Genomic DNA, 102,181 nt, shown 5'->3' on the forward strand with positions numbered 1-102,181 from the left:
AGGGGATGACATAGCAGAATTTTGTATTTTAGGAATCCTAGTCTGAGAGCAGTAGGCGAGAGGTGGGAGAGGCTGGTCCCGGGAAATCTAGCTAGGAGGTTGTTGCAATTGTCTGGGAAAGATGTGACAAGGATTTGAATGAATATCAAGAATGGGAAAGCAGGAAAAGACCTATATTTGAGAAACATTTCTCAAGGTAGAGTCAGCAGGATCTGATACCTGCTTGGATGTGTGACATAGAGAAAGGAAAGAATCTAGGATAATGCCAAGATTTCTGTAATGGGAGACAAGTGCTGCTCTTAATGAGATAAGCGTATATATTGGAAGACAAGATTTGTTGGGGAAGATTCTCGAGACATACTGTGCCTGAAATGCCCTTGAGACTTGTAGGTGGGAGTCTCCGAGGCAGTTAGAAATGCAGGATTGAATTGTAACAGTTATATACACTGTCAGAGGGGTAGTAGATTGGGGGAGGAGGGTTATCACTTTGTGAGGGGTACAACTGTCTATTACATTGTTTTGTACACCTGAAACTAAAAAATAATCTCTAAAACAAAACAAGCAAAAAGAAATGCAGGAGTAAGGCTACAGGCATGGTCAGGGCTACAGATACTTTTTCGGGAGTTACCGAGAGAAATGTTACAGTATACAGGGGATGAAATACATATTTATTGAGTGTCTGCAACATGCCAGACACTCTGGTAACAATGTGCTTGGCTGTGGGACTCTGAACTGAGGGCCTGAATTTTCTCCCAAAGGGAAACCATATGTGAGGGAATTGGGGTGGCACGTGGACTCGGGAAGAACGTGGGACTGCTCCTTTGGGACTCGAACCACTCTTACCAGCTCGCAGAGAAAGTTCCTGTTTTTGCTGAGGCTCTCTCCTTCCGATGACATGGAAAATTCACTGGGATGGAATGGAAATTCCTTTCTGCTTTACCTTAAAACTTAGCTATATTCACAAAGAGCACAGGCTTTGATGTCAGAATGGCGAGAGAGCAATACATTCCGGTAAGGACTGCAAATCGGCCATTGTATTTGGCAATTAGGTTGGTTTTGAGAACAGATTTCGCAAATTAACGAGGGCAAAAGCTGAATTTCACTGGGTTAAAGAGTAAACAGGAGTTGAAAATTCGTTTTTCAAGAAATTTGAGAGAGATGAGAAAGCAGAGGACGGTTGGATTGAAGAAAGCTTTTTTTTTTTTTTGGAATGAGGGATTCAAACATATTTGTAGGTTAAGGAGAATGATCTTGTGGAATGAAAGCAATTATAAAGGAGAAAGAAGGGACGATTGCTAGGTACTCCAGGAGAGACAGATGGGAGGGCAAAGGCTGGAGTTAGAGCCTGTGAGGAGATCATCCTCTCCAGCTGGGCAGGAAGCTACAGACGGGCGCCCTCACAGGTCAGGTTAGAGGGGAGGGGTGCTGGGCACCGGTTTGTCTGCTTTCCTTTGAGGTAGACTGCAAGGCGGGCTGCAAAAGCAGAGGCTGGGGCTAGAGAGAGGTGCTTGAGGGCAGCAGCTGTGGGAAATTCTCAAGACATCTGGCTCCCTGTGAGGAGAGCCAAGTTAAGGCTGGAAGCCACACGTTAGTACCAGTTCTGACTGGTGGTCAACTGGTGCTGTCCCATAAAGCAGCAGCCAACAACCGGAAGTAGAGAAAACACACCTGTACCCCTACCTAGAACAACTCGTGGCACATCAACAGGCGCTCGACAAATATTTCTTGAGTGAATAAATAAAGATTAGAGTGATCTAGAACTGGGGAGTGGTGAGGTAGCTGGGAGCAAAGAACAGGAGATAAAGGCGGTGGAGGGTGTGGTAACAGAGTGTTGAGATCACTGTCCACGGAGCCCAAGGTGGACAGGGAAAGAAGTGAAGCCGCAAAGGATGTGGCAGACTGGAGCTGTAGTTGGCCCAAACCAAGCGATACAAGACAGAAGAATGAACGTCAAGTTACACATTTTTACAAAAATCTGTGCGTTCTAAAATGGAAGAGAGCCTTCGAGTAGCTGACTCATGACAGAAGCCCAGGAAAGGGGTAGTAAACTTGGTTTTCTACTTGGTTTCAATTTTTATCCTTTTGGCCTGGGCCATGGAACTCTGACCTCTCGTGTGAGGTCTGACAATGAGGCCTGAGCTGTAGGTTCCAGCTGAACCAAGCTCCTAATTGCTGGTGGCTGAAAAGGCAGCACGAGCAGAGCCCAGACTCCAACGGACTGATACCGGATTGACACCAAACGAGAGGCCCCTAGTTTGTACCACCGGGCTCCGACCTGAGAGCTGTCATGTTTGACTTTTGTACAAATGGTTTAGTTAAGAACATGAAGACAAATGATCACATTTGCAGATCAAGACTAGGCAGGGATAATAAGTGTGTTGGAGAACAGAATGAGAATGCAGAGATCTTGGCAGGCTAGATCAAATCTAACAAGATTTCGTTGGAATGGATTAAATGTAAAGTCTAGCACAAAGGTTTTATATATATATATATACATATATATATATATGAATGATATGGCATATGTTTTTAAAATTACTTAGGAGACACAACAGAAAAAATATGGACAAAGTAATTGAAATAGAAGACTTACAAATTGCATGTATATACACATACCTATATATACATACATATATATGTATCTGTACGAGTATGTTATATATGAGACAACTTTTGTTCACCTTTCATATTGGCAAAAATTTAAAAGACTAATACCAAATATTAGCAAAGGTATGGGGCAATGGCTAGGGTATTCTCACAAGGGTGGTGGGAATATAAATGATTTTAGGGCAATTTTAAGGTATGTGTTAAAATTTTAAATGTGCGTACTCTGTGACTCAGCAATTGAATCTGTGACCCAGCAATTTGTCCGTATTTATCCCAGAGAGATACTCCCATGTAGCACTAATGAATTTTCAGTGAAACATTGTAATAGCAAAAAATTGGAAACTATCTGTCCAACAACAGAACGGTTAAATGACCTGTGATATATCCATACCATGGGATACTATGTAGTAGTTATAAAGAGTGAGACAGTTTTATATGTACTAATATGAAAAGTTCTCTGAAACATGTTAAGTGAAAAGAGGAAATGTAGAATAACACAAACCATCTGATACCATTTATGTTTTTAAAATCCTATACAACATATTCCTACATGTAAATATACATCCATGGAAATACATAGCAAAAAGTCTCAAAGGATACATAACCAAAATGAAATAGTGTTTATCTCTGGAAGGAAATGACCAGGACTTGGGACAATGGTCCAAGAAAACTTTGACCTTGTCTGTAGTTTTTTGTTGTTTTTTTTTTTAATGCAGATTTTAATCTCTATTTTTTTAGAGGTTTTATAAACTAAATGCATTTGTGTATTATTTCTAAAATCAAAACAAATCCAAACAACCCTACCTCACCCCCCAAATTACACCTGTAGATTTTAGCTACTGTCAGTTTTAATGAGTCAGCAGTGGGATAAGGTGGGTAGTGAAAAACATCTAGGGTCACCTAAGGTGTCCTCCGGTCCAAGTTCACAGCCAAGCAGGTGATGCTTTAGTTCTACTCGGCTGTCTGGTCATCTCTGGACCACACTCAGGCCCATTTGCACACACCCAGAAAGAAGCCAGGGTGAGGCCAGGAGTCCACAGTACGTCCAGGAGCAATGATTGGAGGAAAGGAGAATGGTTAGGACAAGTGGAATGAGACAGAGAGAGCCTCCAACACCTGAAGAGTTTTAATGAGGGTGAAGATAGGAGTCAATTCCAAGGCGTTGGAGTTATTCAGGAAGAGACTAAAGGATCCCTCGCCAGGGATGCTGTGGAAAAGATTGAATCAGGAAGAATGACTTGTAACTGTTCTTCAAGGTTCCAACAAACTTTAATTAAAACTCCCTTGGCTTCAGCCAGATTTACCAGGCCCCAGACCCCTACAAGTCTTTTCTTTGGAGTTGTGTTATTATGGAGAGGATGTTAATCTTTCAAAGGTTCTTCGGCACACTACAAACTGGAAGAAACAGTGTCAAGTCCATGAGTGCCAAATATATGCCTCAGAATACAGAGATGATTATAGCTGAAATGCTTACCAAGTACCAGCTGAGGGGATATAATAAAAATCAGAGTTTAATTTTGTCTCCCCTTGCCTCTGCAAACTTTATTTCAGTGGGAGAGGGTTTTACTCTGACTTGGATGAAAATTTCAGCACTCCTCCTAACATTTCATCACCCTTAGGTAACAGCCTTGCAATCATTTTAAGTAGCAAAACACACTTGATTCAGAAATATATTAAGAAGCTCATCAGTTTTTGTCACACGTGAGAATAGCTCCAGCACCCCAGCTAGGGTCAGTATAACTTGCCAGCTTGCTGTTGTGGGCGAGGGGTAGTTGGTTTCTCTCCTTCGGCTCCACGTCCTCCTCCCCTTGCTAGATGCTGACACTGATGCCTTCAAGAATGGAAAAGGAAGAAGGAGGGACGTTCTTAGTGGCTTCGTGCTGTCTAGGCCTGGCTGAGGCTGACAGCTGACTGTCTCATGGGTGTTTGTGTGGACTTATCACAGGCTTCCCTGCTGAGCCTTTCCAACGGCAAATGTCAGCTTCCCCAAAGTGAAATGATGCATTGTATTTCTATGGCCACCCCTCCACTTCTCACCCTTTGGTTTTCCAGAGGTCCATTCTACATGGAACCCTTTGTGAAAAGTCCCACTATGCTTCCAGGAAGTTCTCAAGTAGAATTTAAACTGGCTCCATGGTTGGTCCCCAGGATTCATGTATATTTGACCCTTTGTCAGAAGGGAGTGCAGCTACTTCCAAGATGTAGCTTCTTTGTTACCTCAGACTCCATTGTTAGCCGACCTTAGCTTTGAAATTCCTCTGCCATGAGTCATACAGTCTCATGTTCACCCCCTACCCAGGGACAAATGCTTCAGTGGCCCCTCGAGGCCCCTCTTTCTTAAATGAACAAGTAAACTAAAGGTTGGATTGATCTAGAACTGGGGAGTGGTGAGGTAGCTGGGAGCAAAGAACAAAAGATAAAGTGAGCAAGGGTGTGGAACTCTCTCTTGAGATCCCCGTCCATGGAGCCCAAGGTAGACAGGGAAAGAGCTGAAGCCGGGAGGAGGTGGGAGACAGGAGCTGTATTTGGCCCAAAGTAATGGCTACTTCTCTTGAGGAGTGGGAGGTACTCCCCCCTCTCCTTGAAATGGGATCAGGCTCGTGATGCCAGGTGGGAGTAGCTTTCTCCACAGAAATCTTGTGTGTAAACCCCATCTCCTACTCTTGAAACAGGGGAGGGGGTTTCAGAATCGTAGAACTGGTCCTTGGTCATTTCTTTTCAATGTCTGCCTGATGTCTCCCTTTGGAATTTCATATCTATCATATCTTGGTACCCCAGCTGAACTATCTAATTTAAAATCTGAAGTGTAAAATGTAGTAATCTCCTTTATCAATCTTGCTTTCCCTCCTTTCCCATTGCCTCCCTACAGTCTATGTATATGATTTAGTCACACTTCACTGGCCAAGTCATAGCATCGTCAGCAAGTCGCTCTACCATAATCTGGCCACACCTCCCTTTAGTGATAAAAAAGCACAGCCAACGCCTAGGCAACATGGTAACGACCCACTGCCCAGACACCCTCCCTCTTGGCTCCAAACCCATTTCTCCGTGAGGTTGTACACAGGTCATATGGTTTGGTGGGGCCGCCATGGACTCCAGAACCTGTCAATTACCAAGTGACCTTAGATAAATTACCTTTTCTGAGCCTCACTAAAATTCTGCAAAATAGTCTTACCTTTTAATTCAGAATTTAATGTTGAATTACACAATTAATGCATAGGTATGCTCTTTATAAAAAAGCAAAACATTTCAGATGAGATTAAATTTCCTTTAATTACCACTTCCCCTAACTCCCCTCCCGATGACAGCACAATTCTCAGTATTTTATCTTTCAGTCTGTTTTCACTCAAATCTGTTTTTGTTTTTTACGTGTAAAAAATAGGATAGTGATATCTATTCTGTGAGACATAACAGAGGTGAAAATGTAAGGTGTATCGTATTTTCTTCTATTTCCTCAGTGTGTTGGGAGGAGCTGAGACCCCTTGCAGGATCATAGCTCTACACTAAGTTCAAGGTGAAGAGAAATCTTACCTATTCCCAGGGGTGGAACTACCTGCCCTCTATCTGGTATTAGAAAATACCAATGTTTTTTGTTTATTTTCCTCCCCCCAAATTCAACAGAGGTCATGCACAGAATCTACAGTAGGAACAGAGCAGGGTCTTCTCTACACAGCACAGCCAGTCTCTGCCTGCACAGGAGGAGGGCAGCTGGAGCCCAGGGCCCAGAGGGCATTCTGCTTCCTCTGCACTCTTCCATTTCAGCCAGGCAAGGAAGACTTTGTCTTGTGGCTTCTCTTCCCTGTGGCTTTCACTTCAAATTGCAGAAAGAAAGAGATCATATGCCCAGATCCCTGCCCCCAAAATAAAACAGCTTTCTAGCTGAGTACAACAAAGACAAAATACAAAGCAACTGTCCCTCCCCCCAGTTCTGCCCTCCATCACTCCACAGGACAAGGGACACTCCCACAACGGCGTTTTCCTACTGTCAGAGAAGAAGCACAAGCAGAGGTTTCCAAAGGCACTCGTGGCTGGTTCTCAGGTGCCCGAGCAGGATTTTATTATAGCGTAAAGAACAAATTCCATTTATTGAGCACCTATTCTGCCAGCCATGACACAAGTTTCTTTACAAATAATATCTAATTTAACAAAAGCCATAAGATGTTTGTATTATAATTATCCTCATAGTACAGATGAAGTGACATATTATGACTGAGGAAGGCTCACAAATGTTAATTCTATTCTTAAGCTGTGACTTCCCGAGAGCATTCTGGAAGCTCTGAGAGCATTCAGAGGAGATATTTAAGAACAGTACTGGTCAGTGGGTAGTGGCATCGGGGAGCAGGAATGAGAAGCAAGGAAATGTGGGGAGAATAGAAAAGGTGGGGTAGTAGCAAATGAAGAGGAAGAAAAACGCATGCCAATCACTCCTACCACTCAGGCTGGGCCATGGGTGTGTGTGTGTGTGTGTGTGTGTGAATAAATCTCCATAGCAACCATCTGGTTTCTGTCTTTCTAAGACAACACAGGCTTGCAGTGACTAAATATGGGTAGGCACTTGTGAGGATGAGTGAGGGCTGGGGAAGGGAAGTGGGACAGCTGAGTCAAGGGGAAACTATGCAGAAAAGGCAGATTCCTCATCTATCCCACCGAGCCCACTAAGGTAGGAAAGGGGCTTCAGGCCCTGCTCGCCCCTTGATGCACAACAGTCACAGTTAGGAGCTTAGCCTGCATACGTGCTGTCTTATTTTAACCAATTATGTAAATTCCTATCCCGTCAGGGGGATCCCCTTGGTGCAAGAGGCAAGGATAGAAACTTCTGCTTCCCATTTTCACCCCAGGTGCCACTTTCGGGTAGAGAGAGGTCAGAGGATCCCCTCTGATGTAGGCGTGGTGGCCCCAGAGGGGAAGGTGAGGGACAGAAGGCAGGCACCAGGGTGCAGGAGGAAGGGTGGGCACTGCCGTGAGGATTAAATGGGCCCAGGCCTGAGTTACGAGAGCCCGCAAATTGAACTGAGAACCAGCACACTGGTTCTCAACCAGGGGACTCCCGGGGACATTTGGCCACGTCTGGGGACTTTCTGATAGCTCTGACTGAGCATCTAGTGGGTAGAGGACAGAGATGCTGCTAACATCCTAAAATACCAGGACAGCCCTCACAACAAAGGAGTCTCTGGTCCAAAACGTCCACAGTCCCAGGGCTGAGACCCTGAGTTTGAAGACGCTGGTCCCACATGAGTCCCTTTCCTGCTCCATTGCAGGAATCCCAGTGACAGGTCAAATTACTTGAAGAGGGGACCACAGATGCCAGCTTGCTCCCTGGGGCCCGGAGTTCCTCCCAAACTTCCAACCCAAGCGTTTATTTAGTTTGTTTACTTCTAACAAAAATAAATCTAAGCTAGAGTCCGAAATTCACTGTGAAATCAGCTTCTTGGAGAAGAGGGCCCTGGGTACAGGAAAAGCTGCCTGACAGAGGCTGTGTAACTAATGGGGCAGAAAGTATCTCTTGGCCTCAGTTTCACCATGTGTAAAGTGAGTACAATGAACTCAATGATTTCTAATGTTCCTTTTGTTCCCAAACTCTGTACTTTTGGGGTGTTTCTCGTACTAGTTGTACCCAGTTTGGCTCAATGGAAAAGGATATGAGTCAGAAACACAACGGAGGAAAGTCTGAGGGTGACTCATGTTCCTCGTTACAAAAGGCTTCAGACCTTGAGCTTAATCTCTAACCAGGACTCATGGTCATTGAAACATGCCAGGGCTTTCCCTTTGTATCTCTGAGGAAGGAGTATGCACGTGGGGTGATTTCAGCAACAGTTCAGTTGCCTTTGCCAAAAATAAATCCCCCCATAGATCTTCTGATGTTTGAATTTCTACCATGAGAGTTTTACCTCCAGTGAAAAACATAAATATTCCAGCACAGTATCAATTTGATGTCACTCTTGGGTTTGGGCCGTGAGGGTAGGCGGCTGGTCCTAGGTCAAGAATAATGCTGGTTGATGTAGTCCTAGCAGTTAACAGGAATAATTTGAGAAACGTACATGCTCACTGTCAAAATCTTGAAAAGTACAGAAAGTAGACACACACACCCCCTAAGCCATAATCCTGACAAATAAATTTACGCACTATGTTGGCACATTTCTTTCCTGAACATTTTGGGCATTTTTTTTTTCTTTTTGCTAGTCCACTGAAAGGAGTGTTTATTCAGGAAAAATAGGAAAGCAAAAGCCACCACAGCAGTGAGAGGGCGCGTACACCCAGCTGCCCACGCAGAAAACAACAACAAAAGGCCTCTTTGGGCACTTTTCATCATCCAGGGGACACGGTCTTATTTCTTATTTCATTTCCTCTCCAACAGCAGTTTCTGCTATTGACTGATGCAGTTGCTCCCTGAGGCTCTGCCCTCGGCATCCCATCTTCCAGTTCTCCTATTCTGCTCTCTATTCCCGTCAGAGGTTAGCCTTCATAGGGACAGCGCGCCAATCTTTCTGCTCTATGTGCTTTCAGTCCCGTGGCTTCACTAGATTATCTTGAAGTCCACACAGTCTATTATCTGGACTTCTCCTCCAACCTCTAGACTCATAAACCCAATAGCTTACTGGTCAGCTACTCCTGGGTGTCCTACAGGCACCTCCAATCAACCCTTGTGCCAAAGAGAACTCATTATCTTCCTGGCTAACCATGTTCTTTCAGGTGCCTTCTCAATCTGGGTTACAGATCATCATTTACACGGAAGCCTATTAGCGTCCTGTCTCTTCCCAAATCCCGTATCCCACAAGTTCTGTTGATAGTACTTTCCCTCTGTCTCTTGTATCTGCCCACTCTTCTTCATCCCATTGTCAGTCCTCAGTTCCTACTCAGATCTAACCTCTGGTACTGTCGGCAATGTAATCGTCTCCCTGATAACGCTACTGGCCCACGGTAAGAACTTACTACGTGGAGTGCAGCACAGAATTGTCCACCCAGGGGTTTCCTTGTTACTTCCAACTTGTTATGCCACAAACTGAACTCATCGTCTTCCTCTTCACACTAGCCATATCGCTTCTCAACTGTCCCATCCCAGTAACGGCACTGCTAACATCAACTTGACCCTCTCCAATCTCTTCCGCACACAGCAGTCAGAAAGATTATTCTAAAGAGCCAATGTCATTCCCTTGGTCAGCATCTTTAGAAAACATCTTTCGTTGCCTCCAGGATGAAGTCCAAAGGGCTTTGTGCTCCGGCTCTTGCTTCCCTCCACCCGTGTCTGGCCGCGTCCCTTGCAGGCTATGCTGCAGGTACTCTGTTATTTCGTTTCCAGAATGGAACACCTCTGAATCTTTTACGCACCGTTCCTTCCCCCTGGGAGACCCCTTTTCTCAGCCTCACACTTTTACCTGACTAAGTCCTACTACTCCATCAGATTTCAGTTTAGCAGCTATTTTCTGTGAAAGGATTTTCCTGACTGTTCCCCCACCTCCCTGAATTAGGTGATTGCACACGCTCTGCCAGAGCATTTTGTGCTGACCCCCTTCTGAGCCCCAAATCCCTATATTCTAATTGTCTACCTATCTGTATTAGGTCCCCTATAGTCTGTAAGCTCCTTGAGGGCAGGAACCATACCTTAGGTGCTGTTGTAGCCTCCGAAGTAAGGGCTTTACCTGCTTCATTTTGTTTCACCATCACGACCACCCTTTGTGGTAGGTACCAATCATTCCTAGTTTACAAATAAGTAAATGAAAGCAAAGAGAGTTTAAGAAACTTGTCCCGAGTTATCAAAAATGTATCAAAACAGGGTTTGATACCAGGCAGCTTGCCACCAGAACCAGCCAGTCCATCACTAACTCCATCACTTGAAGTCCCTTCTCCACATGATTTGACAGGGACTTGTCTAAGACAGATCTGGCCTGGCCTCTTCTTTGTCATCCCCTCCGTGGTTCTGGGCCTGCTCCACGCCCTACCCTTTGACCTGGCTCCTGTCCCTTCCTGGCCTGCTCTCCAGCCACTGCCCAGGATTACTGCTACTGCAGAAATATTAGGTTGGTGCAAAAGTCACTGCGGTTTAAAAGGTTAAAAATAATTGCAAAAACCGCAATGACTTTTACAGCAACCTAATACCACAGGTTTTCATCCTTCTCCAAGTGTTGGTCCCTCTACCAAAATGCCCCTTTCCCTTTCCCTTTCCAGAGAAATCCTGTTCATCCTTCAGAACTTACTCCATGAAATGAAACTGTTCCTGACCTCCATCTTCACTCGCAGGAGCTGTGAGACTTGGGCAAGTTACTGTTTTAGATTTCACATTTATATAAAGGCAATGGAAAGACAACCTACTTCACAGAACCTTTAAGGTTAAACCTTAAAACCTTTAGCAATTATTGATTACGTGTCCCTATTCCTCTGTGCAGCGAGGCCTCTCCCCATGCACGTGTAACACTAATTCTTCATGTGCAGTTTCTCCACCAGAGTATAATCGCCTTGAAAGAAGCTCCCACATATCACACATCTCACATTTTAGCACAGTGTCTGGCATATAGTGGCAACTTACTCAATGATAATCGAACTGGACTTTTTAAATACTACCCATCTTTCAAGGCCCAATTCAGTTTCCATTTCCTCCACTAATACTTCCCTAATGACTAAGCCCTCTGGATGTTCCCTTCTCAGAATTTTCACCACTGCCTGACGAAGCGTCTGCTATCTTGCATTATATTCTATGTAGAGGTGTTGTCTCAATGAGGCTTCAAGTTCTTCCAGAGCATACACTGCCCCTTACATTGCTTCTCTTCCCAAGAACAGCTAATTTGTCCAGTTGCAGAGTGAATATTCAGGACTTGTGAATTACAATATTTCTGGGGAAGCACGGGAGCCACCACCCTTATCAGTAAGTCACCCGCTTTTAAGAAAGTTCAGCTAACAACTCATTTCCTTACTCTCCCTTAGTTCTTGAAATTCTGCTCAAAACTACATGAATTTGCTTTTATTTGTATGCCATTGTCCTGTCTTCACTTCCCCCTGGGAAGAAATCTTCCCTTTTCCTTGTTAAGCTCCGTCGAGGACCGGTAGAGGGCGCGACACACACACACACACACACACACACACACACACACACACACACACACACGAGGGTGCTGTGCGACTGCTGTGGGCTCACTGTATTTACTGAAGTCAATGGCAACTCTGAGTTACTTTTCTTTTGCCTGCATTTTCCATGCCCAGGCCACACCGGCTTAAAATTCATGCTGCTGGACAGTAACAACGGCCACTTCATCCCTGAAACCCTGTGTATCTGATGGCTGAGAGGCTTGTCAGCACAATCGTCACTCAGCCAAGTCGGAGGCGTGGAAGAACCGATGACGATTTTAGAAAGCACCGAGCTCAGCCACCCGGCAGGAAGAGCTAGCACGTGAAGCCCTGCACAGCGCTCTGCCCTGGCGGCCTAGCCCTGCGGTATGGGGACTGAAGGAGAAGAAACTGGCCAGCTTGAAAAACTGAAAGAAAGTCAGCCACAAACATTTCTTGGCTTCCCAGGATTCCTAAGGCTGCAGCTTAAAACTAAGAAGCAGGGAAGCCAGGAATAATGGGAAAGTCACATAAAAGCCTAGATATTTACTCCAGCTCTTCAGTAAACTAGCTTTGCCTGTTTCTTGTACGTTACTTTATGAGTAACTTATTTCCATGCCTCAGCTTCCTCACCTGTATTAAAATGAAACGGCACTGAATGGCCCCACACTAGTCTCCCAGATCTCATTCCCCAGCTGTGACTATGTGGCAAACACACTAGGGACAACAGGCTCAGAGAAGCCAAAGGATCGGATTCAGGGGCACAAGGCTAAGAACGCTCACTAGCCCCACCTCAGTGAAGTCTACGCGTTTCTATTTGTGTGTGAACCCTAGCTTTAATACGGGTTTGTACTTTTTGAAATACATGAACTTTTCCATATTTTCTTCCAGCTACACAATACACCCCACAAAGGTAGCGAATGCCTTTCTTGAACGTATCTCCAGACCACCTTGGCGTCTATGCTGTTCAGAAAGGCCAATGCTTAGGAGGCATCCCAGACCCCCGGCTAAATCAGGAGAGCAAGTCACCCACATGCCCAGTAGTTGAAAACGTCTTTGGAGAGCATCTGATTAAGGAGAAAGAATGAGTCAGATACTGAGAAGCTTCCTTCTCCAGTTTAGAAGCACCCCTCCCCCTCTCTAAGATGGAGAGTTCTCTGGAACATGTCTCCTGGACCTTGTTTATCTTCCTGGATGTGTACTCACTTGAGAAGCCAATCCATTTGGGAAAAGACCACGATACACTCTCCCAAGCAAACCTGGGCAAAATGGGCAGGCGGTTTCAGTCTACCAGTGTGAGTGTTGGTGGGGCCGGGGACAGGCAGGTGTGAGTTTGCTTCCCCTCTGGTGACATTTCTTTTGCATATAATATATTCACAACTTGTTTTTAACTTCAGTGGCAGGATTCCAGGATGGTCTGGACATGGTGAGGTAAGAAGTCACTCTGCCTCCTGCTGGCCACACGCAGTAAGGCTTGAGTTCCCTCTCATTGCTAGAGGTCACATTTCTCCTTCAGACCATGTGGACTTGTGAAGGAAGGTAAGACAAAGGGAAAAGAGAGGGCTTCCTTTTTTGCTGAGGCTGGACTACGCTTTTGGTGTGAATAAACCATTTACATCAAACATCCTCACCTCCCTCATTTTGAGCCCAAACCTGCATTTGCTATGGGAACCAAAGGATGGACAGGCGTCAGGAAAACCCTGCTCTGTATGACAATATCCCTCTCGAGTGATGGAAGTGGGGAGCCCAGCCACCTCCCCTATTAAGGGACCCTGTTCTTTAGATACTCAGGGCCCCACACCAGCTTCTCCCGATTGGAGTCTTCAGTCTTTTCTTCCCTTTCCCCAAACCCCAATAAACACACCAACTGCTTCAGAGAATTTCTGGGTTGGTTTTTTTGTGGGTTTTTTTCTTTTTTCTTTTTTATTTCAAATACTGAAAAAGTCCCCTGGGCTCTGTGGGGCTCCCCACACTCACTGCCCTTCTCCCCACAGCAGATCTGTTTCAAGGACTTTTTTTTTTTTAAATAAACAATTAACATTGCGTTCTCAGCTTGCTCTGCAGAACCAGAGGAGCTGTTTGCATCTGTAATATTTAGATGGACAGCTGCTTTTCTCCGACACCGGGTCCCCAGCCACATTCAAGCAAACATGGCATTTTCCTACAGAGCTAAATGGGAACCCCTCATCTTTAGTTTTTTCCACTTCCTCCCCCTCACTCCCACCCCACACTAGCCACATGGTTAAGGGGGAGGACAGTCAGGAATGTTTTGTTCAGTTCCAAGCCCTAATTCATATTCCCCCAAATCTCCCACCCCACACTCTCAAACAACCCTCCCCCACCCGGCTCCCCCGGGATTTCACTGAGACTTCTCCCAACGGTTATTTGGGAAAAAAGGTAAAACAAAAAAGGTTCAAGGTCTTGGTGCTCAGCCCAAGGGGCTCCATGCGCTGGGACACCGACGGGCAGGGGCTTCCGCCTCTGCAGCCCGCGCCCGCCCGAGCCACCTCCTGACCCCTGGCTGCCAAAGCAGGGAGGGGCAGGAGCCAGCACAGGACCGGGGGCAGCGTCTCAGGATCTGGCGGAGCCCCGGGCAGCATCATTCAACTTGGCCACTGCGGACGAACACAGAAGAAGAAAAAGAAAACACTGTCAAGTAATAAGGGAAGACCCCTAAATTCCATCCCAGTCTCTATCCCAAGACTTGTCCACACGTAACAATCGTTAGGCTGCCCGGCATAGGCTTCAATCCTATCCAGAGAGAATTACTGAGAGAGAGAGAGTTTCAGTCTTATCCATGAAACAAAATGTTCTCTGCCTTTTTGGAGATACCCATGAAAACAAAGACAGAGAAACAATTCGTTAGACGCGAACAAAATAACCGGAGGCTTGCAGGGGTGCAAGCTGCCTCCTGGCTTGGAGCAGGCTCGGTTTCACAGGCATGGCCACAGCTGCGTACAGCAGCAGAGACGGCCAGGGCACAGTGAGGTGGGGGCTGCGTGAGGCCAGGGCTGGATGACACACTTGTTGTTCTGAGTGCATTTAATAATCTAGGTTTAATCAAAGCAATTGTGATTTGGGCTTGGAAATGACCCTTCTTGGCTGTGGGACTTAGATACTTCATGCAGTGGAAACGTGGTAGATACAGAATAGAGCTTCTTTGTTTCTTAGCCTTGACGATGACCAGGTGGAGAGAGAGTGGGACCAACAGTTTTCTGGTTTCCCTATTTCTTCTATTCCTTCCTAAAACCAGACTCATTGTAACCTGTTTTGAAGATTCAAACGGACCAATAGAGAAAGCGGCTCAGACAGAAAAGAAAAAAGTACAAAATTCGAGAAGATCGGAGATGAAGAAAACGTACAAAATTATATATATATTTATATATATAATAACATGACATATCTATGTACAACATGGCTGGGACAGTTGAGGAACCTATACAAGGATGCTTGTCATCTTCCCCTCCCCACATGGACTTTCGACTAAGGAAGACAGCATGAGGAAATGGAGCAAGAAACACAAAAATTATATACAATTACAAGTGACAGTCAAGGGGCTTGGGGGCAGGGAACCCAGGGATCCTGCTCTCTCCATTCCTTCCTCACCAACCTTTTCCTACCCCATCTGAATGACAGCCTGAAAAGTGAATGGCCAGTCAGGAGAGAGGCATATACACACCCTCTCCTCCCCCCACACACATTGGCAAGTTCATCAGTCACTCGCTGTGGGCCAAATGTCCGGCCTATCAGAACCTGCGAGGTGAGAGGGCACAGGAGGATTACAGTTCTCACCCCGACCCTCTCTGTGGAAATGAGCGAGCTGCGGTCAGTAAGCTTCAGGCCAAGCTGGGGATCACTGGCCACCACAACCCCTTTCCTCCGCCCGTTCATGAATCATGAATCAGCGTTGCTCCTTCTCATCACACAGGAGCTGGCTGCTGAGCTCGCGGAAGGTGGAGATGGCTCAGTGTTCTCTCTCGCTCCCCACCCCCCTCCCTCCCAGGTGAATCATTTCCTAAGAACCTGCCCCAGAGGCCAGCTCAGTTCTTTCCTTTTCTTCTTGTCTCCCTAACAACACACCTGGCGTCTGATTACATCTGAACGGTGGGACTCCATGTGCGTGACCGAGCATGCCTCCTCAGGCCCACAGCGCAGCTGCCACAGCAGCCTTTGAGCAGCGAAGGCCCAGATGATAGGCCAGGAAAGCGGGTCAGGGCAGAGGCAAGAGGCTTCCAGGTTAGCTTCTTACAAGTTTTCTCTTGCTCCTACGACCATACGTATGAGGCCCTCTTGTCTGAATTTATAACCCCCGAAATGCCCGCTTCCTCTCTACTCATCTAGTCTTCAAACGGTTCCCGTCTGTAGGCTCACCCATGGGCCTGCCTCACTTCTATTTTTACAGTGAATAGCAGAGTTCAGGTGGCGGTTAAAGGATTTTAAAATCAGAATCTTCTCCATATTCAACTCTATTTCACAGACTAGGAAATAAGAAATCCTGAGAGGTTAAACGACTTGACCAGGGTTATACAACGCGTCTGCCGAGACTGAGTGGAACTAGAACCCACGGATCTTGATTCCTAAACCAGTGCTCTTTCCACTAATTCACGACACTCTCCAAGTGCTGGGAAAGAGAGAGAAGGCGCCCATTTTGTGTGACTAATGTTCCCAATCAGGGCAAACTGTAAGAGACACAGACTAAGGGAGGTGAAGTGGGCACTGTAGTTTTAGGCAAGCAAATCGGTTTTTCTTTGGGAGGATTCTCTAAACCTGCCATAAAGGAAACACGAAGCAAGAGCAGCCTGCGGGACACAACACTTAGAAGCACAGAAAACAGACCTCATTCCATCTACCTTTCCCAGTGACATCAGGTTAGCCTGGGGATGTGACACCTGCCACAAAGCTTAGCCTGACCTGTGTGGGGATAGTCTCTTCCAAACGGAGGAATCACTTCGCCCCCATTTCTCATATGGAAGTAAAGAGTCTGCAGTACGACCCAATCCTAGTCACCTGCTTCCGGGCCCCTAGCTGGGCTACAGCGACGGTATGGAAATCTCAATCTAAGCAAAGACATGAACTCAGAGCCCCTCTTCAACACACACCCCTTCGCAGCAGCCCCCCACAGAATCAGTCTTTTCTGGCTAGCAAGCTGACAAGGTCTCACTAGGTGCCCGTGCCATCCCTGCCTATGATATATCAATGTCCAGTGGGTGAGGAAGGGGAGGAGAAGGGGGGCCCAGGTTACCCCGCAAGCTTGCTGGTGACGAGCGAGGACTTTCTCTGGGGCAGATCCTGTGGGGTGGGGATGTGGTCGCCAGTCACCAGGTTCTTGTCTGGTCCTGCACTTGGCAGCTGCTTATTCTTCATCTTGGCTTTGGCCATGTTGTAGTCTCCTGAGTCAAAGTACTTTTGCTAAGAGACAAGAGGGAGGTGTAGGTGAGTGAAGCGCGCTGGCCTTCCGCAAAAGTAAGGAGACCCACATCCATTATAAACCCTCCTCCGTGCTGAGATCTTTCAAGCCTTCCTTGAGTGACCACATGCATACATAGCTTTGCATTCGTTACATATATTTACGTCTCCTCTACACGTGTGTTCTGACCTTTTCAGGTATGTACAGTTTCCCAGCTACAGTACCGATGTTTGGAGTTAAGAGCCCCTACATCCTTTGTGGCCTCATCGTTACATGACGATTCAACAAAATTACTAACTTCATTTATAAAGGCTTACTGAGGACCTGTTAGTCTCCAGTGGGCTTGGTGCTGGGCAAACAGAAAGCAGTAAGTAGAAAGGTCACCTGGGGCCACCCAGCAACCAGCAGGAGATCAACCTCCAGCCAACAACCTCAAAAATGGTAACTGTTCTCCCAGACCATGAATAGAAACTGGGCTTGTTCATGAAGATAAAGGGCTTTCCCTCTGACTCCCACTGCTCCCACACATGTCCCATGGCTGTGACAGCCTGCCCACGCCTGCCTCGCCTACAGCAAGGTAAACTGCAAATCAGCATCACATCACCATCTGTGACTAAGCCTCAATAACCAGGGTTGTCCACAGGGGCTGTATCACTCTCCGTTTCATCCACACAGAGGAACACACTCGAGTTCAATGACTTATCGTCCCTCGGTCAGCTTTAGGAACCTCTGGGGGCTGGTAAACCGGAACAGGAGCTAGATGGCTATGAAGGCAGATTCTCCCTGGGGGAGGAGAACCACTCTGGACAGGAAAGACAAGCCTCTTGAAGGAGGAAATGGCTAGTGCTCACTTCAAGAGTCTGAAGAAATCTATTCATTTCCAGTTGAGGAAACCTGTAGGACACCCGGTTTGATCTTCTTCTGAAATGATGCACCCCCAAATGTAGCTCCAATCCTAAAAAGTGCAATGCTAAAATTCCCACCATCCAAACAGGCATCTGCCTGGGGACGTCAGCAAGCCAGGCTCTAACATCCTCCCCTCCGTCCCCCAAGCTCCCACACCCCAATGCCCCTACCTTAAGCCTTAACATCCCACACGGGATATCAGAAGATAACTGGTACCGTATCCGAGATTTACAATACTTTGCCTTGCTCTTTACACATTTCTAACTCCTCTCCACTGCTGCCCGATGACAATCTTCCAGGTCAGCATTCAGTAGAGCCTCTACAGGTCCCATCCCCTTTGGCCCCAAAGTAAGAGGGTATGAGATTGTGCCCCGTACCCCTTTCTGGAGTCTCTTCATGAGGAAGTCGGAGCCTCCAGGCTTTTGTCCTAGGCTTGGATATTTGGCCTTTAGCTTTGCCTCCTCGGCTCTCTCAGGGAGAATACCTTCTTTCTCCTGTGTGTCCTGGAGGGAACAAATGGGCCAATAAAATTAAAGACTGAGCAGACACTGCTTCTAATATTTGATAACCTTTATACTATCAACTTTCCTGGCGATTCACCTAGGTGTGAACACGCTAGGTCCACCCTATTCTTAAATAAAGCTAGACCTTTGTTCAAATCCCTAAAGCTCAAGATGACTGTATTGAGAGGAGAAAAAGACAGGTGCTTTTCATACTACGCCCAGAGAACGACCTACCTCGGTGACCTGTGAGAATTGGGTTAAAGGGAATAACTAAACACAATACTTCAATCACAGAGCGAGCCATAGTGTACTCAGGCCAGGAAAGACAAAGAGAAAAGAGCTTCTGGCGATGCATGACGAGTAGGAAAAGTTCCCAGGCTGTCCCCAACAGGCAGTACAAGTCAAATGGGAAAGCAAACGGGATGATTCCGCTGAGATGTTGCTTTCTTATTCAGAGTCTAAGATAGTCATCTGAGCAGTCTCTCTGTGGAGGAGGCTAGAGCTATGGGGCCCTCTCCAAAGATCTCCACCTTAGTAATGGGACAACAGTGCTTCAGCATTTCCATAAACATGTGGTAGGAAGGTGGTAAAGCGAGATGAAAATGACACTATTTTTAAGCTCAGGAAAATGAAGATACAGTAGGTTCACTAGTATTTACCCACAATTTTTGCCAAAAAGTCAACACCTTCCCTAGTGGGGCAAGTGATGGAAGTTTGGGGAACATGCCAAGAGCTGAACTGACTTGCAGGGGCTCCCGCTGTTACCCTCCTCTTGCTTTTAGTGGGTCCTGCTGCCCTTTTTTTTTTAGGTGACTTTTTAAATGGACCTCAAGCCAATCTGTGGCTCTTTTTAGTGGAATTACATTCCCTTCTCTTGGAAATCCGGCACAAATATAACACCAGGTGTATTTCATGAACCCCCGAGCCCAATACTAAATCTTGTAAGTCAAATACAAACCCCAAGAAGAGGTTTATTTGGCGTGTTTTCATCACAGAATTGCGGGTGAACTAAGTCCCACTGCCTTGGAAGTCTGAGGGAGGAGGGAATAGGGTGGCGTCTTTCTTGTCACGACTCGCTCGCTGTCTTTTCTAGGATTAACCTCCATTATTCTGTATGGAACTCTAGCCCTCTTCAGTCTTGTTCGGTCCTCACTGAAGGTGGGCAACAGACCATCCCTAACCGTTAAAATAGGTTTCTTGGGAAAGTTGCCGCCTTTGGCTAGCCATAATAATTATTACTCTTCTCCCTTCCCCCAATGCCAGTCCTTTTTAAACGTCTTTATCTAGACCTGTATCTTTCGGAGGATTTAGCTTGCCGGAGTCAGCCTGGTGGATGCGTTGTTTGTTTACCCCTAATAACCAATAACACACAACGCATCCCGGGACCACCAGCCCCCTTTCATTCACCCAGTCTTTCCAAACACCCACCCCGCACCCAAACTCAGCCAATTACAGCACAGCTTCAAGGAGTTGAGCGGTAGGCCTACTGGCCAATCAGGAAGGCTACGGCACTGACTGACACTGGACTCAACTAACCAGCACCAAAGCAGCAAGCCGTGGTGAAGCTCACCCTGCGTGACGCAAAAAGTGGCCAACCTCTGCAGAGCCTGAGACCATGGCGACCAATCCGCACTTGTGGGAGACCGTCTCCCGCCCCATCACAGTCGCCCCCGGCTCGCCCGCCCGCACCCCCACCATTTCACCTGCTTCTCCTCGCCGGTCTCCTCCGCAGGGTTCTCCTCTTCTTGTTTCTGGGACATGGCGGGACCGGGGCTGTGGAGTGTAGGGGGCCCGGGAAGTCAACCGGAGAAGGGAAGGGGGAGGGGAAACGGGGACAACCTGAGCTGCTCCTTCGGCTCCTGTCACTAGGGTTGCTCAGTCAAAATGGCGGCCCGAGCCTGTGACGTTGCGACCGCCCCTTCCTATGGGAGCCAATAGGAGTGGGGTAGCTGGGGCAATGACGTAACGATCTGCCAATAGTCGATGGCAAAAGGTGGGTTCTATGGAGGTGACGGGCAAGCTGGAACACCAATTCGGAAAGAGAGTGAGACGCAAAGACCAATTGGAAGCCCGTGGAGGACGTTAGGGGGCGGTGCTGCGAGCTTTGGCATTTTTTGCTCCGTTGGTGGGATCAAGTGACTTCTTTCAGCTCCCACCGCCCGGTGCCCAGGGGGCTTTTCTGGCGAGCGAAAGAATGTAAACCTTTCATTTTCAGGTGGAGAGGATTAAGCTTTGCGCAGTATTAGCAGAAAATTATCGACCTCCAGAAAATTATTTGGAGGTCAGAGTGGACTGTAAAGTGGTACTCAACACGATTCCGGTGTGTATCTTGGTGTGTGGAACCGAGAGCCTGAGTCCCCAACCTGAGTTGTCTGGAGGAACATAAATGGCTTACGTTCCATGGTTTAACTCTTATGTATAGTTTTAGGATTGTTCATGGTCATCCCATGGACTAAGCTCCTTGAAACAGCACAGTTCTAGGTACATGGGAAACGTTTAGTAAATAGTTACCACTAATTAACCTATCCTATCGTTGGTCACAGTCCAACGATATTTCTTGAGCATCTGTAGATGGTACTGGATTAGTTTTACAGGGGTCACATGTATAGTAAGGCAGCCTCTGCCCTTAGAAAGTTTAGTGGGCGTATGGGGAGAGTTTTCACAGTGTGCCAGGTGGACCCCAAATCCTCACGATTAAATAGAACCACCTTCCTGGAGTGTTAGTCATGTTCTTTTTATATTAACAACGAACATTAGTCTCATACTAATAACACTGCAAAATTTAGATTAAATTTTAACTTTCCAGGCAGATTTTGTAACCAGATAGCCTTGGCTACCTGTTTATTTTTCTATATAATTAGGTGCACTTCTAATGGAAAAGTTTGAGAAGCACTGGAATACACATGTTATCATACAAGGCAAAATCCAGTGAGCATTGAAATAAAAGTGTTAATAAAGTGCTATCAGGGTTCAAAGGAAGGATCATAGTTTAGGATAAAAAACAAAGGCTTCGTGATGGAAATGGTATTTATTTCAAATACCTTTATTTATTTGAAATAGCTTTAAAGAACTTAGGAGTTTGCCAGGTAAAGATGAAGGAAGGAAGGGTATTCCAGGAAATTAGCACAGTATGAAGGCTACAAAAATAGAACCGAGTCTAGGACATGGAGACCTTTGAATGCCAGGATAAGGGACTTGTGAATAATTTAATAATCCATGAGAGACATTTAAGGTTTTTAGGTCAGAGAGTGGCAGATCAAAACTGCTCTTTAGGAAGATTAATTTGGTGGTAATGAACAAAAATAATTCAGAATTCCAAGCAGAAAGATGCTCGACGAGAGGTGGGCAGTCTGCCCAGGAGTCCACTGCAATACTCTAGGTGGGAGATAATTAGGATTTAGACTAGAAATGTGGTAGTTTAGAAAAACAGTGAACCTAATTGAGAGAGTCTGTGGCAGTGGAATCTACTAGATTAGCAACTGACAATATAGGCACTGAGGAGGCCATGTGCCTCAGGGTGACTATTGGAGAAACCATAAATTCAGGAAGAGGAGTTGTTTTGGGAATGGAACTGGATGCAGACGGAAAATGAGGTGTTCCTTTTTGGAAATATTGCCTTTTTAAAAGCCAGTCAGCCATTTGGTAGCCATACCTAGGCAATGAAGGCTTAGGATAAATGACCTCTGAGTTCTCCTCCATATCTGAAATTTTAGGGTTCTAGGAAATGTAGATCTGCAATTTGGGAGAAAAGTGTTAGCTAAATATAAATAAAATTTGAAGTTTATCTAAATATTAGTGAAGTTGTGGAAGTATGTGGCATGAGCAAAGGAGAAAGGAGGAAAAAGAGGTCCCAAAACAGAAACTTGGGGGAAAGTTGGCAAGGAACACAGAGACAAATGATCAGAGTGGGAAGGAGAGAAGGGACAGAGAAGGTAAAGATGGAGGGCAAAGAAGTTAATTGCAGGTGGTTAAAGAGTGAAGAGGTGGTAGCAATAGTTAATGGTAAAGAAAGAAACTAGGGCAATGAATTGAAGAGGAAGCAGGAAAGGATTTTCTTTTTTGGATGGTAGGCAAGGCTCAAGTATGTTTTCAGAAAAGGGGAAGCGGTTAATGGAGAGAGAAACTAAAAAACATAATTATCTACTTTAAAGAGGAGATAATGAAAAAAAGTCTCAGGAGATCATTAGATCAAGAGGGAGAGAGGCAGACAGGTTGGTTTTGGCAAGTGAAAGAGTGGGAGGGAGGGGAACGTACAGAGAGATTCTGAAGGGGCTAAACATTTAGGAAAGGCACATTGAATGACCTTTCCTCCTTCTCTCCTTTCCTTTCCTTCCTTCCTTCCTTCCTTCCTTCCTTCCTTCCTTCCTTCCTTCCTTCCTTCCCCTTCTTTCCTTCATTCCTTCCTCCTTCCCTTCCTTCCTTCCTTCCTTGCTTCCTTATTTCTCTTTATCTCTCTTTTTTTCTTTCTTTTTTGGCCTTGCTTTTCTGAGGTTTATCTTTTGAGAACATAGGAAAAATGAGGGTAGAAACAGCAGTATAAAAATAGCAATAATTCAAAACAGCAAGGAAGATCTATGTGAGATTAGATAAGTATGAGTTTGTGGTAGTCCCAATCAGCATGGCTTTGTGACTTTGGTCAGTAATTCCTGGCCGCCTTGGAGTAGAGACAACAAACAGACGGCCAGAGTTCACGGCGACTCAGGACTGGTAAAGAAAGAACAAAGGAGGGAGGAGAATGAGGAAGTCTAGATTGGTTTGCCGGTGTGTTGAAATGGCTGACCTGGGCATCCAGGCTCTTTAGGAAAGACAGAATGCGATTGATGAACTGGGAGAATAGAAAGGAGTTGACAAAGTGGTCATGAGACAGATGACGCTGAGATTTGGTGGGAATGACAGAGGCAGGAGAGTAGGAGGTTGCCGTGAGAGGGAGATTTCAGTCTGTATCTAGGAAGGTGGAGAAATTATAGGTTCTGATGAGCTCCCTGGGATAATTACAATTGGTGGCAGATATGGCCTGGCCATAAAAAATCACAGGCGGTGATGTAATCAAGTGACTGTGAAGTCACAGATGTTGAAGTTCCAGAGCATAATAACAGGGAAGGAGGTTAGGACAGGGTAGCTGTGACCCATATATTGGGAGTGAGCTGTAGGTTGCTAACACATTCGAGCCTGACGTTGTGTCGGAATAACTACAATATTAGGTACTGTATGAGACCAAGTGAGTTGTGTGTGCAAGTATTGAAAAGCTCATTTCTGGCTGAGCCGGTCAAGGAATATTTCAGGCAAGGTGGAACCTGTGCTGGGGCCATGGGGGTAAATAGGAAGGTTGGAAATTGGCAGGGGGAGGGAGGAAAGGAACATAATTTCGAGGACCATGTTGCCTTATGAGAGCTTAGAGGGTAGCTGACCCCTGACTGAGGACAGTGGCAAAAGGAGAGAGAAACTATAACAAGAGACCTTCCCCGAGGGTGTGAGATCCTGCTAACCTAGCAAGGCTCCTCTTTCATCCAACAAACTTGACTGAGCACTCGTTATGTACTAGGTATTGTGCCGGGGACCTCGGATGTGAAGATAAAGTACAGGGTCTGTCTTTAAGTCATTCCGAGATGAGTGAGGAGATGAGACATAAACACAATTTACACCGGAACTGGGAGTTAAGGGCAGCTTCCTGGAGGAAATGAAGGAAGTGTAGGAACATGCAAGGTAAAAAAAGAAGGTGGAGGAACCCTGTTCAGGCAGAAGGAGCCTCGTGTGAAAAGACAAGAGAACTGTAAGACTCTGTGTACCAGATCCTTGTTTGAAAACTTGGTTGATTAGTAGTTCCCCAGGGAACTTTATAAAAATACAGATTTCCTTAGCCCTATTTTGCCCCAATTAAATCACCATCTCTAGGCTGGGGACTGGAACTCTGTATTTTTGAAAAGGCTCCCTAAGGAGAGACATAGGCTGACCTGGGAACCCGTGTGGGGGCAGCAAGACATGACGCTGTTGGGGTGGCTGGGGTCCCGAGGAGAACTGTCAGTCATGCTGAAGAGTTGGGGTTTCATGAAGACAAACGGGGGAACCTCGGATTTCAAGCAGGGGAATGGTATTGTTAGATTTGGGATTTGGAAAGATCTTACTGTGGTAGCCGTGTGGAGATTGGACTGGAGTGGAGAGGGAGACCAGCTGGAGCTCTGCACCTGGTCATCCAGGGGACACTCGGGAGGCCTGCTCAAAGGCAGAGGCCGTGAATGGGGGAAGCAAGGATGAACCCCCAGATCCTGAGTGAAGGGTGGTGCCATTTGCAGAAAAGCAAATACAGGGAGAAGAGCAGACTGGAGGGGAGAAAGGAAGGAGAGAAGAGGACCTGAACTTCTTACGTGTTTAGTCCTAGTCTTTCAGTCTCTTCTCTTGCTTAGGTCTGAATTTTCCAGGGCAGGAATGAAATCTTTTGAATATGAGATGAGATATCTTGGAATAACAATGTACAATGTGTTGGTGCTTAAGCAACATTCTACAGAAGAATGGCCGTTTTTTAAAAAAAAAAAAAAAGAGACTGGAGAACTATGTGGGTTTAAGACACATGCCATGAGCACCCTCTGATGGGCCAGACTGAAAATACCAGGAAATTAACCAAGTTTTGTCCTCTCCTCGCCTCCCTTTACAAATTTATACTCTTAGGACTGGCCGTAAGTGTAGCCCAGAGAAAGTAGCTAAGTGACCAGAATAATACAGTGTTAAAAGACAATTTTCAAGAGTAAAATCATAATTCATACAAATGAGGGAACTAGTAAGAGGTTAAACTGGTTCAAAAGAGAATCTGAAGACAGACACATATGCAGGCATTTAAGAATGCTGAAATGAATTTGCTGATAGATGTATATAGTTGGTCAATATCCACAGGGCATAAAATATAATGTTAGATTATTTTTCCACAGGGTGGACATCAATTACATTTCACTGGACAGAATTCATTTGTCTCTTGTATAAGAATCATTTACATTGCCACCAGTTTTCTCAACTTACAAACTGTAAGCTAGTTCAAAGCCTCTCTTTTTCATAAATATCTCACGTCTGCCTTCCATTGCATTGAAGTTCTGGTTAAAGTGTAACTATATTACCAGACGATACCAAGGCAGTATTATCAGTTGCCGTTTTAAACTTGGATTAAGTAATCAGATCAACCTTAATTAACTGCTGCACTGTGAAGTATTGGCTCAGGGAAGGCCTTTGGAAAATCACGGAAAGGAAGAAAATTCACATAGCGTCTGTTTTGTGTCAGCCACTGAAAGCAGCTTACTCTTTGTTGTAGTATTTGTATTTTAAGAGTATTCAGCCAAAAGGGGGAAATCGTAACCCCAAAGCCTGGATCATTAATGAAATGTAGTGTGCCACCTAAAGACGTGTGAGGGAGAGCTGGAGCCGAGGGCTTTCAATTTAAGAATCATGTCAGTGTGGGTGGGGGTGGGGGGCTGGAGCAAGGAGAAAAGGGGTAGACAAGCTTTAGAACAGTATCTGAGCTGGGTTCCTCAGGAAGCCAACCAGGGGACATGGTTCTCTCTCTTCATATTTCTACTTTGTCTCCCTCCCCTCCTCATTCCCTCTTCCTCCCTTCTCCTCTTCCTTTTTCTTTTTAGATTGTCTACTTGTCTCCTTCCCAACTTCTTTTCATTTCAGACGTGTAAGATGGGCTTCTCCCCAAATATGCCCCCATCTAAGCTTTTCCCATCCACCTGAAATATCCTGTTAAGGTGAAACTGGTCAGTATTGATGGGAGCCAGGAAAGCTGTCACCCTTGGAGGTGACGGCTGGAAAGAGGCACGAGGGGGTCTGAAGAACTTGTAATGTTTTGTTTCTTAATCTTGGTGCTGGTTACGTGGGTGTGTTCCATCTGGGAAAACAGCTGTACACTTACCGTATGTACATTCTGCATGTGTTTCAGTAAAAGGCTTAAGCTAAAGCAAACACCCCACCCCGTTTAAGTTTTACCTGTTTCAGGGAAGCGAGTGGACAATACAAGGGGGTATAAAGGAGGGTCGAAAATCATCTTCATATTTTTTGTCCAGAATCACCAACCGCCACTAATTTTCCAAGATCCAATGACTCCTGTTTTGGTTTATTGACAAGGGGGAGTGGCAGTAGGAATGGAAGGACCCAGAAGGATGAGACATATTAAGAACTGAGACTGACAGAACTTGATAACCGGTTGAATGTATGGCTCAGTTGGACAGAATAAGGGATAGTTGAAGTAGGTTAAGTTTAAGCTAGGTCATGTGTGGAAAGAAAATGGAAACTATTGGTCAAATCAGGGTTTGGGCAATGACGATAAAAATGTATTATGCATGTGTTGAATAGGAGATTAAATATCTAAAAGATGGACAAGTTCTCTGGGAAAACATTTTCTGATATAAGCTAAGATATTTCTACCTCCAAGCTCTGCTAATGTATGTATTTTTTCTCTCTCTCCTCCCACACACCATAGTGGTGCACGAGTGGGCGGGCAGGCGGCTGACTTTTCCAAGAAATAATGTCCGGTGACCGGCAACGGTCCGAAGATGAGAGCCCTGGCACCAGTGGCCGTCATTCAGATGCAGACCAGCGAGACTCAGCCGCTCCTGAGCCTGGAGAACAAGACAGAAAACCTTCTGCCACCCAGCAGAAGAGAAACACCAAACTCTCCAGCAAAACCATTGCTAAGTTATCCACGAGTGCGCAAAGGCTTCAGAGGGAGCTGGCTGAAATGACCCTGGATGGGCTTCCTAACTGCAGTGCTGGGCCTAAAGCACATAACATCTACGAATGGAGGTCGACTATCCTTGGTCCCCCAGGGTCCGTGTACGAAGGCGGTGTGTTTCTTCTGGACATCACATTTCCGCCCAACTACCCCTTTAAGCCGCCGAAGGTTACTTTCCTCACCAGAATCTATCACTGCAACATCAACAGCCAGGGTGTCATTTGCCTGGACATCCTGAAAGACAACTGGAGCCCGGCTCTGACGGTTTCAAAGGTTCTGCTGTCCATTTGTTCTCTCTTGACAGATTGCAACCCCGAGGACCCTCTGGTGAGAAGCATAGCTACTCAGTATTTGACCAACAGAGAAGAACATGACAGGATAGCCAGGCTGTGGACCAAGAGATACGCCACAGGATCACGCCATTTGTAAGCCGGGTAAAGGCACGGCGGGAGGCGGCTTCTCATTGTGCTACACTTCTACCATCCGGACGTCTGGGCCTACGTTATACTGATTCCACCCTGCTTTTATCCTTGGGGGAATGGGAGACTCCCCCAAAAGCTCAGGGAGCACCTGGTGTATCATCTCTAACACAATAAACATGCTCCTGCAGGCGTTTTAAAAAAAAAGTAATGTAGAAAACCGATGATTGCTAAGGGGGTGGTTTAAATTACCCTTCACATAGTGGCACTGCTGGCATGAGGGAGGGTGGAACTTAGACTGAGAGGAAAGCCGATAAAAAAGGGGGGGGGGTTTCACTAAAACTAGCCCAGTGTCTGGGGTATAAGAGGTGCTCAGTGATTATTCTATTAGGGACTGGGTGGGGGGAGGTGACACCTTAGCGTGACAAGGGAGGGTCGAGATGTGTGAGCTGAGGTCTGGATGAGGTGCGGGGCGAGCCAGGCAGCTGTCTGCAGGAAAAGTGGTCCAGGCAGAGGGAGGGGCAGATGCAAAGCTCCCGAAGCAGGGACATGTCGTAAGTGTATTTGAGCAGCAGCAAGAAGGTCAGTGTAGCTAGAGCCAGAATAAGGGGGGAGGTGTAGGCAAGTCAGATCGCTTCTGGCTTTTCAAGGCCATGGTGAAGACTTTGGATTTTATTTTTTATTTTTTTATTTTTTAAAGACACAGCTACTTTTTTTCTTTTCTTTTTTTAAACTTTTATTTATTTAAGTGTGTTTTTCCAGGACCCATCAGTTCCAAGTCACATAGTTGTTTCAATCTAGTTGTGGAGGGTGCAGCTCACAGTGGCCCATGTGGGGATTGAACCGCTAACCTTGGTGTTAAGAGCACCGTGCTCTAACCGACGGAGCTAACCGGCTGCCCCTGGATTTTATTCTGTGTGTGATGGGCGGCTGTGAGATGGTGTTGAGCAGGGGAGAAACACAAGCTGATTTCAAGTACGAAACTGATCACTCCGGCCGCTCTGTGGGGCCACGAGTGGAAGCAGCAGCTGGAAACCCATCAGGTTTCTGTAACAGTTCAAGGAAGAGACGCTGGTGGCTGGATTAGGGGGTAGTTGCTACAGAGAAAGTTAAAAACGGTGGAGGTAGAATCTATTTTGAAGGTACAAGCAAGAGAATCTGCTGTTGTGAGAATCAGGGATAACGGCCAAGTTTTTGGCCTGAACAATGAGGTGAGAGATGGCATCATTTACTGACAGGGAAACCTCTGAAGGAGGAGGTTTAGGAGAGGAAACGTAGACTTCGTTTCAGACACATTCTAGTCTCTCCAGGCATCGTTTAAAATGGTTATCAAGTCCATCAGCTGGTAGATACATACAGTGGAATATTATCTGGCAATAAAAATAATTGAAGCCCTGGTACGTACTACAATGTGGATGAACCTTGAAAACATTACGCCAAGTGAAAGCAGCAGTGACAACAGTCACATGTTGTATGATTCCATTTATGTGACATGTTCAGAACAGGCAAATCTAGAGAGACAGAAGGTACGTGTGTGCTTGGGACTGGGGGTGTCGCGTCCAGCGCAACACAGGCAGTGAGGGTGCGAGAAGGGGCGGCTTGGGTTAAGTTTTTAAGAAAGAAACAAACAGAGACTTCATGCAGTTAAATCTCTCCGAAGGCCAGGGGTCTCTCAGTCTCAGAGGACTGGAGCTCAGAATAAGGCCCACTGAAGGTTTTTATTGATAGACATACAAATACAAGAAAGTAACATTGTTTCTTACACGGTCTGTGAGACTCATACATCATAGCAGAAAAATGTTTATTCCAATCACCCTTTGTCTGTCAACAGCCGAAGCACAAGGTCCCATGATGTCTTAATTACGGTATGTACCCTCTCAGGGTCAAGTCTCTCATATTGTAACAGCTCCGTTAAGATAAATGGAGAGAACTGACCTTTATTGTCCTCATTACTTCTCTCACAAACATGTGCCAGGGAAAAGCCAGAGCTGGCAACAGCTTTTCCCAGGCAGGGGGAAGGGGAGGCAAGGCCCCTTCCCATATTTTTCTAAGGCAGCTCATTGGGGGTCCCCACTCGGTTCTGCCTGCCTTAGGTTGTATCTCCCGTGAGAATCTTACCCGTCTTTGGCTGCAAACCATCTTTTGGGGACCAGACAGAGAGACGTAAGGTGTAAACACAAGGATGGAACAGAGTCCCAGAAAGGCACAGTCTCACAGACTCTTCTTTCCTTAAGGAAAGACGGTGGGGGGGGACAGTTGGCTAGATTGTTGTGTGACTACATGGGGGAAATGGGGAATGACCGCTAACGGGTGTGGGGTCTTTTTCTGGAGTGAAGAAATGTTCTAAACTGGACTGTGATCGCACCATGCTGTAAATATACAAAACAACCCCAAAACCATCTAATTATTCAATTAGACACATGATATGGCATGGGAATTATATCTCACTCAACAAAGCTGTTATAAAATTATAGTTATCAAAACATTATGAAGCTATTTTAATAAAGGGTTTTAAACCTACTAAAAATAAAAGGAAAATTAAATGGCCAAAGGTGCTAATCCTTCTGTTAATTAACCGCAGGAAAGTTGGCTATTCAGACTATGTCAACACACCACCACCCACCTAGAAAGTGTTTGCTAATAATAAGCAAAGTAATTCTGAGGAATAACAGCTGCTTGACTGCTGACCTCCCACAAAGCTGTCATTCTTCATTTGTGTGTGTGTGTGTGTGTGTGTGTGTGTGTCAAGGACTGGATTATATTTAGTTTACCTTTAGTATATATTGCCACCAGTTTTCCAAAGTGTGGAAATTTGATCTTGGAGAATCCGGTGCAAGCTATGTTTCTTCTCTCCCAAATGCATACATGCACATCTGTATACATACAAAAATATTGTATATGTTTTCAGATGTACAGAGACTCTCGGAAGCCTACCCAAGAAGTCCAGTTTCTAAAAATTCAAGCACTGTCACAAGAATGAACAGTGGCCTTCGTTTATTCAGATTTGTGCTCAGCACACTCGTGTCCAAAATTTATGACTTGACCATTTAATGGCGGGTGGGGTTATAAATCGGTACAACCCCACGTGGGAAAACTGGTGGTACTACGTATATACTAAAGCTGAACATAATCCAAACCCCTCCTAGGAGCAATTCCACTCCTAGGTACATACGTATATCCAACTGAAATGCATTATGCTCACCAAAACACGTGTACCCAAGCAGCTCTATTTATAATTGCCCAAACTAGAACCCAAACATTCAAAGTGCAACAAATGATTACAAAAAAGACATATCGTAGAATTTCATTTCTATAATGTTCAAAAGCAAAACCAATCTATTGTATTAGAAATCAGGATTGTGGTTACTTCTAATGGGGAAGATAGTGATTGGGAGAGGGTATGAAGGGGTTTTTGGGGAGCGGATAATGTTTCTTGAGCTGGGTGCTGGTGACACACGTCGGCTCACTATTCATTGAGTTGTACATTTTCATTTATTTTGATTTATGCACTTTTTCTATTTGTGTTATGGTTCCATAAAAAGTTTACAAAGAAAAGGTATCTAATATGAAGAATAAGATGGGGCAGAGGAGTAAAAGACTGAATTAAAAGGAGTCATCTAATTTTTAAAACATGCCTCATATTACCTTGAACATTTTAAAATAAAAAGTCTTTTAAAACTTAATTTTTAAAGGTTCATTAAGAATCCAGTCCGCTTTTCCGTTACCTTCTCCAATCTTCCCTTTTTGATCATAACCATCTCTTCCTCTCTGCTCCCAAATAGAAAGAAATCTAATTTAGTTTAATATGTCAGTTTAACGTAAGTTACCTAAGACCTTTTTTGGCCTCCACCTGAGAGTACAAGAAAAGCGGCAGTGATGGAGCTTGGGGGTGGGGGAAGCTTTATTATTATTAACCTACAAATATTTTGAGCTATTATGGCTTTAAATATTTAGAAATCTTTGAAGAAGTCTTCATCTTTAGATAGGGGCAGGTGGTGGTGGTGGAATTTTAACATCTCTGCAATGTGAAAACAACTTTGGCTTTGAATTTTTTCCCCACCAAATCAGGAAAATAATGTATATCTACTAGGCTTACTTATGTGGCAGAAAAATGTGGATTTGGTCAAGAAGCCCTTCTGAAGAAGCCTCTAGATTCCTAGCTGACTTTCTAAAGTAAGTTCAGATAAAACATGCTGTTATATTTATGGAGGTTCAATTTGGTTGAGAAAACATGAGTCAGATTATTGATACTCAGAGGAAAATATTCCTACACAAAACATGTCTATTTGTGGAGCTCTTAGGGAATATTTGATCCCCCCACCCCCAGTTGAACCTACTTTTTTACGATCTGGAATGTAGAGGAAAACTAATAGCAGTGAGTTGGGCTGCTAGAAAAAGGTGATTTCTGCCAGGGAGTGACCCTTACTTTGACCTGCATTCCATGAGAATTTTACTGCTTTCTGGGAGAGATGGTTCCCTTTGTCATTTATCAATAAGAAGTCATGTCTGGTCTGTCTCTCAAATTACGTAGACATCTCAAACTCACAGAGGAGAAAGGAAGACAGACCAAGGCCTTGAGAAGCATTGGAGATATAGGAACGAAGATTCATGCACAGGTGTAAAAGATAATAGGAAAATACAGAAAAACCTAGTTCTACCTTACTTATTTCAGCATTAAAGCAATTGTTTTTATTCTTTAGGGAGTAAGACATTTTTAGAAATCATATGAATACATATCTGTGGACATTTTAGCTATGTGGAAAAGTGGAAGTACAAATAAAAAAATTAGAATCTTCTTTACAGTTTTGTTAAAATTTGATGACAGAAAACATGAATGCAAGAAGAGAGTAGTGTGACATATTTAAAGTGTTGTTAAAATATCCCCAAAACAAAAATAACCCATCAATCCAGAATTCTATATCCACTGAAATTATCCTTCAAAAGTGAAGGGTAAGTAAAGACTTTCTCAGACAAAAACTGAGGGAATTTTTGTCCAGCAGACTTGTTCTGTAAGAAATGTTAAACTATTAAGGGAGAATAAAAATGGAATGTCAGAAACTCAGTTTTAAATAAAGAAAAGCATCCAAAAAGGAACAATGGAAGGCAAACAAAAACAATTTGATTCGAAAACCTTAGTTTACAACTTGACTATACATATTCTCTTCGAATGATATCTTTTAAAAATCTAGAGATAGGTGATAAGCACACATATTCATGAAACACGCAACAAATTATTTTGTACATATTGGTTCCTCTGCCTAGAACAGCCTCTGCTCTTCCTTCTCAATCTGAAAAGATTCTTCAAGAATGAATTTAAATGGAGGCGAGAGTAGTGATTAAAAGTATGTTTCTGAACTCTGCACTGTCCTTAGGCAGGCCTCATTACCCGAGTTTTCTTTAAAAAATCCTTATAGGATTTTGAGAGTTGTGAAGAATACATGAGATACAGTAGTACCTCAGTTTTCGAACATCTCCGTTGACAAACATTTCGGTTTATGAAAGCCATAAACCCAGAAGTAAATGCTTCCGTTTTCGAACATGCCTTGGAAGTCGAACATGTCACGTGGCTTCCACTGAGTGCAAGATCCTGAGGCCTAGCTGTTGGCTGTTTTCGAACGTTTCAGAACTCGAACGGTTTTCCGGAACGGATTACGTTCGAAAACCGAGGTACCATTGTAATATAGAAAGCAATTAGCATGGTACTTTACCTAATGTCCCCAGGAAGAATGTTACTTTTCTTTGTGCTTCCACATGCTACGTTTATACTTCTATTTGAACACAAATACTTGATCACAATGTATCTTATTTGTCCACTTCAGTGTGATCTTAGGAGCTGAAACTGTATCTTCTGCAACTTTTTATTGTTAGCACCTAGCAAGTGCCAGTTACTTTGTACGTATTCAATATTTTTTGGATGAATGAATTATAGGCAATAAAACACAAAGCTGTGTTCTCGAATTTTAACATGCAAGCCTTTCAAGACTGTGTTTAAAATGCAGGTTCCTAAGCCCCCAACCCCAGAGGCTTATTTCCTGGGAACCTGCATTTTTGCAAGTATGTTCCTCTCCTCCTCCAAGTTATTTTGGTGCAGTGGTTTTCGCACCACATTTATAGAAACATTGTATAAAGGATGAATTAAGGGAACACTGCTTTGTCTGAAGTAAAAATAACAGGGAAGTATAAATCATTCTAACTACATTTCCTATTGTCCCTTGTGCAGGAAACATAAAGAGGGGAAGAATAAGCTAATTACAAACACAGTTATCTTTTCACATTAACTGTTAGTTAGGTGTTACCAACATTTGGAACTGAAAACTTTTAGCTCTTAGATAAGTTCCGGGTGCCACTTGCAAGTAGGTGTTAATAGGACAGAATGTACACTCACTCTCTTCATGGTAATAATGGTATAATTGGGTAACTTATTTTGATTCAGATGGAGACGTTATTTGGACCTTACAACATTAGCTGGTGTCCACGTCGATGTGCCCTGCCCCACCCTCAGTCTATGTCTGTGATAATTATAATATTTGTATATTCTAATTTTCTTACACAGTATGAAACAGAGGCTGGTATCCTAGTGTAATGAGGGTGCCTTACTGGCCTTTTGTGGAAAGTTCTTGTTTTCCGTTAAAATAACTGATATTGTAAAACTGCACAGAGACCAGAGAGCCAATAATTATCTTTATTATACAGAAACGTGAAGGTCATATGCGTTAAACGAGAAGGTGTTTTGAAATGAACATTATGCAGATTCAAACTGAAGACATCCTCATCTTAACAATATAAACATGATCCAAAGTTGCAAGAAAGAACTCAACTTTCACACCCTCAATCAAGCTAAAACTTTCCACAGGAAATCCTGGTTTCAATTCCTGCCAAATTGTTCAAATGGAAAGAAAAACTAAATCAGGCAGAGATGACACATGGACTGGTTTTTGTATTTTCAGAGCCCGACTAAAGCTCTACTCAACCTCACATTGAGAATTTGTTTCATGTTAAAATTTGTATCTCTAGCTACCTAAGTGGTACCTGAAGTGAAAAATAAAAACAACAAAAAGTTAATTGAGGAATTTTGTGGCCCTAGACAGGTTTGGGAAGGAGATGAAAGTTATAATCATTCAATTATCTCTGATCAGGAAGATTTAATTTCAGGGCCAGTCACTTGCATTAACTCTTTGACAACCGATTTCTCTCTAATGGTCGAGAGGCAGGATGCATTTCTAGTATCGGTATCATAAACGCTTGACGTTAGCTCAACTTGGTGCCTTTCCTCTAGTCCAAACACTAACCTTCGTATCAGCATGCTTTAGATACCAAACTGACGTTCCAACTAGGGTTTTTCTTAATAAGCTTCTCTTTGCATGACCTCAACTGAAAAACATTTTAGAGATTTGGCTAGAAGGATGGTTGTGTTGACACAAGACGAAGGACTAGGAGGGTATGTGTGAATTAAATATAGACAAAACTACTTCCAGAACGCTTACAGGTAGACAACATCTATCAATTTATGTAGGAAGCCAAAAACAGGGAACAAGAAGGTCTGGAGTATAGAGATACTATCTAGACTCAGGACGCTGCTATTCAGCAATTGAAATTTATAACTCTCTTGATTCGGTCAGAGTAGAGAGATTAAAGTAGTCTGGAGGAATCAGGATAGTCATGTGCAAGTTCTGATGCCACTTCCTGCATGAAGGAGGTGGCTGAGAGATATATTTTTTTCATTTCGACTTCTGTCCTAATGAATAATGGAGTAGGATAATACTAAGAAAGAGTAGAGAATATACTTCTGCTTCTACGGCTGTGAGAACCAGATACTCAAGTTTGGAATATTCTCATTAGGCTAGGATAGGAACGTGAGAAAAATCACTAGTGGGATATACAATCCCAGAGACCACCTGCTCCAAAAACTAGTTTTGTTTCCATTGACCTTTATTCGAAGAGACAGTTATTTCCGTAAGCTACATGAGTCTATAGCAGAGTCTGAGAGACAAAGACTGAAAACATGTATTTAAGATAGAAGGCAAGACTTTAAACAATGCAATCAATGGTTTGTTTTACGTCTCATTCACCTTCTGTGGCCAGAGAACACCACATCCCACTTAGAGAATCTTGCTTGTCCAAAAGCACACTGGATGGGAAGTAAATCAGGAAATGAGAGAAAATGTTTATTGGGCGTGTGTGGGCTCACCTAGTTTATTCACCCCTGGAGTGGAAGTCTAGGGAGAAATACAGTCTGCTTGTAACAGGCAAGGTCTATGGAGAAGCCCTCAAGTCGCTCTCCCCAAATTACAAGTCTGATTCAAGAGAAGGAAAGAAAGATGATGAACATCTCATCGCACAAAACTCAGTGACGGTGTCTCTTGACAGTCACCAAGCCAGCAGGGGAAGAAGGAAAAAACCCACCTGCTGGCCTTAGGATTTATTGAAAGCTGCCAGCACCGCCCAGATCATCTCTGTGGCACTGTGCTTTGTCCCCTCCACTTCAGGGTCCAGTTCTACTAGGTCCTTGGCTCGATTCATTGCCACATCATACTTGTCATCTGCCAGAGAGGAGAAGACATTCTCCAGCACGTCGGAGGAGTGGGCTAGCACCAAGAGTGCTAGAGTTCGTCTGTCCATACGCTGAGGGTCATTTACCCACCGCTCTAGGACACTATCTTGAAGTTTTTTCATTAGTCGCTGTTTCTCTGTTGTATTGGTCACTGGATGAGTAGTCATGTCAAATAGGAGGAAATTCTGCTTCTCAGTGGTTAGAATACCCTTCTCTACTAGGTTCTTTGCAATTCGCTCTCTTACATTTCTCAGCTGGTACTGTAATTTGAAGGGGTTCCAGGTCTCGCCTATAGGGAAAAGAAACAGAAAACTTGGAACAGCACTATGAACCAACTAGATCTAATGAGACATCTATAGAACATTCTACCCTATGACAGCAGAATGTACATTCTTCTCAAGTGTACATGGAACATTCTCCAGGACAGACCATATGCTAGGCCACAAAACAAGCCTTAATAAATTTAAAAGGACTGAAAACATACAAAGTACGAGGTGTGATCAAGAAATATGGTGAATGCTGCTACCAAGTGCCATCCAACGGAAAGGCAGGGATCTTCAGTACTAGAAGTGGTGCGTCAAACCTTAGTAACAGTGTGTGACAAGTTTCAACTTGTTCAGTGCAGTCGGGTGTGAGCTACGGTTGAGAGAAGGTGTGTTTTAAAGTGTGCCATAAATCATGGATCACGAACAATGCACTAACATGAAATGGGCAAATGGTTTCATCCTCCATCATGACAATGCTCCGTGTCACACACTGCTTCTGATATATGGCAATTTCTGTCAAATAAAAATATTACGGTGTGTCCTCATCCACCTCATTCACTGGATCTGGCACTGTGTGACTTCTGGCTCTTCCCCAAAGTCAGAATGATTCAGGACATTGAGGCAGCCAGTTTTATGAGCAACTAAAGACACTCACAAAAGAGTACTTGTGCTTCAGAAAGTGGCAAGAATGATGGGATAAGTGTGTTCGAAGCGAGGGGGAATATTTTGAAGGGAATTAATGGCAATGTGTCTTCTACTGTAATAATTAAAAAAAAAAAACTTAAACATTCACCATATTTTTTATCACACCTATGTTATATCCAAGCACAATGGAATTAAATTAGAAATTAGTAACAGAAGGAAATTAAGAAAATTTTAAAAATGTGGAAATAAAACAATACATTCCTAAATAGCTAGTAGGTCAAAGAAATCACAAGGGAAATTTAAAAACTACTTTGAGTTTAATAAAAATGAAAACAACATACCAAAACCTATGGTTGCAGCTTAAAGCAGTGCCAAGAGGGAAATTTGTGACTCCAACTGCTATGTAGAAAAGGGCATGTCAAATCAATAACCTAACCTAACCTACCTTAAAAAACTAGGGGGTAAAAAAAAAGGGCATGCTAAACCCAAAGCAAGCAGAAGAAATAATAAAAATTAGAGTGGAAATCAAGAAAATAAAAAAAATAGAGAAAATCAGTAAAAGTTGGCTCATTGAAAAGATCAATAAAATTGATAAGCCTAGACCAAGAGAAAAAGAGAAGACTCAAATTACTAAAATTATGACCTTGAAGAAATAAGAAGGGTAATAAGGGCATGATACGATAAATAACACTATGCCAACAAATTAGGTAACCTAGAAGAAACAGATAAATTCCTTGAAACACAAAAATTATCTAAATTGACTCAAGAAGAAAGAGAAAATTTGAATAGATCTACAACAAGTAAACAGATTGAATAAATAATTTTAAAACTCCCCACAATGAAAAGTGTGGCCAACATGACTTTACTGGTAACTCTACCAAACATTTAAAGAGGAATTAATACCAATCCTTCACAAACTCTTTCAAATCAAATCAAACAAAACCACAGAAAAACAAAAACAAACAAACAAAAACAGAGGAATACTTCCATAATCCATACAGTAAATATTACTCTGATGCCAAAACCAGACAGACATCCCAAGAAAACTACAGACCAATATTCCTTATGAATATAGGTACAAAAATATTCAACAAAATACTAGCAAAACAAATATAATGAAGACTATATAACATGATCAGGTGGCTTATACCAGAAATGCTAGTTTGTTTTAACATCCAAAAATTCAATTCTGTAATACAAAAGCAAAACCAAATGATCAATTCAATATACACAGAAAAAGTATTTGACAAAATCCAACATCCTTATATGATAATAACACTCAACACACTACAAATAGGTGGAACTTCCTCAACTTGAAGAGGGCATTTACGAAAAACCCACAGCTAGCATCATACTTAATGGTGAAAGACTGAAGACTGAACTGCTAAGATCAGGAACAGGACAGGATGTCCATGTTCATCACTTCTATTTAGAAATGTCCTGGAGGTACTAGCCAGGGCAATTAGGCAAGAATAAGAAATAAAGGTACCCAGATTAGACAGAAAGAAGTTAAACTATTTTTATTTTCAGGTGACATGATCTTGCAGATAGAAAAATCTAAGGAATACACTTAAAAACTATTACAGCTAATAATCAAGTTCAGCAAGGTTGCAGGACACACAATTAACATATTAAGTCAACCAAGACCTGGAAACAACCAAAATGCCCATCAGTAGATGACTGGATTAAGAAACTGTGGTACATTTATACAATGGAGTATTACGCAGCCATAAAGAAGAAAGAAATCTTACCATTTGCAACAACATGGATGGACCTAGAGAACATTATGTTAAGTGAAATAAGTCAGAAAGAGAAAGACAAATACCATATGATCTCACTTATATGCGGAATCTAAAGAAAAGAATAAGTGAATGAACTAATCAGAGACAGTTTTGGAAACATGGAGGAAAAACAGAGGGTTGCTAGAGGGGCGGGGGGGTGGGGATAAGGGGAAGGTGAGAGGTTTTGAAAAATAGTCAGTAACCACAAGATGGTCATGGGGGTTTGAAAATTAATTTGGGGAACGTACAGAGGGATAGTGGATGGGGGGAGGGGGGTTCACACAGTGTGAGGGATATAAATGATAAACGTCTAAGTTTTGCTTTGTCTTGTGCACCTGAAACTAATTAAAATAAATAAATAAATTAAAAAAAAAAAAAAAAGTCAACTGAATTTCTGTACATTCGTAATGAACCTGAAAACAAAATTAAGAAAACAATTACATTTACAACAGCATCAAAAAGAGCAAAATACTTAGGAATAAATTTGACAAAAGAAGTTCAAGACTTATGCACTGAAAATTACAAAATATTGGTGAAAATTTAAAAAGATCTAAATAAATGGGGAGACATCCCATGTTCATGGATTGGAAGACGTATTATTATTGAGACAGCAATATTCCCCAAATTCATCTACAGTCAACATAATCCCTATTAAAATCCTAAGTTGCTCTGTTGCAGAAATTGACAAGCTGATCCCATAATTTATGTGGAAATGCAAAGGACCCAGAATAGCCAAAATAATCGTGAGAAAGAACAAAGTTGGAGGACTCACACTTGCTGATTTCAAAATCACTAAAAAACTGCAATAATCAAGATAGTGTCTATAAGACACTTAGAGTGTCTATAAGAATAGACATATAGATCAATGTAAGAGTCCAGAAATAAACCCATACATTTATGGTCAAATGATTTTTGACAATGGTACCAAGTTAATTCATGGAAGAAAGAACAGTCTTTTCAACAAATAGTGCTAGGACAACTAGGTCACAGTATGTATAGCCTCATGTGAAAGAATGAAGTTGGAGCCCTACCTCACACCATATATAACAAGAGCTAAAGTTATAAAACTCTTAGAAGAAAACACAGAAAAAATCTTCATGCTGTTGCGTCAGTAATGGTTTCTTAGATATTACATCAAAAGCACAAGCAATGAAAGAAAAAAAAATGGAAATGTACCCAAATTGAAGACTTTTGTGCTTCAAAGAATATCATCAAGGAAATAAAAAGACAACTCACAGAATGGAAGAAAAATTTTGCAATTCATGTATCAGATAGAGATCTATATCCAGAATATATATAAAGTACAACTCAATAGCAAAAGATAAAATCAATTTAAAAAATGGGTAAAGAATTTGAGTAGACAATTCTCCAAAGAAGATATACAAATGGCCAATAAGCATATGCACAGAAGTTCAACATCATTAGTCATTAGAGAAATGCAAATAAAAATCACAGTAAAATACTACCACATACTAGGATGGCAAAAAAAAAAAAAAAGAGAAAATAGTAAGTGTTGATGAGGACGTGGAGGAACTAAAACTCACACACATTGGTGGTAGAAGTGAGTGCAAAATGGTGCTGCCACTGTGAAAAACTATTCATGTCCCCCAGAAGTTTAAAATCTAGTATGGAATGATAGTGGGGAGACAAAAATAATATCTGAAGTGGATCCTAATGACAAACTGGATATGATTCTTTAAAATGTAAATCATTGAGGTATGACGCCAGGAACGATGGCAGAGTAGGAAGCGCCAGAAATCCATCTCTCCACCTAGACAACAGCTGTACGAGTAGAATCTATTTTTTAAATAATTATTTTGGAACTCTGCAGTCTATTTGAATGTTTGTAGGTTCCAGGGCAAGGTTTGGCTGGCAGATTGTGGTTAACATCGGTCAATTTCAGCCTTTAGCTCCCATCCATGACAGGCAGCTGTGGGGACAGCAATCTGTGGTTTTGGTGCCACTTGCTGGAGGCAGGGTGGGCAATAAAGACCTTGTCTTTGAAGTATCAAGATCTCTGTTCTGATTATGGATTGCAGCTTCTGATGGCCGACATGCAGGTAAAGGTTGGCTGCCATTGTTCCAGTCCCCACCAGCTGAAGCAGCTTCCAGGGAGATTTAGAGAATATGCATTGTTGTTGTTCTTTTATATTAAAAACAACTGGATATACATTGTATATTAGAAAGCCACAGTGCTTGCTCAGGGAAAGAAGAAACCTCAGAAAAGACGTGAGTCTGAAGCTTTCACCTCATCTGATCCATGGCACAGAGACACCATACAACAATAATAAAAATGAAACAAAACAAACAAAACACCCCAGCAAATCCTGAGTAACGGGGAGAATCTGATTTCCGGGGTTGCCATATTGTAAGATTCAAATGTCCAATTTTCAACAACAACAACAAAAATCACAAGACATACAAAGAAACAGGACAGCATCGCCCACTCATTGGAACAAAAGCTACTGACATAATAAGCACCTGAGAAAGTACAGATGTCAGATTTACTAGACAAAGACTTGAAAACAACTATCTTAAAGTTGCTCAAAGAGCTAAAGGAAGACGTGGACAAAGACAGGAAAACAAAGCATGAACAAAATGAGGATATTAATAAAAAGACAGAAATTCTAAAAAGGAACCAAAATGAAAACCTGGAGCTTAAATACTCATACAATAACTGAAATGAAAAATACACTATACAGCTCAAAAACAGATTTAAAGAGGCAGAAGAATGAATTAGCAAACTTGAAAATAGGACAATCCCAAGAGAAAGACTAGAAGAATGGATTAAAAATATGATCCAATTACATGCTGTCTTATAAGAGACTCTCTTTAGATCAAATTACACACCAAAAACCCTTATGAATATAGATGCAAAAATACTTAATAAAATATTAGCAAATTGAATCTAACAGCATGATCAAGTGAAATTTATCCCAAGAATGTAACATAAGAAAATCAAATGGGGCAAGAACCTGAATAGACATTTTTCCAAAGAAGACATACAGATAGCCCATAGGTACATGCTGTGTATATTTTACCACAACAAAAAGTTTACTAAATACCCAAAAGTAATTAAAACATGTCCACATGAAAACTTGCCCATGAATGTTCATAACAGCAGTCTTTGTAATACCCAAAAAGTGGAAATTACCCAAATGTCCATCAAATGGAGAGTGGATAAACAAATGTGGTACATCCGTACAATGAAATATTATCCAGCAACATAATTTCCATATGATACTATGGTTTTATAAAATGTTACCAGTGGGGGATTCTGGGCAAAGCATAGAAGAGATCTCTCTGTATTATTTCTGACAACCGCATGTGTATCTACAAACATGTCAATAAAAACTTTAATTAAAAAAAAAAAAAAAGGTCCCAGCAGGTGACAGTAGCTATGACCTCAGAGTGTCCTGTGGAAGATTTTCCTAAAATGTTATGCCATAGATCTTGTGACTCACATTCAAGTTTTTGAACACCTGAAAACATTTATCCATAAAGACACGTGTGCTCCAATGTTCATTGCAGCTTTATTGGTGGCCAAGACAACCAAAATGTCCTTCGATAGATGAATGGATAAAGAAGTTGTGGTATATATACACAATGGAATACCATTCGGTGGTAAGAATAGATGAAATAGGACCATTTGTGACAACATGGATGGATCTTGAGATTATAATGCTAAACGAAATAAGTCAGACAGAAAAAGCAGAGAACCATATGATTTTACTGATATGTGGTATATAAATGAAAAACAACAAAAAAACAAGGCAAACAAATGAGAAACAAAAACTCATAGACACAGACAATAGTTTAGTGGTTACCAGAGGGTAAGGGGGTAGGGGGTGGTAAATGAGGGTAAAAGGAATCAAATATATGGTGATGGAAGGAGAACTGACTCTGGGTGGTGAACACACAATGCGATTTATATATGATATAATACAGAATTGTATACCTGAAATCTATGTAACTTTACTAACAATCGTCACCCCAATAAACTTTAATAAAAAAACACAAAGGTTTTGAACTTGCTCTTAAAAAAAAAGAAGGGGGGGATGGTGGCCGGTTAGCTCAGTTGGTTAGAGCGTGGCGCTAATAACACACAATAACACAAGGATGCTGGTTTGATCCCCACATGAGCCACTGTGAGCTGCGCCCTTCTTAAAAAAAAAAAAAAGAAAAAAGGAAGTATTGAAACATGGATGAACCTTGAAAACATTATCTTGAGAAACCAGTCACAAAACCCACAAGTTGTATGATTTCATTTATACAAAATATCTGGAATAAGCAAATCTATAGAGACAAAATGTAATTCAGTGGTTGCCTAGAGCTGGGCAGGAGGGTGGGGGGAAATTAGGGAAAATTGCTACTGAGTATGGGGTTTATCTTGGCGGTGACGAAAATGTTCTAAACTGAAGATTGTGACGGATGGTTTCACGATTGTGTGAATATACTAAAATCCATTTAACCGTATGCTTTAAATGGGTCAATGTGTACGTGAATTATATACCAATAAAGATGTCAGAAGTTTTCTTGTGAAGAATACTACTAAAGAACTTACAGGATAGGGTGGCAGAGGCAAGGCGAGGCTTTGGAAAACTTCCGGTCTTGATCAGCCACACCTTCTCTGTCCCTCATTCATACAGTTAAACAGTGAAGAACGGTATGTATGTTACCTGGCACCTTGAATTTCTGTACTTCTTTTCAAGTAAGGGATTTCTGACTCATTTTGAGCCATCTTACCGGTGAGCAGCTCTATCCATGTCTGGACAGTTTCTGTGGGTTCTGTGGCTCTGATGTGTTTGAGAGTTTCATCCAGTAAGACGTCCCCCGTTGGGCTGTCTGACTTCAGCAGTACCTTTTAGGAAAGGAGAAACAGCGGCGCTGGTTTATTCAAATTAAAATCTCTCATTATACCATATATACATTATTGGTAAAGGGTTATAGGAAATGCAGGGCAGCATAATACGCTTATCCTTGTTTTCAAGAAGTTTAAACATCTAGGATGGGGTGACAGTGGGGAGACCAAAATAACATGTGAAGTGGGCGTTAGTGACAAACCAGATATATATAATAATAGGTAAAAGGCTCAATAGTAATTCTTTGAGTCTGGAAAACCTGCTTGTAAAACAATTAATAAAGGTAGGGAAGTCAGGGGAAAAAGACAGTTTTGGGGGAGAATGGGCAAGTTTGGTTTTAACTGATATGGGACAGCCAAGTTGAACTGTCTAGCCAACAGTTAAATGTGTTCCTGAGGCAGAAAAAGAAGACAGGCCCAGGATTTGTGAGTTCATATCACGGAGACGAAGCTGTAAAGGTCAATGCTCCCTCCTAAAGGACAGACGTTATGCAAAGGGATACACACTGAGACTTAGATGGTAAGGGATGGAGAAGCAAAAGAAACAGGGTGCAGCCAGAAGAGCAAGAGCATGTAATTGCAACGCGGGCCAAGAACGAAGGAAGTTTCCAGTAGGAGGTCACAAGTGTCAAATGCCACATGTAGGTTAAAAGACAAAACTAAAGACTGAAATGGAGCTGGTGACACCCAAGAATGTAGTTTCAGTAGAGTGCCGAGTCTGGCAGTGAAGGTGTCGGTGGAACCGAGGAGTGAGAACATGGAGGCCGGAGTGTAGCTCCTGTGTTGGAGAGAACAGTAAGTGGGAGGTGAGACATTGCACGGTTATCTGAGGACGACCAGAGTTAAGCAAAGACTGCACAGTGACCCACGTGTTTGCATCCGCCCATATAATACTCTATCGCAGAATGTTCTAGCTGTAGCGATAGAGGGAGGGCATCCTAACTGGGATTTTTCTGCAAACAGAAGAAAAAAGCCAGAAATTCTTACAACTCGTTAGACTATGGATACTTGGATTTCTCCCTTTGGTGCAGGGTAATTAAACCTGTTAGCCAATGGGACACCTGAGTCAGTCACTACTCGAGCCTTCCTCTTCCTCCACCACGGGCCACTGGACCTGCCCTTTCCTAAGCTAAGAGCATGTTCACAGAAGATGCTGTACCTTTCTGTCTAGGAGTCGCTTCTTACGCATGGTCGGGGGTTCCAGATAGATTCGACCCCGCATGGCCAGCTCTATCAGGATGCCCCCTCGCAGGCCAGATGATATGCAGTCATTCCAGAAAGATGTGTAACCCTAGAAAACGGGAAAAGAGAAAGAACGTTCTGAAAGGGATATGGACTTGCAGCGAGCCCCCTAAGAATGGTTCACTTCGTCATGATTTGTTTCGCATCATATTACATGAACTCAAAGCACAGAGTAAAAGACTCTCTCCTTAATTCCCTTAACCCACCCCTCACCCCATATGATTTTGTCTGACTTAAAGCTCTTTGTGTATGACTATGGTTCGGCTGTTGGTTAGTAATTGGAAGGTCAAATTTTAATTTTTGAGAAGAATTTGGGCTTCTCTGTAATCTGTTTCCATGACACACTAAATTTCAGAGTGGGACACAAATAAGTAGAAAAACGTATAAACCTCTTGAACCTTTTACACCTCCAAGATATGGACTATTTGCAGGCTATTTTGATGGGTGGTATAGGAGAAACCCAGCTCCGCCACTGACTACTTAAGAGCCTCAAGTGCAATGTCCTCATCTGTAAAATGGGGACATGGATATCTAGCTTTCCTTTTGCTGTGAGGAACAAATAAGATGTTATACAGAAGAAAGCATTTATCACAGTGCCTGGCATACAGCAGGCAGTTAAATATTATTTTACCTTCTCTAGGTGCTACAGAGGATACAAAGACATGTAAGAAAATAGCCACTGTCTTCAAGAGCTGAACATCTGGCTGGATAAACCATGAAAATTTGAGGAAAGTTCAGTGATAATACAACATTTAAATAAAAGCTCAATTGAAAAAGCAGTAGAAGAGACAGGGATAAATAACTGCTGGAAGTTTGGTTTAGATGATAGTTTTTCAAACTATAAATCACTTTTGCTCTAGAGTAGACAGGCACTCTTTGGGGACCTGAGCTGGTTTTTGAAGAATAGTTTGAATCAGCAGAGAGGAAGGGTTTTCCAGATGAAGGCAATCACCCGAATTCCACCTATTCTTCAAAATGGCATTTTAAACTAAAGTGTTAAGGAAGGACACCTCAAATATGTTTAGAGATCTAACTCAAGGATTTAAAGAGAAACCATGAGATCAAGTTGATTGGAGCCAGCCCTAAGGTTTTGAACTTTTTACTGAAAGGCAATGTTGAATCCTGAAGGTTCTGAGCAAGGAGTTAGGACCAACACAAGGGAGACCCATCAGAGTTATCAGAACCGTTCAACACTCCCCAGCTATCTTTGGGTGTAGAATCCCCTCTCGCTGGAGAGAAGCTGGGTGAAATATTGGCAGGGAGGATCTACCATGGCTTTAAAACATTATCACAAATAGATCACCGATAAGAGCAGTGATGTCTTATATTTACTGAACACCTACTATGTATAGAGTTGGGCTAAGCTTTTCGCACATTATTATCTGATTACATCTTCACAACAACCCTGTAAGGGAGGATCCACATTTTAAAGATGAAAATCTAAGGTTTATGGAGGCTATGTAACATGACAGAGGTCACAAAGCTAAATAGAGGCAAGTCATTTTTTATTAAACATTTTTTAAAATTGTATTTTTTTTTTCCTCTGTTGCTTTGGAAATTATACACTCCCTTTTCTTTAGGAAAGTTACCCTTGACATTTTAACATGCATGACAATTAACTTAAAATTAACAAAAGATCTATTTTTAAAATGAATCAATATATTAACCACTCTCCTAGTTGACCGATATTTTGTTTTTCTAACCTCACAAGTTAGACAATATTATTAGCATCATCATTATTTCACACCGGTAGCACTTGTTTAGATTTACTCAGATGCTTACCAAGTTCCTTGCTCACCATTCCTTCTTGCATCTCAGACCTCCTTTCTGGGACCATTTTCCTTCTTCCTAAAGCAGAATTTCCTTAAGTAAAAGTCTGTTGGAGGCAAACTCTATTTTGCTTATCTGAAATGGCTTTATTTTACCATCATTCTTGAAAGAGAGTTTCTCGGGACATAAAATTCTAGGTTGATAGTTTTCTCTTATCACACTGAAGATATTATGCCCTCCTCTTCTAGCTTCCACTGTTGCAAGTGAGAAATTATCATTCTTATTGATTGTGGTTTCTTTGTAGGTGATTTGCCTTTTTTCTTTGGTCCTTTAACATCTTCTCTTGGTGTTTTGCAGTTTGCCTACAACATGATTGTGAATTTACTTATCCTGTTTGGTACAAGTTTCCTGTTTCTGTAGGTGCATTTCTTAGTTCTTAAAAATACTGTTCTTATCTCGAAAAATTTTGGCTTTCCTTTATGTTCTTTTTTCTTTCCTTCTGGGACTCCAATCTTTCTTATTCTAACCTCATGTCTTTTAACCTCTTTTATATTTTCTATTTCCTTTGTCTCTATATTGCTTTCTCAAGTTATTTCATATCTGGCTTCCAAGTTACTCTCTCCATCTACATCTGTTAAACTGACCCTGAGATTTAGATTTCAACTATTTTTTCATTTCTAAAAGTTCTATGTAGTTATTTTTCACATTTGCCTGGTCATTTGTGATCATTTCTTTTTGTTCATTCTGTGATTCTTTTTATTTCTTAAAATGTCATAGATATTTTATATTGCCTGATCTGAGGTCCTTGAAAGACCTATTATTTGTTATTCCTGATGATTCTTTCTCATGGATGTTTGTTTCTTTGTATGTTTGGTGTTTGATTAAGAGGTCCATATTTTGTGCATATGTGTGATTCTGGAGGCCTAAACTGAGGATGTTTTTCTCCAGAGAGGAAGATCTGTATTTGTTTCTCTTGAAAGGTAGCCATGGAGAAATGCCACACAACTGGGACCACATTTAATAGCTTCCCCATTTTATCTCAATCCTGAAGTTTATTCTTGACCACCCAATTCCTGAATCTCTGGACTGATTTGGCAGTTTGCTCCAGAGCAATCTGGGTTTCATGTCTGTTTATTGCTCACCTTCAGGATTTTGATTTTGGTGCTTGTTTGGGGGGGGGGGTGGGGGGCTGAAGATTTCCTTTACTTTCCAAAGGCCCAACGATACGTTAAAAATAAGTTTACTCATGACTTAATATCTGACCACTATACTGCCAGAGGTAGAGGTCTTCCAATCCATTTTTCCCATAGCCAGGATGATCTTTTAAGCTCCAATCTAATTATGTAACCCTCTTCCCCTCTGCTTAAAAATCTTCAAATGCTCCTTTCAGTCAAGTCCAAATTCCTCAGTGTAGGACTCACACCAGGACGCTGCTTGCTAGTCTCTCTCTGGCCTCCTTCCCCTAGAACACTGTGCTTTACCTGTCCGGAACTATGTTAAGTACTCTTAATGCATCCTTTTTGCCTACTGGCCCTGGCACACAGTTCTGTCTAAAAGAACCAGTACTCTTTCTCCTCCCAAACCCTTCTTGTTCTTGAGGATTAAGTACAGGGCTCACATCTTCCGCGTCACCTTCTCTAACTTGTCATTCTCTCCACTCCACCCACTGGGTTAGGCTCCTCACCTGGGTGTGCCTGTGTATATATACGTTTCCCGTCATTTTTCACATCCCATTGCAATAAACTGTTTACCATCAGTAGACTATAAATTCCTTAAGAAGAGAGTATCTGACTGATACATAGTGTTTCTCATTAAATGTTTCTTGAAAGCATAAATTTATTATGAAATATGATAACCTGGCAAAAGCTCAGCTCGAACCATAAATATACACAGACATAGCCAAATTTCGTGAGGGCCTGATCTTAGACTCAAAGCTGGGATTAGTTCCCTTCACTGCCTGCCTCATGGTTACTTCGAGTCATATTTGTAACTTTAAGGAGGGAGTAAGCTTTTTTTTTTTTTGATTAATACTTAGTTTTATACAACTTAACTGCCTAATTAAGATTAAACTATAACTTACTTCAGAATACATAATTTACTTAGGCATAACTACTTTTATATAATCTTGGTGACTTTATGAATCTCAACAGGTGTGCAAACATTTCAGCTAGTATTAAAGCAATTACAGGAAAGTTTTCTTTGTTTTCTCATCTCTTCCTGATCATATAGTTTCTGTTTCAGTGATAGAGATGTCAGATTGTCAAAGGAAAAACTAAACCAACAGAAACTGTCTCGGAGAAAGACCAGATGGTATACCTAGCAAACAAAGACTTTAAAACTATCTTCAAGATTCTCAAAGAACTAAGAAAAGGTGTGGGGAGAAAGATCAAGAAAGTGATGTCTGAACAAAATGGGCATATCAATAAAGACGCAGAAAACTTAAATTCTAGAACTAAAGGTATAACTGAAATACAAAATTCATTAGAGGGATTCAAAGGCAGAGTTGAGAAAAAAGAATGAACAGACTTGAAGATAGTACAATGGAAATTATTGAGATTGAGGAACAGAAAGAAAAAAGATTAAAGAATGAAGAGAGCCCAGGGACCTGTGGGACATCAATAACAGTGAACCCACACACACACTGTGGGACTCCCAGAAGGAGAAGAGAGCGTAAAAGGGGCAGAGAGATTATGTGAAGAAACAATGGTTAAAACCTTCCCATTTGACGAAAGACATGAATATAAACATCCAAAATTCAATGAACTCAAAGAGGTGCCCACTGAATCCATTAAAATCAAACTGCTGAAAGACAAAGACAAAGAGAATCTTGAAAACCAGCAAGAGAGAAGCCACTCGTCACATACAAGAGCTCCTCAATAAGATTATCCACAGTTTTCTCACCAGAAACTTTGGAGACTACAGGGCAGTAGGCTGATATAGTCAAAGTGCTAAAAGAAAAATAAACCTGTCAACCAAGAATCCTATATTCAGCAAAACTGTCTTTCAAAAGTGAAAAAAATTAAGACATTCCTAGAGAAACAAAAGCTGAGGGAGTTCCTTACGACTAGACTTGCCCTGTACAAAAGAAATGCTAAAGGGAGTCCTACAGGTTGAAATGAAAGGACAGTAGACAGTAACCCAAAGCAGTATGAAAAAATAAAGATGTCAGTAAAAATAAATACATGGGCAATTATAAAAGCTACTATCATAGTACAAATGGTTTGTACCTCTTTTTGTTTTCTACATGATTTAAGAGACTAAGACATTAAAAAATTATTAGTCTAAAAGCTAGTATTTGTGTGACTTTGGTTTGTTACTCTATATTCTGTTTTGTACATAATTTAAGAGATTAATGCATTATAAAAACAATTATTTATGTTTTTGGACACACATTATATAAAGATATGTTTGAAACATCAAAAACTGAAAGCAGTGGGATGAAGCTGTATAGAAGCAGAGTTTTTGTACATTATTGAAGTTAAATTGGTATAAATTCATATTAAAGTGTTATAACTTTAGGATGTTAAATGTAATCCTCATGGTGATAACAGAGAAAATATTATAGAACAAACAGAAAAGGAAATGAGAATTAAAATGTTTTACTACAAAAAAATTAGCGAAACACAAAATAAGGGACAGAAAAGTTTTAAGACAATACAGAAAACAAAGAGCAAATGATAGAAGTTCCCCCTTCTGAGTAAATATACTTTAAATGTTAATGGATTAAACTCTCCAATCAAAAGACAGAGATTGGCAAAAAAACGTGTTCAAACTATGTGCTGTTTACAAAAGACTCACTTTAAATCCAAAGATATAGAGAGGTTAAAAGTGCAAGGATGGAAAAAGATATTCCACGCAAATGGTAACCAAAAAAGAGCAGGGATACTAACATCACACAAAATATATTTTAAATCAAATAAGGTTACAAGAGACAAAGAAACGCAATGTATATTAATAACAGTTTCAATACAGCAAGATTATAACAATTCAACCTTAAAAAGGAAGGAAATACTGGGGCGACCAGATGGCTCAGTTGGTTAGAGCACGTGCTCTGAACAACAGGGTTGCTGGTTCAATTCCCACATGGGATGATGGGCTGCACCCCCTGCAACTAAAGATTGAAAACGGCAACTGGACTTGGAGCTGAGCTGCGCCCTCCACAGCTAGATTAAAAAGACAACGACTTGGAGCTGATGGGCCCTGGAGAAACACACTGTTCCCCAATATTCCCCAATAAAATTTACTTAAAAAAATTTTTTAAAAAAAAGGAAATTCTGACATTTGCTATAACATGAGAACATTACGCTTCCTAAATGAAACGTCAATCATAAAAAGACAAATATTGTATGATTCCACTTATATGAGGTACCTTCCTACACTAGTCAAAATTAGACAGAAAGTAGAATGGTGGTCACCAGGAGTTGGAAAGAGTGGGGAATGGGGAATTATTGGATAATGGGTATAAAACTTCAGTTCCACAGAGGAATGGTAGTGATGGTTGCAAAAAAATATGAATGTATGTGAATACCACTGAAATGTACACCTAAAAATGGTTAAAATGGTAACTTTTATAATAAACTTTTTACGTTTATTTATCACAATAAAAAAATTGGAAGAAAAAAGATAAATAGAACTGGAATGGCATGGTGACTGAGCAATGAGAAATAAGGGCAAACAGATAAGGTGGGGCTAGAAAGCCACTTACTTAGGAAAACACTGTCCCACCCTCTGGGAAGTTGCAGACAAGCTTTAAAAGTTAATAATATACATTTAGTCAATGGAATCCTATGAAGCCATTAAAATGATAGGGTATGTTTTTATTTATTTACATGAAAGATGGCCACTTTATATTAAATTAAAAAAAGGCTATAAAATAACTTATCTGATGTGGTCAATTTTTGTTGTAATTATGTATGTGTAGAAATATGCATAGAAAAAATTTTAATAGTAGTTATCGTTCAGTGGTGAGATTAAGAGTGACTTTTATGTTCTTCTTTAAACCTTTTTTTTTTTTTTTTTTTTTAAACCGGAGGTATAATTTATATAGAGTGAAATGAACAAGTGTTAAGTTACTTAGTTTTGACAAATGCATATAAGCATTATCAAGATGCAGAACATGTTTATCATACCAGTAAGATCTCTCATGTAGATCTTTTTCTGAATTTCTTAGTATAAAAACATTTTATTCTAAAAATAATAAAAGGTAATGAAGCTATTTTTATATCTTACACAAAGTAAAAAAAAAGATATCAATGATACCCAAAAAGCGTTACCACAATCTACCAAGAAACACATGGAAAGCTCAAAAACCTTGATTCAGTATCTTTTTCCATTTGCCATTCCCACCTTAAACCTTCTGGATAACTGAATAGGTGAGGGCCAACAGAGAAAGTCAAGAATAACCTCCAAGGCATTTCTTCCTCTTCCAGGTTCTTCTAGCACTTTCTGTACCTTTCTCATAGCATTTGCATATTGTGTCTAGTAGTATGGTTATTATCTACACATCTTTTCTCCCACCTCAGAGTCATACGCTCCTTGAGGGAAGATAAACACATCTGAAGTTATTTCTGTTTTCCTTATTTTCCTCAGTGCCTTGCATAGAGCAGGTGTTCAATAAATGTTGGCTGATTTGAACTGAAGGAAAAATATCACTACACAATTTTAATGACACTTGCTGAGGTTGAACTGCCCTCCAGGTGAACATAAGTAAATGTTACATGATTATCTCTAAAACCTTTCTAAATCATTGTTATGGGCTAAATTGTGTCCCCCCTCCAAATTCCTATGTTGAAGCCCTAACCTCAGATTGTGGCTGCATTTGGAGATAGGACCTTCAAAGAGGTAAGTTAAGATGAGGCTAAGGTGGGCCCTATCCCAATTTGATTGGCTGGACACACAGAGACACCAGGGATGGGAACACAGAGGAAAAACCACGTGAGGACAGTGTGAGAAGATGGCCATCTGCAAGCCAGGAGAGAGGCCTCAGGAGAAACCAAATCTTGGACTTCTGGCCTCTAAAATTGTGAGAAAATGAATTTCTGTTGTTTAAGCCACCAGTCTGGGATCTTGTCATGGCAGCTCTAGCAAGCTTAATATAATCATACTCTCACAGAAAAATCTAGGAGACTTGTCTACTTATTTTCCTAAGCTTTAAGATTCAAGAAGAATACTACCTACTCAAATTTATCTCTTTTTAGTATAATAATAGTCTCCTCCTCCTATAAGGAGGATATATGACAGGGGTTCTAATTGATGGCTGCCAGAGTAAACTGAGGAGAAAAATATAATGCCTATTTATTTATACACCAGAATCTAAAGATATGGTTATAATAAATTAAATATTACTTATTGCGTCTTTAAATATTTTTCGTTTTGCCAACTGGGTTAAACTTCTTATTTACTTGATGTATTGTTCCTTATGACCAGAATATCATATTTGAGGGAAGAAAGAGAAAAAAAAAAGTTAAGAACTTTCATAGCTCTTCATTAAAATCTGAGGTAATGGGATGAAACATACAACTAACAAAATTATATCATTCGGAATTGCTTACAGTGGTACTTTCCCTTATTCTGATATTACTGATGTCAACTTACTAGTTTTTATGGGATCCCAAAATCTTTAGGAGTGAGCTTTGTTAGGGTATTAAACACTAGAATAAGAAAATCATAGATAAGACTTGAAAAAAATAACTTGTGTCAAATATTACCACAGAAAATAATAATCTTTTATCTTAAAAGGGGGTTTTATGTTAAACTCCACATAAAGCTATCCTAGGAGATGAAATTCTTGGGGTCACACTAAGCAATTAATAATCCTGAAGAATAGTCAGCAAGAAATGAAGAAAAATATGTGATACCCATTTTGTGAGCAGGTCTTTTTCTAACCTCAGAGTCACCTTGAACGTAAATTCTACAACTTATTGGCCATTTAACCATTTAGCTTTGACTCCCATAAAGAGAGGATGATATTTGCTTTGAAGGTCAAGAAGAGAACAGCGCAAAACGTTCTGAAAACTACAAACACAACATATGAAGGAAACAAGAGATGAAATGGCTCCCATCAAGTTTATAGCCTCAGTGGTTACAGCCAAAAGTCCAAATTGAAGTGGGTCCTTTTGGACTTAGTATCAATATCAGATCATTCAGATGAGAACAGTGTGCTACTTTAGGGGGGAAGGAGGGTCCCGGGAAAGGCAGGTTCTCAATGAAGTAGCTTCAACTCTCTTTTCTGACTACTAAAACAGGACTTTGGTCTCTCAGTTTATTTCCTTTTGTACTAATAGTAAATAATTATCTGGGGTTATATGACCAGATATAATAAGAACAAGTTTTGTTTTTTAACAGTCTGTTAATAAAAACCACAAAACCTGACAAACGAGTCCCTCTGATACACTTGCCCTATTCACTTGCCATAACTACTGACAAGTGATTTATTGTTCATTTTGTGCAATCAGGAAACTAAAAGGCCAGGTAGTGACCTAAATTGAACTTTCAGTTTTTTAATTTTAAAATGCTTTAGGACTGAGCAACTTTCAAAGAGGAGCACATTTTCCCTTTCTATAGCCATTCACTGAATGACTGGTTCGTAAAAATGTATTGATTAGTTCACTGCAATTTTTTCCCCCAGCTTTAAAAAAGCTTGCACTTGCAATCTCCCATTGCTAATAAATTATAAGGAGTGAATTATACCCGATGGAAAATCATTAGCAGCTTGAAAAAGCTTAGCTAATGCTTTCTAATTTAACATATTTTATAATTTAAAATTTTTATCCAGTCTGCTTCATCATTTTTCCTGATGTATGAATAGCGGCATTATTTGAAAGACCATAACTGATAAGTACTAGAATATTCCAGCAGCACTGATCATAATGGACTCCTGAATGTCCATTAGCTAGTCGAACGAATAAATAGTGGTATCTCCAGAAAATGAAATACTATATTGCAATGACCTGAATTAAAGTATATGCGACAACATGGGTGAATCTCAAATATCATATCGAACAAAAAAAAATACATAAAAGTATTAACCTAATTAACATAAAGTTTAAAAACGGGCAAAACTAAAATAGCTTTGTTTAGGGACCCATGTAAAACTACAGGCAGGTAGGGTAGCACAGGGCTGGGGAGGGGACGAGATGACATCTCTAGGATGCTGATAACGCGCTATTGGTGGTGGTTACATGAGCGTTTACTTTAAAATTACTTATTAATTTTGTGTTTTGCACACTTTTCTGGATATGCCATATTTCACAATTTTCGAAAAGTTCAACAATAAAACAAATAACTGGATGTCCAGCTCTGTTTCGTATTTACATTTCAAAACACCTGAGTTCATTTAAAGGAGGTAGGATGCTTTCAACTATCTGCGGTTATTCCAGTTGCAAAGCACTGAAATGATCACAAACATCCAGCTAGTGTCTCTCTTCCAAGATGTCTCTCTTCACAGACTAACTCTTGTTCACCTTCAGAATTCAGGTTGAGTTATCATCTCCCCAAAGTCTTTCCCAATATCTCTTGTCCTTCCCTCTTCCACTACCACTTTCCACCACGCATCCGAGTTAGGTCTTTCCTCTTCCTTCCCTCAGAACCCAGACATACATCACACCTTACGGCAATGGTCTGCTGACTCCCCCCGCCCCCACCTTCTCAGCCACTCCCACACCACTAGACTATAGATGACCTCAAAAGCAGGAACTATTGTCTTTGTTCTCTTTTCATATCCAGCACGTGATATATATGAAACATTCAATACATTTTTGATGACCAAACAAATGAATGAAAACATATTTCCATAATTCCAATGAACAATTACTTGTGGAGTCAATTTTTACTCCAGTGGTCACATGAGAAATATGATGAAAGGCTTTTATGTCCCAGTGTGTAGTAGGTACTCTATGAATGGCATTACTAAGAGAAAGCTTTGCAAGGAAGGGAAGAGAGTTAAAAAACACTATCTACAAACTAAAAAGATTATCACCAACTCAAAAGCATTAGTAGGCTTACTCCTCTTACAGATAATTTAATAATAAAGATTCTCCTAAAGGAGAAGTTTTAAATACACTAGCAATTCAATTAAAGCACTAACTGTCCATGAGTCAATAACATCTATAGCAAAATTCTTATCACAGGCAATAATGACAAACAGGATCTTGATTTCAACAGGAAGTAAATCTATTTTATATGGGTCAGGCTGGTGCTCAAGTTTACTTTTCTCAGTTGAGGTCAGTGTTATTGAACTGAGATAAGATCTAATTTTAAATGTACTTGAAAGGTTAGATTCTTCAACATATATTTAAATTCCTTGACTATTTTCCCAAAACAGTGAAGCTCAATATTTTAAACCAGCATGTGGCAACTACCCCTAATCTTAAGAAGGGGATGACAGTAATATTTCACAAGCAATTTTGACTATATGATCTACTGTCATTCCTTTCTAGGCCTACAATTCTTGAAGTATTAACCTCTTTGTATTATCTTCTACTTACATGTTTTTGAAAAAGGTAATTTTTTAAAATTATAGTATTGGGTTCTACACAGAGAATCTTATGGAAACCTTCAGTGAAAGTTGACTTTAGGACACCAAGTTTAACATTCATGATTTTTTTGAAATGTCATAGACTCAAATGATGCAAAACAAGGAATATATACAAATCAAAACATATGCTCACAAAAAAACTGAGCAAAAATATCACCAAGTCCTTAATAGGGACACAAAAACGAAGTGGGTTTTACTGTTTGTATTAGACTGAGCCTCTTTTACTTAAAGGAATGAGTCCAAATGTCTGTGCCTGGCACCAAAATCCTCCATCCTCTGGTCGCATCTAATTTGTCAATTTTGATTCTCACTGTCCCCCAAGAACAGCACCTCCTTCCTTCAGGCATGCGGGTTACTTGGTTATCTCCCAAACTCATGAAGCTCCTGATACTGTTACTTACTCAGGTTCCCTCATCCAGGACATATTCCCTTCTTGGCATTTCTGTTAATCCCACCCATTCTTTTTTTTTTTTTAATCCCACCCACTCTTAATGGCCAAGTTTGTTTTACTTTTCTGTTCTTCCCCAGATTATTCCAACCCCACAATGATCTCTCCTCCGTTCAACTCCCTCAGCTCTTATGGTCGTAACATGGAAAAACTCTTTTTTTTATTGTTATTTCTTTAAAAATCTTTTGAATAATGAACTATAATGCACACCCAGAAGAGTGCACAAAAGTGAAAATCTCAATGAATTATTCCTAAGTGAATATTCACGAAACATCTCCCAAGTACAGAAAGAGAAAACTGTTAGTAGTATCCAGAAGGTCCCCTCATTCTCTTTTCTAATCACTAACACCCATCTCCTCCCCTACCCTCCACAAAAAGGTAACCACTATGGTTATCCCTTCCCTGCTTTTCTTTATAGTTTTACCATCTAAATATGCAACCCCAAATACTACAGTGCTTTGAATTTTATATACATAGAACCATACAGTATGTATTCTTTTGTGTCTGGCTTCCTTTACTGAACATATGAGAATTATACGTATTTTGTAAGAATGTTCACTTTCATTTTGAACAGAAAACATATTTATATTCTTTTAAATAAATAGATGATTTTTATCCATCCTGCTGTTGATGGACATTGGGATTTTAAATTTTAAAAAGTATGTATGTCTTGTCTCCCCAGCTAGAATGCAAGTTACTTGAAGGCAGGCACCATATTTACACTACTTGATATTTACTTTAGTATTTACATAATATTACTAAAGCACATAATGGGTGTCCCTAATCACACTACATATTGATTAAATAAATCTACAAGTAGTTTGGGAGATGAGAATAAGCAGAGCTGGAAATCACTGTCATACTTTCAGAGACAGTTAAGAGGCATTTGGGAAAAACTACTACTACTACTTTAATATATCAGAAGGTCTGACCTCTCCTGTGTATTTAAGAATTTATAATTTCTTAGTCTTCCTGAGCCAACTCAAAGCTAAAAACTTAATGTATCAACTATCTTGAAAAATAAAATTAAAGCAATTAAAATGATGCCCTCTGCGTCCAGTATCTCACCAATACGCCGAGTACCCACTATGATTACAGCTCTAGGAGGAGGATCCTTTAATGTTCTATTCTATTTCCTTAAATTCATATTAACCATTATAAATTTGGAAACACACAAAGACAAGCCCAAAGGCAGTTTCCCTACAGAAAAGAAGCAAAAATTCTAGTATCTAGGATCAGCAGGAAATTAATCATTTCTGTTCAAAACTAAAACAAACAAAATGGCTTTTTAGTTCTAACATGTTCTTCTGCTACAGTCAGTGATATTTCCTGGGCACTGTGTAAACATCTCAAAACAGTATTGCATGCCACCTCATCTTCCGACCTACTCTGACCTTCTCTTAGAGAGGCAGTGTTGCTTTCTCATTTATTTGACTTTTACAAAACTAGAACCTCATTAACTTCCTTAGCAAACAGGAAAATTTACTTCCAGGCAAGATTTCTGATATGTCTACCATGTTTCCCCGAATATAAGACCTGGCCGGACCATCGCTCTAATGTGTCTTTTGGAGCAAAAATTAATATAAGACCTGGTCTCATATTATGTTAGTCCTGGTATTATATTATATTATATTACATTATAGCCGGTCTTATATTAAAATAAGACTGGGTCTTATATTAATTTTTACTGTAAAAGACGAATTAGAGCTGATGGTCTGCCTAGGCCTTATTTTCGGGGAAACGCAGTATTTCTTGACCAAGTATATATGGGCATGTCTCTAACACCAGTTTTAATAAAATACAGGCTATAACAAGCCTTGTAAGTTTTGTTCAAGTTGGTAATTTGAAATGATAAAAAAGGGAAACGTGGTGAAAAATAAAAGCAAAGTTTAAGAAACAAGGGTATTCTTAAGTTGAGGAATCAATGTAGAAAAGATGTTACTAGATATATGTAGCCAATTCATTTCTACCTAAATACAATTATCAAAGCCAAACTGAGTATTTTTAAAATATAAAGTAACATTTCAATTTGATAAGTTTTTAAAACTGAGACCAATAATAAATATGCCTTTTATTTATTTGTTTAATTATTTACTTACTAAAGACTTTCTTGGAAAGGAAGTAGACTGTTTAAAATACTGCATTTATATAACTTCATAACCTCTTCATGAGGGAAGAAAGTGATAGGAAAACATCACAAAAAGTTAAATTCCAAATGAAGGACAATGTATACTACTAATTAGAAAAGCTAAGAAAATATTGGGTTATATCACAAGACTTGTTATCTCAAGCCTAATTCTATTATAAAATAAATGTTCTATTAATAAGGGAAAACTTAGCAAGAGTTGAAATTAATAAAACATTTTCTAAAATTAAAATAATTCTCATCAACTGTTGATACTTCACTTCTAAAGATTCACAGAATAGAGTTAAAGAGCTATTTCTTTACATATAAGAAACCTACCTACCGTTTAGTTTTGTAAGACAGCTAATCAGACCTGTTTCCTTATCTTATCATTTAAAAGACTTTTTCCCCCAAAGCTCAAGAAGACTTCAATGTGTGGGCCCTCTTTATTTCGGCATCAATCTCACTTGGAAAACTGTTAAGTACAAAAATTTTACACTGTGTTATATCCTCTCTTGGATCCTCTAAAATTTTGGAGTACTTTTGTAATGAAGTTACACTTTAAGTAATTATACTGCTGATTTTACCCTCCAAGTATCAGCCACCCTCCCAAACTCCCCATCCAGCCCCCAGATGGCTATGGCATAATTCTAAGGCCAATTTAACATTAATCAAAATATTCTATCGTATTACGTCCTAAAAACATTCCACTATGTAAGAGTCTTTGAGACGGCCTGGCGGACCTAACTACATTACCTCTTTATCTTTTAGTCCCAGGAGCAGAACTTCTTCCATAAGGGTGAGGCGGATATCCTTGGAGTCTCCAGAATCTTCACTGTCTGGACTCCTGTCTTGATTAGTAATGTCTTCTTCACTTTCTACCTTCTTTTCGGAGTTCTTGCCTATTTTAGTGCGATGGGCCCGGTGAGTTAAAGTGGTCATTCTGAACTGTTTATGGAGGGATGACAAAAACAAAAAAAAATCTATATGTGTGCTTATGGAAAGAAACACACACAGATATTCACACATACATACTAAAATTGTAAACAAATAAATATTCATAAACTGAAATAAAGGAAGGAGTAATGATCACAAATTAGGTTGGTAATGCATTACCTTTCCAAATTACAATAGATAAAATCCACAGAAGGCATTGACAAGAAATCAAATCAGTAATTTTAAAGACCAGTAGAAATGGTCATCTTTTAAACCTGTTGATTTCTTGGGCACCATCTATAACCGAGGCGTGACTGTCAATCATTGTGACTCATTTCATGAAATGGATCCTCCCCAAGTTAAATAATATGGGACAGCAAAAAGCTGTGAGCATCCAGTCCCAAAATACACACAATAATTTATATATAACTTCTATAAACACTCGATGGTATGTTATAAAACATACACAAATATTATAAAGTAAAATGCTTTAACAATCTAAATAGAAATACAGGTTCTAATATTTCTTCCCCAAGCCCTAATGACTCACGTCATGCACTCATTGAGATCACTAGTCCAGAGAATAATGTTCAGAAGTTCATGTAGTAATTCCAGATAGCCAGAACACTTTCATTTCAGTCCCTAGCTAGCCATCCTGTAAAAATACACTAAGAGCTTCCAATACAAAATACTGGCAAGAGAATGAAAAAAGATTAGCAAATTCTTTCTCAACTACAAAAAATAAATAAATAAAAATCAAAAAATCAAAGCACATGCCCTTTTACTCCATGCACTAGTTTTAAAAATCGACAGTCAAGAGAAATTGCACTAAATCATCCATACTTCATTTTAGATAAAAATAAATGCCAGTTTTTAAGATCATAGACAATGCATATTTTTAATCAGCAATTATTTAAAAGAATATCTTTTTCAATATCAAAAGAACGCATTCAAGAGTCTCTGTGACTGGATCCCGTTCTACCTTCTGGCAATTATTTTCCATTACGTCCACTTATGTACTGGGAACAAACCATTTCCTTTGTACATGCAGTTCTCCCTTTCCCTTACTCTTTAAATTCTACCCATCCTTCCAAGACCTCCTGAGGTCTTTGCAAAGGTTTAAATGAATCTCCTTCTCCACTACCCATGTCCCATGGCCAGAACTGATCTCTCTCTCAGCTGTACTTTCACAGAACTTTATTTATACTTACTTCCTTTACAATATAATTATAGTCTTTCTTTTGGTATGGCTGTCAACTGTAAACTTCTTGAGGGCAGGGATATTATCTTCTTGGGTTTTTTAATTCTCCATAGCAACTAGCACAATGTCTTGAACGTGGTAACTGCTCGATAAATATACACTGATTAAAATGAATACTCAGAAATGCATGTGAACATTTAAAATAGAAATACAAATGAAGTGACTTAACAAAAGACTCTTTGTACGGGCACTATATTTCAAATGCAATTCTTGGTGGGAGGTGGGAAGAAGAGTGGAGGAAGAGAACCATGAAATACTTCAAGGAACTAACCCTACCTGGCACTGTGAAGAAGGCTTATGTCCTAACCTAATCCAAGAAACTTCAAATCTTCGGGGGAAAAAAATAAAGGGGGTTTTCTTTAAGAAATGAATCCCCCTGTACATGTACGAGTTAAAAATCCTATTTGGAAAAAAAAATGGCCAAAAAATTAAATAAATAAAAACCTCCCTCTCCCCATAAAATAAAAAATTGGGAGTTTTTTTCGGACGTTAGGAAATGTATTTCCCCGTTGCTTACCTGGCGTTACTCCTGGGTTCCGGCCAGACGCAGGCAGCAGCTTGCGCTCTATTTCAGGAGGAAACCCGTCCCCCCACCCCCCACCCCGTTCTAGTAGGTAAAAAACTTCTCAGCCACGCAGAGAGCACCAACTTCCTGATCCTTCGATGCAGAGAAGGAATAACACATCAGCTTCCTTAGGATCACTAGGCAACCTACCTTGGTGTTTTTTCATTGGACCAATCAGAAACCGCCAAGGTTGATTCCAGCCAATCGGAGATTACGAGGGGAGGCTCTCCCCGGCTATTGTGTTGCGATCCAGACAACCACCAAAAGGAGGCAGGTTTGAGTTCAACCTGACAGCTGGTCAATCCAATGAAGGAAGGTTGGTAGAGGAGAGGAAAGAGGGCTGCGCTCCCCACCCCCATCAAACCGGCCAATCCAAGCGTTCAGCGAGCTAACAGCAGCTGCCGATCTACAAAGGTTTCGGTTGGTCAATCTCAGTTGTAGCAGGTGTGTTACTGTAGCAGTGTATACTGGGACAATTAGGTGAGATGTGTTGGGGTACAATAAAGCTAGGAATAAACATTTTTACAGGTGGGTACTAGACTTACCAGGGGGATCTCTTCGTAAATTATATAAATGTCTAACCACTATGCTGTACACCTGAAGCTAATAGAAAATAACATTAAGTGTCAACTGTAATTGAAAAAGAATAAACATTTTTAAATTGGTTGTTTGCGACAATTAGCTTATCCCTAACTTTCCTGTTACAGAAAAACCCGATCTGGGTCAGTCTGTGGATGTTTATTTGGTTTACGTTAAACAAGATGCATTTCTACCATCACATACATAATGACATTCTCTATTAATGCTTGTTCTGGCAAACTTATGGATAATGTATGTTTTTAGAACGTGGCTACTGAAACCTCAAAAGGCAAACAGACCAAGTTTTAAGTCTTCCTTTTTTAAAGCAAAGGAAACAGTCGAAGTTGGAACCAGGTCCCAGGTTTCTCACCAGAAGCACATCTTGCACTCAAAAGTTCTCGTGGGGACAGAACCAGGAGTGCAGTTTCCAGGCTCTCGCCCTCACGTGGAAAGGTGCTCACTTGGGTAGTAAATGGCCATCAACTGTGATTGGATGGCCATCAGCGGTGGCTAGTTGGCCATCAGCTATAACCAGTGACCCATTGGCCACTAATATAACTGCCGTGGTTACACTAGCAGAAAAATGGGGGCTAGCAAGAAGATGGTGGCTGAGCTAGCAAGCAGCAGAGTGTGGATTGTGGATTGCAGAAAACCGGATTGCAGCTAGCAAATGGGGAGTCGGTTGGTTGGCAGAAAAGCTGACACCAGGTCGCTCGTCATGTGAATCCAGCCTCCAGTGAGACTATACTGGTATGACTCCCCTACCTACGGCTCCGTGGGTGTTCGTATTTGGCCTCACCGTGTCCTTTGTTCTTATGTGGGGAGCGGGACCAGAGACTCCGCACGACACCCTGCATGACAGTTCTACTCTTGCAAAGTAACATCTACCAAAATGATCTGAAAATTAGTCCCTAAACATTTTCTGCTAATTAAATAAAAATTAGAAGCCATGAAAGAGTTTAGATGCTGGATAATATTTTATTTATGCTCCCCAAAATGCCAGACTTTCACAATCTTAGTCATCATTTCGTCTTATAGTAAAAAACGTTTTAAAAAAGGTAAAGCACATATGTTTAATTGTACACTACACTGTTAATACACTGTATCAAAGTACTGAAGAACACTGTTTTAATAACAATTGCAAACACAGCTAGTTAAACGGTATAGTTTTAACATAAGTAAAAAGTGAATTCCTTCCAAAATTTAACACCAAAATAAACATTGTTTCAAAATGGCTTTAGAAGGCCTTAAAAATTAATATATTTTTTAAAGGAAGTATCCACCAAAATGGAAGATAGATCAATATTGAGCAGATAATTAATGACACTGGTACTTTTGATTTTATTCAAAAGTTCTCTTGGATTTGCCTCAGGTAACGTTCAGGATCACAACCTGGTAAGTCAGCTAAGAATTCAATTTTATCACTAACTGCATAAGACTACATCTAAGTTTTCAGAGGTAGGGCAAACACACCTTAAAACAGTAATATAGCTTCCTTTAAATGTTGCAATGAACTGTGCAAACATGAAGAAGAAAAATAATTTTTATGTATGTTCTTTTGGTTCACTAAACTTTCTTCTTTTTGGCATTGACTCTTGACTAGGAGAATCAAAGTGATGACGGACCTGTCAAAAGAAAACAACTACTAAGAATAGGTAATTTCCAGTTTAAATGTCTTTAACTTTAGATCTTTTTCATGTCTCTGAGGTTTCTTTCTTTTTTTAAATTATACCTAGCATACCTATTTTTCTACTAAGATAGGTTACGTGGGTTCTTTAAAAGTACGGTAAATTTTATTACTGACATATTTATATCTTCTAATGGCCGCAGAAAGTGTACACTTGCAAAGTATAAGGTCCTCATTAGAGTTGTTGGAGTAGACAGATTTAACATTATGCCCTCAAAATAGTAAAATATTTTGGGGGGATGAAAGGAGAAAAACGATTTAAAAACCAGATGCAAATTGAGAAACATTCTACCTGGCACAATGTAAGATTTAAATCATGTTTTGTTTTTGTATCCTGGTCCTGAGCAGTGCCTGCTAGTAGACATTCAATGTACACTTTTGCACAAAAAGGGTGACGAACTAGGAAAATTCCTCACAAAATTCCCTGAGTTACTGAACTTTGATTCTTCTGGGGAAAAAAATCACTAAGAATACAAAATGGATTATGATTTTGCTGAAAAAAAATCAAGACTTACTATATTGGGAAAAATGAAAAGAACCTGGTACATTAATTAAATGTCAGATTACTCCATTCTCTTTTTAAGATATGTAACATGATAATAGTATTAGTCAACTATATTTTTGAGATTACCCTTTTAACATTTGATTTTTAATAATAGTCTTAAGTTTTCAGTTGTCTAATTTAACCTACTAATACTAAAAATCCTAGTTAACAAAATATATTTATCTATCTCAGAAATGACAAACACATTATCTGATTTAGTAAAGTAAATTTCCAAATATAAAACAATTGTTACAGGATTTAGGTCAGGAAACATTTTTTTTCTAAGGTAGTAGGAGGAAATGCTGTATTTTTAAGGAACACGTTGTTTTGGTAACGTCTCTACTTCAGTTTTGTCTGCAGAAAGCTCAGTTCAAATTTGTGGCCCAATTTTAGCTCTACATAAATAAAACGGCCTGAATATTCTTGTACTCTCATTTTTTCATTCTATTCCTATTTTCCTGACACTGATTTTTATTTATTTTATAAATTCCTTCAACTACTTCAAATCATTCACAGAATTAGACATTAAATATTTACACGGAAAAAATTAATAAACCAACATAGCACATCTTATTTCAGAGTCAGATTTTTTGGGAACCAAATATTTTTAAAAGATTTGGATATAAGAGCTCTGAGGTATATCCAGGGATATTATCATATTTATCACCTTAAATTTAATCTATAATAATGATATTCTAATACTTGCCATTTTATTCCACCTATATATTATCATGAGACTTACTGTTTTCCCAGATTTGAGTTCACTTCTCTTCCACTTGTCTTTAGAAGATTTTACTGGTTGATTTCCATTAGCCTCCACAAAGATAGAATAATTACTAATTGGTTATTTCTCAAAGACCAATTTTAACCAATGATTTTTAACCATGAGTAACTACATGAAGTTTTTTAAAAAAAACAGCTTTACTGAGATGTAATTCATATACCATACAATTCGCTATTTAAAAGTGTACAATTCAGTGATTTTTAAGTATATTCACAGAGCTGTGCAACCACCATCAGTCAATTTTAGAACACTTTCAATCACTCTAAAAAGAAACCCTGGACCCTTAGAGCTATCACCCCTCTATTTCTCCATTCTCCCACCAGCCCTACAATTTCATCTCTCTATAGAAATCCCTATTCTGGACTTTCACATGAATGGACTCATATAATATGTGGGCTTTTGTGACCGGCTTCTTTTCACTTAGCATGATGTTTCCAAGGTTAATCCAAGTTGTAGCATTGTAGGATTGGTACTTCATTCCTTTTTATGGCCTAATAATATTCTATTGTGTGGATAGACCCCATTTTGTTTATCCATTCATCTGTTGGTAGACATTTAGGTTTTTTCCACCTTTTGGCTATTGTGAATAATGCTATATATTCAGTTTTTTTAAATGAATATTGGATGATGACAAATTATTAGCTGTCCCACTACTACTGTCTAAAAGGACGTACTTATTTTCTGGTGCTTCAAATGTACTCTTCAATAACTTCCTTAGTATGTATTATTAAATATTTTCATTTCTTGCCCTTTCCTAACCATAATTCAGTCATGATTCTCAAAATTAGGGTACTTTGGCAAAGAGATCGTATCCCAAAACGCAGGCAATTTCAGAAGTGAATTTATGTTCCCAAAGCATCCTAATGTTCCATTGCAAGGAAATCTTGCCTAATCATTTTTTAATGCTTGCTCTTCTCCTTATGTCCTAGCACAGAATACTCATTCTAAGGAGAAGCTGCCTAGAAAGAACATTTTGCTGCTTAGATACTAATTTTTGAAATTATTTTATCTCTTGCTTTCCTCAGCATACTAGTTTGAATGCTGTCTTCTGCCATTTCTAACTTCCATTAAGAATGTGGGGGGTTGGGAGGGACACCTGAAAATGGTACTATCATCAGCGGTGACTTGTTAAATGTTTGACAACCGGTTCTCTGGGAGTTGAGGCATTTGCTGATTTCCATGTGGAGAATACGTCCAGTTCCCAGGTGCCAAGGTGATGTCACTGAATGAGGACTTGGGAAGAAACGCTCCAGCACACCACTGTTAGTATGCTGTCTGTTTCCTAGCCTTGGATATAATGTTTTGAATATTTTACAGAATGCTTTTCTTTACCTCCAAACCTTTGAGAGTAACTTAAAGGTCTAAAATAAAACACAAATTTCTATTTAGTACAGTTCATACCAAAAACTGAAATAAGGCAGTGTGTGTGTGTTTTTTTTGTTTGTTTTTTTTGCTTAAGAACATGAGATTCATTTTATGCAAGATATATACAAAACACTCCTTTTTAATGTCTTGTTAACAAGATAATCCATTTACAAGACAGAACATGGAAACATTTTGGCATTTCCTCGGGAGTCTAGATAATGGTGTCACTTCTCAAAGCCTTTCCTGGATTCCCCACTCTAATGTACCTTCAGTAAGGGTAACCAGTCTTTCCTTTGTGCCTCGATGCAGCCTATCCAGACTGCTATCATAGCCCCTTGTCACTGCCTAGCGACCTCCAATTACTAAAGTTTTAGCTAAGAACAGCAACTGCGTGTTATTCATGTTATGTCTCCAGCACCTAGTAAAACACCTGACACATAGTAGGCGCTTATTAAATATTGGTCTAATACATGAAGTGTTAATTAAGCAAAATAAACTCACGTATGGGGAAAAACCACAAGGTTGGAATGGAAAACAAATCTAAAGAGTCACTTACCATTTTATTCTGAAAGATTTTTCCACTTCTTGTTTTGCTTTCCGGCACATCAAGTTCAGAAGTTTTACTGACTTCAGACACACCAAGTGCAAATGTTTTATTGACTAAGTGCTCAACCTAGAAAAGAAATAATTAAACAAAACCACATAATAAAAGCTTCTCATAACACAATAATGGAGTTCAAAAATTCAATCACATCAAATTTAGGGTCTTGTTATGTTGATTTAATGAAACCAATAATTTGGAGTTGGCTGTCACAAAAAGCACAAAGCTCAAGATAGTAAAACTGACACTACACAAGTGACCATTCACTGAACTGAGAAAGCCCCAAATGATCACCAGGCACTACTCTTCCAGAAGATAAAAACTTCTGTCCATCCCCACTGGAGAAAGGGGCTGTGCAAGGGAGAACAATCATCTATCCCATTATTTTCAAGTTCATTTTATCTAAATGTCACTTCAAGATTTTACTGTATATGGAAAACAAATTAAACATGTTCTGCTCCAAAGCAACCAAATTGTAAATACAAAGGTTGGTGGAATAAATAATTGCTGAAGATACTATCTAGCTCTGAAATACAGAGATTCTATGAACACTATTTAGATTTATTACTAAGCAAATCTACCAATAATATACTTAAAACTTTCCAACATATAATTCCCCGATTTTGTTAATAAGCATTCTTAGTACCTAATTTTCTTCTAAAAGACCTAGAACATAATAAGAAAATCTGAGAAATAACTAAGCATGCAAGCAACAGTCTTTTGAAAAAAACAAGTTAAAAGTGAGATGGAACTATCAAGTTTATACCTGAGAATGAGAAATGGAATGATCTAGACTTTCTTTACACTTCATAATTTCATCTTCCTCACAAACTAAACTTAGTTCTGAAATGAAAAAAAAGAGTTAAAATAGTATAAAATTGAATTGGAAGTGAATTAATCTACATTTTCATTAATTTCTCACCTTCAAGTTCAGAAGATTCAGAATTTTTTTTCTGCTCTTCCATTTTAGTTTCAATGTCAAAATCATCCTACATAATTACATGAAAAAGAAAAAAGGGACACATTTCAAAAAAAAACCCTAAACCAACTTGGTAAAAGTATTTATGAACAAATTTGTTTTCTGTGAAGGTTAAATATGACATAACACTACAAACTACCTTATGCTTGCTAGAAATAAAATGGTTCTATAATCACAATAACAAGTCAATTTATTTACCCAAAGTATAAAATACTACATTGCTTTACTTTGCAGGATTGCTTTAAGGACAAATGATAAAAATATACAACTTTCTCAAAATGCATGATGGTTGCAAGAACCCTTAGCTCTTACTGTTGTTAGCGGGCACTGAATTAGGCATGTTCACACAACAAGCCGCCACTTCACTAGCTCTGGAATTTCCATACAGATGTTAGCATACGCTCTTCATATGCCCCAGCCCTCTTCAGGGAGTTAGCGAAGGATAAACTCACTTGTGGTATGGTAGAAATAGCAACAGGCTTACTGTCTATTTTATTTATTTATTAAAAGATTTTATTGGGGAAGGGGAACAGGACTTTATTGGGGAACAGTGTGTACTTCCAGGACTTTTTCCAAGTCAAGTTGTTGTCCTTCTTAGTTGTGGAGGGCGCAGCTCACCTCCAGGTCCAGTTGCCGTTGTTAGTTGCAGGGGGCACAGCCCACCATCCCTTGCAGGAGTCGAACTGGCAACCTTGTGGTTAAGAGCCCACTGGCCCATGTGGAAATCGAACCGGCAGCCTTTGGAGTTAGGAGCATGGAGCTCCAACTGCCTGAGCCACCAGGCTGGTTCCTAATGTCTACTTTATAATTAGTATTCTCTTGTGATGTGTCAAAGATCTTTAAATATGAGAATGCTACATAAATCCCAGACATATTTGTTTATAAAGCAAGACTGGGGTTTCGGTTTTAGGAAAAAGATTTCTTTTTTGACTGTATTGGTCGAAATTGAATTCTCTCTTTTTAAGGGTGTGGCCACAGAGCCTCAATCAAAATTGTCAGTCTCTCTCTATATATGTACTGTGGTCATAATTTAGAATGAAATGAGATAAGATAAAACAAAGATGAGATTAAGGAACAATCATGTTAATGATGAAAGATTTTCTGGGAGTGAACAACAAAAGCTTTATATTTACATTCATCCATTCACTCAACCAATACTGAGAATGCACACTTGTAAATCTAAGTGGTAGGCACAGTTCGCCTTCCAGAACTGACTGTCCAGGCCCTGAAGAAGTTCAAGCACAGTTAGTAGGGGTGTTGTAAAAAGGGTTCTAGCATTAGCTGGGGGACTGGAGTAGGTTTCCAAACTCTGCTGCAGACCAAGGGGTCTCCGCAGAGTCCACTATGAGGGCAGGTCAGGTGGTGACCTGGGCAGTGGCTGGGCCTCCATGACCATTCCCTGCTTCATTCACAGTAGTTGCGCTTTTAAATTTCTGAGAATAATGTAGTTTGCACCCAGATAAAAACCTCTGAAACTGATGTTTTAAACTGGGTTGGGGCATATTCAGAGCGTACGCTAACATCTGTATGGAAATTCCAGAGTTGTTGAAGTGGTGGCTTGTTGTGTGGACATGTCTAGTTCAGTGACCTCTAACAACCGTAGGATTTAAGGGTTCTTACAACCATCATGCATTGTGAGAAAATCGTATATTATTGTCATTTGTCCTTTAAAACAAGCCTATACCTTCAACGCCCCTTCCAATCTTGAGTTTACGGTTATGAGACAGTATTTATACAAGTATTAAGGAGAGCTGTGAAGAAAGTCCTCAAAATTGAGTCAAACATTTATTACTACTGGACTTCGTATTTCTTTAAATATACTTACATTTATATACTGCTTCTTTTCATATTCCACATCATCTTTGTCCACGAGAATTTTCTGAAGTGGTGTTTTTAATTGTTTTGGTGATAATACAGATGAATCAATATTTTCCATTCGTTCTTTCTCAGTCGTCACTTTTACTTTGAAGGTGTGAAAAGGAGTCGGGACTGCTCCCACATTTAAGTACATAGGCTCCCCATCAAATATCACTCCTTCACAATCACCATCCTTAAAGCCCGGAGGCTGGTAATCTGCGGGTGTGACTGCAAAAGAGCTACGTATAAACTGTGCTTTTCATGAAATTGAAGAAAATATTACTATAAAAATATATGCAGATTGAAGAAATTCCACTAGTACTTCTAAAAGGGCGTACAATAAAAAGGAAAAATCACTCTCCTACTATCTCCAAGTTCTTGTTTTATTCCCTAAAGGTAATCTTTTCTTTTTCTTCACTCGACTGGCTGTGTGACCTTGAGGAAATTGTTGATCAGCCTTAATTCGGTTTCCCAATCAGTCAAATGGGGAAAATAATCCCGCCTACCGTATTTGCCAGAAAATAAGACCTAACCGGAAAATAAGCCCTAGCATGATTTTTCAGGATGCTTGTAATATAAGCTCTACCACAAAAATAAGCCCAAGTTAAGATCATTAGCCAGACGGATGCATTTAATATGCCTGTTGCAACATACGACGGACGTATTAAATTATAAAATAATAATGTTAACATATACTTAAATATAAATAAATAATATTATTGACATTAATACTTAAAATAAATAATAAGTTATAATTATTTGTAAATACCCAAGTGGGAGCCTTTGGATGAGAGGTAATGCCTATGTAAACAGATGAACTCGAGACTTATTGCTGAATGACCAATCAGAGTACAGACACAACGCACGAACGGACGTGGTTGTGTCTAACATGAATCTTCATAATTCAATATGTCATGTGTTGTAACAGACGTACTTAATGCACTTGCGTGAAATAAAGAAATGTTTTCTGAATTTTGGTGCCTGCAATTTTTTGTTGCTTTTCTGTGGACTATCATTCTTAACTGTCATCATTTTTTTGCCACTCCTGTCTCATCAGTCTTTAATGAACACTTGATTTAAAGAGAATAATATTTTGACCCCCAGACAAGATGTGTGCAAAAAGAAAGAGCTATTCCGTCAAGTACAAGAAAGGAATCGTGCAGGACTCCCAGGGCAAGAATCTTACGGCTTTCTGCAAAGAGAAGAAGTTGGATCTCTGAATGGTCTTAAAATGGTGAGCAGAGTACGGTAACCTCAGTCAACAGGTGGACGAGGGAAATGCTAAGAAGCACAAGTGTGGATCAGTCGGCAACCATTATTTCCTGAGCTGGAAGACATCATCTGTGAGTGGATTGCTGACAGGAGAGCAGAGGCAATGCACCACAGTTAGAAATATCCGCAGAAGAATTCAAAGCATCACAACACTGGCTGGATGGCTTCCTTTAGCAATATAAACTGTCTCTAAGATCGACAACACTGTTCAAGATGGAAGATACTGAAGTTATTAAACGTGCACTTGCATTCAAGTCCTTTGTCGATGGCATCGACTTTTCTGAATACCAACTCTCCAACAGGATTGCTATGGGTGAAACTGCAGTGTTTATGGACCAAGGATCTCAAACGACAAACGATAGAGGGGTGCCTCGTCAATCTACATTCCCTCCACTGGTTACAAAAGTGCACATGTTACCTGTATTTTGGCAATTCGTCTGGATGAAAAGAAAGCCCCACCTCTAATCATCACTAAGGGCAAGAAAGATAAGGTTGAACGTGTTTCAAGCATTTATGTTCTTGAAACTGAAAAAGTCTGGTGCACACAAGCAGTTATAAGGAAGTGGGTCGATTTAATGCTCCCACTTGCTTTGCGAGGTGGCCAAAGAGGTCTGCTAGTCTGGGATTCAGCCAGCACTCACCGCGCTAAAGACATGAAGAACTTCCTTGCAGAGAGAAGAATAGATCAAATAATGATTCCCGCAGGAATGACTGCCTATCTCCAGACTCTCGATATTGCAATAAACAAGCCATTCAAGTACCATTTGCGCATGGAAATCAATGGCTACACTGAAAATAGAATGGAGAGAAATCAGCGTGGAAACTTTGTGAAGCCAAGCCTGCAAGAGGTCGTGACTTGGGTGAAGAATTCATGGGATAAAATCACTGACAGCTGTGTTGCCAATGCACTACGAGCAGGCTACATGGACAAGAAGGGCTCATTTAAGGAGCGCTCTATTGCTGGACATGAGAGATTGGGGCCAATGGTTCTACAGGAAATGGAGGTGCAAGAAATTCAAGCAGGAATTCGGGGTTTGGAGAGTTATGGCGATGTTCCAGAAGAAGATGACATGACTGTATTTGAATAAATGTATATTTTTGTACATGAATAAATGTAGATTGTTGTACATGAACAAATGCAGATGGTTGTACACGAAAAAATAAGACATCCCCTGAAAATAATCCCTAATGAGTCTTTTGGAGCAAAAAGTAATATGAGACCTGGTCTTATTTTCGGGGAAATACGGTACCACATTAGGATCATTGTGGGTATAAATAAATTCAATTGTGTAAAATGCTCAGAACAGAACTGGCACATAGTAAGTATTCAGTAATTGTTAGCCGTTGTTATGTTCTCCTAGAAGATACTGTGCTTGTAAAATATGTAATTTTTATATATAGGTCCTTAAAAAACATGAATGAGATCATATTGTTCTGTACCTAGGTGTTTTTAACATCTTTTTTAAATGTTTTAATATTTCTTGGATAACTTAATTTATCAGCACATTCTTTTTAACAGCTCACACAGTATTCTATTATATAGATGCACCATAATTTATTTACTCAATCCTCCAATGAAGGACACTCAAGGCTGTTTCCAGTTTGTTCCTATTTTAACCAATGCTATAATGAAAATCCTTATATACATATAACCTTACATATTTGTGTTAGTATAATCCCAAGATTCTTTCTAGCTACAGACTTTCTGGATTAAAGAGAATCTGCATTTAACATTTTGATAACTGCCAAACTGTCCTCTAAAAATGTTGCACCTACACACACACTCACAAGTGTATAAAAGTGCCTCCTTCCCCCCCCACACCCTAGCCAATAACATCTGGGTTTACAAGTTTTGCCGTTCTGGTAAGTGAAAAATAGTATCTCACTGTTTCATTTCTTTAAATATAAGTGAGACTGTATCTCTCATGGATAGGTTCATATCACTGCAGAAGTTTGGGTATATTTTAAAGCCCATTCTTTCAAATCGTTTTCAAATACCAATATTAAATGTAAATTTTATAATTTTAAAATATATATATCTCAACATACAACAAATGTTGGCGAGGATGTGGAGAAAAGGGAACTCTCAGGTACTATTGGTAGCACTGCAAATTGGTGCAGCCACTATGGAAAACAGAATGGAAGTTCCTCCAAAAATTAAACATAGAACAACCTTATGGGTGTTTATCCACTTCTGGGTGTTTATCCAAAGAAACCCAAAACACTAATTCAAAAAGATATATGCACCCCTATGTTTACTGCAGTGCTATTCACAATAGCCAAGACATGGAAAAAACCAAAATGCCCATCAGTAAGAAGAATGGATAAAGAAATTATGGTACATTTATACAATAGAGTATTACTCGGTCATAAAAAAGAATGAAATCTTACCATTTGCAACAACGTGGATGGACCTAGTGAAATAAGTCAGACTGAGAAAGACAAATACCATATGATCTCACTTATATGTGGAATCTAAAGAACAGAATAAATGAACAAACAAAACAGAAATAGACTCATAGATACAGAGAACAAACTGATGGTTGCTAGATGGCAGGGTTTGGGGGGATGGGTGAGAAAGATGAAGGAATTAGGAAGTACAAATTGGTAGTTACAAACAAAATAGTCACAGGGATATAAAATACCGTATGGAGAATATAGTCAATAATGTGGTAAAAACTATGTATAGTGTCAGATGGGTTCTAGACTTAGCAGAGGGATCACTTCATAAATTACATAAATGCCTAACCACTATGCTGTACACCTGGAACTAATATGAAATAATACTGAATGTCAACTATAATTTAAAAATATATAATCATAGGATATAAAGTACAGCATAGGGAATATAATCTATGGTATTGTAATAGCTATATACGGTGTCAGATGGGTAGTAGACTTGTTGGGCTTATCACTTTGTGAGGTGTGGAATTGTCTAATCACTATGTAGTTTTGTACACCTGAAATAATAATAAGAAATATATATAACAATTTAGGTCCTTAAATACATTTGGTATATAAATCAATTGTTTCAATGGTAATAAAACATACACGCAACAAGTGAAACAGAATGAATTGCAAATAGTACCTTCATCGTAGTAAAAAAGTTTCATGGTCAAACAAACATCATTGGGTAAAGGTCCTAGATTTTGCATTAGAACATAAATCTTGCGAATGAGGAGAATACTTGCTTTCTTGGTGTCAGCAGATGACACACTAGATTCACTGCTTTGGTTTTTACTAGGAGAGAATCATACATTGATTTCTTTTATGACACCTGTAGCTTCTAATAACATAACTTCATATTTTACTATTTGAGATTCTTATTTCTATTATAGCATTAAGTTGAAAGCTACCCTAAAATGTGTTTTAATGTCATTATTACAAAAATTTTAATATCACTATATCACCTTAATATCATTATTATAAACTAATAACTTAATTTTAAATACATTAATGTGCATTTTATATAAGATGTTTAAAAGAAACAAATGAAGCCTTTTAGTTACATTTATAATAACTCAAGCATACAATAGTTTTCCTACTCTGACTGTGTTTCTCAATTAAAATAGCATATAATTAGCCAGACTACTCGCTCGCAGCTACTCCAAGGGTATTTAATACATCTATACCTTGATGGTTAATTGGGGATATCTGAGGAGTTTCAGAATTTATCCTGAAGTTTAGCTATATAGTATTAATATGAATAAATGGTAATCTGTTATATAAAAAAGAAAACTATAGAACAATACCTTAAGAAGTCCATGACTGGTCCATTATTGGTATACTTGAATTTAAATTGGTAACATTCTGAAATTGTCTTAAATAGAAAGCATTGCAGTTACATATCTGGTATACAGGACTGGCAGCTGAGTAGCTATATACTATTTTTGCAGAACTCTTAAAATTTGCTTAATAATTTTTTTCTGCTATGTTAATCCCTAGTGATCCACTGAAACTTTCAAGTCCTAATAGTCAATTCCCATGGTTTGGGATTGGGGCTTCACTCTTGGAGAGAGATTTAGCCTCTCACTCATTGCAATTATGTATACCAGACAGAAGGAACTCCTCAGCAGGCAGGTAAGGAAGGAAGCATATCTCTTACTTTAGTAAAATAACTAAGCACAGGGCTTAAATCCTTGCTGTACTGTAACCACAAGCACGTCATTTAAGCTTTCTAAGTCTCAGTTTCCCCAGCTAATAAAAACAGTACCTATCTCATTAGTGGTTATGAATACTTGTCAAATGGGATAATTTATACAGTCCTCAATAAAGGGCCTGGCACACCAAGCAGTCAGTAAATATTAGTTCATCAGCAAGGTTTATCTTTTACTGAAAGAAAAAAAATATGCAACTGTAAAACACCTGAAAATAAGCGAACACTTTCCTGAACAATCAGTTTCTGAACAATCAACTAATTCATAAGCCTTTGCCCATATGATTTTCTTTTGTCGCCATGGACATATATTAAGCATTAATTGCAGGCATGAGTATCAAAGAAAAGACATTCCCAGCCCTCTTGAGGCTCTAATATTGCTTTCTTTACATTTCAGGGCTCAGATAGAAATGGGGATCAGCTCTTTTTTAAAAATCTGCTTTTCCCTGACTGAATGAAACACTGTATGTAACAGCTCTAGTGTAGTGGTTAAGCACCCAGATCATGAACTGGCCTGAGATCCAAATTCTGGTTCTGTGAACACAGGTGAGAAACCTTGTATGTAGGTTTCTTTATCTACAAAGTAGAGATGATAATGGTAGTTACCTCATGAAGGTTGTGATGAATCAATGAGATAACGCACAGAAAGCCCCAAAGAACAGATCCTAATAACAGTAAGGATTCAATCGATTTTTCCCCTTTGTTTCTAGTCTTATGGGTTCTTGTAATCTCTACTTTAATTGTTACACGAACAGGTGGATATGACTGGACTGGGATGAATATTCCAAGTTTAAGGATGAGTTTCTTATTTTTCTCAAACTCAACTCTTTTCATAATTCTATTAAAAAGAATATTGTAAAGAACTAGAAGTCAGGAGATTTAGGTTATTTCTAATGGTCTGTGGCTTTGTAGCCTAGAATCAGTCACATAATCTCTCTTGTAGTAAGTGTATTAATCTATTTAAAAATAACCATACAAGCCCTGTCTTACCTCAAAAGTCTGAGATTCAACCGTGAAAGTACATTGATGAGAGCATAATTAAAAGCATATTATATTATAATTTTTAAGTTATTTTTGGATAGTAGAGGCATTGCGTTTCCTTGTTGACTTAAGCACACTTACCCGAGGGTCTTCTGGATTGGTGTATACCTAATTAAAAAGAATTTATAATTGAGTTATAACAGGCTAACTAGTCAAGGAGAACTAAACGTTTAGGCTAAACTATTAAATGAACTCAGCAAAATAAAATACAAAATGACACCTCAAAGTACTAATTTGTTACTTTTTTCAATTGAACAGATCAATAGTTTGAATAAAATGACATAATTAATTGATGGTTTTAGTATTATTTAATTAAGCAAAGCCGAATTTGACAGTCTTTAGTAAATATACAATTTAAAAATACTTACAGCTAGCACAACCATCCTTAGCTGAAATACAACAAAAAACAAAAATCTTACTTTTATTGTGTAAAATACGTTTTTCATGATGGATCATAAGAATTTTGTCCTATTTCAACATTTATTCCTAGAAAGAAATAATCTTGCAACAAACAGACTTCGTATGATGCATATAAAGCAATAGCTATTTGTCTCTTTTTCCCAAAATATCTATTTCTAGTTGATTTACTGAAGATTTAAATTCATATCGTTTACTTAAGCAAACAGGGGATTACTGCCAGTTTTAAGGAAAATACATATTGTGAAAGAACACATTAAACCTTATCAATATAACTGATTTTTAAAGGAGAAAAAGCAGAGAGTCCAGAGCCCTGCTCGTTTAATAAAGGGAAGAGGCTCTGGAGACCATAGGAACGGAGAATCACAGGCAATAGTCACTCAGGTAACCTGCCAAAATCTAAGAGCCGTCCTTAATTTGGATCTTTTGCTTATACTCCACAACCAATCCATCAACAGGTACAATCAGATCTACTGCCAATCTTACCCTAAATCTTTTCTTTTTTTTCCTTCTTTTCTGCCATCCTGTTCTAAGCCACCATTTTGTTTTTGTTTTTACTAGTACTGCAGTAATAAGTTAAGTGCAATTCTCCTTAATTCCAATTTGTTCTTCTACCGTACATTCTTTAAATAGCGGCCAGAGTGATTTTTCTTTTAATTTAACATATAAATCAAATGTTGTTGTTACATTTTTATTGAAAACCTTCAAAGGACTTCTTTGCACCTAAAATAAAACCCAAACTCCTTACCTACACGGCCCTGTATGCTCTGGCCCCGCCTATCTCCCCAGGCTCATCTCACGCCACTCGCCCCCTCTGCTCACTGCGCTGCAATCATACTGGCCTTGAGCTCTCCAAACTCTTTTCCAACTCTTCCCATTTGCTGCTCTGCTAGGACTATTCCCTCCCAAAAATGAATGCCTGGCTGGTTTCTTCTCATTTGAGTGTCAGCTTAAATGTCACCTCCTCCGGTAGCTCCTCTGACCACCTCATCTAAAGTTACCCCACCTCTCCATTCGTCACATACTTTTTCTAAAAATTCAATGGCATTTGAACACTGTTGTAAATTAATCTGACTTGTTTTATTGTCTGTTTTCCACCCATAGAAGGGACCCTCTTTGTCTTGATCACTGTTAGCTGACCTAGAATATGTGCCTAGCATGTAACAGGCACTCAACATTTAATGAACAAATACTTAATGCCTTAATGAGGGAGGTTAGTGACCATAGAGAAAATTAATTTTTTTCACAATTTTGTTAAACATCTTTATATATGTTGACATATACATATGCTAAGTATACAAAAAGGCTTACACTCTATAGTGAACCCTTATTAATTGAAATTTCACTAATTCAGAATTTGTGACAATTTAACCTAGACTACATGGAAATTTATTTTTGAATGCTTGTGAAGAAATAATTTATTAAATTGTTATAAAAAAGAGTATAGAAGGCATATGAAACTAATGAATAAACTATTTTGACTTTTCAGTTAAGTTTTTGTAAGTTAATATGTGTTGTTAATACAAATGAGTGTTAACTATTAACCCAAACTGTCTTGGCAAAATTTAAGTATTAGTTCTATTGGCTTTAAGTGAGTTGAATATTAGTCTTTAAAGTATTCAAATGTTCACACTTTTCAGTAAATTGGACTGGCCTATGCCCAGGTTAGTTTAAATCAATGTTTTAGTGTATGGTAATTGATATTACATTTGTAGAATATAAACTTGGAAAAAAAGGATGAAGAGATACTGACTTACATATTTTTTCTGTAAAGCATCATAGCATCCTAGCATCCTGAAAAATAATCAAGGATTCATTTTTAGAGAGTGCATTTGCAGAAAATAGTTCTTCTAATAAATTTCCATATTATCTCATTACTAAATAATATAAAATTTTCTTATTAAAGCTCCTTGTCAACTAGATTAAAATAAAACAATGTGGCAGAAATAGAAAAAAATGTTGATAGGGATGGAAGGGAAGATATAAAATATGTGACCGCTAGTATTTGTGGGGGACAATAATGGGAAAATGAAGCCTGCTCACATGGAGCATATGGAAAATTTTAATGCAAAAATCCAAAGACCTGCAAAAATGGTATCCAGTGTTAAAGGTGCAATCACTAAAACTGGGTTAAACACTGAAACATATCCAAGGTACAAAAAAATATGATTTAAGAATATTCTGTTGTTAGGTATTCTTTTACTTACCACTTCACTAACTGTGTAGATCCTGGACAATTTTTATCTTCTCTCAGAATTTTGACACAAAGATCTACACACAAAAATGACAATATAAATATAGAGCTACTTAAGATTAGTAAACAATTAGAAATTTATAATGAAGATTTTTTTCTTTAGCTGTGTATTTATTATCATTACATTATTAATGGCAATTAACTTCCAAGTAATCAGTATTAATATAATTAAACAAAATGGAAACAAATAATCTTTTTATCCTTATTACAAAATGGCATCATAAATGATGTTTGCATGTCAATAGATAGAAATTTTCATTTTTAAAAGCTATAGAATACTTAAAGTTAGATATAATGTTTTTATGCCATTGTTATCCAAAAGTCTTAGAATGTTTGCTATGGACCCTTATCCTAGTAAAATACTTGTAAAAGGCCAAGAAATTAACTGGATAGAGCCCCGCAAAGAAGCAACATGTAATACCATGTAAAGGACTGAGAAGATCTCTCAGTCTCGGGTTCCTTATCTGAAAAATAGGGATAATATCTAACTCATAGGTCTGTAATGTGAATGAGAAGGTATCACACATAACATAGTACTTTGCATTTCACCTAGCACATAGTTGGCGCACACTATCAGGCATAATATTATGTATATATTGTGTGCTGGGCAGTAAGTTGTTATTGTAGTATATATAGACTGACTATTTTCACATAAGAACATACACCACCACTGTAAACACCTATAAATAATAGAATATTTTTATCTGTTTACTTCACCATTGTAAGAATAATGTCAGATGAAGTCATACTTGAGAAAATGAATAAAAATTTTTATGATTAAGTGCTTTCAGAGGCATTGAATATACTTTTTAAAAACCACTTAGATGACCACACAAAAACTTGTACATGTATGTGGCATTATTTATAATAGCCAAAAAGTGGAAACAACCCAAATGTTCGTCGACTGATGAATGGATAAAACTGTGGTGTATATCTATATGGAGTACTATTCAGCAATAAAAAATGAAGTACTAATCCATGCTACAGTATGGATGAACCTAGAAAACATGATGCCAAGTGAAAGAAGCTAGTCACAAAGGGTCACATATTGCATGATTCCATTCATATAAAATGTCCAGAATAGAAAAACCTGTAGAGATGGAAAGTGGGCTGGTGATTGCTTAGGACTGCGGAGGTCGAGGGACATGAGAGTGACTTCATGGGTCTGGGGTTTCCTTTTAGGGTGATGAAAATATTCTAAAATTGATAGTGGTGATGTTTGCACATCTTTGACTATGCTGAAAATCACTGAATTGTGCACCTGAAATAAGTGAATTGGCGGGTGTGTGAATTACATCTCAAAAGAGCTGTTACTAAAAAAACAAAATCTTTAAGTCAAAAATTATAGATTTAGAGCAATCCAGTAAAAATAACTATGTTTAAAGTTTTTAAATAAACATTACCATCTACATATCTCGTTCCATAAGCACATTCTGGAAAAATTCCTCTCAAGTACGTGATGCAGGATACTGAAACTGCTAGGAGCCTCTTCACTAACACCAAAGACTGCTGCTCAGTTGATATCTTACTGGGAAATATCAATGCACTCTAAAGTCAAGGGAAATTAAAACATTTTACTTAGATTTGCTAAAAACAAAGTCTTCCTGAACTGGTAAATCTAATTCTGCAGAAGCATGGTACTCTCCCAAAGAATTTCTAACAACAGTGCTTAGAAATCCCCAGAACGTCAGTACGGCTTCTAAGATAGGAGGGTGTTTCCAAGGTAGCAGCCTAAAGGTAATATGCAAAAAAAAGTACTTAAGAATCTTTTTATGATTTTACTGATATGTGGGATATAAAACTGAAAGCAACAAAGGAACAAGACAAACAAGAAAAGAAACAAAAACTCATAGACATAGACAGTAGTTTAGTGGTTACCAGAGGGTAAGGGGGATGGGGGGTGGTAGGTGAGGGTAAAGGGGATCAAATATATGGTGATGGAAGGAGAATTGACTCTGGGTGGTGAACACAATGTGATATATAGATGCTATATAGATTACAGAATTGTACACTTGAAACCTATGTAACTTTACTAACCATTGTCACCCCAATACATTTTAATTAAAAAAAAATCCCCTTGCAGGTTAACTGTCTGTAAATGCATAACACATGGAAAGATAACACTCTTAATGCAAGATCTGTGCAAAAATGACAATTTTATCTTTGTGGGGCACGGATATTCATTTGCTAGGAGTGGACTGCTATGAATGATAATTTCATCAAAGCAACAGAACAGCATTCATTAATGACTAATGTAAATTGAATCTGAACCAGTGATTTAATGCAATGCATCAAACATCCAATAGAATTCTCCATTAATTGAAAATCATTTAGCAAAAATCTTCATTTCCTAAAACATGGCGTTTCTTGATATCACCAAACCCTCTAATAGTTGACTCTAACTTTCAAATATAAAAATAGTTGAGACTTCAAGAAAGCAAAAAATTAGCTAAATTAAAATATATTAAAATACAAGAAATCATACCATGGAAGTTCTCTTCAGTTGGGCAGTGGCCATCTTCTGATAAAGTATTTTCTTTAATTCAACCTGTGACACAAATACAACCTTTAACTTCAGGTATTTTTATCCCTAATATACTAATTTACTACATGTAAAGTCAGAAAGAACTTTATGTGACTAAATGAGAGGATGCCTTTGCTTAAAATGGAATCTCAAAAACATACTCATTTTGCTGTACCACTCCTTTGAGTAAGGTCCAAATTTAAGCCATTTGACTAGTAAGCCTTACATAAATGCATTAAGAAAGCTCTTTAAAAGACCTTTTTTTAAAAGCATAATCTTCTATTTTTCTTCACAGTATTCAAGCATTGACAACACTGTACAGGTAGACATCAGGTAATGAAAAACTGCCCCTGCCAAACCCTTTAAAATCATCTTTTAATTCTTGTTTTAAATTTGAAATTTCAAAATAACCAAATCAGGTAACTTTTCTTCACTGAACTTCAGCATGGCTACGGATATAAAGTATTGTCCTAATCTATGGAACAACCACAAAAGAACAACAGAAAATAGTCTAGATTTTTTTGACTGATTCTGATTTCTCAATTATAACTTTGATATTTTGATGGAAGTTTCCATTTTTTGGATCCCAATTTCATTTTTTCTTAATTAGACAGATCAGCCAGAAGAGTTAATAAAAGAGTCTATTTACTGTGACCGTTTAAATTTATCCTGATGAAGCCTGGACTAGACGCCAGTGTTAACCTACCCTCCTTCTGAAAAAGAACCTCTTCTGAAACATGACTAGGTTTACATTTTTCCCACGAATGTTTCGCCATTAAGACTTTAGGAAACTTAACAGGCGAAAGGTGACAGAAAAAGGAAATTAAAGGCAAACGATACTAAAATTGTGAAAGAAAAAAGAAACAAACACATATAGCATATTCCCTCACCTGCGAGGGCCGCTGCCAGCGACCAGAACTGCACGACACTGCACGAGCTTCGCCCGATGCGCATGCGCCTTCCTTCAACGGTTTCCAGGGGAGCAAGACAGTAGCTCTTTGACCCCCCCGTAGAGGTCACCTTTCCCGCCAAGAGCAGCGCAAGGCACGCTGGGAACCCCAAGCACCTGGTGGCCATGTTTTACCTAGAAAAGCGAGGTGCCTGTGGCAGGGGAGGGCTAAGTAATTGTATGTGCAAAGCCTTCCCGATATAGACAGATTTCCTACAATGACCAAAGTATCCTCAGCCGCCATTTAATTAATCAGATTAATTTCTGATTATTTTCTAACTTTGATTTTGTTATTGCATCTAACACGTAGTGCAGACGCACCTTTCACTCTCTGTGTCTTCAGGAAACAGTCGTTCCACCGTCCTTTAACTTAGATATTTCTACTGTGCTATGTCTCTAAGGACAGTGGATAGCTTTGAAGGTAATTGATGTCTCTTTTAGAAACACAATAATAAAATCAGACCTGGAAGGTATGTGGAGATAGTCTAGCAGTACAAGCTTCTTAGTTTACAGATTGGTATAGATTCAAATAAGTTGTTAGTGTAAATATATTGTAATTATTCATAAACATGAATACTTGTTGCATTACCAGTTAGAAAACAACCACTCCAGATATGAAAAGATTTGCCCAGTGTCACTTAAGAGAGGAATGAAAACTAGACCCCTGTTTTCAGGGTCAAAATTAGTGACAATCCCTTGGTCTAATAATTATTTGGCTTTCTATTTCTCTCACACTTAGAGTTTACAAAGGGCTTTCACATTTCACTATCTTATTTTTCTATCTTACTCTTACTTTGCTTCTTCCAAGAACCTTGTGAGGAAGACACAAATATTACCCCTGTTTCAGAGATGAGAAAACTGATTCTGGTAAAGTTGGTTGTCCCAGATCACAATTAATTTCAGTGCTGGCAGAGGGGGAGCCACTGCATCACGTAATGGTGACATATTAAGTTTATGATATGGTGCTTCATAATAAATTTATTTTGAGTCATTAACAACTACATATATAAAAAAAATGAAATAGCCAATCTGTGAACCATAGAATCAGCATAATGCTGTAGGGAAGGAATAATTTCTCTTCTACTTTCTTAGGGTCTCTGGCTACAAATTAAACAGACAGAAGACAGATTAACAGAAGAAAAGCATGCAAGTTTAAGAAAAGCATGTAAATATGTAATATATATTACATTTATATAATATAGGTATATATAATATGTATATGAACATACATGTAATATATATGTATATAATATATATGTTTACATGTACATGGGAGTTTTCACAAGAAAAATGAAGATCCTAAGAAGCAGAGTTGAATGCTTATATACTGAATTGGACAAAGAGTAAACTGTGAAAATGTGACTAAGCAAAAGGGCTTGGGCTGGGGTAGTGAAATGAGTAGAGAAATGACTGGGAAGATAAAGATTAGTTAAACAAAGTTTGTACTGGTTTATCTCGGCCTCAACTTCACGTTCTTGGTGATAAGACTGTCTCTCCTTGTCGTATAGGCAGGACGTCTTTCACATGGGAATTTCATCTCCTGCTTTTAAGAAAAAGAAGGAAGAGTAGAATGTCCTTCTTGCAGCTGCTGTTTTTCAAGTGCCTTTAAGTCAAAATAGTCAATATGCCAGAGTAGCATATTTTGGGGTGCTCTGTTCTGAATTCCTTCAATGCAATCACTAATTACTGATTTAACTGATATCACTGACTATATTTTGAGGATGAGAGTGGAGAAATGGGTGGTGTTGGTGCAAGAGGGCTTTAACATCAACTACTATAATAGTAAATATACAGATATCATTTAAAATTAATGTCAAAAATAGCAATACGGTTAGCTCAGTTGGTTAGAACATGGTGCAGATAACACCAAGGTTGCCAGTTCGATCCCCGCATGGGCCACTGTGAGCTGTACCCTCATAAAAAAAAAAAAGCAACACAAATATATTAGAAAACTAAAGGTAAATACTAGAAGAAACAGCTAAAATAATTATCAATTTAAAAATATTACTGATTTTTAAAAATATTGGTTAAGAGGATGGGATGTTAGGCTTTTACAGATAAAACAACATTCAGTCATGCATAGCGTTAATGACAGAATCATTTTGAATGTGCTTCTGAATTGTTTAATAACAGCTACTACGTATTGTAGAGAACATAACATTTTTGCTGTCTAGAAATTGATAAATTCTTGGTTATATTACACACAAAGACTGTCAAGATACACATGTATATACTATAGATAAATTTTTATACAATTTATCATTTGCTTGAAATTGTTGGGGAGGAAAAACCTTTCCTCTACCCTCTTAGGTTTAGTACTTGGGGGCCTGCAAATTAAACTGACAACAGAAAGATTAGCAAGAGAAAAAAAACACCATTTAATTATGTACATGTGCATAGGAATTCACAAAGAAATGTGACATTTCTTCTTGTAGCCATTGATTTTCAAATGTCTTCAGTTCAAGATAATCCTTATGCCACTGTGGCATATTCTGGATTCCTTCAAAATTAAAGATAAAAAAGTAACCTATATGTATGTTTAAGTTGCCTGCATATGCATAATAAATTCTAGGAAGATACACAAGAAACTAATAATAGTGGTTACTTCTAAGGAGTAGAGATCTGAGCCTATAGGAGAAAGGAGTGGGATAGAGTTTTTTCACGGAATATAAAATCTTCATTATTCATGTATTTCATATATGTAAATTCACCTAGTTACTAAAGTTTATTTGTAACCCCAATGAATAATCAATCCAGTACAGCACTTTTGTAGTCATTTGCAGACATGCAGAGATGCAGAGTGGCAGAAATTTGAGTCTCCCTACACATGTGTCCCCAGCTGAGGCTGAACAACGTGATGCTCTGCTTTCTTGTTTCAGCTCTCATATTGTAAACAAGTGTCCTTTTGGTGGCCTATGTAGTTCCAGGTTTTTTGCACTTTTGTGCCTTTTTCTATGTGCATGATTTTGCCGTTTAACATGCATTGTGCAGAAGTGCTGTCTGGTGTGTCTAAATGTAAGAAAGTTGTGATGTGCCATACAGAGAAAATACATGTTAGATAAGCTTTGTTCAGGCAGGAGTTAAAGGGCTTTTGGCTGTGAGTTCAGTGTTATATACCGACAGGGTTCAGAACACACTACGCCAAAATCTGGCACCTTGGCTATTTTAAGCTGAAGGAATTTGAAAAACTGCAGGTGCAGGAAGGACTCTCTGAAGCAGATTGTAAGACCCTCATGTGAAAGAAGCCCACCCTGTACCTGGAAAAGGAAAGGAGCTTTCTTTTCTCCAAAGATGGAGGGATGCCGAGAGGAGTCCCTAAGAACAGGCTTGGCCGAGTTTCCTCCAGTCACTACCCTTAGCTCATACCCTTTTGTCCTATCACATTTTTCCAGGACTTTCCACTCTTCTTCAAACCTAGTCTAAATACACTGAAGTTGAACTGTTTCTTCCAGCCTTCATTTCCTTATGAAGGCTCCCGTGTAATGTAAAATGTATATTAAATAAATTTGTAGGCTTTTCTCTTGTTAATCTGCCTTTTGACAGTCGAATTTACAGGGTTCCAGCTGAAGAAGCTAGGAGGGTTGTCATGCAGGGTCTCAGATCCCGCGCCCCGCATAAGAACGCAGGATATGGGGCGGCCGAAAAGGAACAACGGAGCCATAGATAGGGGAGTCATACCACTATGTTCTCAATGGCGGCTGGTCAAGACATGAAAGCAAACATCCGCCAGTACCCCAACAAGGGGGTCTTCCTGCACCCCAGTCTCGCTGGCGGCCAGGCGAGACACAGAAAGTAATCCACACGATCCGCAATCTGCCATCCATGGTTGCTAACCCCATTTGCTAGCCGCAATCCACAGTCCACTTCTCTGCCAACCAACCAACCCCCTAGTGTAGCCATGGCAGTTATATTAGTGGCCAATGGCTAACTGGTTACAGCTGATGGCCACCCAGCCACAGCGGATGTCCATCTGATTACAGCTGATGGCCATCTAATAACTGAGCAAGCAAGCACCTTTCCACGTGAGGCCGAGAGCCTGGAAACTGTTCTGGGACTCTGTCCCCATGAGGGTAATAGGAAAAGATATTTTTTCCTCCCTTACAATACTTTTTGATTTTTGAGCTATTGAATACATTAGCGCTACTACAAATTAAATAAATTAAAAAAAAACACCTCAGGAACTGATAGCTACCTGAATATTATATGTTTGATTAAAGCATTCTCATTCATTATCTTTATCTTAGTGAAGCAGAAAAGACAGGAACAAAATATTTTCAAAGTACAGGCCTGGAAAGAGGAGGAAAGAGAGAGGGAGGAAAAGAGGGAAATGATTGAATAATGGGTTCCTTTAAATTTTAACAGGAGTTTTAAAACAGTTTCTAAAAAGTGTTAAATTTCCATTATTGTGAACAAACTATTAGGACATACTTTTACTTCTAAGACTTATAATGTGCTGGTCAGTCATTTGCATTCATTCATCACTCATTCATTCTTTCAACAAATAGTGACTGACTACTTTAAGGCAGGCACTATGCTATCTATGTTCTAGGTGCAATATGGTAAACAAGACGCATGAGTTCTGCCCTCCTTGAACTTACAGTCTAAGGAAGGAAAGAGATGTTATACACATAAGCATATAAATACATACAGAGTTACAATTTGACACAAGGCGTTATGAAAGAAAAACACTGGCTTCAATGAGAAAGTCAAAGGTGGAGCAACTTAGTTTAGATGAGAGGGTGAGTCGTGGAAGGCTCTCTGAGGAAATAACATGTGAGTTACAACCAGAAGGATGCGAAGAACTTACTAGAAGAAGAGTTGGGGCGGGTGTGGGAGGGTTGGGCGGAAGGGCATTCTGGGCAGAGAGAAAACACTCGCAAAGTAAGAAGTGCTTTAAAAAGCGGAAGGATGGCCAGTATGGCTGAAGCATAGCAAATGTGGAGAAATGACCCCAGATGAGAAAGGAAAGACGGGATAAGCAGAATTTAACAGTCAATGTTGAGGAATTGATGTTTTTTTTTCAGGTGCAGTGGGAACTATGGAATGGTTATAATTGGGAAAGATATTATCTAATTTATAGTTTTAAATGATCACTCTGGCTATTGGTTGGAGAATGAATTGAAGGATGGGGTGTGGGCATCAGCAGACACATTGATGCATCTTGAATAGTCATGTCTTATAAAGGTTGCTTTTCTTTTTGTTTTTAAAGACAGACATGTTCTGATTAATACAGCTGTCTGGAAACTTAAAGTATGCATATTTGAAGCATCATGAAGATTCTCATTTAGAGAAGAGTAAGAGTAATTTTATTCAAAGAGATAATAAGTCTCTGTCTTCATATTTTTGTTAACTACCTTTAATGGCATTGTCCAGTAGACTTCTAGTTCTGGAATGTTTAAATCCTGTTTCTTTACCTGTTTTACCCAGTTAAAATTTTTGTCAACTTTTACTCTATGACTCCAATTTGCTCTTTTGTATTTTTAAAATTATTTTTATTTTTTTAAAACTAGTATCACTTTATTTATTTTTTAAATTTTATTTTTTTCAGGAGGGCGCAGCTCACAGTGGCCTATGTGGGGATTGAACTGGCAACATTGGTGTTACTAGCACCACGTTCTAAACAACTGAGCTAACCGGCCACCCCCTTTTTAAATTTTTTTATTTATTTTTTCACAGCAGCTAAATTTGTCTAGGGTTTTATTATCTCACATATATACTTACTGTAATAACTTCTAGCTAATATCCTTTTTAGCTTCTTCAAATCATTCTATATACAAGTTCTAGAATAAGGTTTTTTCTTAAATTTATTTCTTAAACTTTTTATTTAAGAAAAGTTTTTGTTTCTGTAAGTTTGAAATTACTTATTGCTAAAATTTTCCCTTATGTTGGATAATAAAGATTTTTGTTAGGTATTTCATTACTGCCCTTATTTAGTTCAGGGGTTCTTTACCTGGGATCCACGGATCCCTAAAGGGTACATGGATAAAATTCAGAGAATCTGTGAATTTGTATGGGGAAAAAAATTACATCTTTATTTTCACTAACCTCTAACTGAAAGTTATCATTTCCTTTAATTCTGAATGTAGTCCATAACCCACAATAATATCAGCAATACTTGTAACTTTCTCACCAAAAGACAACTCAGATATTTTCATATCACATTATAGCTTTTGTGGCTATCTGCAAATATCATTTATACTCATCTTTACTTCAAATTTAAGATAGTTATTAAGTCTTGTTATTTAATGCATGTATAAAGACACAAGTATAACACTTCTCACATGAGGGTTGTATGACCTGCACACATTTATATTTTAACATTTTAACAACTGTATTTCAATATAATTGTCTTCCTTCCTTTGTAACACTATATATTTTATTTTATGCATTTAAAAACATTATTCTGAGGTGTCCACAGACTTCATCAGACTGACAAAGGTGAAGAACTCTTATTTTTATTGCATTTATAGTGCTTGAAAAATTGCGGGCAAAATAAAAACTAAAGAATAATCAACTCAATACTTTTTAACTAGAATGTTTCTCTCCACTTTTGATGATAGTCATATATTATGACCATGTTTTTATAGTTATCAATTCTTGTTCTTTAAAACACACTTTAAGAGACAGTGAAATTTGTTTAAGTTCAGCTTAAGATATACTAATGACATCATCCCCCACATTTTTCATGTGTTAGGCACAAACTTATAAAATTTAAAGTTCTTGCTGCCTTTTCAGAAACTGTCTATTAATTTAGAGCAGTTGTGAGATCAATCTGAATTAGATAAAAATGAGTAACGGAATATTAAATACTAAATATTAAAAGAAATTCAGTTTAGTTATTTTATTCAAATTGACTTAATTATTTTCCCCCAAAGGTCCTGGCCAAATTGCTAATGACTAGGTAAGCATAATTGAATTAGTATATTAATTGTTGGTCATTAAAATAATTCTTCCAAAGTATTTGAAAACAGATTGTCTCTTAAGCATTTATCTATTTTAACATCATTTATTATAATACTTGTATATATTGAATCCTTTTACCAGCAAAGATACAACCTGAGCCACATTAACCATGTACACTCTCATATAGATTATAAGAGTTACCTAAGAATAAGAAAAGAATACTATGCGGCAACGGTACAAAATTGAAATGACAGGTATTTATTAAGCATTTATATGCCATCAAGTTACACGGGGACTTAAAAAGACAAAGAGTGTAAAATAAGACAATGACAAACATGACAGATTGTGTCGGGTTGACTAATTCTCACACAGTTATAATTACAGTACATTGTTAATTTTTACTTAGCAAACTTTTACCAAGATCTGCAAAGTTAAAAGTAGAAGACTCCAACTATGTATTCTGTTAGTACAGTAAATATGCATTGATCATGACACACTTATTTCTACCGGATACAGCAGGTAAAATTAAGTGAAGAGAAAGTGTTTCATCTTTTTTAGTTTGTTATAACAATGAAGAGATCCTCTAGATTTCTGGGTAAGAGGGATAACTGGCAATTCCACAGTGATTTCCACTATTTCTTGCCATCAGAATATATCCGTTGTCACCAAAGTTGTGGCCCCAGCTTTAGAAAAACAAAAACACAAAATTACAAATGAATACAATCAAATCACATTATCAACTTTTTGTCTCTTAGATTGTTTTTCTCCTAAAGTGACTGTATATGAAGAGCTGTAAAACAAAATCAGAACAACGTAATATAATAATTTCCCCAGGGCTTTTAGGCAATTTTCAAGATACTTTGGAAGGCCTAGTTCTATACTGATGAATAAACTTAATATCAAGGAAAAGACTACAAGGTCCATCCCAAACCTTTAATCCTCCTGCACTGTAAACACACCTTACGCAGAGAAAGGGTATTATTATCCTTTTCAAGGCTCCACCTCTAAATGTTTTTGCATAATGGGATCATAGTTGATGATTTCCTATCAAACAAATTCCGTTAGACTGTCAATTAAGAAATATTTTTGAGTGACTACTGTGGAAAAGACATAGGGCAGGAAATTCTAAAGTAAGCAATGAAAAGTGCAACCCTCAAACAGATTTTTGACCTAGAACTGGAGCTAAGATTTTCTCACAGTTGAAGCTGGACTATGCTACCTTGGGAGGAGGTGAGCCCCTGGCATTGGAAGTGATTAATCAGAGGTTTGCACAACTTGTCAGAGACGTCGCAGAAGGAATTCATGGGTCACATAAAAGTTAGAGGGGATCAGTGGTTCTCTTACTTTTTTGTTTCATGGACTTTGAGAATTAAAAAAAAATATTTGCAGATTGACATAAAATTACCAATTTTTAAATTAGCAAGTACAGATAGAAACAAACGAACAGAGACATACTCCTAATATCACCGTCATGTTGTAAAAGAAAAGACATTTAAACAGCAAAAACAAAACTTAAGAGGACATTCTCTCTAATTTAAAGATAGTCCTTTGCATCAAATAAATTTAGATTTATGAAAGATTCGCCGAAACAGTCTTTTCCCCCCACTTTGTGACAGACTAGTGAAAGAAAAAAGAAAAAAGTCTTTGTAAGAGAAATGATTTCTAAAGTTCTTTATGATTCTGGGATTTTTTAATTGTAGGTATACAAATAATTATGAGGCAGAATTCATTAACTGCTATAACTAGGATGCAAATAAAAGTGTGAAACTGAGAAAAAGCCCACTGTGTTTGTATTTGGAGAGCAACAGGAAACTGAGTTGAAAGGAGAATTGGATGTCTCCAGGGGAGTAGTGGGAGAAAGAGGATAGAAAGGTGATTTGGGGCCATGTGGTGAAGAGCTTGGAATTGCAGGCTGGGGAACTTACAGTTTAATTCCACAGGCAAAGGGAAGCCATTGCAAATTTTTGCTCAAGACTCTAAGGAAGGCTGTGTTTTTGCATGCCACGGAGAAACTCAGACATGCTGGTTGATTGCAAGAAGACAAGTGACATTATTTGAAACAGCTGTGCTTTAATAGGCCTCAAATGTCCTATGTACCAGCCACTCACTGGACACTTTTCAGGTCTCACTTTTCTCTCTCTTGTACGCTAAGCAGAGGACTAGGTGTTCCCAAAGGAGACCAGAAGGAATGATCAGAGAAGTATTCCAGAAGATAAATCATGAAAACAAAGTGCTGAAAGCAGAACAGGAAGTGAAGAAATGGGAGTACTGAGTACTTGAGAATGTCACTTTGTAAAGAGCGATATATAAATATCAGTATTATGCTTGTCATCGTCATCACAAGAAAGCATTTGTTGGGCCTCCCTCTAATTCCTGATTTTAATTCAATATGCGTTAAAGTATAAATACATTACCTGTTTTTCACAAGCCAGTAGTCTTTCCCATTCTGGGTACCATAGCCAATGACCAGAACACCATGGTTCACTTTCAGAGTACAGGATGGGTCATAGTAGACACCTGAGAAGAAGACACGGGTGGAGAAAAAGAGCGAGTGAGATGTGACAACATTTGAAAATGCTACGACTTTTATTAGACTCTTTTGCTCACTGGCTGGGTTCATTAAAAATTTGGAAACATATCCTCTCCTGTTTCAACTATTTAGAGTTCATAATTCTTCCCCATCAACCCTATCTAAATTTGTCCATTGTCTTGCCAAGTTGGGCATCCATCCAAGCACAGCTCCCTCGGGAATCTTCTTTGATAAATTGCCACCTTTTTCCAAATCGTTTTTAACTTACATATAGTTATTATATTTCTTTGTAAATATCCCTAAATGGTTTATTCCATACATTTTCAACCTTTGCTAGATTAAATGGTCTTTAAGGTGAGGTTTAAAAAAAAGATTCTGGTCTTCTTTGTGTAACACAATGCTGCCCCCCCCCCCCGTGTCCCCCCCCCCCACACACACGCATGGAGTAGCAGCACCCACAGTGTATGACCAACAGGCTCTGTAGTCAACTCACACACTTTCCCATCCTAGCTGATCACTTTCAGACTGTGTGGCTTTAGACAAATTAACCTGAGCCTTAGGTTTTTCATCTATGTAACAGGGTTATTGTGAGGATTAAATGAGATACAGTGGTACTTCAGTTTTCGAACATAATCCGTCCCGGAAGACCGTTCGAGTTCTGAAATGTTTGAAAACCGAGGTGCGCTTTCCCCATAGAAAGTAATGCAAAATCCGTTCCAGACCTTTAAAATCAACCCCTAAAACTGCAAAGTTAGCCTGAAGTTTACCATCTAATGATACTATAGATCCATAAAATTTACGGTGTTCTTAAACCGAAATGTTCGTCAATGGAGACGTTCGAAAACCGAGGTACCACTGTAATGCAAGGAAAGAATTGATCATAGTACTCCTCACGAAGCCGGAGTAAACGTTGGGATGTATTACTGCACTAAGTAGAACTGGGTATAAAATGCAGCTATGAAATTGGAGGGTTCCGTTCAACCTAAACATCCACAGGTGGACTGATGGGGCAAGAGAATATTCTGTCTTATCGTGCAAGGCAGCACATAACGGGAGGATAATATATTGGAGTTCTTACCACTTTTGTAGAGGAAGAAAGAAGGATGACTCGCATCTATAGCAACAGACACGGGTCCTTTAGTTGCCACAGCTTCTTTCAAGGCTTCTTCACTGCCATAAGGAAGCTCAGTGTACTTTGAACATGTGGCAGCTCGATATTTTGCGTCATATTGGCACTTTTCATCCTGAAAAAAAAAAGAAGAAAAAGGTATAAATCAGATAAAGAAGTATATTTCAACTTCCTTTATAAATCACCAATATCCTAAGTCTGGATTTCAAATAAGTTTTCTTGGAGCAGCTGGTTGGCTCAGTTGACTAGAGCCAGTGCTCTTGACAACAAAGTTGCCAGTTCGAGCCCCACATGGGCCGCCCTCCACAACTAGATTGAAACAACTACTTGACTTGGAGCTGATGGGTCCTGGAAAAACACACTTAAAATCAATAAAAGTGTAAAAACAAATACCTTCAAATAAGTTTTCTTTCCTCATCTAGCCTTTTCAAGTGTCTAAGTTTCCTCCCTCTTTTTGAGGAAAGAAAAATCAAATCTTCCAAACCCTAACAGTTGCATGTTCCATCCATAACAAAGGAAAAACACAACTATTCGCTTGTTTCAAATTGTGAACATCTTCGTACATGCAGAACTTGCCAGGATAATGTCCCTCAGATTCTGAGGTGGACTGTAGGGGTATGCTACATAAAGATCATTAACTGTAGATCAGAACTTTAAAATCCTTTTGATGATATAATGCCTGCAAGACAAGCTGTTCAAATGCTAGTTTGTAAAGACCAGATAATATGGAAAACAGAGTATATGTTAAGTGGACAAGGGGAGGTTACTAATTCATGTTTGTTGTTTGTACAACTCTGCTTTTAAAATGCTTAGTAGGAAAAAGAACTTGAAAGAAATAAACCAAGAGTACAAACTGCTGCTGCCAGAGTCATGGCAGGACAGGCATTTAGAAAGTTTCTCCCCCTCTTTGACCGAGTATTAGTTGAAAGGAGTGCTGTGGAAACTGTAACCAAGGGAGGAATTATGCTTCCAGAAAAATCTCAAGGAAAAGTATTGCAAGCCACAGTAGTAGCTGTTGGATCCGGATCTCAAGGAAAGGGCGGAGAGATTCAACCAGTTAGCGTGAAAGTTGGAGAAAGTTCTTCTTCCAGAATATGGAGGCACCAAAGTCATTATAGATGACAAGGATTATTTCTTATTTAGAGACGGTGACATTCTTGGAAAGTATGCAGACTGAAATAAATCACTACTGACGGCATCACGTGAAGCTGCCCATTGTACTGAAGTTCTGAAATCTCATCATGTAAATAATTTCCATGTCTCTTTTGTAATAAACTAATGATATCCAAAGTAATGACACCTAGTATCTCTTAAAATTTAGTTCCACTGTACTGATATAAACATTTCCAAATAAAAATATACAAATAAAAAAAAAAGAAAGAAAGAAACCAGAATGATAGTGGTTAAGGTAGGAGATTTTTGAGTGATTTTTTTTCTTCTAAATTTTCTGTAATATGGACATATTATTTATATCATTTAATAAAACGTATAATGAAATTGCAAGGAGGAAAGAGAGAGCTTTATTTAGCTTTCCAGTAGGTCGGAGAATGACGAGGTTAATGATCTGAGAAGAAAGCTGAGCATGGGAGAACGCAGGACAAAAAAGTTTAAATACCAGGCAGATACAGGGACTTTTAAGGAAGGTTTGCTGAAAATCCACTTTTCAGCATGCATTCTACTTGCTTGTTTAAAATCAATATGCCACTGATAAATTAAGAAGGCTACTGCGTAAGAAAGAGAACTTGTGAGAGTTTAAGAATTCCTGATCAGGGTTCTCACACACAACACTGCTTCTCAAGAGGTTGGCTGGGTGGTGACTTTAGTAAGGTCAGTCAAGACACAACATAAGGTCATGGGGCAGCACAAAATGCTTGCTTGTGACGCACCATGGCTTTGTAGGGATAGGAAGCATCTGAATCGATTCCATTGTTGTCGATGATGTACTGGAAAGCCTCTGTCATGAACCCGCCATTGCAGCCTTTATTGCTGTATTTTGTTTCAGTCGAGCAATCCACCAGGTTCTGTGCGCTCAGAGACACCAGCTGTCCTGTTTTCAGCTTCAGCTGTGCTTCCAGGGCCCCCACGGCGCTGAAAGCCCAACAAGCACCGCAAGAACCCTAAAACAGAGACAAAGTCACAAAGGCTGGCATAGAACGTTGTAAGGATGACATCATAAAACAAACTGGATAACACCCAACGTGTCAGCCCTGTCAGTAGTTCCAGGAAGAGCGCCTCCCACTACAATTTCCTCTTCTCTTAGCCAGTGGGAATGAAGACTAAATATTTGACTGTTCTCTGGGTGGGTCCAACCTTGATAAAGATTTGCAAATGGTCAAGCTCAGAGCAGAACTGTCATATTCCAATATATGAAGAAACAGTACTTACTAAGCATCTACTTAGTCCCAGCCATCGTCACCCTTAAGGGAGGGAGATAGGTGCCTACAGTAAAATGATTTTGAGAGGAGCTGGGGTGATGACCTTGACCTAAAATACCCTTCCTCCTGCCAAATGATGCCTGAAACATAGGGTTAACATTTCTTTTAGCTTCAGAATTTTTTTGATGAAAAGTTATTTTACAAACAGGAAAACACAAAGCTGCTTTAGTTAAAAAGTGCAGTGGGTCAAGAGCTCTATTATAACTTCTCTCTCTCTCTCTCTCTCTCTCTCTCTCTCTCTCTCTCTCTCTCTCTTCCTCTCATCCCACCTGGCTCTCTACCCAAAGGAAGCAAGTTGAATTTGCTTTTGGTTAAAGCAAAATCACCCATGAAAATGCAAGCACCCATGGAAAACACCTCATTCAATGATTTATAGTCAACAAAATATGTAGTTTATTGGGTCTTCCCAAACTTATATTTTAGAGAAGCTCCAGTAAGAAACCCAAACCTAGCTGAAAGAAAAACACATCTAGGTGGAAAAGAGATTGGCAGTGCCATGCACTTCTTCGTTTGCCCGTTCTCCATTGGTCACACCCTGGGGCAGCTGCTCGGTCTTCTCCCTCCCCCTGACCTCGAAGGTGACACATGGGTTGAACCCTTTGTTATCCCTAACGAATTTAGGATTTTTGTAGCTTTTGTTTTGTTTTTTTTAACAAACAAAAGGGAATGCCAAAACATAGAAACAAATTTATAAAGCCCATATTTCTTTTTTTTTTTTTTTCATATTTCTTATTCTAACCATGTCAGCCTAGTCATGAATGCACTTGACTAGTAGAACTGATAGACCACTCTGAGCTCTAGTTCCTTCCTCTCCTTCAAACCCAAACTTCATGAGTGAGATGGAGGGGGAAACTTCCTGATCGGTGTTCTCTCCTATACGATGCTGTTTCTCAAGCAACTGGCTTGGTGGAGGGTCCAGTGTAGTGGACGGATGGCTGAAGCTGGGTAAGTCTTCAAGACCTATTAGTTTAGTTCACAGTTTTTGTCTAACGTGGCTCTCACCATTGGTGCTCTAAGCATTGTGGGGAATACCACTAAAGTATGATACGTGGTCCCTCAGAGAGCTTACTTACAATGTAGATGGGAAGACAAGAATAACAAAAACAATTAGACAGTAACATAGGGGAGGTTCACTGCCAAATTCAGAAGCTAGAGGAAGCACCTAAGGAAGAGAGCGCTCTCACCGGGGTGCAGAGGCCTGGGATGACGACACTCACCTGGTATTTCACATCAGTAACACACCCCTTATCCCTCCAGTCCAGAGAATCAGGCAATTTCTGATTAGCATTTGACTTGTAAGTGACATTTCCTCGCCATTGGCTGGGAACTCTCAGGGAACTCATCAAAGACATCACTTCTTCACTGGTCTACAGGTTAAAAAAATAATAATAAAATACACACACACAGGTGCCAAAAACATGTACACACATTTTAAGAAAGGAAAAAATGATTAAAACTGTAACACCAATATATACCAATAACAAAAGATGAATACAAGTCACATTTGACTTCTGCAATTACATATATATGTATATATATACATATATATATTATTTCACTTATATCTTACTTTTCAATATTCTTATTGAAAATAGTCAACAACTGAGGAGAACTAGTGGTAGTTCTGAACTAGTGGTAGTTAGGTAGGTAGTTAGGTAGGTAGTTAGTGCTAATTATCTGGTAGGTGAATTGTCTGGGTCTCTTTAGGCTGACACTTTGCATTAGCACCCCAGTTAGGTATTAGGAAGGAGAAGAAGAAAGTGGTAAAAACTAGAAATTACAATAAGGCAAGTTTTTGGTTCAAAGCAAGGCAGAATTTTATAAAAGGGCTGCCTGAAAGTGGAGTGAACTGATTTTCCTGTGAAAAAGAATTAACAAAGGAGATTCCTGCATTTAAGTAGGAATTTAATCTACCTATGGGGTCCCCTTCCAAGGGGTACGATGATTCTTAATTTTGGCCACGGTGGTAAAGTTTTGTAGGGTAGAATGGAATCTAAAAACTAATGGGAGATCGATTATCTGTGATATTAAATACCCACACTCTTCTTCATTAAGAAAACAGGTGGACCATATTAAATTGTCAATTTAGACTTGGATAAGTATGGTTGCTAAAAGATTGTGAGTGGCAATGCTTTCTAGAATAAAAAATGAAAACAATTACTATTGTAAGTTTAACATATTCCTCTAAAGAAGGGATTTGTTAAGGAAAGTGGCCACAGTAGGACTAAAGAAATCTGTACAAATTCTTGTCTTTATATTCCACATTTTTCTAACTGTGTGTACATATAGATAATTCTCCTTTGTTGTTTACCTTCAAACTGCCTTTGAAGAGGCAGAAACCATGCTGACTGAGATTGGAAGTAGGATTATTTGTAATTTACCTACCATGTCTCCCAGGTGGTTCATGCCCAGATCGTATGAATGCATTCCCATCGAATGCTCCAGATTGTGAAGCGTCACAAATTTTAGATTTTTTTCCCAGATGAGTCGCCGTGCTGCTTCCTCATTCTAAAATACAAGGGGAAAGAACATAGTTATACTGAATCCTGCACACACAAGCATTTAATAATGAAAATAAACATAGTATGAAGCATTCTACCAAATGTGGATCTGTGTGGGAGCGTGCAAATAAATGAATATATCCGATATAACTGGTAAAATTGCATATTAATCTTAATTCTTGCTCTTAATTGCTTTGATGATGATTAATATTATTTTATGATATACATAATAAACTTTCTCAGTAAGCACAAAAGTGTGTTTTAGAAACTGCTATTTGTTGAAGTGTATCTTTTGTAGGCAATAAACTCACTTAACCTTTACAGGCCTTTTTAAAATGTCTTTTTTTATCCCTCACTTTTGGAAAATTGTTTTGCTGACTATACATGCCTAGCTATTTTTCTTCAGTTATTTGAGGATATTTCTCCATCGTCTTCTGGTATCTATTATTGCAGATGTCAGTCTAATTGTACTTCTGTTTTTAACTTTGGTGACTTTGTGATTTTCTCTCTGCTGTTTTGTAGGTTCATTGCATGTCTGGGTGTGGATTTCTTTATTTTTCTCTTCTGGGTACTTAGGATTGAAGGAGTCAGGACTTTTTTTCATATCTGGAAAATTCTCAACCAGTATCTCTTCAAATATTGCTTCTCCACTATTCTATCTAATTCTCTTCTTCAGAAACTCCTATCAGAGATATTTTGGAGCCTCAAACTTGCTTTCATCTCTTTTACCTGCATTTCTTTTTATTTTCATGTGCTGCCTTCTGGGTGAATGCTTCAGTACTGTCTTCTGGATTGCTGATTCTATACAACTCTTTCCAGTTTGTTCATTTGTATAGCTGTTACTCCATTATATATAGTGCAATTTTAAAACAATTTTTGCTTCTATTATTTTAATTTTATCCAGAGTGTATCCATATTTTTTTTTAACAGGACTTTATTGGGGAACAGTGTGTACTTCCAGGACTTTTTCCAAGTCAAGTTGTTGTCCTTTCAATCTTAGTTGCAGGGGGCGCAGCTCAGCTCCAGGTCCAGTTGCCATTTTCTAGTTGCAGGGGGCACAGCCCACCATCCCTTGCAGGAGTTGAACCCGCAACCTTGTGGTTGAGAGGACACACTCCAACCAACTGAGCCATCCAGGAGCTCAGCTGCAGCTCAGCTCAAGGTTCTGTGTTCAATCTTAGTTGCAGGGGGCGGAGCCCACCATCCCTTGCGGGAGTCAAGGACTTGAACTGGCAACCTTGTGGTTGAGAGCCCACTGGCCCATGTGGGAATCGAACCAGCAGCCTTCAGAGTTAGGAGCATGGAGCTCTAACCTCCTGAGCCACCGGGCCGGCCCCAGAGTGTATCCATAGTTTGACTGTTGGTTTCGTTGCCCTCCATTTATGAAGAACCAGTACACATAGACTACAATGTGCATTGCGGACCCTCACCCCGACCCCCAAGGCCATAGTTTACAATAAGCAGTTGCCCGAGGAGCAGTCAGCAACAACTCTTTTCTGCCTCATTTCATTTAGTGTTAGGGCCCAGGTCCAGACCCTCATTTGAGGTAGCGAGTCTAGATGCAGCCCCCTCCCTTGGTGCAAATGTTTTTACTTTTACCCCAGTACTGGCCACGTACAGATACACTTCCAAACCACTAGAAGGGGGAAAAACGGAAGAAAGAAAAATAGATTGAATGAAGTACAGAGAAGGAAAAAAAGAAATGAACTTTAAGATAAAGAAATGTAGGACAAATTAAATAAAGGTAAGATACTAATTGAAAGTCACTTTCATTCCTCCTTAGGGATTGAAATCATTGAAAAGAGAGAAGAGCTTTGATTTGACCAGATCGTGGTACTACCTGCCCATCTAACTCCAGCTGACTTTGAAATTAGAGGCTGGATCTAAAGGGGAGTGGATGAGGGTGAAGTCCATCACTGCTAAGAAAACAACTCAGAATGCATGTCCTACTCAAAGGATCATTTCTTCAAAAATAATATATCAAGTAAATAAATAGAGAATGTTTGCTTACAAATTCAGAAATATTAGACAGTTATAGTACTAGGATTAAGTTCTTAAAACCAAACAGTAAGTATGCTTCGAAATAAAAACTGAAGTACAAAGTGGGAAGCGAGAATCAAGAAACAACACCTGGTACCACTTGTTATGTACCAGGGACTAAAATAGGGCTTTTTGTTCCTTAAATAAGTACTTCTTTCACCTTGGCCTGGGACCTTTACTCCAGTGATGTACTTTGCTTGCTCCCTTGCTTCTATCAGTTCTCTGCACAAATTCACCTTATATGTCAAGCCTTGCCTGACCATCCTATCATATACATGGAATAATCACTCCCAGCTTCTCACCGCCATCACCCATGGCCCTTCCTGCCCCTCAAGCCTTGTTTTATTTTTCTCTACTGCACTTATCACCATCTAACGTATTATATATCTGCTCACTTATTTGCTTATTTCCTGTCTCCTCCCCTAGGATACAAATAAGCCCCAATTGTTTTGTTTCCTACTGTATCGCTAGTAACAAGAACAGAATCTGGCAAGAAGTGAGAGAGTAACATTTATTGTAAACATTGCTTGTAAGAATATAATTTGAGAGGGGGAAAGCATAGGGTACTAGAGTAAAAGCAAATCATTCAAGTGGCAATCCCCTGTACCTTTTCCGTGTACTGTTTGCCATAGTTTTTCTTCCAGAGATCCCAGTGGTAATCCAGGGTGGGATCTTTGTGAAGTTGCGTCATCGCTGAGGAACAGCCCAGGAGCACCAACAGCAGCGCTTTCATTCTGTTAAAGAAAGGGCCACATAGGAAGAGTAGCTATTAGCTGCTTATGTTGTGACTGTATTTTTTCATAATAACAAATAGAGACTCCAAGTCTGTCAAAGGGACAGAATATTACAAATCAGAATTATACAGGAACTTTTGGGGGGATATACAGTAACACAGTGTAACTGCAGATTTATGTCTGAAATACCACTTCTAATGCTTAGTAGCTCTTTAAGATGTGATTTTCAGAAATGTCCTGACATCTGGTAAACCAAAGTTACATCCAAGGTTGGGGGGTTGTTGGTGGGGAGGCAAGCAGGGACTTTCCAGGATTTGCCAAGAAATCTAACCAAAGGAAATCCTCTTTCCTTCTTTCCAAAAAAAAACAACACACCACAACATCCTTAAAAAGAAGGCAAATCTTTGAAAAATCATTTATCTTCATAATTTTTGAATGCATAAGTTCCTCTTCACTGCCTACTTAAATATGCACAACATTTAGAAGTGGGGAAAAGACAACCCCTATGTATTGCATTCACATCCAAGGGTCATTTAATTTTTTTAATGTTTTTTTCCCAACCATCAAAATATCTATTTCAAAGGAAGCAATTAACTACTTTTGAAAACACCGCTTCTATGTAAATATAAAAAGACTTGAACAGAAATTCAGTGACTAGTTCTCCCTCAAACTGAATTCTGCTTTCTTTTCTGTTTCTTTTTCATTTAAAATAATAACTGGAATTGTAACCGTGTAAAAAGTCTTCCAATTATATTCCAAAGAAAACTATGTTTCAGCCTCAGGCTTATATGTTCAAGCACACATTAACTTTTCAAAACCAGATTCCTTTTAGTTAAAAAAAATAAGAGGTAAATTGAGCGACTTGATTATTTAGTTTACTTCCTGAAACGGAAGATTTAAAACCCGGCAGGCAGAGCAAGCTAAAAACACAAACTGTTTAAAGATCAAACTGGAGGAAAAAAAGCAGACAGTACATACATGATTGAACCAGCAGGTGCTCCCAGGCTAAGAATGCTTGAAGGTGGGCTCTCTCCAAAGATCTGGAAGGCTTCAGCTAGATTCACTTTTCAAAGACATTGGAACATGTCACATGGGTATCCACAATGAGGAAGTCAACTTTCATTTCAGTTTCATTTAAAATCTAACTAGATCAGATGTCTCCCGCCCCCTCTCTATAGTTTTGGAGACGAGGTGGATACACTAAACATCAAAAAGAGCCCCCCAGTCCAAGAGACCCCTAGAACCAACTCAGCAAAATAAGAGCAGTACAAGTTTACCCTTTAATCCCTCATCATTTTGTTAACTCACTTAACCTAAAAA

At 39.2% G+C, this 102,181-nt stretch overlaps 5 protein-coding genes and 1 pseudogene across 7 annotated transcripts; 2 read left to right on the forward strand and 4 right to left on the reverse strand.

Annotated features, from left to right (window-relative positions):
• Positions 1-13,523: 13,523 nt before the first annotated feature.
• On the reverse strand, positions 13,524-20,366 carry ENSA (endosulfine alpha). The gene is made up of 4 exons (XM_019740007.2): positions 20,163-20,366; positions 18,334-18,459; positions 16,886-17,052; positions 13,524-14,258 (listed from the first exon to the last, which is right to left on the reverse strand). Exons 1-4 carry the CDS (start codon positions 20,217-20,219, stop codon positions 14,243-14,245), a joined length of 366 nt encoding a protein of 121 aa, XP_019595566.1. The 5' UTR covers positions 20,220-20,366; the 3' UTR covers positions 13,524-14,242.
• A 137-nt stretch (positions 20,367-20,503) lies between these two features.
• Positions 20,504-27,811, forward strand: LOC109451564 (ubiquitin-conjugating enzyme E2 E3; annotated as a pseudogene).
• A 6,451-nt stretch (positions 27,812-34,262) lies between these two features.
• Positions 34,263-61,718, reverse strand: GOLPH3L (golgi phosphoprotein 3 like). 2 transcript variants are annotated; one of them, XM_019740064.2, is made up of 5 exons: positions 61,533-61,714; positions 59,575-59,772; positions 44,858-44,989; positions 43,584-43,698; positions 34,263-36,434 (listed from the first exon to the last, which is right to left on the reverse strand). In XM_019740064.2, exons 2-5 carry the CDS (start codon positions 59,758-59,760, stop codon positions 36,007-36,009), a joined length of 861 nt encoding a protein of 286 aa, XP_019595623.1. In that variant the 5' UTR covers positions 59,761-59,772; positions 61,533-61,714; the 3' UTR covers positions 34,263-36,006. The 2 variants fall into 2 exon arrangements, with proteins under 2 accessions (XP_019595623.1, XP_019595624.1); XM_019740065.2 differs by lacking the exon at positions 44,858-44,989 and having other exon boundaries at positions 61,533-61,718.
• A 1,759-nt stretch (positions 61,719-63,477) lies between these two features.
• On the reverse strand, positions 63,478-81,649 carry HORMAD1 (HORMA domain containing 1). Of its 2 annotated transcripts, XM_019739837.2 has the most exons (14): positions 81,602-81,649; positions 80,520-80,664; positions 79,070-79,133; positions 78,620-78,656; positions 76,814-76,834; positions 76,527-76,553; positions 75,001-75,068; positions 74,337-74,488; positions 69,945-70,204; positions 68,063-68,129; positions 67,907-67,983; positions 67,096-67,212; positions 65,133-65,204; positions 63,478-63,784 (listed from the first exon to the last, which is right to left on the reverse strand). In XM_019739837.2, the coding sequence occupies exons 1-14, from the start codon at positions 81,632-81,634 to the stop codon at positions 63,704-63,706; spliced, it is 1,221 nt and encodes a 406-aa protein (XP_019595396.2). In that variant the 5' UTR covers positions 81,635-81,649; the 3' UTR covers positions 63,478-63,703. The 2 variants fall into 2 exon arrangements, with proteins under 2 accessions (XP_019595396.2, XP_074174941.1); XM_074318840.1 differs by lacking the exon at positions 76,814-76,834 and having other exon boundaries at positions 81,602-81,634.
• Positions 81,650-89,729: 8,080 nt separating this feature from the next.
• Positions 89,730-101,978, reverse strand: CTSS (cathepsin S). Its single transcript, XM_074318691.1, has 8 exons — positions 101,840-101,978; positions 100,735-100,861; positions 97,972-98,094; positions 96,804-96,953; positions 95,038-95,268; positions 93,101-93,266; positions 91,907-92,009; positions 89,730-90,175 (listed from the first exon to the last, which is right to left on the reverse strand). The coding sequence occupies exons 2-8, from the start codon at positions 100,858-100,860 to the stop codon at positions 90,076-90,078; spliced, it is 999 nt and encodes a 332-aa protein (XP_074174792.1). The 5' UTR covers position 100,861; positions 101,840-101,978; the 3' UTR covers positions 89,730-90,075.
• On the forward strand, positions 94,022-94,473 carry LOC141568524 (10 kDa heat shock protein, mitochondrial-like). Its single transcript, XM_074318692.1, is given in 2 exon segments — positions 94,022-94,224; positions 94,226-94,473. Coding segments are annotated over 2 exon segments (306 nt in total). The 3' UTR covers positions 94,329-94,473.
• Positions 101,979-102,181: the final 203 nt, after the last annotated feature.

This window comes from Rhinolophus sinicus, linkage group LG14, assembly GCF_036562045.2.
Source record: "Rhinolophus sinicus isolate RSC01 linkage group LG14, ASM3656204v1, whole genome shotgun sequence".
In the NCBI taxonomy this organism is placed as follows: domain Eukaryota; kingdom Metazoa; phylum Chordata; class Mammalia; order Chiroptera; family Rhinolophidae; genus Rhinolophus; species Rhinolophus sinicus.

What these genes read in the sequence shown, in the direction of transcription:
- GOLPH3L (XM_019740064.2), bottom strand. Translation starts at nt 59,760, where the DNA reads ATGACCACTTTAACTCACCGGGCCCATCGCACTAAAATAGGCAAGAAC. An exon ending in AGCGACTCCTAGACAGAAAG is followed by an intron (nt 43,699 to 44,857) that starts GTACAGCATCTT and finishes CTTTCCTAAAAG; the next exon opens with GTACTGCTGAAGTCAGACAG. An exon ending in ATGGATAGAGCTGCTCACCG is followed by an intron (nt 36,435 to 43,583) that starts GTAAGATGGCTC and finishes TTTTCCCTATAG; the next exon opens with GCGAGACCTGGAACCCCTTC.
- CTSS (XM_074318691.1), bottom strand. Translation starts at nt 100,860, where the DNA reads ATGAAAGCGCTGCTGTTGGTGCTCCTGGGCTGTTCCTCAGCGATGACG. An exon ending in GCAAACAGTACACGGAAAAG is followed by an intron (nt 98,095 to 100,734) that starts GTACAGGGGATT and finishes CTTGTATTTTAG; the next exon opens with AATGAGGAAGCAGCACGGCG. An exon ending in TGAACCACCTGGGAGACATG is followed by an intron (nt 96,954 to 97,971) that starts GTAGGTAAATTA and finishes TTTAACCTGTAG; the next exon opens with ACCAGTGAAGAAGTGATGTC.
- ENSA (XM_019740007.2), bottom strand. Translation starts at nt 20,219, where the DNA reads ATGTCCCAGAAACAAGAAGAGGAGAACCCTGCGGAGGAGACCGGCGAG. An exon ending in AGACCGGCGAGGAGAAGCAG is followed by an intron (nt 18,460 to 20,162) that starts GTGAAATGGTGG and finishes TGTTCCCTCCAG; the next exon opens with GACACACAGGAGAAAGAAGG. An exon ending in TGAAGAGACTCCAGAAAGGG is followed by an intron (nt 17,053 to 18,333) that starts GTACGGGGCACA and finishes CTTGTCTCTTAG; the next exon opens with CAAAAGTACTTTGACTCAGG.
- HORMAD1 (XM_019739837.2), bottom strand. Translation starts at nt 81,634, where the DNA reads ATGGCCACTGCCCAACTGAAGAGAACTTCCATG. An exon ending in TAAGGATGGTTGTGCTAGCT is followed by an intron (nt 76,554 to 76,813) that starts GTAAGTATTTTT and finishes CTTTTTAATTAG; the next exon opens with GTATACACCAATCCAGAAGA. An exon ending in TGAATCTTCTGAACTTGAAG is followed by an intron (nt 67,984 to 68,062) that starts GTGAGAAATTAA and finishes TTTTCATTTCAG; the next exon opens with AACTAAGTTTAGTTTGTGAG.